The sequence below is a fragment of the Cuculus canorus genome, chromosome 21, assembly GCF_017976375.1.
Source record: "Cuculus canorus isolate bCucCan1 chromosome 21, bCucCan1.pri, whole genome shotgun sequence".
NCBI lineage: Eukaryota > Metazoa > Chordata > Aves > Cuculiformes > Cuculidae > Cuculus > Cuculus canorus.
The window spans coordinates 1,766,989-1,874,446 of NC_071421.1; the positions used below are offsets into that span (position 1 = coordinate 1,766,989).

At 48.5% G+C, this 107,458-nt stretch overlaps 4 protein-coding genes across 11 annotated transcripts; 2 read left to right on the forward strand and 2 right to left on the reverse strand.

Moving 5' to 3' along the window:
• The first annotated feature begins 630 nt into the window (after window positions 1-630).
• On the forward strand, window positions 631-22,325 carry VWA1 (von Willebrand factor A domain containing 1). Of its 3 annotated transcripts, XM_054085865.1 has the most exons (7): window positions 631-782; window positions 1,677-1,797; window positions 10,242-10,805; window positions 16,823-17,101; window positions 17,567-17,839; window positions 18,540-18,809; window positions 20,097-22,325. In XM_054085865.1, exons 2-7 carry the CDS (start codon window positions 1,725-1,727, stop codon window positions 20,135-20,137), a joined length of 1,500 nt encoding a protein of 499 aa, XP_053941840.1. In that variant the 5' UTR covers window positions 631-782; window positions 1,677-1,724; the 3' UTR covers window positions 20,138-22,325. The 3 variants fall into 3 exon arrangements, with proteins under 3 accessions (XP_053941840.1, XP_009555034.1, XP_053941839.1); XM_009556739.2 differs by lacking the exon at window positions 631-782 and having other exon boundaries at window positions 1,167-1,797; XM_054085864.1 differs by lacking the exon at window positions 631-782 and having other exon boundaries at window positions 20,103-22,325.
• Window positions 22,326-22,787: 462 nt separating this feature from the next.
• On the forward strand, window positions 22,788-46,055 carry LOC104055600 (ATPase family AAA domain containing 3A). Its single transcript, XM_054085952.1, has 16 exons — window positions 22,788-23,052; window positions 24,048-24,124; window positions 24,455-24,556; window positions 25,969-26,028; window positions 26,388-26,457; window positions 27,227-27,392; window positions 28,099-28,168; window positions 29,527-29,682; window positions 29,912-29,968; window positions 30,854-30,979; window positions 32,022-32,146; window positions 34,965-35,016; window positions 35,910-35,980; window positions 39,657-39,824; window positions 40,367-40,475; window positions 45,655-46,055. The coding sequence occupies exons 1-16, from the start codon at window positions 22,827-22,829 to the stop codon at window positions 45,832-45,834; spliced, it is 1,815 nt and encodes a 604-aa protein (XP_053941927.1). The 5' UTR covers window positions 22,788-22,826; the 3' UTR covers window positions 45,835-46,055.
• A 5,532-nt stretch (window positions 46,056-51,587) lies between these two features.
• TMEM240 (transmembrane protein 240) lies at window positions 51,588-72,773 on the reverse strand. 4 transcript variants are annotated; one of them, XM_054085588.1, is made up of 4 exons: window positions 71,087-72,773; window positions 69,881-69,987; window positions 59,429-59,637; window positions 51,588-56,825 (listed from the first exon to the last, which is right to left on the reverse strand). In XM_054085588.1, the coding sequence occupies exons 1-4, from the start codon at window positions 71,321-71,323 to the stop codon at window positions 56,677-56,679; spliced, it is 702 nt and encodes a 233-aa protein (XP_053941563.1). In that variant the 5' UTR covers window positions 71,324-72,773; the 3' UTR covers window positions 51,588-56,676. The 4 variants fall into 4 exon arrangements, with proteins under 4 accessions (XP_053941563.1, XP_053941562.1, XP_009555037.1 ...); XM_054085587.1 differs by having other exon boundaries at window positions 69,881-70,022; window positions 71,083-72,773; XM_009556742.2 differs by lacking the exon at window positions 71,087-72,773 and adding an exon at window positions 70,201-71,021.
• A 4,686-nt stretch (window positions 72,774-77,459) lies between these two features.
• On the reverse strand, window positions 77,460-101,638 carry SSU72 (SSU72 homolog, RNA polymerase II CTD phosphatase). 3 transcript variants are annotated; one of them, XR_008453223.1, is made up of 6 exons: window positions 101,428-101,638; window positions 93,686-93,883; window positions 88,669-88,875; window positions 86,478-86,562; window positions 85,754-85,961; window positions 80,873-85,053 (listed from the first exon to the last, which is right to left on the reverse strand). XR_008453223.1 is itself a non-coding variant. In XM_009556743.2 (5 exons), the coding sequence occupies exons 1-5, from the start codon at window positions 101,505-101,507 to the stop codon at window positions 77,999-78,001; spliced, it is 585 nt and encodes a 194-aa protein (XP_009555038.2). In that variant the 5' UTR covers window positions 101,508-101,623; the 3' UTR covers window positions 77,460-77,998. The 3 variants fall into 3 exon arrangements, 1 of the variants encoding a protein (XP_009555038.2); XM_009556743.2 differs by lacking the exons at window positions 80,873-85,053; window positions 85,754-85,961; window positions 86,478-86,562; window positions 88,669-88,875 and adding exons at window positions 77,460-78,100; window positions 79,126-79,244; window positions 80,721-80,860 and having other exon boundaries at window positions 93,740-93,883; window positions 101,428-101,623; XR_008453222.1 differs by having other exon boundaries at window positions 80,870-85,053; window positions 85,754-86,562.
• Window positions 101,639-107,458: the final 5,820 nt, after the last annotated feature.

Consider the following 107,458-nt stretch of genomic DNA (forward strand, 5'->3'; position numbering starts at 1 on the left):
AGAGGCTGTCAGTCCTATGGAGTTAGGATACACTTTTGGTGTGAGCATGGGGGTATCTAATTCTCTTAAGTACCTCTGATAATGCTTATTCCAGGTGGGAGAGGCTGTCAGTCCTATGGAGTTAGGATACACGGGATTGAAGCATCCTACAGCAATTGCAGAGCTCCTTTGTGATGCTGCTGGGTACCGCGCTGGGCTGGGACGAACACAATCACTGCCCAGGCAGTTTAACTCACTGACTGACTCCATGGTTTCTTAATGGGATCTGATTTCTTGGGCATGGTCTGACTTTCCATTTGGCTGATGGGTTTGGATACAGGGGTTTTTTTCCACCCTGTACAGTTTCTTGGCTCCAAATTCCTGTTTGCCTTTTTTTTTCCCTTTATAGTTCCCATGAGAGAGAAAATCAAATTGGAGGAAATATTGCTCACCAGTTTCCGAAATCCCGCAGGCTTCTAAATATTCCTCTTTTACTACTTTTTGGCTTGTCTTCTTGGTCACTCCCTGTGTTCAGGGAGATGGAGATTGATTGGTTTCTTCATAACGGGGTGTCGCTTCCCAGCTTTTCTCTGCTCGGAACGTCTTGGGTCTGTCCAGAAGTAGCCCATGTTAAAATTTACGGTGAAAAAGGGGGAAGAGACTATTGTCACCGGATGAGTAGGAGCCAAAAGCAGATGCGTGGACAGCCATGAGAAGGGAGACGAGAGCTGGTCGGGTTTTTGTTCTGGCAGAAGGGAAATAGAGAGGCTGCGCGCCAGCAGGGGCTGAACGTGGGGGCTTCGGTACGTGCCCTCTGCTGAACTTTTCTGCCCCGCCGGTCAGTAAGAGATTTGTCAGAGGTTTATTTTCGGGCACCCCAGTCCACTTTGACTCAGAAGTCACGGACTTGAGAACGCATTTAAGGCCGGGCTGAGGGAGATAACCAGCGGATGGAGCAGGCGGCACCAGCGAATATTGCTCCGTGCCCTTTCCAAGGCGGCTGCTTCCCGCAGGCTTTGGGTTTCTCCTTCTGCCCCAGCTCCTGGCCGGGGTGAAGCCAGGCACGGCGCTGGTTGGCACCCTGGTGTCTGGCCCAGGGGAAGGGACACACGCTGCGTCGCGCTAGGACCTGGCGGATGCTCAGCCTGCCTCCTCCCAGAAGATTAGCCAATATTCCCAGGGCAGGGCACGCTCCCCAGCCTTTCTACTTTTCCTTTCCTCTATAGACGTGTTTTTCCTTCTTCTGGTTCACTCCAGAGCAGAGCAGCTCTGGATTTCTCCGAGCCCTCTTCCCCCCCCCGGTAGCTGGATTGCTGCCAGTGTCTCGCAGGGCCAAAGTTTTATCTATAGGGATATATTTTTCGATCCAGCCCAGCTGCGCGCAGACCGCCTGCAACTGAATCCCCGCTCCTGGGGCAAGTTTAACCAGGGAGAGGAGCGGCAGCAGGGGAGCTGTTTGTGCCTCTCCTCCAGCTATTCCTGTCAAGATGGATTTATGACTTTAAAAGGAGCGGGAACGTGGGGGGGGGAAGAGAAGGAAAATTGCCTCCAGGAGCCAGAGCTTACACCACAGCCCAGCAAAGACACGTAAAGGAGGGGGATCTCGAGGCATGAGCAGCGTACGAGTGGCACCCTGGGATCTGGTAGATCCTTGCACGTAATATGACTGATTTGAAGTCTTCCGTCTGCCTTCACAGAGCCGAGCTTTTGGATTTAAGGTAGTTTGCCCAGGACCAGACTTTGCTATGTTGGCCAAGACGGTGCTTTCTCTTGGTCTGTGGCTGCAGTTTGCTGCGGGACAGAACGCACCTGAGAGAGGTGAGTGCCTGCAAAGGCAAGGTTCCCTTACTTCTTTCCCCCCATTTAACGCCTCCTGGTCCTTACAGCTTCTCATAAAACCCTTTTAGAATGAAAGGTGAAGTTATATTGCTGCTTTAGGTTATATTTGTACATTACTTTGCTGGCAGAAGGACAAAACAAATGAAAAAAACCTTCCTTGAATTTGCAACGTGAGAAAGAAAAATATATCTTCCTTGTTTCCAGTCACGGAAAGGAAACAGTTCTAGCAACGTACAGAGCTTAGTGATTGTATGGATAAAGTCCAGACTCATGGCTGCTACCTGGGCACTGAGGCACAGGGATTAAGAGAAGTTAATCCAGTGACTGATGCTATACCTGTCCCGTTGTTCTCCTGCTAATCTCTGTGGTTAAACCATTATATTTCCTCTTTAAGATGCTTTCTCTTGGATACCGTTTGGGGGAAATGATTATGGGTCGGTCTGGCAGAGCTTACAGCAGAGACAGGACGAGGGAGAACGGTTTGAAGCTGAGGCTGAAAGAGGGGAGACTGAGGTGAGATCTTAGGAAGAAATGTTTTCCTGTGCGGGTGGGGAGGCCCTGGCCCAGGTCACCCAGAGCAGTGGTGGCTGCCCCATCCCTGGAGGGGTTCCAGGCCAGGTTGGATGGGGCTTGGAGCCCCTGATCCAGTGGGAGGTGTCCCTGCCCATGGCAGGGGTGGGACTGGATGGGCTTTGAGGTCCCTTCCAACCCAAACCATTCCACGATTCTATGAAAGGGCCATGAAGGGGATGGATGTCTCCTTTCTGGGGTGCGCCCTGTGGCGCTGGGCAGAAGGCTCAGCCCCCATCATGTTGGCTGAGCCGGTGGAATTATTTTCTTCTGCACTGTGTTCACAACTAGAAGAAGGTTCTGTTGTCTGACTGCAGGGCTGCTGCTGGCTGCACCTGCCTTCCGCTGCTCCTGGGCAGTGTAACACAGCGTGCAAGGGGAAATGAACTCTATCCGGGCAGGAGGTGCTCAGGTTCTGCAGCTGGGATGCAGAGCAGCCTGGGTCTATTGCTCCCATCCCCTTACAGGGCGCTGGATCCTCTCCCTCGGTGGCCCAGGCTGTTTCAGGAACGCCACTGCTGCCTCTGGCATTGGCACAATGCTGGATGTCCACGCAGGCAGCAGTGATTCCTATTGTCGTGCATTTCTGTGGCCATGGGAGGGTGAGTGGCGGTGCCGCAGCCCAGGCTAAAAACCATGCTTAGATCTTCAGATGAGATGAAGAAAGAAGCCATGGCTTTTCAGAAGGACTGAGCCTTGTTCCGGAGGCAAAGGGGTGGGTGTGTGTTGTGCTGTTGTCATGCTGACTTTGACTTGCACGCTGCCAAGTACCCGTGGAGGAAATGAACCTGCTGGTGGCAAGGTGCCCATTCCCCGACAGCTTTGATGTGGGGCCCTTCTCGGCTCCTCCTGGGTGCTCCCTAGAGCAACCTCGAGCACACAGACAGTCTGGCAGGGCTCCTGGGCATGGGCTGGCTCTGGTCTGGAGGTGTTGTGGTGGTGTGACACGATCACACAACAAGAGGAACCGTTTGAGAGGTTCATAACTCTGTTTCCCAGGGACTTGATTGAATGTGAATGATCGTGGCTTTATTCTCAGCTGCAGTGGACAAAGCGAGGAAGCCACGGGGTGGTCAGTGGTGCTTCTACGTGCTCAGGAATGATAACTTTCCCAGGGCAATGGCTATTGCACCAAGGCACAAAGTCAAAGCAGAGCGTTGTGCGACCAATTCCATCGCTCTCCTCTTTGGGTCCAGATTCAGATCTCTGAGTCAGTGTAAAGCACAACCATTTGATATACAGCATCTGATTTGGGAGTGCAGGGAGAGGATGAGGGGGAATGGCTTTAAGCTGAAAAAGGAGAGATTGAGATGAGATCTAAGGAAGAAATGTTTTGCTGTGAGGGTGGGGAGGCCCTGGCCCAGGTTGCCCAGAGCAGTGGTGGCTGCCCCATCCCTGGAGGGGTTCCAGGCCAGGTTGGATGGGGCTTGGAGCCCCTGATCCAGTGGGAGGGCGTAGAACTGAATGAGCTTTGAGGTCCCTTCCAACTCAAACCACTCCATGACAGTTTCAGCTTTGATAAATGAAACTTAGGTTGTCATTACCCGGTTACTCCGGACTCGCACCGGTAGAAAATGATGGCGATGCTGCTGTCCCGGTGAGTGCAGTAAGTGAGAAATGGGCACAGCCCATCCTTACACACTTTGTAGAGGACCCTGCACTTATCCCTGAAACACAGCTGGTGTAATTCCATGATTTTGGGACTCCTGAGGCTCTAAGTAAAGCAGCAGAGACCGTGAAAGTCCTGAAAAGATCTTAAGAGATGGCAACCCAGCTTTCTCCCTGCCAGAGGAATTTGTCTGAAGGGCTGTTTCACCCTGTAATCTGTGGCACGGACGAGCTGGGACCTGCACAGGCAGCGTGTGCTTTTAGTCACACAAGGATATTTTGCTTGGGGAACGTCATCTCCTTAAATCAGCAGGTGACCCAGCGGTCCCCCACGGCACAGACCCCTCTCTGGTGTGGTTTGGAGGGTCGGCTTGGTGGGTGGGAAGCCTTTCTTTCCTTTCTTTCCTTTTTTCCTCCTCCCCCTGCTTCTCACTGTGATCCCAAGGGGCCACAGGGAAGCACGGGATGCCTTCTTCAGCCTCCAAACCTTCCTCCACTCACAGCAGAACTTTTTTCCTTGCAGGACCAAACAGTGAGAGGGGAAGAAAAACACGGGATTTAAAACATAGTGAACCAAGACAGGAGATGATATATTTTTTTCTTTCCTTTTGGCTGTGAAATCCTTTATGCTCTGCAAATTCCAAGTCCCGTGTAAATCAGGGATGGGGCTCGCGTTCAGGTCCCAGCTGAGAGCACGGGGGACTCTTGGAGCGGATGTCTCCTGTCAGCATCTGGGTGTAAGGAAGGGAAGGCTGACCAGCTGTTTTCCTCCTGGAAAAGCCAAGTGTTTAGCGAGGCAGCGCTGGGACTCCGTGGTGACCTCTTGCTGCCACATCGATCCCTTCAAACCCCCTCTTTGCATAACTGATCTGCGTCTGCTGACCATGTACCAGCTGGAGGGTGACTGCCACGTGTCCTCTGTTCCCTACAGCCCAGCAGCAACGATAGCGGTTCTGCAGTCTTCAGCTCTTGAGAGGTGAAGCCCTGACCGAAGGCAGAGAGGTGCCCATCACTGTCCCTTTAGCAGTGGCTGCCCCATCCCTGGAGGGGGTCAGGTTGGATGGAGCCCCTGATCCAGCGGGAGGTGTCCCTGCCCATGGCAGGGGTGGGACTGGATGGGCTTTGAGGTCCCTTCCAACCCAAACCCTTCTGCAATTCCCTCAGAATCCCACTGTGAGTGAGCAATCTCCATCTGGTCCCTCACCAAACAGCTGATTGTCTTTTGCGGTAATGCAAGGAAGCGGCTTGAAAGCAGCAGCTGCTTTGCGTAACGCAGGGATTTACTGGGAACGAATCCCCGCAGCCCCACCTCTGGCACGGATGGCATATGTATATTGGAGGGAGGACAAAGGACAGGAAGAAAGATGAAGGAATCGAATACCTAAACCTGAAGGGAGGGATGATGGAGTGACCAGTCACTTGATGAGCGCTGCCACACTCCCGATGTACTGAGATCTTCCGTCCAGATTTTTTTTATGGATCCTTTCTGCTGACAAAATCTAAACGGGAGGAAATTGTTTCCATCTTATGTGGGACGGAGTGCTAAGGAGAGGTAACTGTGATGGTATTTGCCTGTATGAAGGATTAGCCTTCTGCTCCATCCATAGTCCCTTCAGCTCCAAAATATTCACCTGCCCGCCAGTGCAAGTGTTATTTTGTTAACCAGTTGTTAACCAATTGTTGTTAACCAATGCTTTGTACCCTCCAGGTAGAACGTTTTGGTGTCAAGCTGTCGCTCTTCCTGCAGAGCCTCGTAATTAACACAGGTCTTTCCAGCCTCGTACGATGGGTCAGACCAGAGCTTAAAGGATGTTAATGTTACCCCCATCTCTCTTGGTGCCCCAGAGCCGCAGGGAACGGACACGGTGCGGTTTGGCAGGAGCTTGGCTCTTGGTTCCCCATTGCAGTTCTTCTCTTTTGAGCAGATGTTCCACGCTGGTTTTCACGCGTGTGAAGGTACTTCTGGCAGGAGTGGGATTTTGCCTGCGTCTGCTCCCTTGTGGTGTGTTCTGCATTCCCCTCCTATGGCGCCAGCGCATGTGACCTTGTTTACTGCCTGTCAGCGATGTCCTTTGGCCATCGATCCCTGCCCTGCCAGGCTCAGGCGCTCTCCCAGCTGCTTGTTGCAACATTCAGGAAAGGAGAGACACCGCCGACACCGGTGGGGAGCAGAGGGGAGAAAGAGAAACAATGATTTCTTCCCTGGAGGAGGAAATCATATTGGCGAGATCTGTCCTTGTGGCTTGCCAGCCAAGCGAGTGGCTTGTACTTCTTCCAGTGGAGGGGAAAGCAGAGCTGTGGCCACATGTGTTTGACTCGCCTCCTGCAGCCAGAAGCTCTACACAAAGCCTTGTTTCTCTGCCCCGCTGGAGCGCGTCGGGAGGCAGGGAGCTCTAGGAACCAGGGACCTGTGGGTCAACAGGTTCAGCTCTGCTCTGTGATGTGGTGATGAAAGCGCACGTTGCTACGGGCAAGCAGGAAAGCTTGCTGGGCTTCACGTCTATTTTCTGCTCAGCTCCGAAAGCCACGATGCTGCGTGTGTGTCTGCAATGCAGAGCTGAGTCGTGCTGGGTCACGCAGAGCTGGTTGTAATCCATGTAGACTGCAGGTCCTGCTCCTGCCTCCTCCCAGCATCTCTTCTTCAGTCACGTCTAAGTAAGTTTGCCGTTCTCTGTTTCTAAAGGCTCCATCTAATTCCTCCCATGGTTTCACCGTGGATCTGGTATCCCTCTGCCCTCTCAGCCAGCACCGGCTGCACAAGAGGGGTTAAGTGCTTAGGGACATGGTTTAGGGAGTGTTAGGAATGGTTGGACTCGATGATCCAATGGGTCCTTTCCAACCTTGTGATTCTGTGATTCTGTGTGCTGCCCTGGGCTCTGCAGCAGGACACCGGCTTGTCGGCAGCATCTTTATTTGTGTGTTTACAGACCATGTGTGCAAGCACTCTGGCTTTCTTCCTGAACCGTATCACACGCGATACGTGTGGTCTGGACCCACATGTGCGGTTTCTGTAAGCCGTTCTTGTCGCCCATCCTGTGGGCATTCCCAGCACACCTACTCCTTTATCCCGTGTGCCTCCCCTCACGTTCCTGAGCGCGCAGACACGTACACTCCTGCCACGGGACGAGCCCATGCCCTCGGTGCACAAGCAGGCATCCGAATGCTGCCCAGGGAGGGAAAAAAATAGCAGGGTAAAGACTGTCCAAATGAAGACAGGGCAAAGAGGATCGAGTTCCCTGCGGCTCAAGCCTGAACCGCTTCTCCGCCTTCAGTTTTCCCCCTTCAGCCCATTGTGTTGTACCCCGGATGGCTGCGCTCTTGCTGGTTCTTCATCTTTTCCGTGCTCAGGTCACAAGGTTTCACTGTCAGGACACTAATTAAGGAGGAATTTCTTCACGATGAGGGTGGGGAGGCCCTGGCCCAGGTTGCCAAGCTCTGGCTGCCCCATCCCTGGAGGGGTTCCAGGCCAGGTTGGATGGGGTTTGGAGCCCCTGAGCCAGCGGGAGGTGTCCCTGCCTGTAGTAGAGGGTGGAACTGGGTGGGCTTTGAGGTCCCTTCTAATCCAAACCATTCTAGGATTCTATGACATGTAATAAACCCCTTGTAGGCACTCCCTGTTTCCCTGCCCTGGTCCTTTCCCTCCTCTTATTTCACCGTCTCACACCTGCCTCTTGCAGTTGTGCCCCAGTGGAGGCTCAACAACCTCTTCCCCATCTCTGCCAGCTCGTTGCTCTTTCTGGGCTTGCCTTGACATGGCTTTCCGCAGGGGGAGAACTGTTTGCATGAGCTGTCTCCTTGGAGCAATTAATTTTACAGGAGCTGTCTACAGCCTTGTGGGTTTGGCTCCCACACGTGGCTCCAGCACTCACCCACCATGTGCTGCACTCTGTGCTCCACGGGGCCACCCCACCTTCCCGATCCCTTCGCTGATAGAGGAGCCTAAAAAGTGGGGGAGCAGGAATCTCTGGTCCAAGATATTCTCCCTTCTTGCACCTCTAAAGATTACAGAAAGCAGAGTGGTGGGCAAAGCATTCCAAATTCGTTATTGGTATTCCAGCTATTGTAAATCTCCCAGGCTCAGAGCGATAGAAGGAGGAGTCCCCGATGTGTTTGTGCTTCCCACGTAGCAGTTTAATGGAAACGATAAGAAAATGGGTCAAACGGAGCGCAATTCCAGACCACACCCTCAGAAGCATGTTCAGAGTCACAGAATGGTTTGAGTTGGAAGGGACCTCAAAGCCCATCCAGTCCCACCCCTGCCATGGGCAGGGACACCTCCCGCTGGATCAGGAGCTCCATCCAACCTGGCCTGGGACCCCTCCAGGGATGGAGCAGCCACCACTGCTCTGGGCAGCCTGGGCCAGGAAAAGATTTCATTCTAAAATCCCATCTTAGTCTCCCGTTTTTCAGCTTGCTCTTCCTGACACGCAGCATTCTTCCGCAGAAATGAGTCTGCGCAGCCCCGTCCCGGGCGCCTCGTCCCAGAGCCCCTCTGACGTGCTGCTGCTAACGCTGGCTGGGAAAGGAGGTCGATATGTATCCAGAAGAGCAAGAAAACCTCAAATTAAAAAGCGATCGAGGGAGGAGTCCCTCCGCTTCAGGCTTTCCTGCCAACAGAGGTATAAATCAAGGAGCTTTCAGGGAGCGCAGCCTCTGAACGGAGAGGCAGCCAGTTCTGGGAATCAGCCGCCTCTCCTGGGAGAGCAGAGCTAGCAGGTTTTCTCATCAACTTTCTTTATCATCTCTTTCTTTTCCAAACACAGCTCGTTTTTCTTCCAGGCATTGCCATTGTCAGGAGATGGGATAAACCTGTACGCTGGCTTAGACCCAGAAGTTCTTCCCGACCGTGGCCATTGCTCTCCGCCTTGTGCCCAGCAGTTTGCTGCTTCCTCGGGGTTAGCGTGAGCCCAGAGCAGCAGCGAGGGGTGGCAAAGGCTGCTCCCTGGCACGGGGCACCGCTGACCCGCTGGCTCAGGCTGGTGAGGAATGTTCCCAGCTCCTGGAACATGTCCACCTCCAGCTTGGAGCAGAAAGCACTCAGGATCAGCCCGGTGTTGTGTAACAAGAGGTGTCAGAGCGAGCTGATGTAGCTCAGAGGAGGTTTTTTTCTGCGGCAGTGAGAGCGCGATCCAGGACTCGTGGGCTGTCGGTTTGGCTCTGCCCCGATTCCTCTGCCTGAGCTCCTGCTCTTTGCGCTGCCCTGGCCTTTCGGTTCATCTGTCACGGGTTAAGAACGTGCGGTTTGTGAGTCCCAGCAGCGCCTGCAGAACTTGCGTGAGTGTGATGTGGAAGTGCTAGGAGCGGCCAAGAGCCAGAGCTCCCCTTGCTCCTGCGGGGTCAGGTCCAGGGCATCTCTTCCACCTTTCCGTGTGGGCTTCCAGCTCTGTTCCAGACCCGCGTCCTTGTGCAGGACCTAAGAATGAGGAGGGGAGATTAACGTCCTGGGGAAATTACTTCCCTTCATTGCTGTAATGGCATTTTCTGCTCCCACCTGTTACGTATCTTGAATTTGGACCCAGGGAACATCAGGCATTCCTCCTGCTCTCATTCCATGAGAAGCTGTGTTTTTTCAGGCTGAAATCATCCCAGTTTTTCAATCCCTTGGCATGCCTCTCCTCTCCCATGACTGGCCTTTTTCTTCTGAGAGACACAGGGTCTGTTTGGGCCATCCAAGCAGCTCCTTGAACAGCAGGGATCACACTTCTGCACGGAAAGGAGGATACAATTAACTGTTGTTCCTTCTCGCTGTCTTAATCTTTGCAAATGTGTGAAACGTGGCTTTAAAATGAATTTGGAAACAAAACCTGGGAAGCGGGGAGCTGATGCAGGAGGAGGCACTGCCCTCCCTGCTCCAGGATTGCCTGGTGAGATGCGTCTTCAGCCTTAACTCTGTTAAATGATGGTTGATCTTGATGCACCGTTGAGAGGGTCCCATAACTGGGACTACGATGTCCTCCAGGGTATCCAAGGGCTCTTTCCAGCTCCACTGCAGTGCTTGGCCCTTACGGTGACTCTCTTGGGCAGCTGCGATGTCCCACAGTGAGACTGAACCCAAAGGAAGCAGTGAGAGACAACCAGTGCGACGCAGGTCGTAGTCCTGCTCTTCTGCTGGGTCCCTACCCTGCAAAATCCTCGCTGAATTCTGAGACGTGGTACAAGACACCCAGGCTCCCCCAGCAGATCCCTGTGCACGGATGGGTTCACGCCATTTCACTAACGCCCCTCCCTCTCTTTTTCCCTCCCAGGTCCGCAGCGGTCTGCTTCCAACTCGGAGGGGGACCTCCTCTTCTTGCTGGATAGCTCTGGCAGCGTCTCTTACTATGAGTTTATCAGAGTCAAGGAATTCATGTGGGACCTCGTCCGACCTTTCACCTTTGGCCCCAAAGATGTCCAGACCGGCATCATCCACATCAGCACGATGCCCACCATGGAATTCCCTTTTGACCAGTACCAGTCCAGCGAGACTCTGCAACAAGCCATCCGGGACACTCAGCAGCTCATGGGTGACACCAACACGGGCAAAGCGCTCTCCTATGCCAAGGAGAAGTTCTTCAGCGACGAAGCTGGTGCCCGACCAGATGTGCCCAAGGTACTGGTTTGGGTGACAGATGGGTTCTCCACCGATGACATCTCTGAACCCATGCAGCTCCTGAAGGACATGGGAGTAACAGTCTTCATTGTCAGCACTGGACGGAGCAATTACCTGGAACTCTCTGCTGCGGCCAGCCAGCCTCCTGAGAAGCACCTGCACTTTGTGGATGTTGATGACCTCCCCATCATCACAGAGGAGCTTCGAGATGCCATCCTAGGTACGGCGGGGCAGGGTTGTGGTCACTGGGAGGTTGCAACAGGGCTGAACCTGAGTTAGTGCCTGGCTCTGCAGGGCAGGTAGCGTGACAGTCCCCCAAGACCAATGGTCCTCCTCACCCACAGCTGCTGCCCTTGCAAACTGGGGTGCTTTGTCCACAATTCTACAGGTCCAAGTATAATCCAAGGCTTTTAGGAGATTTGGGACAAATATCTCTATTCCCCTTGGAGAGTCCCATGACTGACTGGGACAAATTCCCTTCTGCAAACCTGCTGGTGAGCTGAACTTGTGTTTGGAATGAGTTGTCTGGTCGTTAATGAAGGAAGAAAGCTTGGGCAGCCGTTCGGCTGGGTTCCGTAAAAGCCCCCAGACTTGGAAATGGATCAAGCAGGTCACAGACACCTCTGCAATTGAAGCGTGGCACAAAAATGCTCTAACCTGCACAGGTTAATTGATAACCAAGGGCTTCCCCAACAGGCAGTGTTTTGGCTACAGCAGGAGGCTGCTGACTGTGGGAGCAAAGGGTCTGAGACCCTTGAATTTAGTTTTTGTGTTCAGGGTGATTTTCTTTCTCTGGGAATCTCTCTGGCTCGGTGCCATCTGATGGAGGCGGAGGACGCAAGTGCGTTGAAGACACCGACTACTCGAAATGAGATGTGTACACCTGGGCAGGGCTTGGTCCCGGCAGCTCCTTAAACTCTTCTTTAGGGCAGATCTGATGTCCCGTACCATCACGCGCAGGCACACACCGAGACATCCACCTCCTGCCTACGAGTGCCTTGGCAGTTGTTGTTCCCTTCCAAAGAGCAATTAAGGATGGTGGTTGCTATCAGCATTGAGACTGTAGGAGAGGAATGCTTTTATTCCATAACCCCCCTGTTATAACGTGTTCTGCATCTGCCAGATCTATAGCCTGACTTGGCTGAGTACAGCCCTTGGAATAAGCTCCCAGCCCTAACTTGTTAGGCTTAGCAGTCCAACTGCTACCTTGTTGTTGCTGGTGCGGTTGTGGCGGTTGCTGTGCAGGAACAGACGGCGCATCTGAGGCTTCAGCAGTCCTGTTTCTTTTAAAGCATCCGGGAAAGGGTCTGTGGAGACCCAAAGCCATAACGTGGGCCAGGGGACAGGCATTTGGAAGCCAAGAGGAATGTCTCATGCTAGTCTGCACGCTGCACCGCACAAGGCATGTTCTCTTTGCAGCTCTCGAAGGCCACCGCGGTGGGAGTGCCCGTGATCGCAGAACTTTCCCTCAGCCTCCCAGCTGCTCCTGGGTTTGTTTGGGAAGCTGAGCGAGTTACTATGACTCTGCAGACTTTCCATTCATTTTCTGGAGGTTCGCTCTCCATTGGAAATCCTGTTTTAATTCCCCATTTGGCTTCTGCTGTGCTCGATGCTTAGAGCTGGCTTTCGAGGGTCAAAGTAACCCTTCCCACAGGATCCGCTTTATGCAGCAGTTTCTCCCCGTTTCCAACCACGGCCCTTTAACAAATCACACACAGGGACTCTGTTCTCTTCCAATCACCCACCTCTCCCCTGTACGAGTATGGGGCACTACCAGCAGGTCTTCTACTGTATCAGAGGCCACGCAGACCCCTAGAAGTTTCATTTCAAGTGACTGTTTCGGCTTCAGTAACGAACAATCTGATCCCACGGGAGGTGTCCCTGCCCTTGGCAGGGGGTTGGAACAGGATGGGCTTTAAGGTCCCTTCTAACCCAAACCATTCTATGATTCTCACTCATCCTGAATACAGATGGCATCAAATATCCTCCCGAAATGAGACATCACCTGAATATCCTTGCAGCACAAAGCTTGTCTTGAAGACTGTAAGATCTGCAAAGGTGATAAATACTCTGCTGTTCCTGAGCACAGTGTTCTCTGCATCCACCAGGTCTGAAAGATCCAGGTCTAGGGTTTTAATGGAAGAGGAGATTCCCACGTGAATCCAGCGGCTGGTGCTTTAAGCAAAATACCAGACGTTGGTAACATCACCTGAGCTAGCCTTGATAAAGCCTCATATATCTGCTTTCCCCTGCCCGGAGGAGGCAGCCTTCATCACCACCCTTCCCGCCTCTGGCTTCTGCAATAGCAGGGACAGGCGAGATCCTTGGCAGGGAGAAATTAAGGCTTTCCAGCTCCGGAATAGCCCAGACAGGTTTCTGGGCTATTTTCACTGCTATCTTACCTCCATCTCCTGCTACTGTTTTTTAAAAGCCTTTTTGTAGGTGCACAAAGAAGCTTTGTCAAGAGCTTCTCACCTCCCTCCACCTCCTACCCAGGAACGAGGTGTTTCATGCCTGCATCTCCAACACAATAGTCCTTGGCTACTCGGTTGTTGTTGTCTCAGGTAGGCTGAGAGCCCCTCTGTGCAAGAGTTCAGGCTCTGCAGCCGTACCTCGCTCTCCAAAGGCGGACACTTTTAGGTAGGGGTTGCTCAGTTACGAAGCATTTTATTTGCCTTCAGAAATTTGATCAGAGATCTGAGCAGGCAAATAAGGCAATAAACTGTTAGGGTTGAGTCTGGAGGGGTTTCAGACGGTAAGACAGCCACTGCTTGAAGAGGAAGACAAAAGGAAGGTGCCTTACTCTTCTGAACTATATTTCTGTCCTGCTGCAGACTCTATTTTCCGCAAAGCCTGGCTGTGCCCCAGAGCAGAGGGGACGGGCTGCTTCGTAGGCAGACCTGAAACAGGTCCAGTAATGCTACTAGGCTGAAGGCTGCAAGACACGGACTGTGGATGGATGCCTACTTTCACTCCATCCCTTTTTCCTGACAAACCGAGTCTGCAGAACGCTATGGCCACAGCTGGCTCCCAAAAATACCTCTGCCTTTCCTAGTGTGAAGGAAAGGCGACTCTTCCTCCAGCTTCTCCTCTTGCACCTTATATATTATATACCCATTTGGTGTTCTCCTTCTGCGAAAGGACCTCCAAATATTGTGAAACCAAGGCATTCCTTCCAGATGACATCAGGTTCTGTGCCAGCACCCACTTGCACTTCGCTCAGGCAGTTGAATTGACAACTGCTGACTTGTTTCATCCTTTGGCATCACCTTCCGAGCCAAGTTCTGCAGGAGCCCACCCGCCCAGCAGTTACAAAACACCAACCACTTCGCATGCATGTTCAGGGCAACATATTTCTGTTCTGAAATAGGGTCCTGGATGACTTCTGCTCCAGTGAACGCTTTGAGCGTTCTGGCGTGGGCACTTAGCAGTGAATATCAGCAGGTGAGCAGAGGGAGTGATTTCAGACCTCGAGTGTCTGCCTTGGTAATGGTGAGGTGTGTTTCCCCCTCCTAGGATTGCGAATCCCCCTCCCATCCACATCAAAGTAGGGAAATAGAGCCACAAAGCAGAAGCGATTTGTCCCAAGTCCCATCTGGGGCTTCTGCAGAGTTCATGGACTCAGGGCTGGAACAGGCTCACCCACTGCCTGCTCCTGACCCACACCGTGAGAGCAGCAGCATTCCTGCGTGTCTAATCGTGACTTCACCAGCGTTCACGGGATGCCAGAGAACCTGTGGCTGTAAAATGATGGTTCAAGTCACCAAGCGGCAGGAGGTGGAAGGCAAGCTGCTTCACAAGCTGTCTCCGAGCGGCGCTTCGGTCCAGTACAAGAGATTAACGTAACCTTTCCCTCTAGGAGCAAGGAGGGGCTGGGAAGGATATTATGGGCATCTACTTTTTGGGGCTCATTGTCCTCTTTATATGCTCGTGGCCCGAAGGGGCAGAGCCATTTGCCTCCTGCAGCGCGTCCCTCGGTGTTGCACCCTGTCACGTTAATCTGCCCGCTTTGTTCACAGTGTTCCCGAGCCCTGCCTTCGAGCTCCCTTATTTCCATTCCCTGAGCTTTTGGCAGCGATTTTTGTGCTGGAGCCTCTCCTCTGTTCCTTTGTGGCTTGGCCCATGGCAGCTGCGGGGCTCGCAGGAGGGTGCAGTGCTGCCTCCCACCCTCCGCCTCCGCCAAGCTCCGACCGGGTGGAACGCTGGCAGTGGGCAGGGATGGGAGCAGGCAGGGCACAGGTAAGGGAAATGGTCCTGCCCGCCTGGGAGAGCCAAAGAACAGCTCAGAGGAAAAACTGAGGCAGCTGTATTTGGTACAGGGAAGTTGGCAGGGACTCGGAGGAGGAACGCTGATCTTCTCCCAGTTAAAGGGCAGACTTTGGTGCCTCCCTTTACCCCATACTTGGGGCGCTCTGTGAAGCGTTTAAGCTTGGAACGGAGGGTAGAATCACAAGCTTTCAGCAGTGACACAGTGCAGAGCAAATGCGCTTCTTTAAGGCTCAGAGTGCTTTTAAAATTCCTTTAAAAACAATATTTATTTTGGTTTTTTTTTAGAAAAGAGCATATTTACATCCTTGTATGGCACTTCCCTGGAGCTAGAAACAAGTCCAGAGTGTTTCCACCCCTCTGGAAAATCAGAGAACAGTGGAATTCTGCCCAAGATGGGCTGAGGGGACCACAGGTGTTGGAAGGGCCAAGCGGCAGAGGAGGCTGTGGGCACCGCAGAGCGTCAGCAGAGGTGCTCGTGGCTGGCATTTGCGGTCAAAGGTAGCACAAGCCTTGAGGAGAAGCTTCTGTGCAGGAGGGGAGAGAGGCAAGATAACACAAGGGTGGCTCTGAACGTTGAATGTCACAGAACAATGGAGCTCTGTGAAGCGCTGCAGGGAGTGACTTCAGCTGGGATGAATGCAGCCGGCTCAGCAAACACTGGGCAGTGCCCGGTTAGTGCCCCTTCTTCCTGACCACTGGGGAAAGGCAGAGGGAGGAATGTATTCCTCCATATTCTGGGCTGCTTCACGCACATGACGATATTTAGTAGTAGGTGGTTTCCACAGGGAGCTCGGGATGAGCTGAGAGCAGGAGTTTCAGAACTTGGATGCCCAAATTCTATCTCCGACTTCGTCACAGCGCTGCTTGCCGTGATGAGGATGCGATGATGTCTCGCCGAGTGTGGGAAGCTGCCTTTTCAGCCAGGCTCAATGACTCCCACACACCTGTCGGGCAGCAGCGGCTGCCCAGGACTCGCTGGACATCTCCAGATGAATTCTTGCTGGCAGAAGGCAGCCCCGGGCGGGCAGGGGCACGGTCTCTCTGTGGCAGCAGATTCCCAGCACCGTTTGGCCTTAGCACAGAGGACAGGGCAGAGGGAATGGAGATGGAAAGCTGGGGCTCTGCACAGCAGCTTGTGGCAAACTAGTTTGAGGCTGGACATGCCCAGGAGACAGGCTTCCGAGGAATTCTTGAGCTGAAGCCTCTTGAGCACGCACACACGCAACAGCAATTGCTTTAGCCAAAATGCCACCTTATGGTGGTTGGAGACATCTTCCTTCCCTTTGCAAGATCCATGCAGGGAAAGGATCTTGCCCAAGAGTGGTGTGAAAACAATGCTGCTTCAGTTGAAACATGGATTGTGGGTTTTTAGCTTTATGTTTGGCTTCATAGCCTGGAGAAGAGGAGGCTGAGGGGAGACCTTATTACTCTCTACAACTACCTGAAAGGAGGTTGTGGAGAGGAGGGAGCTGGGCTCTTCTCCCGAGTGACAGAGGACAGGACAAGAGGGAATGGCCTGAAGCTCCATCAGGGGAGGTTCAGGTTGGATATCAGAAAAAAATTCTTCACAGTAAGAGTCATTGGGCACAGGAACAGCTGCCCAGGGAGGGGGTCGAGTCGCCTTCCCTGGAGGTGTTTAAGGAACGGGTGGATGAAGTGCTGAGGGACATGGTTTAGGGAGTGTTAGGAATGGTTGGACTCGATGATCCAATGGGTCCTTTCCATCCTGGTGATTCTGTGATTCTGTGATTCATGGATTTAGTTTTGTGCTCCTGAACCTTTCAAAGAGGGTCTGGTTCACTGAATCGCTACGAAAGGGCTCGGCTGCACCTTCAGCCATCGCCCAGCGTTGCCGTAGGCTACATCTGCCATCCAGAAGGGCCCCTATTTTAGATGTGCTATATGTGTTTTAGATGTGTTATATGTATTCATGTCGGTGGTGGTGAGTTCTTGCTGCTGTTCTTCCAGATGTTATCCAAGCAAATCGGCTCCACGCAGTGGATATCACCTCAAGCAGCTTTCGTCTGATGTGGCCCAAACTCCTCTCCCAAGAAACTGGCTACTACACCCTGGAATACGCCCCAACAGATGATCTAGCACGGAAGAGGACCAAGCAAGTGTCTGGGGCTGACACTAGCCTCACGCTAAGCAACCTTGTGCCAGAAACTACTTACGAGGTGGCACTCATTCCTGAATCCAATGTCCACTACTTCCCTCCCCAGACCACAAGGGTTACTACGCTGGCAGGTAAAATATACACAATCATGTCCACAGCTGGGGAATCGGGGTGTAAGGGGGAAGGAGAGGGGGACAACTTGGAGCAGAATCCAGCCCCTTTGTGCAGACTGGTCATTTGGGTCAGAGAAACAGCTCAGATCTATGCTGGAGAGCAACGTGCAGAGAAGTGGCACGCTGAAAATGTGAACAGGGTGATAAAGTCAAGATGAACTTGCACTCAGTACTGATTTTCTGCATGCAAGACCACTTTTGGCTGAGTAGTTTCGCCCACTCTATATTGCACAGGTAGAGAAACTATTTTCTTAGGGCTGAGCTGGGTTGTGCTGATCTGGATGACTATTGGCATCCACCTTCTGGATTGATTTTCTTCCACCTCCTGGAAGCCAGATCTGGTGCAGGTCAGTTATGGTCCTCGGACAGCATTCTTGTGCCTTCAGTTACCTACTCATTCCCTTCTTTTTACGTTTCTTTCAGAGGAAATAAGCCCGGTTCAGGTTCTCATCTCAGAGTCGGGGCCACACAGCTTCCACGTGAGCTGGGCTCCTACGCTGGACAGCGTGGTCGGCTATCAGATCCTGTACGGACCGCTCCCTGGGAACTCAGTGAAGCTGCTGGAGGTGGATGGCCAGCACAATAGCACTGTGGTGGAGAACCTGGCACCCAATACAACCTACCTAGTGACAGTGACTGCAGTCTACAAATCGGGAATGGAGAAATCCCTGTCGGCTAAAGCATGCACTCAGGAAGGTGAGTGAGCAGCGCTCGGCTGATAGGAAGCTGTACGGGCACAAGGAGTCCAGGAGGGTATCTGTTCCTTCGCACGGGTCATCTGCCTCTAGGAGAAGCCAGAGAACTCCACCTGGCTGCTGGAGAGGGGTGGGAGAAGGGAAAAGCTGCAGCTTCTGATGAACATGGCACATGACATGCCATTTGGACGTAGCAGAGTTATAAGGATGGGCTTGGAGATCCCCTCAAGAAGAAAGAAAACTGCCCTTAACTCCTATCTCCTCAGTGTCTGTGCATTAGTGTGATTTAGCATCAGAAGGGTGGAAAATTCATCAGCAGAAGCTGCCTTCTCTGAAGGGGTTGCTGTGAAGATACTGCAGGAGGCCAAACCTCGTTCTTGCCAGGACGCAGGAGCTCCGAGCTCAGAGAATGACAGCAGCTGAGGGGGTGGGAGGTGGCCAGCCAGTGCCCAAGGGTGCCAATAAAAGTATTCTGTGCTGGTACCAGGAAAAAATTAAGCATTAATTAGGCTGAGCTCCCCCAGTGTGGATGTGTATGAGCATCCCCCAGCGATGGGCTATTGTGTCTCTACAACAAAGAGAGACCAGGCTGGCTGGCAAGCCCTTCCCAGCAATCCCGTTGGGAAGAACAAGGAGGAGGCAGTGAGGACCACTCCACTCCAAACAAATGGTCCCCAGTAACACGAATCTTCTTTCTCTAGAGGGCTCCAAAGTGAGGCACCTTCGCTTTGAAGACATGGGCCCCAACACTCTGAAAGCCTCCTGGGATGCTGCCGATGGGAAAGTCCTCGGTTACAGAGTCAGATGCCGTCGGCAAACTGGCCCTTCATCCGTCATCAGTGTTTCGCCACAGATCCACAGCGTGCTCCTCACAGACCTGGCTTCGGGCACCACCAACAAAGTGTGTGTGAAGCCCATGTACAAGAGCCAGCCCGGCAAAGGGCTGTGCCGCATGGTGCGCATGCAGCCAGGTGAGCTGGGGGGCAAGGCAGAACCCGGGGGCACGTCAGCCAAGGGCAAGTGTCCCGAAGGGCACTGAGGTGGAGGAGCTCCAATATTTCATGGCTGATATATCTAATATTTCATTCTGTGCTTATCAGTTAGGTTGCTGTCAGGTCTCCATCACAGCTACCAGCCCCAAAGGCACTGTCCAAAGATGGGCTCTTCTTCCCATTTCTAAGAGCAGCACTCCTCCTAGTGGCATGATGTCTGCAGGCAGGAGAAGGTGTACAGTGGAGGCAGTCCTGGAAAGACTTTAGGATTACAAGGGCAGGAAGACTGCGAAAAGCTGGCATGGGCACTGGAAGCGCTGTTTGAGTCATCTGAACTCTTGGCTACGCTCCCCTGTTCAACGTGGCAGGGACGAGCTAACTACTAAACACAGCTGCTGAGCTACAACGCATCTGCTGCCCTCCTCCCACTGCCCAGAATCACAGAATCACCAGGTTGGAAAGGACCCATTGGATCATCGAGTCCAACCATTCCTAACACTCCCTAAACCATGTCCCTCAGCACTTCATCCACCCGTTCCTTAAACACCTCCAGGGAAGGCGACTCCCCCCCTCCCTGGGCAGCTGTTCCAGTGCCCGATGACTCTTACTGTGAAGGATTTTTTTCTGATATCCAACCTGACCCTCCCCTGACGGACCTTCAGGCCATTCCCTCTTGTCCTGTCCCCTGTCACTCGGGAGAAGAGCCCAGCTCCCTCCTCTCCACAACCTCCTTTCAGGTAGTTGTAGAGAGCAATAAGGTCTCCCCTCAGCCTCCTCTTCTCCAGGCTAAACAACCCCAGCTCTCTCAGCCGCTCCTCGTCAGACGTTCTCCAGCCCCTTCACCAGCTTTGTTGCTCTTCTCTGGACACACTCCAGAGCCTCAACATCCTTCTTGTGGTGAGGGGCCCAGAACTGAACACAGTACTCGAGGTGTGGTCTCACCAGTGCTGAGTCCAGAGGGAGAATCCCCTCCCTGGCCCTGCTGGTGACCCCATTTCTGATCCAAGCCAAGATGCCATTGGCCTTCTTGGCCCCCTGGGCACACTGCTTGACAGTAAGAAGCCACTTACTGTCATGAAACAAAGGGATTCTTGATAGGCTGAAGCGAAGTAAGAGCTAAAAATAAGCGGTGTGAGAGTGCAGAAGCACAGCCTTTTCCCGGCTGGAGTGATAGCAAAGGCGGCCCCAGGGATGAGATCTTTGACTCGGTCTGATTTGGAGAACAGGCGGATAAGGCTGACATTATACTTTTTGTGTCTTTCCCAGCTACAGAGGCCCAAGTATATAAGCACAGACAGAGAGCGTGACAGACTTTGGAGTGAACTGATTCCCCACAGAGCAAGGAATCTTGCTTGGACAAAGACTTGGACGAAAAGGAGGGCTCAGGGGAGGAATCCGGAAAGCTCCCAGCTCATCTCCCAGCCTGCGCTGTCTGTTGAGGTGTCCTGGTTGCCAAGCCTAAAGGCTGTCCTCAGCCAACTTCTCCCTAAGCTTAAAGGTTTGGATGGAACAACCAATCTGACTTGTAACGCCCAAATCCGTACCCTCTCTTCTATAAACATGCCTGACAAATAACAAACAAGAGTTAAGAGATGAATCCTCACTATTGCTTGCTTCCTGCCTTGTTCTCTATTTATTAAACGTTGATTCAGTTGTATTTTTGCAGCTTATGAGCATGTTCAAGACTCAGCTGTTTGCTGCACTGGCCTTTTATTCTGGGCACCTGCACTCAGAGGAAGATCTCACGCTGCCAAACCCATTCTTGCTGCCAAATCCATTCTTGCTGTCAACAGCCATCGACACTGACACCCGACAGAAGGCTGTTTCCCTCCGACTCACCGCGGGGGCTCAACAGGTAGCTCCAATTAGGCACCCCAAAAGCAGAGATCTCGGAGGTGGAAGGAAAAAGCGTCAGGAGAAAGAAGAATAGCGCAATACAGTGCACAGAGGGAGCTCAGGTCAAAGCTCAGCTCAAAGAGAAGAGGAAGAAAAGAGGTCGTTAACCCACTTGGCCTTTGGCCAGGACGTGGAGACAAAACGCGAGGACAGTTTAGCGTTCCTGGGTGGTCTTTGGTTTATGGTAGAGCCTGATGGGTGAACTCTGAGAAGCAGAATGACAGGGAATGCCAAGACAGAGCTGACACGCACCATCAGAGCACTCCAGCAGAACAGTTTGCTCCCTGTCTGCCTGCTGAATTCCTCAGTCCCATCACTTTTCCACTCTCCCTCCGGCACTGGTGTTAAATTCATCTGCTGCAGTGACATACAGATCCCAGCTGGACTTTGAGGGGTTCAGTTCCCCCAAGTCTTAGGATTTGGTATCGGTCTGAGAGAGCAGGAAACTCAAAAACTTGGAATTGGCTTCCCCACAGGTTACGCTACTCTAAAGCTCTCAGCCCTCAGCTGAGCGTAAGGAGCAGCAGCGAGTCAAGAAAAGCCAGACAGCAACACCACCTAAAGCAGTTATTTTTGTTTCTCACTCAAATCCACTCCCCCAAACAGTAGTGGGGGACTGCCTGGACCACAACCACTGAATTACTGCGGGAGACCCTCAAGCTGAATGCCAGTCCTATCAGAGCAGCTGCATGGAGATTCATTACCCTGCTCTGTGATTAATAATGGACAATGAGTCTCCAGCACTCCCATTCCAGGCTCTGTGCTCTGAAAACACCCAACACATCCTTAGTGTCCTGTCCTGGGTTTCCACCTAGCACTAAGCTTGAGCTACGCTTAAAAATCAATTTTTTAGGGGAGAAGAGCAAATCTGGTTCTTTCCCTTTGGCCGCAGGTTTCAATGCGCTGTCACTAAGCTGCTCTATTGAAAGGGGAGCTGGAGGAAAAAAAAGAGACCATTTTAATACCTAGTGACAAAGCCATTGGAGCAGCATGGTTCCAAGATCCCGGCCGTAGGGCTGGAAAGCACTGTGCATATTTCTCTGGTCACAAAATCCAGCGCCAGTAGGAACACGTCCCCTCAGTAGTGCTCGCTGTATCTTAAACTTATCGCTCATTTGTCCTACACGTTCAAGTTGTTTTAGAAGCTGTGCTGCGCAGGAGAGCCCTCACTTTGCAAACCCTCCATTATCTCAGCTTATAGACTTCTTAAAACAGCTTCTTTCAAAGCAGAGAGGAACTTTGTCACCGAGCGCCTCCCGAGCGTTGTATTTGTCATGTCTAGTTTCATGGACCATTGCGCAGGAGGAAGGGATAGGAGGGACTGAGTCATTCATTAACTTGATAAGAAGATTTCACATGATTTGTGTTCTCCTTTGGAATGTGCATTTGTGAGTGATTAATCTTAATGGAGACCGCGCTGAGGGGAAGATAAAGCCTCTGGAATCTCTCATGCAATAAGATAATCTTGCTTATTCTCGCTGTAGGGCTGAAATTAATTTTGCACAACTCCCTGCATAGTTTACTAACGCATTAACGTGTCATCCGCTCCAATTGTAATGCATCCTTTCGAAGACAATTAAATATACAATACGAGAGCTACGGAATGATTATTTTGTTCTTGATGGCAGTGAGGGGCTGTTCATAAATGCTTGTGGGGATAGGACTGGGGACAATGGGGATAAACTGGAGAGGGGCAGATTTAGACTGGACAGAAGGAGGAATTTCTTCACTATGAGGGTGGGGAGGTGCTGGCAGAGGTCGCCCAGGGAAGCTGTGGCTGCCCCATCCCTGGAGGGGTTCAGGTTGGATGGGGTTTGGAGCCCCTGATCCAGTGGGAGGTGTCCCTGCCCATGGCAGGGGGTGGGACTGGGTGGGCTTTGAGATCCCTTCTAACCCAACCCATTCAATGACACTAACAAACGCGCGCGGCGTTCCCATGGCGGACCCGACTTAGTTTGTCCCTCTGCGGTGCCCGTCTCCACCGGCCCTTCCCCCGCGCTCCTCAGCCAATCGCGAGGCGCGGCCCCGCCCCTCAGCCAATGGCGCGGCCCGTGGGCGGTGGCGGCCTGGCCTGCGCGCGGCGGGTGGCGGCGCCTCCTCATGTCGTGGCTCTTCGGGCTGAACCGCGGCGCCGGGCCCGCGGGCGGCGGGGATGGGGCGGCGCCGGGGCTGTCCCTCCCGCAGGCCCCGGGAGGAGGTGGAGGTGGTGGTAGTAGTGGTGGAAGCGGGAGCGGCGACCGTCAAGCGCCCAAGGACAAATGGAGCAACTTCGACCCCACGGGCCTGGAGCGAGCGGCCAAGGCGGCGCGGGAGCTGGACGCGTCCCGTGCGTGAGAGGGGCGGGGAATCCTGGCGGGGTTTGGGTGGGAAAGGACCTTAAACCCATCCAGTCCCCCCCTACCATAGGCCGGGACACCTCCCACTGGATCGGGGGCTCCAAGGCCCATCCAACCTGGCCTGGAACCCCTCCAGGGATGGGGCACGTGGAGGGGGAGGGACAGGTTGGAGCCCCTTCCTGCGATGGTGCCAGGGCCTTGAATGCCCCAAATCTGTGAAGGGCAAGGAAGGAGGTGAAGCCCCTTTCTCTGGGGGTGCCTGGATCTCGCCTTCCCCAGGCCTGTGAAGGAGGAGTAAAGGGCTGAAACCCCTTCCTCCGGGGCTTATGAAGGGAGAGGAAGAGGTTGGAGCCCCTTTTTATGAGGGTGCCCGGGCCTTGCCTCGTCCAGGGCCTGTGGAGGAAGAGCAGAGGGCTGGAGCCCCTTCCTGCAGGGCTGCCTGGGCCTCACCTCTTCCAGAGCCTGTGGAGGGAGAGGAAGATGCTGCAACACCTTCTCGCAGGGCCTGTGAAGGGAAAGGAAGAGGCTGGAGCCCTTTCCTGCAGGACTGCCTGGGCCTCCCATCCTCTAGGGCCTGTGGAGGGAGAGGAAGGTGCTGCAACTCCTTCCCTCTGTGCCTGTGAAGAGCGAGGGAGGAGCTGGAGCCTCTTCCTTCCAGGGTGGCTGGCCTCACCTCTCTTGGGGCCTGCGAAGGGCAAGGAAGGAGCTGCAGCCTCTTCCTGCGGGGTTGCCCAGACCTCTCCTCCCCTAGGGCCTTGAAGGGGTGAGGAAGGTGCTGGAGCATCTTCCCAGCAGGGTAAGACTTCAGCTCATGGGTGTGCTGAGGATGTTCCCGAGCATCAGTCGGCAGAGAGGGTCGAGGTACAGCTTCAGAGCTCTGCACTCGGCAGCCTCAGCTGGCGCCAGGTCGGACTGATTGGACTCAGTGATCTCTCAAGAAAAGAGCTTTGTGCTGGCAATAACCTCTTCCCACTGTCATTTTCAGGCCACGCAAAAGATGCTCTTAGCCTTGCCCAGATGCAAGAACAGACCTTGCAGCTGGAACAGCAAGCAAAGCTTAAGGTATGTTGGAACCCATCACTTGTTGTTTTGTAAATTTTAGAATATCACCATGGTTTTTAGGGAATGACAAGGGATTTCTGCAGGGAAGCATAAAGCAGTTGGGTGGAGAGCAGGCTTGTTCTTTTTTAAAGGGATTTGGGGATTGTTTGAGTGTTGGTTTGTTATGAGATTTCATACAATCATATTTTGTGATTGTATTTTATTTTTCTTGTGTCATTGGTCAGCTAAGAAGGGTACAAATGGATTTCATGGAATATAATTGTCACTAGCATTTCTCTGTGGGGTGGCGTATTGAGCTCATCTGTGTTGATAATTGTTTTGTCTTAATAGGAGTATGAAGCTGCCATAGAACAACTGAAGAATGAGCAGATACGGGTACAAGCAGAAGAGAGACGGAAAACGCTCAATGAAGAAACGAAACAGCATCAAGCAGTAAGGAAATGAGGGGGAAGCCACTTGATGGGAGACCTTCTTTCTGTCCTCTTATAGAAAAGGCAACAATGCATTAATTGCTGCATTTGGGAAGCAGGAGAAAGAGGGCCACAGGCAGCCTTAGATGTGAGGTGATTCCTAGACTGATCCCATCTTCTGCCCTGACTTTGTAATGTTGAACTGGATTTGTAGTTATGTGCAGCTCTGTTGTCTTGAACTTTTCTTGCCAAACTCTTGAACGTCCAAGGGGACTGGCACTGGCAGTTATTCTTATTGCATGCTTTCTGAAGTTTTCCTAGAGGAACTTTCAAGGAAGTGCTGTTACACAATCCTAGGACTTCAGTAGCTTGCAACCTCATTTCTTCCAAGTTTGATCATTTGGACAGGAAAAAATGCCTTAAGAGAAGTGATGCAAATCTGAGAGTTGCCACAGACTGTGTTGTGAGCAGTGTCAGTGCTTCTGGTGTTTTAGCGTGAGTTACTGACATGGAAATAATACTGAAACTGGGGAGATGTCAGCTAGCTTTTATGGTGATAACTCACCTATGGTGACTTTTTGCTTTGAGAGCACAGGAAATTAGGGCACTGACCCATTCTAGTCGATTATCTAGCTCAGGAAGATAGCTAAAACTGCTTATCTGGCACATGATGCTTTTTATCCCATCCGAGTTTGGACTTTGACCGGGGCTGGCTCAGGGAGCTGCTTGTGAGTTCACTCCTGAATGCTTGCAGTTCACGGTGCATTGTTTGAAGTCAAAGCAAACTCATGATTTATTTCTGCCGTGCTGTGCTTTACAGTTGTTGAGGAGATAACTTGCAAACCATTCTGCTGTCTGTGTGTTTGAAGTAGAGATAGTATTACCCCTGTACAGAGTCCCGCTTGCTGATTCGTACAGGCCTGCAGACCACTTTCAGCTGAGTGTAGGTGATGGTGGTTTATTTGCCAATTGCAGTGGAAAAATGATGAGGGAAAATAATGAGGAACTTGAAAATCAATGAGAAACAGAGCTCACCTGACAGGCAGCAGATGTTGGCAGTTTGATTGCTTGTAATCACCAGTCCAGGTAATGTGTTTTAGAAAACCATGTTTTTCCCAGTAAAGTAATTCTTCTTTTCTGGGCCAAAACCACTCGTTCTTTGTTCTTTTGTTTCTGTGGTGCTTTAAAACAAAGTCAGACTGTATAGATTTCTCAGCATCGAGGAAGTTTTTGTGCTGGATGAGGATATTTTGCCCCAAATTTTGCCCTGTTCATATTCAATCCAGGGACTGGTGGGGTTTTTTGTGTTGTGTGGGGCTATTTTTGCTTTATGTTGTTTTTTGCCCCCCCTGCATGTTCCAAACCCCATTGCCATCAGGACTAGGTTCTCTCTTAAACACCTAATCTTCTGAATACTCTTTCTTCTTTTTGAAGCGAGCTCAATACCAGGACAAATTGGCAAGGCAGCGCTATGATGAACAGATGCGACAGCAGGTATGATATTAATAGCTTTCTTCTCTATCCCAGCTGGGAACTGTCTTTCTTAAGTCGAAGTGGCAATCTGGAACAGTGCCCTGTCCTGCTGGCCAGATGGGTGATGCCAGGCACTGTTGTTTTCATCTGTACTATTTGTGTGGCGTCAGCAGTGCTGGCCGGGCAAATCCAGTGTCAGGAATTGGGAAAAAGTGGCTGGGAGCATGGGGTTAAAAGTACGAATGTGAGAGATGGGGAGTGGAAGAATGTGCTTCAACCTAAGCACTAGCTTCTTGAAAGCATTTGTAGTAGTTAAGCTTATACAGATACCTACTTGACCACAACCTTAATGCACCTCCTGCTGTCATCTCTGCCTTTAGCAACTTGTTAATGAAGAGAACCTGAGGAAGCAGGAAGAATCTGTACAGAAGCAGGAGGCCATGAGGCGTGGTAAGCTAGCAATTTTTCTTTAGTTAGTGTCAGAGTGGGTGGGAAGATGAGTTCTCTGTGCTGACCTTTGACTCCTTGTCCAGTTTGATGCTCCGTTAGAGTGATGTGTCAATGTCCTTGGCAAGTGGCAGGTAAATCCCAGTAGTGCTAGAAGTACCAGTTGCTTCCAAGATCAGTTTTATGGTTGGCTGCGCTCCTAAACGTCTGCTCTGTGGTACTTTAATTTTCCAGTGAACCATCAGCATCTCCTGATACAGCAGCTGAAATTCTGATTTTATACTGGGACGATCTAAAATAGAACCAGTCTTGAAGAGGAAAGAGAAATAAAAAATAGCTGGCCTTTCTCTGAAACGATGTTGAGGAGCAGCAGTGGTGCCTCGATCTCTGTTTTTTTCCTCTCTGTTGCTTTATCACTTATTCTCTAGCTCGTCTCTGACTAAAGTCTGCCCTGAGCAATTTTTCTGGTAATGAACTTCCAGAACTGAAGGATGATTGTTGTCTCGCACTATGCTGTCTGGAGAAGGCCCCCTGTTTGGTGTGCGATCCCTCTGACCACAGAGGGAATATTCCTTGTCTGTCTTCTGTAATATTGAACCGGTTGGCTGACTTTTGGAGGAAGGTGGGAGGGAAGGAAGATCCTATTCTGCTGCAGTGGGACCATGCAGAGCTGCTGTGAAGCCAGAGTGAAGCAGTGCATCTCTTTCACCTGTCTTCTGCATGGGATTAAGCCAGCCCAGATTGACCTCTTCTCTCCTTTTTGATTTTTAAGCTACTGTAGAGAGAGAGATGGAGTTGCGGCATAAGAATGAAATGCTGCGTGTCGAGGCAGAGGCAAGAGCCCGTGCCAAGGCTGAGCGGGAGAACGCAGACATCATTCGGGAGCAGATCCGCTTAAAAGCTGCTGAACATCGCCAGACTGTATTAGAGTCCCTCAAGTATGTGTGAACCAGGAGAAGGGCGTGGGTTGCCTTGCTGCTTTTGCAGGTTTCTCCCATTGTGTAGGAAAACTTACTGTTTATTCCTCTAAGCTCTGAGGAATAGCTGAAGTTAATTTGCACAGTCTTCTACTCTGAATAGTAGGAATTATCTTAGAAAATCCCCTCTTTTACTTGTCTTCCTAAATTGTGAACCAGAGAGACTGTTTATAGATTTATAAATTTTATACAGTTTTTCTAACAGATTAGTTCAAGCCTTATGTGCTAAGATTGAGACTCAGTTACGCTGAAAACTCTAGAGTTCTTTCGGTTCCAAGCATATACTGTTAGGCCATCAAGTGTTATTGTCCCCAGAGGAGTGGCATTTAGATTTGTCATTTGATAATTTTGAGTCCTTTGGGATTTTGAATTAAAAAAGCTTTAGAATGAAATACCTTTAATTATGGTTCATCACCAATAATGTATTAAGGAAAGAAATCTATATCTTAATGCCAAATGGTTTGCTGGATTTAATCCCAGATCAGGTGTAGGCATCAGATGATTATAAATGTCTTTGCCATGCTTGTTCATGTTCCAGTTCCCAGGTGACCCCTTAGTTAGCTTTGGCCGGTTCTGAAGAAGATCGTTATAAACTTGTCTTGTAAATCGTTTCAATTCAATCTTTGAAATCCCTTTCTGGTCTGCTTCCCTTGCTGCTGGCTTACAGGACAGCTGGGATGCTCTTTGGGGAAGGATTCCGTGCTTTTGTAACAGACTGGGATAAAGTTACAGCTACGGTAAGTTGTTTAACAGCTGGACCAACATCTTTTCCCAAGACAAAAGAGCCTGGCAATGGCTTCTTATGGGCGTAAAGGTGTTTCTCAGTGCACTACTTACAACAAAACTTTACAGTGAAAACATATTTTTAGTAGCATGGCTTGTTAAAATGGACATTTTGCTTCAAGTCCATCACCACCATCTGCTCGACCCTCTGGTTTTATGAGCACAGGCTGATACGAAACGTGCTTTGTGCACTGGAGAGAACAAGATGTGCTTTTAGTGGATCCTTTTGTAATCTGTACCTGGGATGCCTGCAGTATTCGGAGCCTTTTGCAGTTTAGTGCTCGGTGCTTTTAGTTGCATATTCTCTTGACCTAGATACCAGTTTCCTGCATTATGGTCATTTTTGCTTCTAATAAGCTCTTGTCTTCTAAATTTGGGGCATTTAGCTTAAAAAAGTACATATATTTTTGGAAAGGCGATAACACAGCTGGACTCATTTTCTGTTGCTTTGGAAAATGACTATAAGGTAAGAATTAAAGGAACACTAAAATAACCGGCTAATTTAGCCCTGGATTTTCAGCTCGTCTTGCCTTCTGTGAGGGCTGCTTTTTTTCCTAACTGCCCATCCATGTGACGAAGATGGTTTGGCTCAAAGTTCTTTTATGCTTTGTTGGTGTTTTTTAATGGAACCCACCGTGCTTGTCAGAGATTCACTCCTTTGGTAGGTACTTCATGATAAATAGGTAGGGACTGTAATCAGGCTGGGGTTTGGAGTTGGCACAGTAATTGGGCTCTTCAGTGGGAGTTGAGTAATTGTCCTGTTCTGATACATACCTGACGGTCTTAAAGCTTCATTTCTCTGTGTCTTGTAACATGAACATCAGTGAAGTCTGGAAGCTGGAAATAGTTAATCTCTGCCTGGGTGGATCTGATGTAACAACCTGTAACTTTGATTAACTGGATGTTGCTAAAGCAGATGATGTCAAAGTGCACAAGATAGTTCGTTGGGGTACCTTGTTTTTAGAGGGAGGCTGCTAAAAAGGTGGTGTCTCTTTTGTGTTCTAAAGCCCCTGTAAATGGAGATGAATTGGGCGTGGAGATCATCTTATTCTTTGCACCTTAGAACTGGCTGTTCTGAACCGTTCACGTTTCCATCGAAGACAGAGGTGATGTCACCCATTTAAGCAGGGAGAAAACAAACAGATGGTGTCTCGTCCTTTATTGAACAATGCCATCCTTGTCCTTGAGGCTTTTGACTTTGTTTTGTACTTGTAGTAGAAGTCAACAGTTGCTTTTAAAGTAAGCATCGGCTTGTTGGGCTTTTGTTTCCCTGCCAAGTGTTTTTCCTAATGCTTCCCCCCTTTCTTTGCAGGTGGCAGGCCTAACCCTGCTGGCAGTGGGTGTTTACTCGGCCAAGAACGCCACAGCAGTCGCAGGGCGATACATAGAGGCACGTCTGGGCAAACCTTCCCTGGTGAGAGAAACCTCACGCATTACTGTACTGGAGGCACTGAAGCATCCCATCAAGGTAAAGATCGGCTTTGGTTTTGTGTTGCACTCAGCCATGAGGATGCAAAATGTCTTTTACAGCTCTTTACGTTGAGTAGGGAGCTTCCCGTGGATCTGTGAATAATCGTTCTGTTAGAAATGGATTAGTGGGCCGAGTTCAGTGTCACTTCATACCACCTTTTTGTCCTAGTGAGTTGTCAAAATTGTGGTTGATTTTTACGCGGCGTAATTGAATTTGTCCTCTCTAGGTTGGTAAGCGTCTTACCAGCAAGGCTCAGGATGCCCTTGAAGGAGTTGTTCTCAGTGTGAGTACTCTATTTTCCTGTTTTGGGCTGCAAAGGATGACTTTGAAACATGAATAGGAAATGCTGTTTCCTTACCCTCACTTCAAAAGCTGTAGTCCCAGTAATTCTGGAGTCATAGCACCTCTGTGGCCCTGAGACTGTAAGATAAGCTCCTGTGTTCAGTGTGAAACGCATTAAGCACTCTGTTAGCCTTATTTTTTTTTCCTTAGTGCAAAGCAGTTTGAAGTCTTAGTTCAGCCCTTGCCCTGCTGTAGTTTTATCCAGAGTTCCACTCGATTCATCGTATCTGTTTAAGATTACTGAACCTAGATCTGCTTGTAGGCCAGAAAGCTGAAGTGTGTGCATTTGCCCATTTCGTGAGTGGTTCTTAACTTGCTAATGAGGGCTGCTCTGTGTATTTGCTTCTGAATTTGATTCCTGGGTATCAGACAAATTTAAGTGCTTCTTGAGGCTGCCGAGAGAAAATGCCTCTGCAGGGATCGCTTTCTCGTGGTATCTCTACAAGTGTAATAATAAGGATGAGCATGAATGTTTGACTTAGATGAAAGAATTAGTACTACAGAGAGCTGCTTATGTTTTGGCAGATCCCTCTCAGGGCATAGGAACTGACTATTTAGGCATTACCAGTTCTTATAGTAGTTACTGCACTGCTGCTTTTTTCTTATGAGAGAATTGTAGCCAAGCAGACAGAACTTTTAAATGGAGTAAATCCTCACGTAGAAGGGGAAATGACCCTGATTTGGAGTAACAACCAGCTGAAGTTAAGGCTTAAAAGCTTGAGGCTGTAGGAGTGCTGCCTACTTCTTTCTGGTATTGATCCATAAAGCCAATGGATGCGAGTCTCTCAATACTTTCTGTTCCATAACTTTAAACCTTCTCTTGCAGCCACAGTTAGAAGCACGTGTGAGAGATATTGCCATAGCAACAAGAAATACGAAAAAGAACAAAAGCCTATACAGGAATATTCTTATGTATGGTCCCCCTGGCACCGGAAAGACACTCTTTGCCAAGGTAAAACCCTGCCAAGATTCTGACAACCTGCACATTGCAGGGTGCTCGGAAAACCTTGTGGTCTAGGCACCCCCTCCAATCTGAAATCTGTTGCTGTAGTGGTGCATAAGCATTGTGTTCTTGTGTCTGTTGGGAAAGGAGGAAAGGGCATCCAGCTGCTTCAACTCTAGATTAGTGCAATCACTTGGGTTCTAGTGCTAAGCGTAGGCAGAAGAGCCCTTCCATCTGCAAGAGGCACTTGACAGCTGTGACTCGTGAAATCGCAACACTGGCCTGCTTGTCTAATAAACAGTGAGGGGTGGCAGGAAAGACCGTAATCCCAGGGAAGGGACAGGAATGGTTTCCTGGTGCATATGTACTACCAGTACAAGTTTTGCAGTCAGGATGTGATTTTTTTTGACATGTTCCTCAGTGTTTGTCCACTAGATCTGAGGTTTCATAGATTTAAGAGTGGCAGATTTGATGTGCTGATGCAAGTTGAATTTTCTTGTCTCTATCAATACATTAAAACCGTATACCAATAGTATTTTGCTGCCTGCTCTGGCAATGTGCTATGTAGTTTGTATGTCTAAAGCCAGTAGAGAGTGACAGGTCTAGCACATGACAGCAGCATATTTAATTCCTGGCTTTTAAATTCGTTTAAACAAATAAAATTTCGAGTTGTATTATTTAAGCATAATAGTAGAGAATAGAATTCTGCTCTGATGCACAGAGGATGGAAGTTATAAACTAGACCGTGAAGAAAACAGTGGAAGGAAAACAATACACAAGCGAAAGATAAAGGTCTAGGCATTCTCAGCAGTGCCTTCTAGCATTAAAGATTCATGCATTGCCAAAAGATTTATCTTCCATCTTCTGTTCTCATTCAGAGCAATGCTAAAAGCTGCCCTGAAGTGACTCAAGTAGCCTCTTCTCTAAAAGCATACTTGCCCTCTGCAAATAAGCATGCCGATAGGATCAAACTACTTTTATTTCCCTTCTTGCCTTCTGTGGATTTGCAATGAAATGGGGCGCTTGACTTGCTGGTTCTGTTTCCTTCCAGAAATTAGCTGTGCACTCGGGCATGGATTATGCCATCATGACTGGTGGCGATGTTGCCCCCATGGGGCGGGAAGGAGTTACTGCCATGCATAAACTCTTCGACTGGGCCAACACCAGTAGGAGAGGGTAAGTGGAGATTCCTCACAGTCCTAAATTTGCTTTCTTGCTCGAAGAAACTCACTGCAGTGATATAGTGCAGACCCCCAATCTCTGTTACCAAATGATACTCTTGCACAGATGAGATAAGTTTTCCTAAATGGGTGAATTCTTGTTGCTTAGCAATTTTAAAAAAGCTGAAAGCTTTTCTTCTTCTGCTCCCTTAAACCCTTCTTGTTTACTTCAGATTTTCTACATCAGTCAGAGCTTAATTCTACTGGTCTCACCAGGCAGGTGGAGAGAAGATTCAAGTATTGCCTACTTGAAGACTGAGACATGTCTTCCAGACTGATTACTTTTCTGACGGTAGTAATAAGACTTAGCACAAGTGGAGAAGGCAGCCAGGTGTTTACACTCGCTGGATATTATGTTCCCTGTTGCAATTGCTCAGATTTTAGACTCTGATAGTGTTTGGGTCCAGCTTCTTGTTTACTTTTGGGTCTAAAGCAGAAGTAGGGAATTACAAGAAATAAGAGGAGAGGCACGCTAAAGGCATTGAGGTTCAATAGGTGTAAAAAATCACAAGCTGATGTGCTTTTTCAGTCAGTCACCTTTAAAAGCAAACTTTTATCTCTGGAAAAGCATTCGTTTTGAGGCTGAATCTTGACTCTCTGATTCTGTAAGAATATGTAGTTAATTTTTTCATGCTAGTGTAAATGGATTTTTGCCATCCAGAGGTAGCTAAGATATTGCTTGTCCAGCCAGGATATTAAAATTCAGTAGGGATCTTGCAGTGGGTGTCAGTTTGGATTTTTTTATGCTGTTTTGTTTGCAGATCTGTAAATGTGGCGAACCATTGATTTATGTGTTCTCTGATTGCTTTAGATGGGCATTATCTTGCAGTGTCTGTTTTAATCCTTGCTGCATTCATCATCTAAATGTTTCTTTTCCCCTTTAAAAAGAAAACCCAAACTTGCAGGGTACGTTTCCTAAGGATTGAAATTCTTTAAGCTTCTCCTACCCTGAGGAGCTATGGAAGAAAAGGTGTAAGAATTTAAGTGAGCTTAGAAAAAGAAGTTGGAAGAGAGATGAGGATACTCAACTGGAGGAAGGCTGCTGGATGCTTCCAGTAAAGAATTCTCTTTCACAATGCTGTCTGAGTCTTAATTTATTCTCTGTCCTGATAAATTCCGGTGCATTTGAAGTTCGTACACTTCAGGCGGCCATCAGTGGAAGTCATGATCAAAGGTTATGTGCATCCATACACATCAGTATTCTATATCTCCAGAAACGTTCCAGTATTTATTCTGGTTATCCAACAATATCAGCTGTTAGTACGGTGTTGCCTTTATTAGCTGGAAGCTGTTGTGATAGAAGACTCTTCTCTGCAGAGGCTGTAGCTGAACACGTTTTCAGAAAAATACAAGTTGAGTAAAAGCTCTTAATAGGCCCTAAAATCCCTTGGAAGAAAGGTGATTTTGAAGCTAGGCAAGAATGTGATACGAGCTGTGAGAGCTTTATGACCAACTTGGTTCTGCTATTGATAAACATCTTTACTTGCATTGTCTCTTGGGAAGAGCACTGCCCTTGGGTTATAAGTGAATTTATTTTTGTGAATTATTCATTGACTTAATTAATTCATTTCTCCACAGGTAGTAAAGCCATTATATTATCGTTAGTGTGGTTTGGAATGGAAAAACCCAACAAAATAGCGAAGCAAGTTGCAGGGAGGACTCTGCTTTCAGGTTTTCAGAATGATATAAGGAGAATTGGCAGGAAGATGCCATTGTCACCGAGATATTTGTGTGCTTGTGTATCTGGCTTGTACCCATGCACACATTCCCCTAAGTAGGAGGGAATGCTAAAATAAGCACTCGCACAAATACCTGGGGAGCCAGGTCTAAATTTCAAAGATCTGCTCCAGCTTGGCAGTAAGAGAGCAGCACTGCTAGATACCAGCCCACTGCCAAATTATGGAATCATAGAAGTGTTTGGGTTGGAAAAGACCTTTAAGATTGTGTCCAACCCTTAACCCAGCACTGCCAACTCTACCACTGAATCATATCCCCAAGCACCACATCTCCATGGCTTTTAAATCCCTCCAGGGATGGTGATTCCATCACTTTCCTGGGCAGCCTCTTTAAATGCTTGACGATGCTTACGGTGAAGAAATTTTTCTTAACATCCAGTCTGAACCTCCACCTGCGCAAGTTGAGGCCGTTTCCTTTTGTCCTATCATTTCTTACCCGGGAGAAGAGACCAGCACCCATCGTGCTACAACTTCCCTTCCTGGAGCTGCAGAGAACGACTAAGTCTCCCCTTTACCTCCATTTCTTCAGACTAAACAGCCCAAGGTTCCTCAGCCGCATCTCAGAACCCCTGGGCTCCAGCCCCTTCCCCAGCTCTATTCCCGTTCTCTGGACGTGCTCCAGCCCCTCAATGTCTCTCTTGTAATGAGAAGCCCGGATGCATCCCCATGAAAATTCCTCTCTGCATTAGAAATCTGGAGGAGATTGAGGTGGTGCACCCTAGAATTGGTTTTGTTCGGTCCGTTTCTGAACAGCATGAAACAAAACTCCAGAACCTGGAGTCAGATTTGTGGCCTAAAGTGACTTCAGCTGATGCCCTCTTGTAGCTGTTAGGATGAGCCAAGAAGCATTTCCATGGCAATGGAAATGTTGCTGTAGCTCAGATGAGAAACGTTCCTTAGGAAACGAGTTTGCTTGGGTGTTCCTTCAGGCTTCCACCTGGTCACAGGTATGGGTGTCTGGTAGGACAGGAGAATCCTTGAGCCATCTGAGCCTCACTTACCTGTCTCCTGTTACTGTGTAGTGCTTTCCTTTTACAGGCTCTTGCTATTTGTGGATGAAGCAGATGCGTTTCTGCGGAAGAGGGCAACAGTAAGTACTTTATCTGTTATCTGTGCATACTGCAGAGTTAGTCAGCAGAAAGTTTTCTTAACCTGGTTAGCTAGTTTCAACAGGCAAAAGATTAAAACTGGCAGGTGCCCTACTACTCAGCTAATTAAGCAGTGGAGAGATGAAAAATTAGTATCTTGCAGCTGAATGGAATGAGCATCTCGACTGCCTTGAGAATTCCTCCCTGCAAAAGATGGGTGATGTCATCTTTTTGGAGGTTTTGCAGGAGACTGGGCAGTGGGAAAGAAAGGCATACCCTGAAAGCAAGAGAAGATTGCTCCCACTGCAGAGTTGGTACCCTGCAGGGTTTGGGGTTTGTCCTGACCAGTATTTATTTTGGTAAAGTTTTGTAATAGAGCTGCTTTTCACCTTATTATCAAAGTTACACAAGCATCTTTCGCCCTGTACAAATGATTTATGTTTTCAAAGTCAGTCACCAGATTATACATTGAATCTGGACCTGCTACACAAACCCTGAGGCTCTATTTAAAGAGCTGTCCCTAGAAGATTACTTTGAATTTGTGAATTCTTTGCTGTGGCTTATTTTCCTTTTAAGTACCTTATTGGACTAAAATAGTTTTGAGTAGGGAAAGCCACCTAGGCCAGCGGTTAGAGCCCTGAGCTTGAAATCAGGAGAATCACTGAATGACTGGGGCTAAAGGTTTCTGTTTTATGTTTGAGGCTTTAATTCCTAACCTTTTTCCTGGGTCTATAAATTGATCCTTTTTTTTCCAAGGTATTCCAGTGCTTTTGTTTCTGCTGTAACGCAAATGTTTGACAATAACAGAACTCACTTTGTCGATAATGCTGCTTGAAGCTGTGACCTCTCTCAGGTCCCCAAGCAGCTGATCTACCTTTGGATTTCATCTTTGCAGGAGAAAATCAGTGAAGATCTCAGAGCAACTTTAAATGCATTCTTGCACAGAACAGGGCAGCACAGCAACAAGTAAGTATCCAGTTTGAGCCCTAATATTGAGCAGCTGATATTTCCCTGAATTGAGGAAAGTCTGTGAAGGGTCAGGTGTGGAAATAAAAGTTGGAAACCTGTGCTGCTAAGGGTGCGAAAGAACCTGTGCAGAATATGCAGTTTGTATGCTGAATGTAGCATGCTCCTCTTATCTTTTCCTGGGACATGAAAAGGAGAACTGGGAAAGGCTGTATGCAGGGTAGCGGTCAGTGCTTGTGGAAAGGCCCACGTTATAGATGAGCAAAAGGGATCTTGAACTGTCTTTCAGAACAATATTTCCCCTGCATATGGTATGGAGCGGTGAGCGATTCCCTTTCACCTGTCATCCGTACTGCGCGTGGCTCCCTTCCAGCACTGGAGGGAAATCTTTCCTATAACAGGGGTGGTATTTGAACATCTTGATTCTCTTAATGGATACATACTCCTTCTTGATCAGTTCCTGGTTTTGTTTAAACAAGGACAATGTTGGGCCCATGAAAATCAATATCGCAAGAGAGAATGCAGGGTTGATGCTGGCTGGATGCTTATAACCTTCAAAAACACTTCAGCGTGGTGCTTGTTGGAGTTGCTGTTCCTCTCCAGTGCTTTGATGGCCTCTTTCCATGCCGTGCATGTCTGTGCAGTGGGGGTGGGTTTGAAACTTTGAGGCGAATGAGTTTAAATCTGACCCCATTTCTTTTGCATGAGCTGCCTGCTCAGTCTGTGTGCAACGCTGCACATAAATGTCAGAGTCCCAGAGCTGTTTCCTTCACGGCTGCCGGTAGATTTGCTGAATGCAGATGATTGCAGGGCTGACTTGACAGCTGTGTGCATGTGGGTGAAGTTCATTGCCAATCCATCCATGCTCGCTTTGTCACATTAATGTTAACTTCCTGCAGAGCACTGCGCAGTTTAACAAGAGCTGTTTCCTTGCTATCATAATAAAGAGGTGACCTTTCCTCAGCTGGTTTCACATAATCTTTGTTTTTTTCTGTGTTTGAGAGCGTTACTTAGTTATCAAACTTCTCTTTTTACAAAGAAATTGAGCCAAGCAGAAAAGTTGCCTCTGTATGTGGGAAGGTGAGTTTCCCAGTGATGAACTGCTACGTTAGGTCTTTCACTACAACCTGTTAAGTAACCTCATGGCAGTGAAATGAATGTTCTAGAAGCCGGTGTTTCAGGACAACAGCAGCAGGGCATTTTCTGTCCTTGGTTCATCTCTTGAACTTATTAAAACCAATGCAGTTCTACCGCATAGTTGCTTTTATGTAGTTTCTCTGCACCCTCCTCTGTCACTGTGAGGCGCCTTTCTAAAATGAGCAGATTGCTGGAAAGCAAAGTGTTGAGCCTGCAAGAACCTTGCAAGATCCTTGGTTTTCTCTTCAGTGTCTTCTGAAATGATATAGAGAATTATTCTATAAGTGCTAAGTTGAGTATAATTATTGTTAAACGATGTTGTAACTTGATGATTGCAAGAATAAATGTATGTTGGCAAAATTCATGTGTTCTGCAGGACTCGGAGCAAGTGGTGCTTAAGATAGAAATACACGTTTCCAAGGTGAAAACTGTAGATATCCTGAGCTCCCAGGTGATCTTTGGAAATGTCTTTTGGTCTATACCTGCAGAAGTGCTAAAGATGTTAAGATGGAACTGCAGAAAGCTTAAGAATATTAGTATATGTTTTAGCTTTAGATAGTTCCTGCTTTTCTAGGGAAGAGTCCTTTTCAGACTCATAGTGTTTCATTGCTGTGGGTCTAGCAAATTTATCTTTCTGAACAAATTTATATTATTTATAGGGAACCTTATTTATACAAAGGAGGTTCAGGTTAGACATTAGGAGAAAATTCTTCACCGAAATGGTTCTCAGGCACTGGAACAGCTGCCCAGGGAGGTGGTTGATTCCCCGTTCTTGGAGTGGTTTAGAAGACAGGTGGACAAGGTGCTCAAGGATCTGGTTGGACAAGCATGGTTGGACTCGATCTCAAAGGTCTTTTCCAACCAAACAGTTCTGTGATTCTCTAATTGCACTGCAGGGCAGTGACTGGCAGGGGATGGCGAAGGGGTAGTTTGTTCCCCTGGTGTTAAAGTGCCATAGCAGAGCTCTGGGTGTGCTTGTTCGGTGTGGTGAGTGCTGTACCCCAGCTCCAAACAGCTGGGCTCTTGCTTTGTCAGATGTTGAATTCAGCCCTAATTTAAACTGAGCCATCCGAGGAGACTGAATGTGCTCTTGTGATTCATGCACTGCTTTTTACTTCTGAGCAGCTTTATCACCGCTTTGGGCAACGACAAGTTCTGTACCCATGAATGGAACTTCACTTAAACAAGTCTAATAGCGCATGTAAATCCAGCTGGTTTGGTGAGACCCCGAGGGGTACTGTCACTTTACCAGTGAATTGTCACCAACCAAACAAAGTATTGTAAATGGCTGATTTAAACTCCCAAAGAATTTTTGCCATCATCTTGCTGGATAGCTGACTGCACCTGCATCTCTTGCTCATTTGGGCTGTTTTCAGGATAAAAATACGCAAGGCTTGGATGTAAGGTTGCATGTCAGTTCTTTATCCAAGCTGTGCTTCTGCAGGGGTTTGTGGGGAGGTCCTTGTTGGTAGAAAAGGAACAGTTTTGTGCCTGTATGTTTCTTGGGTTGGTGAAGTTATCTGCAGAAATGACAGCAAAGAACATAGCCCCCTGTAGACTAGGATTTAAATAGACTGCAAGAACGTCAGTATTCCAATAGCTGTGGTTAAAAGCCCATTTCAAATTATAACACACTATTAAGCTGGTAGCATCGATTAAAGCATTAAAGTAGAATTGGCATTGGGAGGAAGCGTCATTACAAAGCGAAAAAATGAAGGGGGCTTCTGGCTTTGAAATGTGGCCAGTAGGAGCAGGACCCAGAAGCTGGCACATCTGTACCATGGAGCAAAGCTTGGTAAAACAAACCACCTTTGTTTTATGGCACCTGTTGTGAGTACCTCTCTCTCTGTACAGGTTAGACTTGGTAGCAGGAATGTGTTGTCAGCAGTGCTAGAAGAAAACAGGTCAGCTTTTAGCAGCTCCTGGAGACTGACCTTCCCAGACACAGACCCTGCAGTGGTGAACTCCCCTTATTCTTAGGCCAGGACGAGTCCATTCAGCGCTCTGCAGCTCTGAGCTGGCTGAGGTCTCAGTGATGCTGTTGGCTTTCAGTTTGTCAGCCATTCATACATGCAGAGCAGGACTAAGACAGCCCCTTGTGATTCTAGGGTGCTATGCACTTAGCAGCATAAAGTCAGCTGGAGGTATGTCTGTGCCGGAGAACGTCTCTCCGTGTTTTCCAGCCTTGTTCCAGGGTTTCAGATTTAGAGGTCTCTGGGAGGTTGTACTCTTGCTAAATGTTCTTAACTTGAGGGAGGTTGTGGGTAAAGTGATAAATAAGGCTTCTGAGGTAAGGGCAGACTGCAAAATGCTCATATTGGAAGGCTAAGTACTGAGTTAAACTCATTTCAGTTCTGTATAACTTAAACTGCAGGACATTTTAATGTCGCTTGAGATGCCATTTCTGAGGAATCTCCAGGCATGTCAGGTGATGAAAGGTCTTTGGAACTGGCCATGACAGTTCCAGCGTTCAGGCTGGTTCACCTGTTTTAATTTTTATGGGGTTTTCAGTCTTTCCTCTCTTCTTTCACACTTCCAGGTTTATGCTTGTTTTAGCAAGCAACCAGCCTGAGCAATTTGATTGGGCTATCAATGACCGGATAGATGAAATGGTGAACTTCGATCTGCCCCAGCTGGAAGAACGGGAGCGGCTTGTGAGAATGTATTTTGATAGGCATGTCTTGAAGCCCGCCACAGAGGGTAAACAGTGAGTATCCCTGTAGAACTCTCCCACGCTATCGGATTCTCTTTCTTTTGTTGTTGTTCTTCACCTCCTTTTCTGTGCATTCTGTCATGTCTGTAAACCCACTTCAAACAAATAGTACGGAGAAGAGCTGGAGAGATGCCTCTTGCTATCCTGGCCCAGGATGAGGTGCTAGAATTTCATGCCACGGTTTGTTGTGCCCGTAAAATTTAGGAGACCGGTTACTGTACTGGAGGCAATAATGCAAGTAGGAACACTGTTAAACTCCTCACATCCAAGCACTTGGCTTACAGAGACAAATCAGACCAGGTGATTTGTTTCATTGTGTGCTGTGCAGTCTTGCACTTTTCTGTTCTTAATCCAGGCGCGCGTGTTTCTTTGTGCCACAAAATGTGGTTTTCTGGGTCCAAGTGAACAACCTGTGTACTTGGGCCAGATCTTTACACTGAGATTGACCTGATCTTTGATTTCACTGTCAGTGTTGCTCTTTACAAAGATTACCTCTGACTCTCCCACCCTAGACTAATCCCTGTTCTGCTTTTCAGACGTTTGAAGCTGGCCCAGTTCGACTATGGGAAAAAGTGCTCGGAGATTGCCAGGTTGACAGAGGGCATGTCTGGCCGAGAGATATCTCAGCTTGCTGTGGCGTGGCAGGTAAGTAGGGATTTTGTCGCTGGGCTTCTTGGCTCGATTTTCCTTTCTGAAAGGCCTGAGTGTTTGATGTTGGAGTCTTGGATCGTGTTTCGTTTTGGATGTTCCTTACAGTAGTACTAGGATGCTGCTAGCTCTGAGGTAGGTGTCAGAACATAGGCATGATTTCTCGTCTCATAAACAGGTTTTATAATCACTAATGGGAAATCCCTTACCAAATTTAAGCAAAGCGCGTGACTTAGAAATGGGTCTGGGCAAATCGTGCTGCTCATTACTCGTGTTCCAGCTCAAGAAGCTCAGTAAAGGAGTTGCCTGAGGGTTTTTTTTCCACTTTTTAAGGTACAGAAAGTATTTGTTCTTTCTAATCCATTCAGCTGCGATAGTCGTGAGCTGAGGTGCAAAGCAACCATTAGAGTGTTGTTAGTCTTTATTTTATTCATTGTATGCTAGCAGACAGCTGGTTAATTTTACTGTGTGAATTTTTTAGCATTGAAACCTATTTCAAAATGTGCGCTGTCACCTGAAAATATAGATAAAGCTTTGTTTCTGTTTAATTTGTTTGTTCTCTAACTGCCTGAAACGATTAGGATTGTTCCCAGCTCAGTCAAGATGCTTAGTGAGATGCTTGACAATTGTTTGAGTTCCAGAGAGGTAGAACATATTGATGGGTTTTAGGTGGACTGCCCTGATATCCAGTTGTGTCCAGACACCGTTATGGGGAGCTGACAGCTTGAGGGAAGGACCAGAATCTCAGTCCGTTCTGCCTTTTGTGGAGCCAGTAGATCATGGCTTCGCTTTTTCCCAGTACAGCTGTGCTTTTTTGTGGGCTTCCGATTCTGAAACCCAGAATAAAGGCATTTGTATTAAACTGAGTGATAGTGTTGAGGTCATGATGATGATAAACAAGCCACCAACTGTCATAGAATTTCTTTATTTCTCTTCATTTAGTAAGAGAACACCTTTACTGCGTCCGTGAAAGGCTTTGCTGCCAGGCATTTCCTGTAATAAAAAGTTGTGATAAATGGTCCTTTGTTGTTTATCAGCTTTGCTTTTTATCATCCCTTATCTCCTAGCTTGTCATTACTCCTTGGGAATTACCTCAGCTTTTATCATTTATCCTTAAAGTGATCTTGAAGGAAGGGAAAGCTGTGGGTGACAACTTCCTTATTGTTGTTGCCGCAGATCACTTTTTAAAAGGTACCTCATAGCACCAGAACTATTAACGAGGCTCTATGTAAAATTGCAGCAGGAGGTCGTGTTCCTCTCTTCTGCCACAAAACAGTCAAGGAGCTTAAAAAAAAAAAGAAGATGCAGGAGAGAGTGGGCAAAAAGGTACCAACAGTTCTGAAGTAGGAACTGCAAGAAGCTTCATCTGTGCCAAAATCAGTTGTTGGTCTTCATATCTTATCCCCCGTTGATCAGGAGGGGGAACATGATGTGTTCTGGGTCAGGTTTTTTGCAGCTGGTGGTGGGACACGTGGGCTTTTCTCAGGAGCTGTCTGAGTGGATACAGCGCCCTAATGAAGGCATCCGAAAAGTTAAACTTATTTCTTGATTTCTGTGTGGAGCACTGCCCTGGGAGCTGCCTGCTGGAGCTGTCGATCCTAAGTGCTATCATAGGGTTCTGTTTCAGTCATTGAGTCAAGGAATTTGGAGATGGAACTGCTGGAGCTTGGCTGGAGCTTTACAAGGCTGCGTTTATGCTCGGTTTGGCCTACTGACTTTTGACCGTGGCGAGACTTACCAGCACCTACCTTTGCTTTTGCCTGCTAAGGATATAGGATATAGCACTTCATTAGCTGTGGTTAAAAGCCTCTCTGTGAGCCCGTGTCTTAAGCACTCTTAAGCCCGGCTGATCTCTTGAATGGTGTTGGTATTTGGGGGCCTGGGTCAGCGCCAGTGAGTAGCTGTTGTAGATGCCTGTGTAGCTGATACAATGCTCCCTAGCAGGGAAGGATGGAGGCTGCAGTCTGACGAGCGTTTCGGGCAGTGTTGGGCCTGCCCCCTATTCCTGCCTTTCTGCCCTCTTTTCCATTGTGCTGGTGCACCTCTTTGTACGGCTGTCCCGTGAACTGGGTCAGGGAGCTGCTCAGGACTAAAAATAGCTTGGCAAGACAGTTAACTGCATAGCTACTACGCGCTGGCACAGCTGCGGGGTGGATCAGGGTAGGCGGGGGCTTGGAACCAGCATAAGTGGCTCAAGAAAATGTTTATCAGGCTTTACTCTGTGAGATGCAACTGCTGCAAGGTAGTTATCCACTACAGATGGGACTGTTAACTCTTGAACTGTTTAAACTCCTGTGGGTGTGAACTTCTGATTCAAGATTCTGTGTGCAGATGGCTGATGTGGGAAATAACCTGATGTGAGCAGCACATTTATGAATGCACACTTGAATTTTAATCAGTTTGCAGGCTACGATTTTGTCCGCCTTGGATGCCGGGAGCTATAAGGAAGCTACAAAAGGGCTTAACCTGAGGATTTAGAGAGCCTCTTCTGTGATTCTAAGGTCTAACGTCTGAACTTCCCACTCAGTTCCCTACTTGCAGTTGCTTTTTCCCCTCTATTTCTACCCAAAGCATTGTGCCAGACTAACAACACAGGCAGGGAGAGTTTGAAATGATCTACAAGCTGAGAAGATATGGGGCAGAGCGAGCCAAGAAAAGGGAAAACCAAGATATCCGTAGTTCTGTTTCTGGTCTTAGTAATGTCTTACAGAGCTGGTAAACAGCACATGTCATGAGCCTGAAGCTCAGCAGAAGTCCTCAAAGCAGACTTGAAGCAACTCAAGACATTTAAGCTTCCAACACTTTTCCAGATAGGCTCATAGTTTGCCTAAGGTCTCTGTTTCATAAATAAATTGAGTTGAGCCATGCTGGGGAAGATTACAGCACAAAGCCCTGGTGGAAACTGCTGGCTGTGAATGCTGGAGCAGCATAAGCCCACCATAAGCTAGGCTTGAAATCGATTGGCTGTCACTTAGATGAAGTTCTAATACTTAGATGAAGTTCTGTTTCACTGTTGTTTCAGCTGGACTCGGTTTGTTTTGAATCTACCAAACAGAGAAATTAAGATGCAGAAGAGCAGGGGGTGCAGTAACCTCTAGCACTGGGAAGGATGCTGCTATCTGGCACAATTAACAGCCTGCACGCTAGAAATCCATTTTAATTTCTTCTGCAGAAGAAATGACCATTTGCTTTTTGTCCTTGTGCTCTTCTGTTCCCTGTATCCAATCCTTTACAAATACAGGATGGATTAAGTGCATTTACACTCTTAAAAATTCTTTTAGATCTGCTTAAAGCAATGTGCAGACTTTCTAGTTCTGCACCCTGTACTCAATCCCATTGAGATGCTTTGGATAATGTCAAAAAAGCAACCTTTCACTATTCCAAGCTGTCATCTTTGGAAAAACGTTTTGGCAACACCTGGGGAGAACCCAGGAGTTCTATGCCTTAGGTGATCTTCCTGTCATTGCCTTCCCTTTAGTGCTACTGAATAAATGCCTTTGTGCTCCGTGAGCCTTGGTTATGTTTAAAAAATAATAGAAGAATCATCAGTTTGACCAAGTTATGGGGAGGATTTAATGTTTCTGTGGTGGTCTGAGCTGAAGGACATGAGAAATAAGCAGGGAGGTGGGGTGTTGTTCTTGTGTGTTGGGTTTTTTTGAGGAGGCCTTTTTCATTATGAACGTGCTTTAAAGGATACAGATTTGTTAAAATAAACTGCGGCTCTTGGCTGAAATAGAAACATTAGTCCTTTAGGCTGGTCTGTGTTCCATCTCTCTACTCCCCCCCCCCAAATACTTGTGTTTGCAGCTTATTTCATAATTAGATTTGAGTTGCAAAGCACAGATAGTGTCACTGGAAAAAATGGGTTAAAATTTGTCCACACAGGAGGCAGGGGTATGAATATAAATGAAGCGCAGGAGCATTTTTGTGTGTTTGTGAGCTGCTCCCAGAAGGGACAGCTGCTTCTCCCATTTGCTTTCTTGACAGCCAGGGCCTGAGGCTTTCTATAAATAGAAAGTCATTGAGAAAATCAACAGAGCGTGAACTGCACAGCTTTGCAGGAGTTTCCACCGGTGAATTTATGGGCTATGCAGAGGTGGGGAGGAAGGGAAGCCATCCTCTCTCTTCTGTGGAGGCACCTAGCGCATCCCAGGAAAGCATTTACTCCATTTTAAAGCACCTGATCCTCCTGGATGGCAGGTTGCATTGATAAAGGGTCGTGGCTCCGTTTAGCTTTGAATGCAATAAAAATAAAAGTAAAAAGGAGGGTGGGTGGGTTTTAGGGGGTGAGTTAGTGAGGACACTGCATCTGAACAGCACCTTTCACCCCTTGCGCAGTGGTGGGAGAAGATGGGTTATGCTGTGTAGATGTATAAACATTTGGGACAGCAGGCAGGTTATGGGGACCGTGCGATTGGTGGGAAGTGCCTTGCTGCTCAGGATGCCTCCTGCTCTGTTACTGAACGTGGAGGAGAAGTGCCTTTATGCAAAGTCAACCTTCTGTTTGCAGACCTTCTATTCCTCTGCACTCCTTGCCTGTGGCCAGTGTCTAGCTTGAACTATGAGCATCAGCCTAACGTGTCCCTTCTGTCGTAAGGAAGGATTGCAGAGGTTTTACACAGAGAAGAATCTGTTTTAATGCTTCCAGCAGTAAAAACCAGCACCTGCGGTTCCGTGTAGTTTGTGCAGTGAGACCTCTTGTGATCTAACCAGTTCCGTGAAAGGGGTTTCCAAGAAAGGGCTGGAGAGTAGGCTCGAGAGGGCTGGAAACAGGCTTGGGTGTTTTTTTGCCATTTCCTGAAATAATTCTTCCTCCTGCAGTGAGGCAGCAGTGATCGAATAGACAGACATGATCTACTGTGCTGGGGTAGTCAATACTGTGATGAGCTGTGCCAGTGGAGGTTTAGGTTGGATATTAGGTAAAATTTCTTAATGAAAGAGTGGTGAAGCATTGGAAGAGGCTGTGCAGGGCAGTGGTGGAGTCACCGTGCCTGGAAGGGTTCAAAAAACATGTAGTTGTGGCACTTCAGAACATGGTTTAGCAGGCATGGTGAGGTTGGGTTGATGGTAGGACAGGCATGAAGGAGAAAGCAGAAGAGAGGGACTGATCTTGGGTCTTCACTGATCGTAGGAATTGCCATCACTAACTTCTGTCTCTTCTGCCTTTGCCTTCCAGGCTGCAGCTTACGCCTCAGAGGACGGTGTTCTTACAGAGGCCATGATTGATGCCCGTGTAGCTGATGCTGTACAGCAACACAAACAGAAGATGGAGTGGCTGAAAACGGAGGGTGCTGAAGCAAGCAAAGGGGCTGGCAGCAACCCGCTCCTGCCTTTCCCCAAAGGAACACCCGTGTGAGAAGTCTACAGGCTTCAGACCAGCATGCACGGGGATGTGGGCATGGGAGAAAGCTTGGGAGGGTCTTCTGGGCAAGTGCTTGGTGGAATCATGTGTTGAACTGTGTTTATGGGTGCCGGGAAGGGGGTATTGCCTCAGTCCGCCTCTGTTTTCATGTTTTTAAAGTGCACCAGAAAAATACGGTCTAAACAAGGCAGAAGATACTGTATTAAAGGACTCCCTTGCTGAAATACCATCAGCTGTGTTAGTCTGTATGTCTGTCCTGCGGGAAAGGCCCAAACTCCAGATCCTTCTGCCATTTGACACTGTTCTGGAGTGTCCCAGTGGCATGGGCATGGGGAACACAGGGCCGGTCCAAGCCTGCTACTCCCATATCTTTGAATTTGTAGGGTTTACACTCCAGCGAGCGATTTCTCATCATTTTCCCCAGATTGTGCCCATGACTTACCTCCTTGCTCACATCTCTGTGTGGCATCACTCCTTTCTCTCTTGTAACCCCTTCTAGACTCTGGGTGGGCTGTCTTACAGAGATGTGTTGGGTGTTGCTCACAGCAGCACCTGGTGAACTTAAAGTCAACACTTAGGACAAGCTACAGCTGTGCTGTGGGATGGCTGTTAAGCACTGGGGCTTCCCTTGTGATGGGGCTCTGCCTGCTGGTGCCTGGCTCCTCCTTTTGTCTTTGTGCTGGGCCCTCCTGGCCGTAGAGCCGGCCTGTGCTGATGTGCTGTGAGGGGCTGAACACTCTGGAATGCAGCTTGGTCTTGAAGTGCCAAGTATTCCAAGCCTCAGAGCTCTTACCTCCTCCCGTGTAGCGCTGTAGAATAGCTGCACATGCTCCCTGGATCACAAAAGGTTTGACTGCAGTGGACCAAGTGGCCTTTCTTATGCCACCGTCTTGAAAGCGCTGCTCAGGGTGCCTGGGAGCCTTCCGGATGCTGCCGAGCTGCAGCAGGAGCCGCTGCTTCTCAGGTTCTGCTGTGTCTGTTCTGGTTACACAACCCCCAGTGCTTTGTTTGCTTTCCCCAGCCCGGTTCTTGCTGCTGCAGCTGAGAGCAGCCCTAGGTGTTTTCCTCCAAGTACATCAGCTCTCTAAGAAGGTGAGTAGGCGAAGCTGTCTGTCTGTCTGGCACACAGGTCTCCAGCATGGTCTGGAGAGAGTGAGAGATGTGAGTGGGCCTTGTTTGCTACCAGCTGCTGCCACCAAGCTGCTCTCGCTACACCAGTGTCCTGCTGCATTTCTGGAATAACTGAGAAATGTGCCATTATCAGGTCATGAATGGAAGCCTGTCTCTATCAGCTGACATTTGTTCTGTCTGGGCAGATAAGAGGTCAGAAAATCTCTTGGGTTTTTTTGGGTTTGGGTTGTTTTTTTCTGAGTTTGAACTGGATTTGAACCCTGTGCTGGGCTCTGAATCTGCTTCTGTAACTGCACTGTGCAAGCACATTTGCCTGACCTAAATCTGTGCCCTTGAGTACCTTGCTGAGATGTTCTCCTCTGACAGGAACCGACAGCAATCTCGGCTTTGTCCATTTCGCTGGTGGTTGTTTCTGAGCTGTGAGAGATGCGCACTGACAAGAGCTTGCGAGCACGGGAGCGGAACAGGGCTGTCCCCGGGCTCCTCGGAGCAGCAGCCTTGTGGAACACCAGGAAAGAAAATAGTTCTTAAGGCTGCAAACCTGTTGCTGTCGTGGGCTGCCATCTTCTATCTTAAGTCGTTCTCCAGTATTTTCCTCTAGATTCTAGGCAGAATTTGAAGGTGTGTTTTGGAAGCTGCTCCCTTGTTAAGGATGGATGTCCTACCATGTGCCCCAATGACACGTGCTTAGTGTGAGACGTGGGAAGCGAGGATCCCCGGATGAACTGAGACTGCACGGTTTGTGTCCTGACTGACTGAAATGAACTCGAATGCCATTTTTTCCCCCTCTCGTTCAGCCTAGGTGTCGTTGTCCCTTAGCTCACTCATGTGAGGGGGTTAGCTGTTCTAGGCTTTCCTCTTCCTAGTAAGATTTTACTGGAATTATATTTCTGTTAAGCCCCAAGAGATGGAAGGAAGCATAGCAGAGCCCCTCTCTGCTAAGACCCCTTTCTCACGACTTACGGGAGGGAGCAGTCAGATGTCGGTGTGATTAAAATCTCTAATCGTGACAATCCTTTTCCTCTCTCTTCCATAATCATCTCCATGAAGCACAAAAGGAGCTGGAGGAGAGGAAAGGTGCTCTTGTCCTTATGCTGTCTGACTGTGCTTTTGCTGAGGCCGATGGCTGAGAGGCGAATCTTGCTGTAAAGCTGTGTGAAAGGCACAGCGACTGCTGTCACAGCTGTTTGAGGCGATTCCTCCTTCAGATTGCATCAGGAGCCTGCGTGGAAGCAGAGGGAGCAGGGAGCTTGTAATGAGCTATGATCTGTGCTTCTGTCATTAATTGCTGGTTCTGGAGAACAATTAGTGAGAAGTATCCTCTTGCTGGTGCAGGGAAGGCAGCAGGAGGGCTGATCTAGGGGGGTTCTCAGGCTCACCTGAGCGCAGAAGTGCTTCGTGGTGAGTTTTTAAGGGCTTTTAATGACCACTCTTAACAATAGAGGCCACTAGTCCTTACCTGAGCGTTGCTGTATAGGAATTCTGACTTGAAGGCAGAGCCATGGGTGCTTTGGAGAACACGTGGATGCCCTCGCAGTGCTGGTGTGTGCTGGAACATCGCTAGCTGGTGCTGCCTTTATCCCAGTGGGCAAAGTTCTTTCCCCTTCTTGGGCAGCGAGGCTTGAAGGTGCTGCTCATTCCCAGTGTTGGCACTTCATTTTTGATTTCCACAGGAAATAATGTTCTCCATGCGCACTTCCAGGCTTGCACGTTGCTCTTCCTACACTCATCTTGTGCCGGGGGCTGTTGAAGCCAGTTCTTTCGATGTTTCCCAGGTGCTATTGCTACCAGCACTTTAAATCCTGCTTTTGCAAAGAGATTCCTTGTCCCTCTGGCTATGCACGTCGCTCCGAGCCACCAGCCAGGTGATTTCATGCCCTGCCGCCCACCAGATAGCTGTGCCTGTCGCTGTTGCTGCTGCTGCTCCTGTGGAATGCAACAGGGGAGGAGAAAAAAGCCTTCCCATCATCGTTCCACTCCTGCCTCATCAAAGATTTAAAGGCAGGGCCTCGGTCACCTCTGCCAGCCTCATCAGTCCGTTTGGTTTGCTGTCAGCTCACGATGGATGATGTCCCCGTGGAGGTGGCACCCTGCTATTTGTTAGCGCTGCGTGCAGGGATATAGGCTGGCAACCCCGGGCTGAGGTTCTCTCCTCTGATGACACCGAGTGAGTTATGAGGTAATAGCACTTTATTAAAATAGTATTTTGTGTTGGAGAGCAAATCTTAAGAGCAGACGGATTAGCGAGCAATCCATCACTGCCAGTCTCTGCCACTGCCAACAGAAACGCCTTCTCTGTGCTTCTGTGTTGCAGCGGGGAGACGGATTTACAGCATGGTCACCTGCCCGTCCTCAGCTGCCATCCATTAGAGATCTGACTTTGGAATGGGATGCACTGGGAGCAAAGTTCCGCGGTGCCAGGACAGGGATGCGAGCACTCCACGCTTTCTCACCAGGGCGTGTCCCGCACCGTAGGACTTGGGGGGAGAGAGGAGTGCCCCCAGTCAGGATTTCTCTACCTGTCTGTGTTTGTGCTTTGAAGAAGCAGCAGCACTCGGATTCTTCTATAATCCACTGTCTATGGCTGTTCCCATTTTATTCCAACAGTATTATTCTCCCCATACGGGTGGGTTTTTTTTGGAAAAGTGGCAGATTTGATTTATTTGTGCAGATATGTAAGTCACGGCGTCGCCCTGGGAAGCCTTGCTGCTCCAGGAGGATCTTTGCTTGTGGAAGGCAGCCCATCTTCCACAGCCAGAGCCCAAGGGCTGTTGGCACATGGCTATAAGTAACGGGGATCTGTTGGAAGGATCCTGACAAAAACACGCCGGAGTTTGCAGCTTCTGTGGGTGTCTTGTCTCTGTGTTCAGCTGGTGTGCAACCTGCCAGACCTGCTCTTCCCTGCCACGAGGTTCTCCTCTCTTGGGCCCATCCTACAGTTGTGCACAGCTCTTCAGTGCGGCTCTAAGGCCTCGACTCAGCCAACACCACAAAGGAAACCAAAGCAAACACAGGAGATTGTACACAGAAAACTCACCTGCAGGTGAAGAGCTGGAGGATAGCGTGGCTGCAGCAAGAGAGGGGGTTACAGGTCACAAGCAGTAGCAGCACAACTGTGTCACTGCATCACTTGGGTGGCAAGGAGCAAGGGTCCAATTTGAGGGCTCAGTGTAGGTCTCACAAGAATCTCATAAGCCAAAAATGACAATAGGAAAGCCTTTCTCCAGTGGTTTCCTCTCCGCCTCGCTTCTCTTACAAGCTCCGGGCCATTCGTGATGTGCGTCCCTGAGCCAGTGCTGTCACAGACTCCTGGTTCCCTGCTGGACCCTCCTGCAGACACCGGCCACTCGCACGGTGGGATAAGGCGAATTTCACAGTAGAAGAGGAACAAAAAGACTTCAATCAACTGCATATTCAGTAAATGCCACCAGGTTCCACCCCTGGAGGTGTTCAAGGCCAGATTGGAGGAGGCTTTGAGCACGCTGGCGCAGGGGGAGGTGTCCGGCAGCGATGCGCTGCCTGAGTGACGGACAGGTATGGGTCAGATCTTGCTTTGAATGGCCTGGGACAGTGCTTGCTGGCTGGTTTTCCTTCCCTTTCCCCCCGATTCCTTGAGGCAGCACAGCCTTAGCAAATCTTGGTGTTCTCTTCTGATACACGGCTTCTCCTGGGGTGAAGCTCCAGCAGCATTCCCAGCCTGCACAGCGTTATTATTTCCTAAGATACGCAGAGGGGAGCAGCACAGGGGTAGCTCCGAGCAGTCCCCCGGCAGTCCTCCAGCTCTTGCCCTGTCTCGCATTGTTCTCACCCCAACAGAACTCAAATCGTTTGTCTGTGGCCATTTCTCCCCCCAAGACACGATCCGAGGATCAGTCAGTTCCATGACAACAGCTCCCTCCCTTGCTGCCTGTGTGTGTTTTTTTTCCCTCTCCTGCTGCTCTGGGTTTTATTCTTCTTGTGGGAATTTCTTTGCTTGGCTGTTGGGTTTTTTTATTGCTGCTGTGCTTTCACGTAGTGTCTGCTCCAAGCTGAAAATGTGCCCAGATTGGCTCCGGCTGGTAGAACAACTCAGGCATCAGCATCTTTGGGCATAAGGACTGAACTCTCGGTGTCAGCCTCGCTGTGTGTGGTCCTGAGCAGACGGAAGGATTCGTTCATGGTGGCAGATTTTGTTCTGCTAAGGTGGGAGATGAGCGTTCCTCTCCGTGTCGGTGCCGAAGCTCTGGCTTTGGTGCACGCTGCAAAGGGCAGGAGAGGCCACGCTCCTCCTGGTTTGGTTTTGACATTAAAATACTTATCATCTTTTTAAATCCGTGTTGGACCCCAGAGCTTCGCAGTCTTCCCAGTGAGTGGGAGACAAGCGGGCTAAAATCTGGGACATCATCCTATGATGTCACATAATCTGGGGGAAATTGCACAGCCCTTCGTGGCCGAGGGAGGTTGGGCACAGCTTCTTCCCACACCTTTCCAGCCACCTTTGTGCCGCCTCTTCCCCCCAGCTGCTCTCCAGCCGCGGACCCCAGGAGCGTCCTGTGGTTCAAAGGGTTGGGTAAAAAAAAACCACTCGGATGCAAAACATGCAAAAAACTATTTTACTGACAAACAGCAAAGGACGGGCTTAGTTTCAGGAGCTGAACTGGATATCTATGATATAAACATGTTCTTGAAAGGGAAGGAATGGCTGAAATACACTCACTCGTTGACCCAAATAAAATCACAGTGTGCTTTTTTTTCTATTGTCTCCCACCCCCGAGCTCTCGGCGGCCTTCGGCTGCTCCCCTTCGCTCCGGCACAGCATTGTCACGACTCCCAGCACGGAGAACATAAACCGGAGGTGACGTTTGCCCGTGCAAGTGTATTTAATAGAAATAAATTAGCCATTATTGCTTTTCAACCACAGTAGAGATTACTCCGTGATTAGACTCGGAGCAGAGCCTAATCTCTCTCTCTGTTCGTATCTGTTGTACCTCTCCCTGTCTGATGTGTGCAAAACTGGTTTGAGCGCAGGAAAAAAAAAACAAAACAAAAGAAGGATTAACCATCACGGAAAACAGCACTCCAAGTTGTGATCTTGTATTGAAATAAATCTCTCTCCCTAACCTGTGTGCTCCGTCCTGCAAGAGTTTCCACTGCCTTTGTCATGGAGAGCGGAGGGTGCAGGATTGAGCCCCTCCGGGGAAATCCCAGAGCTCAGCTTGAAGAGGTGACAAAACCCAGCAACCCCCTTGGAGAAGAAACGGGTGCAAACGAACGGGGGGGAACTGGAGGAGAGGAATGGGCTCCATGCAGTGAGCAGGTGGTGACACGCACACGGATAGAAACACACAGACACACACACACACACGACTGGAACGGTGTCCTGAGAGCTGAGGAAGGACACAGCAGCCCAGAGTCGCTGCAGAGCTCCTCCTTACACCTGCCCACATTTTCTACCCCCCTGGTTCCTCCTCTTTTGCCCCATGGAGGTTGCAAGCCTGGCATGGGTGTTTCCCACCCCCTTAAGTTTGCTTCCTTCTCCGTGCTCTCCTGGGCACCACTGAGCCTAAGAGGTGCCTCACCTTCACTCCACCCCAGGGCAGAACCAGCGGTCCCGTGTCCCTGCCCGGCAGATAAGCTGTCCCCTGCCCCGCACTCCCTGCAGGGGAGTGTTTCCAGTGCCAATCCCAGCCCTGGAGAATCAGCACATACAGTTTTAAGCTCTAAAAATAGCCCCTCCTGAGGTGGCACAAGATTCCCCCCACTGTCTAATTCTGCAGAAGCCTCCCTCAAAGCATCTGGCGATGAGCGCGAGGACACGGTGCGCACCTCCCACTCCTTTGTCCCCACGGAGCTGCCACTACAGACGCAGCTGCCAGCTGTGAGCCTCGCAAACCTGTGGTTTTGCTCTTCCAAAGGTTCCTTCCAGCATCCTGGCCTAGCCCTGACCTTGTTGTGTCAACTCCCTGCTGCCAAAGTCCCTTTCCCCCAACCGATCCCTTTTTTTCCTTTGGGGTTGTTGCTGGGTTTGGGTTTTGTTTCAATCCGTGGGGGTTTTTTTTTTGGTTGGTTGGTTGGTTTGGTTTTTTTTTTGGTGCGTGAAGACTGGATCAGAGGCAAGAGGACAACGAACAAGTCAACACTAGTATATCTCAGACAATTAAACAAGGAGAAAACACCCCCACGACCAGACGAAAGCAGAACGAACACATGCACGGGAGAAGACGACAGTGCAACGGCAGACTTTACAGACAACTGAGCTGCGAGCAACGGTAGCAACCTCACTTGGACAGAGGAACAAGAGACCACGAAGTCAGACAGTGCTGGTAGGGCTCACACCTCGAGCAGAATCGAGGGGGTGGGATAGGGACAAGAGTGCGGATGTCAAGCAGAGAGAGAGCGGGCAATAAAACGCTGGGACCAGGGTTTGCAATACTCCAAACACAGCTGCCTGTATCACCTTCTGTAGGGCTTTGGTGTCTTGTTGCCCAAAGAGGAGATAAGGCAGACACTCAGCTGTGGGGAAAAAACCACTCATTTTCTGCGCAACGCCGCGGGTGAAATGGCCCAGAGGACCCCAGCGCAGGGAGCTCCCACCACGGCAGCCCTGGTGCGCGAAGAGGTCCCATCCCCACACCTCCTCATCTCCACTCCCTGGGGTCAAACCTACAGGAGCTTCCACCACTCGGAAACCAAAGGCACCTCGCACCGGGAATCTGACCTCGTGTCTCGGTCAAGCTGTTTGGAATCACCCGCGCACAGAGCTGCTGGAGAGGAGCTGGAGCTGCCCTCACCGCGTGGGAAGGAAGGAACTTCGCCCCTTCGTTACTAAGGATGGGAACCAAGGGCTGAAGCAGCTCCCCAAGATTATTCCCATTGGTTTAGTGCGTGCTGGGACAAACCTTGCTCTATGAGGGTGTTTCTTGTTTCCTTTTAATTAATTAAAACACCAGTTAATTACTCCCAGTAAATTCAATTGCACTGAGAGTATCTTTTGTTTTCTTCTTTGACAAACAAGAGGGAGGCTTGCATGGCAACAGCTCAGCCACAGCAGCTTAAAGGAAAAAAAAAGATATCTCATCTTAAACAATGGGAATGTGGGCCAGGTAGGATATTTTTTCTTTTACCTTCTTCGAGAGCTTCATATCCTTCTGGAATTCTGGTGTGGATCAGACTTAGTCAGTGTGAGCCATCCCTTCGCTCTCACCAGCTGTACGTTTCCTATTTAATGGTATCTCAGCTCAGGGCGGATGCCGGCACGGGGCAGAACCAGACTCCCAGCTCGGTCTGAGCTTGAGTCACTGCCTTAAGTCTCTCTTATGAGAGGCACCAAGTGGAAAGATTATTTAAAGTGCTTTTTGCCCCCCCTGTCCCCCACAACTGGTTCCAGAGACTCAGTATCTGTCTGCACCACAATGGAACTTTCTCCCCTGCAAGACGTTGGCCCACCTGAAGACTTATCCGTGCAATGGACCTGTTTTATAATCCAGCGCTTATTCTTCACTGTCAGTTAAGCGTGTGCATCGCACAAAGGCAAAGAGAACAGCTGTTTGGCCAGATCTCGAGGAGTAACGCTCCATTGAAGTGAGCAGTATCTTGTGCCGCTTGAGGACGAGCCCATATGGTCAAACGCACGAAGCTCCTCCAGTGAGGGAGGCTGCAAAGCCGTGGGGCTTGGAATGTTGCTGCCCAAGGAAAAGTCGTTCTTTAGCTACTAAAGGGCAGCTGCAGACATTGTGGCCATGGGGAGTCCAGAATGACAGACAGTCAAGCGGACAGACGTAAGTATAGACCGGGCTTTTATACCCAGACAGAAACTGGGGCTTCAAGACGAGAGGCACTGGAGAACAGCAAAGGGAGGAATGGCAGAGAGCGCGTTGGTTTGGCTCTCGGCCGGCTTTGGGGCTTGTAAATAATCAAACTGATTGCAGGGCATAGGAAACCATGGGGAAAAAAACCAAAACCCAAGACACAGAAGCTGGAGCAGCAAGAAAAAGAGCAGGGAGTCGTGGTGTCCTTCTCCCTTCCCAGGCATCGCATTCAGACAAGAGGAGGCCACTGTCGGCACCACCATCCGTAGAAGAAAACAGCAGTTTCTGAGAGTGTTCATCATCCTTTTGTTCTGGGTGTTTTCCCCATTTAACCACAAGCCCTCTCAATACAAAATGAAGGGGGAAAGGGCAAAATGACTGGGATTTAGGGCTACCACCTTGAATTCTTGGGGCTAGCATCTCCCTCCCTTATTTCTAGTGATAAAAACCTTCCTCTTCCCACGCAGCCAGCAGGACTACAGCCGGCTGCTGCTCCGCATGTGCAAAAGCGATGCAGGCTGGGCACAATTGCTTCTCTCCCCAGCAGAACACGACTACCGCAGGACTCGCATCCCCCTGCACTCCAGGAGCACGAGGGCTTTATCAAGCAACGCTCCTTCAGGCAACTAGGAGTGAAGGATGCAGACATTGGTTTCAGACACTTGATGGCTACCTTGAAACCCACACCTAAGCTGCAACCAGGAGAAGCAAAGGCAAAACCAAGCTGGAGTATCCTCATACTTTGATTTAACCCATCACTGGGACATTTGACTCTGTAGCTGAGTTTGGCTTCAGGCTCACGTCTCTCGGTGTTCCCCAAGCCAAGCCCAGCCTGCTGCTGATGTGCTGTTCCAGTTCAGAGCAGTAACACAAGAGCATAAGTGACTGTTCAGGGGCAGAAAGAGTGAGATTGTTAACAGGACCCTCTCACTGCACCATCAGGTTTTCCAGGATGGCATCAACCAGAGCCTCAGCCTCACCCTCTACGAAGAGGGGGAGAGCAGCTCCCTTCCTCCCAGGCGAGGGGTGGGGGGGGGATTATGCAGCAGAGGGGTCTGATCAGGGCACAAGTCCAACACCATTCCACACGATACACTTCTCCTCGCCTATCAGGAGCGATTCTCTAGCATCAGTGAAGAACAACAGCACCGACAGCAGCAAGGGACCACCAAGATGGAAGTGGTGTAAACCAGGCGGCACCATCCCTGTTAAACAGACCGATACCTCACAGCGCTGTTCCCTGGCACTAGGACTTCTTGGATTGCTTAAGGCAGGTTTCATTGTATAGCGACGCAAAGAACAAATCAGTTCCATATTACGAGGAATTCCTTCCCCCACGGCAACTCCCTAAAACCATGAACCAAAGCAAAAGGGACACTGTGCCTTCACAACCGGCTGGCAGCAGTCCCCGTCCAAACCTGTGACCAGCCAAGCCATTCCAGCAACAGAAGGGACAGAGCAAAGCAAAACCAAGCCGAAAAACCAAAGAAACGGGGGACTCGAGCTCTTGGATGAGAAACTGCGTCTTCTTCATGTTGTCCCACCTCCATACCCTTGGCCAACATTCCCCGTCGGGTAGCTGGATGTGCAGGACAGCCGTGAATGCCAGGAAAAAGGGGTTTGAAAGTATAATGCAAGTCTCTTTTCTCTTTTTTCTGTTTGTTTGTTTGTCTGCTTTTTACATATATACACAAGTCTGACAATAATACGTGGAACACAGTGCAATGTCTTGGCTGCGTAGCATCCAGGACTGGCTTAGTTGTGCATCGTGGTGTGCCACGGGGACACACGGGATGGATAAGTAAAATTGTGTCCTCGGCTGGCTTCCACAGAGGAGCAAACAACTCGCTGTTCCCTTGGAAGAAGAGCAAAGTCCTTTTTAAAACCTCACTGCAGTCTCTGGAGAGGAAGGCGTTCCTCAGAGGTGCCGGGGGCTGGGGTGCCCGTTATGGTACAGCTTCTGTTTGATGTGCACCATGTTCCCAGTCGCCTCTTCGTACTGCCTGTGGTGACGTTTTCTGAACTCCTTCAAGTTACAAAACTTTGGAATCCAAGACCAGGAATTGTCTGGAAGGCAGAAAGGAGAAAGAAGATGAGGTATTAGAGGAACAGTGAGACCCACGTTCTCCTGGCCTGCCCCAGAGAAACCAGGCGCTCTCCTGGCCTCGGCAAGGCTACCCTTGAGGCTTCCCTTCCAACAGGGACTTCATGGCTTGGATGTAGCCACAGCACTGCCTGCTCTTCTCTCAAACTTCCAACAGCCTTTGTCCTGACTATGACCAACAGCGCCCACTCCTCAGCCACGACCCAAGCCGCTTGTTCGGAGAGGTCGATGGGCTCCCACTGTGCAGGTGGGCGTTGGCAGAGGCAAACTCTTGCTCTTGGTAGGAAACAAACTCCTTGTGGTGCCCCCCGTCCTCCTGGAGCCTTACTCATGCTCTAAAGGTTGGGAAAGATGCAGCAAAGGTGGTGCCATCTTCATCTCTGCTGCCAGGAGCTGCTCCGGGGGCCCAGCAGCACACACGGAGCATCCTTCTCCAACCCTGCCTCGTCTGCCTTCTGCAGCATCGGCCAATTATACCCCAGAGCAGCACAGGCCACTTTCTGCCCCTCAGCCCGGGCAGGTTGGACAACAGCATTGTTTTATCCAGTGTTTCAGCTCTCAGCCTACGATCCTTTTGCTGTAGCACTGTTTCAGCTGCTTCCTGGGATGCCAACCAGAAACCCACAAAGCCCTCTCCACAAAGGAGAATTTTAAAGTGCCAGAGAACAACAGATCCTATAAAGTGGAACCATTACCGCTACCGTGCCGCGGTACGTGGCTCCTCTGGCCAGATCTGCCACTTCTGTGAAGCGCAAGTCTGAGTTTCTATAGAATATTTTCTATTTTAAGAAATCTCTCCCATCAGCAATGAGCTATAGGTTATTCTGATAGAGCAAAACTAAAGCTGATCAGGACACAGCGTGACATTGAGTCACAGCCGAGTGGTCCTCATGTATTGCAGGGAGGGCTCTACACCCCCCGTCGTACAGGATGCTGTATCACCTCTACTCCGTCTCTCATAGTCACTGCCATCGTTTCCTTCTTCAGGAGCCAATTTTAGCTTAGGTACTTGTTCAACAAAGAAATAGAATCATAGAATGGTTTGGGTTGGAAGGGATCTAAAAGCCCATCCAGTCCCACCCCCTGCCATGGGCAGAGACACCTCCCACTGGATCAGGGGCTCCAAGCCCCATCCAACCTGGCCGTGAACCCCTCCAGGGATGGGGCAGCCACCACTGCTCTGGGCACCCTGGGCCAGGGCCTCACCACTCTCATGGTGATGAAATTCCTCCTTTTGTCCAACCTAAATCTGTCCCTCTCCAGTTTATCCCCGTTGCCCCCAGTCCTATCCCCACAAGCCCCTCTCCAGCTTTCTCGCAGCCCTTCAGGTACTGGAAGGTCACTATAATATCTCCTCAGAGCCTTCTCTTCTCCAGGCTGAACAACCCCAACTCTCTCAGCCTGTCCTCGGATGGGAGGTTCTCCAGCCTTCGGCCCATCCTCGTAGCCTCCTCTGGAGCCGTTCCCACAGCCCCGTATCTCTCCAGCCCCGTGGACTTCACAAGTGCCGATGAGCTCCCAGCCACGGGTGCTCTGACCAAAACCACAGCCTCGGGATTGACTTGGTACCTTCGATCTCACTGGAAACCCTGACATTCAGCCTTCTGCTCGGGAAACGGCAGCGGGTCCTGACGCCGAGCCTGCTCGAGCACGCTGCCGCCGGGGTGCGGAGAGTAATGTGGAATTAATCTCTTTTTCATTTGAGTTTTTACAAAGAGACAGCCCGCTTCCCTCACCAGAATTCCTTACAGGCTTATAGATAAATCTTTCTCCTTCTCGCTCTCCTTTGTCTCCGAGTTGTAATTTCACAGACACCATCGGGCAGAGGCTGAGAATTGCAGGGACACTGTTATGGAATTTCAAGTCATTCAAAATTTTAATAGTTTTTCTGTCTTTTTTTTCCTCTCCAAACAATTAAAGTCCATGGGACGTCGGTGCTGAGAGTGTGAAGAGGGCAGAGAGGGCTTCTGAAGGAGCGTCTGTTGCTCGTTCTCAAGCCATTAGTTCAGGATGCTGAGCTGACTGGTCCAAAGACTAACTGGTGTGGCTAACACTGTTCCCTGTGGGGCTGATGCCACCAAGGATAAGAATTGACATGCTTGGAACACTGAGGAGGACAGAGGAACCTCAGCTGGCGCAACGCCTGCCTCTGCCACCCCATCGCCCCAAGTTCACCCAGACAAGAGGCCGCCCCCCATGTGCCTGGCTGCAAAAGATACGCATCAAAAAAAAATCCAGATTTCAGGGAAGTTTTGGCTGGCCTAAAAACATTCTGCCCACACGTGCAGCCACGCAACCACCATCTGCCAGGCTGCCCACGGGTACGCGTGTCGCGTTCCATCCCTTCGCACCAACACATGCTCCACACGTCCCAAAGCTCAGCCCTCGGGGTTGGATCCGTGGCTATTCCCACCTAAATATTCCTGCTTCTATAGAGGGCTGGGACACGGCTGCGGCCAAATCCAGTAAATGCTGCAAGACTGCTGCCCTCCTCCCTCGCCACCGGCCTCAGAGGACAGGGCAAAGGGGTGAGGAAGGAGAAGGGAGCCCGGGAGGCTGCACTTACCATACCGTCGGCTCGTTCTCCAGGCTCGCACTGCATAATGGAGAACCCCGTCCATCCACACCAGAAACCAGCTTATACAAAAGCCCAGCAAAAGTCCCAGCATCAGATCAATCTCTTGCTTGGTTACATTGTCAGTCACAAAGTAATTCTCCGAGGAGTCCACCACCGACTGATCCCCGTCGTACGGAATAACGTAATGGACATGATGCCTGTTGCGAGGAACAGAAACAGGGAAAAGCGTCAGTGGAGAAAAGCAGAGTACATTTTCCACCCAGCGCCTCCTCTTGGGGCCAGCGGCTGGTTTAACACCATTCTTTCCAGGTTCTACCAACATTCCAGGGAGCAGAAGTGCTGTCTTGGCTTTTTGTGTTTACGTTAGCAGAGGAATCGGGCGAGCACGAGGTAGGAAAGTACAGAAACCCAACCCATGCCTGCCACTCGTGTTGTATTCCTGACGCAGGCTCTCTGCGCCCAAGTTCTCTGTCTGTAAAATGAAGATAATAATAAGGACAGCATGAGGTTGGAGTGGTGTCCCCCCCCCCGAGACGAAAAGGGCACTGCTGCGGTTGTGTTTGCAGGCAGAGGTCGATAACGCGTTGCTCCTGCGAGTCCGCATGGGCTGAGCGTGCAGCTGGGAGCCCTGCAAGCGCGATCACAACACACCACCTCGCAGGGGTTAGCAAAGTCCTCTGCTCCGCGGGGCCACCGGTGTGAGCAGCTTCCCAGTCCTTCTCCACAGGCACGTTGTTTGCCTCAAGGTTTCATCTCGTGGGGTAAAATCATAGCATCATAGAATGGTTTGGGTTGGAAGGGACCCCAAAACCCATTCAGTCCCACCCCCTGCCATGGGCAGGGACACCTCCTGCTGGATCAGGGGCTCCATCCAACCTGGCCTGGAACCCCTCCAGGGATGGGGCAGCCACCACTGCTCTGGGTGACCTGTTCCAGGGCCTCCCCACCCTCACAGGGAAACATTTCTTCCTAAGATCTCATCTCAGTCTCCCCTCTTTCAGCTACAAACTGCCCCCCTTCATCCAGTCTCTGATCCAGAGCCCCTCCCAGCCTTCCTGCAGCCCCTTTTAAACGAGAATTGTGTCTTTCACCTACGCGAGCGGAGCTCCTTTACAGCATTGGAGGAAGGACTTGGAAACACGCCTCGAATTCATCCTCAGCAGCAGATGGCAGAGACCCCGCAGCACCCCTGGAAAGTCCTGCCCGCTCTCAAAGCACCTCAAGTTCTCCTGCTGCGCGATGGGGTGGTTTGGGATGCAGGGGCTCCCTCGCCGAGGAACACGCAGGAATTACCGCCCGTGGCGAAGCGTAAGCAATCTCTCTTAGCACAGGAGCAGCCGGAGAGCCCCACTAACGCTCCAAATGCCACCTGAAGTGAACGGCAGCTGAATCCCACAGCCCCCCGGCTCAGGAAGGTGTCGCAGCCCAGCTCCGTTGGGTGCCAGCGCTCTGCAGCCCCATCTCAGCCCACCACTCGGCCCTCGCTGGGGACGCGGACAAAGACCTCGCGTTGTAGTCAAGGGCTCCAAAAAATAAAGCCATCAGTTTAGTGTTGTCCCCACCACGCATGGGGGCTGCTGTGCCCCAGCCTGGCAGCATCCCAAGAGGGACATCACGGAGCTGTCAGAGTCCGACATCTCTCTCAGGGGTTCTGGTGGAACCAGCCCCAGGTCTTAGGCCAGGAGGTTTATTCATGCAATGAGACGGCAGAGACCAAGCTCCGGATGAGACTGAACTGCTTGAGAGATGCCGGTAACTTTGGAAAAGAAGGAAAAATGGCAGGGATGGAGCGAGGGAGAGGTAGAGTAGAAAAAATAAGGCAGGTCTGTGGGGGGTGAACAGGAGGGGACCATCTGTGACCGGGGAGCCGAGCGGGATGGGGGGATCTCAGCTGACAGGGCATGCAGGACGCAAAACAAAACTGGAAGCAAAGTGCTCTGGAGCCTCTGCAGGTACTTCACACAGCTTTTAACCTTCCCTGAGAGCAGCCAGGAGCCCCAAGGCTGCTGAGGCTCTGTGCTTTTAGCCAACCTGCCCCCTGCCACCGCCCGATTCAGAGGCAGGCACTGCTTGGGCAGGTGCTGTCGGCACTGCCAGGGAGCCCAGGAACGGGCAATCGGGCACAACGAGGCGTGCTCAGAACCCCACACGGCTGCCAGCACCACCACAGCCCCAGTGCTCCCAGCTGGAGGCCAGGGCATAGCTGCATCGCCCATCCATCACCTCCAATCCCAGCATCACCGACACTCGCGTCTCTCCCACATCCATGGCCCCAGCCCTGCTCCCACAGCAGGAGAGGAGGCAATCCCCGGAGGCCTCTGAATATGCATGAGGTGCAGGTTGCTCCATAATCACGCTTGAGAAACGTCCAAATATTTACACAAACAAACCTCCACTCTAAGGAACCTACTGAAAACAGCCCTAATCTCAGCAGAGCCTTGATGGAGGCCACCTGCACCAGAGGCATCGGCTCCTGGCAGATCCAGGCAGGGCTGGGGTACAGCCTGGGGCCGTGGAAAGGGCTCTGTGGGTGGGAAGCCCATGGAGCCATGCTCCTGCTCTCTAGAGCTGCTCCCCTTTCACACCTGGGGACAGGCGGAGATGCACCCGGCAGAGAGAGGAGATGCACCCAGCAGAGAGAGAGGAGATGCACCCAGCAGAGAGAGAGGAGATGCACCCAGCAGAGAGAGAGGAGATGCATCCAGCAGAGAGAGAGGAGATGCACCCAGCAGAGAGAGAGGAGATGCACCCAGCAGAGAGAGAGGAGATGCACCCAGCAGAGAGAGAGGAGATGCACCCAGCAGAGAGAGAGGAGATGCACCCAGCAGAGAGAGAGGAGATGCACCCAGCAGAGAGGAGATGCATCCAGCAGAGAGAGAGGAGATGGACCCAGCATAGAGAGAGGAGATGCACCCAGCAGAGAGAGAGGAGATGCACCCAGCAGAGAGAGGAGATGCACCCAGCAGAGAGAGAGGAGATGCACCCAGCAGAGAGAGGAGATGCATCCAGCAGAGAGAGAGGAGATGCACCCAGCAGAGAGAGAGGAGATGCACCCAGCAGAGAGAGGAGATGCACCCAGCAGAGAGAGAGGAGATGCACCCAGCAGAGAGGAGATGCATCCAGCAGAGAGAGAGGAGATGCATCCAGCAGAGAGAGAGGAGATGCACCCAGCAGAGAGAGAGGAGATGCACCCAACAGAGAGAGAGCCACCAGAGCTCCGTGCCAGCGCACTCCAGTGCCGGGCAGGATCAGCAGGAACGCTTCTGGCCAGATCCTGCTTTCAGAAAGGTGGCCACCCAGGGGGCTGACATAACCCTCCAGGCAGTGCCTGTTTCACCAGCGAAAGATCTCTGGGAAGAGACAAACCTCTCCTTCAGCCTCACATCACCTTATCCAGCAGTCAGACAGCAGATGCGGGTGTGAAGACTCCGGGGCTCACAGCATCCACAGCTGTGAGAGCTGTCACAAGGTACGTGTGGTCCTCAAAAGGTAAACTGACCACGTTTCTTTACAAGAAATAGATACACTAAAGAGAATCACAGAATGGTTTGGGTTGGAAGGGAACTTAAAGCCCATCCAGTCCCACCCCCTGCTGTGGGCAGGGACACCTCCCACTGGATCAGGGGCTCCAAGCCCCATCCAACCTGGCCTGGAACCCCTCCAGGGATGGGGCAGCCACCACTGCTCTGGGCAACCTGGGCCAGAGCCTTCCTACCTGCACAGCAAAACATTTCTTCCTAAGAAGAAAAATCTAAATCTAACCTAAATAATGTGAGGGCGAGCTCCTGGACAGTCCAAGCTGGTACCAGTTGTCACAACAGATCCAAATTATTCGTATTATTGTGTACTCCCTCCTTCGTGTGCCACACACCTTCATGCTCCACCCTTGCCGTGGTGGAGCTTCCACGGGAAGAAGATGTAATTGTAGGAAAAGAAATGTAACCACAGTTGAGGCCAGAAACGCCTTCCAAAGAGGGGGGGGGTGGCGGTTGCCGGCAGCTGCTCTCCTCAGGCAGGGGAGAGGCTGGATTTGTGCCACCGTCCCCCGCCAGACGGCACCTGGCTCAGGTGAGACACTGAAGCTGCTGCACAAAGGGAGCGCGGCGTTTGTGTCTGTGCGCCTGTGCTCGAGCTCTAGCATCCCTGTCCCTTTCCCAGGCTTCGTAACAAAGCGGGGAGACCACCTCTCGTCCCTCCCCGAGCCGGCGGCGCAGCCTTGGCCAGCGTGGCTGGGAAGTTTCCCTACGGAGCTGCCCAAAGCGCTATTGTCCCTTCCAGTGACCTTGCGCGTGTGCTGGCTGCTGCAGCCCAACCACAGCACGGGAGCCTTTAAAAACGCACCGCCGAGATGTTGTTTTCAACGCAAAGAGCCCCTTGCGCTGCCTCCACGCTTTGGGCTTCCTCGGTCGCTGGGGTGGTGGGACCCGCAGGCGCCCCGGCTCTGCTCGGCTCCCTCCTGGGCAGGTGACAGGGAGCCGCAGGCACGTCACGTCTGCCAGGCTCACCCTGCAGCTGTCACAGCGTGGCTGGGCTGACCCGGTCCCCACCTCCAGCAGCATTTGGGGGTACAGGGCTTCTCCTGCCTCGCTGGCCGGCCCTGGGCTCAGCCCCAAGTCATGCCCGGAGCCCCCTGTCCTGACCTTGCAGCCTCTCCCCAGCAACCCCGGGGCCTTCCAGAGCCACTGCCGGCAAAGCCGCCTGCGGAACAACATGGGTGGCACCATTGCAGGGCTGGGAACATCTCCCTGGGACCCTGTAGCAGCTTCCAGAAGCCCAAGAAAGGGCTGGTGGTCTCTAACCCCAGGCAATGCGCTCTCTCCACAGAGGATCCGGGGACACGGAAGTTTAATGCCATTCCCAGAGTGGCTGGGAAAGGAGGAAAAAGAGTAAAAACATACTATCTTTGTACTTCCAACAGCAGTGCTGTGAAGCTGGGGCAAGCGTCGGCCTGTCCCTCCTCTGAGGATGGAGGGCGGCATTTGGCCCCTCACAGACTGAGCCCCGTGGACAACGTTATTCAAACGCATTCTCTGACGAGACAACAGTGTCCATCGCCCTCCCTGGGCCACCAGTGCTGCCGGTGACCCCGGCAGCAGGGCAGAGCCCCCGCCAGCAGCCACCTCGCACCCTTCCACCCATCGCACCGCGGGGTCTCCACGCACACCAGTTGCTCAGGAGAGGCCCAGCATGGCCTCGCCCTGAGCCTTTCCCTCCTGGAAAGAGCCTGGTGAGGGTAAGGTTGAGGTGTCCCTCAGCCAGAAGGAGGTGGCCGAGGGCTGGCCAGGCCCCAGCTCCGCTGCAGGTAGGGCTCACGCTCCTCTCAGTCCTTCCAAATTCCACTCGCCACAAGAAGAGACTTTGCCTCTGGGGAAGACTCCCCCAAGGTCACTCAGAAGGTCAGTGACACACTAGAGCTCCTGAAGCCCCTGTCCTTTCCCAGACAGGGAACTTCCAAGCCCTGCAGGCTGTATGGATGGGTCCTTGCTCCGTGCAGGTGTCACCTGTTCTCTCCAACTCACTCTGCCTCCACGGACGCCCTTTGGTGTTTTTCCTTTGCATGACATCACTCAGCTCCTGATCTGCTGCCAGCTCGCTGCTTCCAGAGAGGACCCTTTGCTGGCTGGGACAGAGACACCCAACGTGGGGCAGAGCTACACCTCTGCAGTCCCCGGAGCCCTGGGAACAAGGACCAGAGAGGCTGTGCTGCCAGCACGGACAGCCTGAATATCTGCACGGGCTGAGGTTGCCAAGCTCCCCCAGGGATCTGCTCCAGCAGCCGTGTTCCTGCACGGCATCGACAGGACTGTAAATGTGGCTGTCACCCCTTCCTCCTCCAGCGAGAAGGCAGGTGTGGAGAGGAACAGTCCCTGTCATCCCAGGCACATCCCAGGCTCAGCATCAGCACTGCCAGCGTTGTCTCTGCTGATGTCCTCACGCCACCAAGCCACCACCTCCTCTCCCAGGCAGCCAGCAGGACTGTTTTCCCACTGAGCAGCTCTGGGTGCACTTTTTCTGTCCTCGGGGGCTCTGGCAGCTTTGCCCTCTTCGGCTCTAGTGATGCCAGCAGGGCAGCTCAGCTGGAAAGCATCTGACTCTGACAAGTCCAACTGCTCCCACCCACAGCCCAGAGGACAATTGGTCCCATCCCTCAGAGCGGGACCGGTGCCCGGGACTGGTTCAACTGAACGGAGCCGCTCAGCCGATGTTGCCGTGTTATCTTGACCACCTAATTTTTTGCGCTGGTCAGGAGAGGAGGGCACACGCACACCCCCCCGCCAGCCAGCGTCACCTCCCAGCCACGGGGCATCCCTGCGGCCACAGCCTGTCACTGAACACCTCGCACAGCCGTAGAATCGCAGCACCACTTGGTTGGAAAAGACCTTTGAGATCCTCAAGCCCAGCCGTACCTGTCCACTACTAAATCATATCCCAAGCGCTTCACCTACCTGTCTTTTAAACCCCTCCAGGGAATCAACCACCTCCTCGGGCAGCTCTGCCAGTGCCCAAGAACCCTTTTGGTGAAGAAGTTTTCCCTGATGTCCAATCTGAACCTGCCCCGGCACAACCTCAGGCCATGCCCTCTCGTCCCATCACCTCTCACACCCTCTCAGCCCTCCAGCGCCCAGCCAGAGGCCGGGACTCTCTTTGGACATCACTGACCCAAAAAACACCTGCCAGGGCCCGGTATGGCGAGGTCACTCTTGCATGAAGTGACACGAAAGAGCCCCAGCGACCCTGAGGCCACGGGGATGCGCAGAGCGAGGGGAGAGGTCAGCCCCAGCAGCACCTGGACATAGGGCTGGTTTTCCTCCTCCAATGTCCTCACTCCAGTCACTGGACTCTTCCCGGTCACCGCCAACACCTCGAATGCTTAGGAACATGGGGAAGAAAAACCAAAATATTGTCCCCAGCTGCGCAGAATCAGACCCTCCATGAGGCAAGGGTTGGCAGAGGGCGTTTTAGAAAGAAGTGATCAGGGTGCCATAAATTAGCGCAGCCTTTCACTCCTCCTGGGACCTCCCTGCAAGCAGAGAACAAGCAGAATCCAGGGAAAGCCACATGGAGGAGAGAGACCCCTCTGTGCACCCTGAAGAGCCCTGTAAGGATCCAGCCAGAGCAGTCTGCCATGCCAGCCAGGTGATTCCAAAGAGCCACCAAAATGTGGGCAGAGCTTTGGGCACCCCTTGGTAGGGCTCGGGCTGCTGCCTGCCAGCCTCCCACCACAGACCAGCCCTGCAGGGACCCTCGCGTGCCCCAAGCACCCCTTGCCGGGAGGCACAAAGAGACACAAGGGAGCAGAAAACACAGCCAAGTGCCCATCCCTCTGCCCAGGGAGGAGAGATCCGGGCTGCAGGTGCACCAACACCCTCCACATGGTGAGGTCTGAACCAGGAGCCAAGCTCCCGGCCACCGAGGGCTGCCCACAGTCTTTCCTTCTTCCTGGGAAGGCCACTCCAACACCAGAGCAGCGGGGACAGCCAGGGAATGAAGTTTGGGCATTTTCCTTGGAGACTTGCAGGGATGGGGTGGGACGGAGGGGCCAGGGGGGAGCAGCACACAGAGCCCCAGAGATGCTCAGGGTCCTCACTGCCTGCAGCCACCACCAGCGAGGCAGCAGCGTGCAGAGCCTCAGAGGGTCACAAGCTCAGTGGGGATTCCGATTCCTTCTGGAGAGCACATCCTGCTGGGCACTGGGTGCCCGAGTGCTCACAGTCCGGCCTGGGGTGCTTGGACACGGTAGACCACGGAAACCGTAGACCATGGACACAGGCCCAGCCTGAGGAAGGATAGAGGCAGGATGGGAAAGGGGAAGGAAAGCATTTCTGGATGAATTAGTTGGTGTGATTGACATTCCAGCCTAGGCCAGGGCAGGAGGGACAAACAGTAATTGCAGCCCCTCAGCCCAGTGTGCATCGATCTTCATTTATTCCCGTTTCTCCTTCCCTTCCATTTCTGCAACACTCGCTCATTTTCCCCCCTGCCTCCCCGCGACACACTGAGCAGCCGCCAGCTCCCTCCTCCCAGGACTCCCTTTGGTTATTGGCACTCCAAGAGTCCTTTCTCGGCCCCTGGTACCACAGCTCACAACGCGCTCCAGGAGGCATCGTCGCCAGCGCAAGGCAGAGTGGCTTTACGGCTCGTGCTAAGAGCACGGGGACTGCTGACAGCATGGATGGGGCACACCCAGCATCGCCTGCCTCCTAAACCAGAGAACTCAAACCACCGAGCATTCAGGCAGCAGGTCAGAGCTTACGGAGCAGGAGAGGGTCATCAACCAAACCTGAGAGTGAGGCCACGCAGAGCCCAACAGGACAGGGATGCTTCGAGCAAGGGTCTCCTACACCAGAGCACCAACACGTTGAAATCGCTGCTCGCACACAGGAGCCCATCCTCAGGAGTGGAGACCAGAGTGCTGTTTCTCATAGAATTATAGGATGCTTTGAGTCAAAAGGGACCTTCACAGGTCAACAGGTCACCCCATCCAACCCCCCTGCAGGAACGGGGACATCTTCAAGCAGATCAGGTTGCTCAGAGCCCCATCCAACCTGGCCTTGAATATTCCCAGGGACTGGGCCTCCACCACCTCCCTGGGCCATCTCCACCAGTGTCTCACCACCTGATTGTAAAAATTACTTCCTTATCCGGTCTAAATCTCCCCTCCCTTTGTTTAGATTTGGGTTTCTGTTCGCAAGAGCCATTGTTTCTACTCTTTCCACTCTTTGCCTCCTCTCAGATCCATGTTTGACCGTTTGGAAGCTTCAAGCACTTTCTAAGAAACAACCCAACTCTGTCTGAGGAGAGCGTCGTGGCTGATTTATCTGCCCCAGTACCATCTCTGCAGGCGGAGAGCTAGAGGAGATTCTGCCCTAACCTTCTCAGGCTTGGGCAGAAGGGACACTGCCTGACCTGACACCCCTCAGTCGCGCCGGACGGTGTTAAAGTCTGTTACCTGTAGCCGATTTTCACCACCAGCGAACGCAGCCGTGACAAGTATAAACAAAAACAGGTTGAAGAGGCAGAGGAAAACTCTTTTACGAGTTAAAAGCATCAAGGAGACTCAAAAAAAAAACTACCGAAGAAAAAGCTAATCCTCACCAAAAAAAGGAGTAAAAAATGCTGTTGATGTTTCTTGTCCTCAGCCTCCTCGGAGGCCTTAACAGAGAGGCACCCGAGGAGCCGAGTATTTGGCTACGGGGTCGCTCCAGACCTGCATTTGGGCCAAGAGGTGCTGCTTGTACCTCGTAGCTTCGTTGCTGTTGCGCCACAGGAGCCGGAGGACGAACCGTGGGGAGAAAGGCAACGATCACCTTCGGTGAAGGAAGCAGAGTGGAAGGGCAAAGCGGTTCCCCTTCACTAAGCTGCGCGCATCCCTGTTTGAGCTGAGCTCCCACACCAGGGGCACGGAGGGGATGTGATGCCGGGGAGACAGGATGCAGCTGGTTCCAGAGAGGCTCAGGGATGAGTAGAGCTCAGGCTAAACGTTGGATGAGACAAGGGAGCGCTCCCCCACCGTGTCCTTTAGCCGGCACAGCCTCACGCTGCTTCACTCCCCCCAGACAAGAAACTCCCCAGCAGGCAGCGAGCAAAGCAGGCACGGGAGGAGGATCTCTGACGGGCCCAGAGACGAGAGAGAAATCCACCGCCCCGAAACTCGGGCTCTGGAGGCTCCCAGAGAGCAGCCAAAGCGCAGTTACAAGCTGAGCACCTCAGCAATTACGCACGAGCCAAGAAATGCTGCATTGTTTAAGAGGATTTAATTGCCAAAGAGCCATGGGGAGAGGACGGTGTCTGTCCGGTCATAAACTTGTACACGACAAAGGCGTCACTCCTGGAATGGAACCCACTCTGATGCTCTCAACCTACCAAATGCTCCCCAAAAGCACAGACCAGCGCCTCCAGTGTGCTCTGCCCGGCACCCGTCCAATTCTCAGGAGAGAAGCCACGGAGAATTAAAAGCCAATCGAAGACTACAAAGCCTCAAAGTGACACCGTCCTAGACAGCAACACTCCTTCCCGGACACAGACCCTCCGGCTGCTCCAAACCCCATTCCATTTAAGCCACACGACCACAACCGCAACCCCCAGACCACAAACAGTGAGAAACACCCCAGCCCGGCGACAACAAAGGCAAAATGACAAGCGTTTCAATCAAAGTTCCTCACTTTCCCGGGGCTTTCAGATGCATCTACACCAGCACGCATACAAAGGAAAATTGGCTTCCAGGCCCACAGAAAACTCTTCTTCTGGAAAAAAACAACCCCAAACCCTCGCCGTGTTCCTGCGGGAGGAAGGTGAGACACAGCCAGAATGCAAAAATGGGAGCCCAGCATCACCCTGCTGGTGGCCACCACCCCACGGTGCCTTCCCGAGGAGACGAGGTGGGGAAGGGGATTGGGGAGGGGGGGACGGGTGGGAGAGAGCCTGCTGCAGGGAACTTACCTTCCACAGTTGCAGTGACAAACTCGGTCTTCCCCTCTCAGATGCGGTAAGATGTAATTGTGAAATCTGTCCAACAACGCATTCATGTCCATCAAGCAAGCTATTGCCTGTAAGAGCCCATAACCAAGGCATCTGGTCAACTCTGGATGATGGAATAAAACATTGACTCTAGTTTGATTGCGAAAGACTGAAGCAGTCATCAAGAAAAGGCTCTTTACTGGGGCACAAACACATGCAGACACAGAGGGGCACAGGCTAAGGGACAGTGCCGGGAGGGGGGGGGAGGATGGAGGGGGAGGGAAACAAGCAAAATCTCTTACCATAACGATAGAGGCGCCCAGGATCATGAAAATCATGGTGTTTGCATTCATGGACATCAAGAGGGAATTGCCAGCGGTCGGGTCCGTGCGCCCCCAGCCCTCGCTGAGCCGCGTTATTCCGCAGAGCCCAGCCCGGGGTGCATCGCGCGGGGCTGCGGGGGCCCCCCCCACCCCCACCCCCAAGCTGGGGATGCCTTGGGCTCCCGAGCCCTGCCCCTTTGGATTGTTTTATTTTTCTAGGATGAATGTGACAGGTAAAAAAAAAAATATATATCTATTTCTCTCACATCCCCCCCCGCCCCAAGGCTCAGCGGCGGGGGGTGCGCCACGGCTCCGGGAGCGGGCACACGCTGCCACAAGCACAGCCCTTCATGCAGCAACTGGCAAAGCAGCCAGCCAAAACCAAAGGGGGGGAGGCTGGGGGAGGAGGAGGCAGGCTGCAAAAAAAAATCACCCAGCCTCGGGGAGCCTCATTGCATCCTTTTCCCCGAGTCTCCCCCCCAAAAAAAAATCACCCGATGGGGGCAAAAAAAAATCATTGCCTCCCTCCAAATGGGAAAAAAAAAAAACCCAAGAATCCTTCTCTCAGCTGCAGGCTGCTTTATCCTTGCTGCTGGAAGCCCCCAGCCCCCTTCCTTCCCAGGCCCGGTTGGCTCGGCGGTTGTGCAAGGAGGGAGGGATGCGGGATACAGGGAGGAGATGATGCGCGGATGCGGGATGCAGCAGCGAGATGATGCGCGGATGCAGGGAGGAGATGATGCACAGATAAGGGATGCAGCGGGGATGCGGGATGAGGGGAGGAGATGATGCCGGGATGCGGGGAGAAGATGCTCCCAGGCAGAGCGGTTTTTGGCCGCCCCCATCCTCACCCCAGGCATTTACCTACGTGGGGAGGGCGCTGCTCCCAGCGCGGCTCATGGCGAGCGGTGGTGGTGGTGGTGGTGGCGGTGGCTCTGCTGCTGTCCTGCCCTTGCGGGGCTGCTTCTCCCGCCTCGCAGCCGCACAGCTTTTTCCCGAGCGAAACCCCAGCAGCGCCGTTTGGCCGCATTTTTGAGTCCCATACGGCAGCCTCACCCCGCCCTTCCTCCCGCCCGGGGTCGGCATCATCCTCCACGCATCCCATGGGATGGGGTGGGAAGCCCTCCGAGCCCTTAGCGGGTGTGGGGTCCCCAGCGTTCCAGCTTCATCGCCCCCCGCACCCCTCTTTGTCCTCTGTTTCCCACTTGGAGTTGGGGTCCTCCAAGAAGACTCCCCCAAGGAAGGCTGTAGGTGTCCAGCTCTTCTTGGAGCATCCTGGCAACAGCGATTCCCACCCTCTGCCAAGAGTCTCCCCTGGACTTGTCTCCCTAAGAAACCTGGAGGGATGCAGCTCTCACTCCTGCGACAGAAATGACCCCCATACCACTTCATCCTATCAAACCAGAGATGTAAGGTCCAAGGCAAAGGTCACGCTCCAGCTTCTCCCATGTTTTTTTTTCCCCTTTCCAAACTCAGGCCATGTTGAAGAGCTTAATAAAAGTAAATAAAGTGGGCAGCCAATAACTTTTTGCTTGCACGTTGTTGTCTTTAATACCAACCACACAACCTGGACAAACGGGAGAGATTCCAGGCACCACGTGGGAAATGCGTGGTAGAACGTAGCTTGATGGCCGTCAAGTTGTGTCGTGCAATGCTTTCTCCTCCAAGCCTTCTCCAAGGTGAGTTTCACCTTGCTGGAACCCAACTATCAATTATTATTTTCGGCTTCTCAGGGCCATCCAAGTGAAGTTTGCTTGTTCTACATTTTGCATCCTTGCATATTTGTTTTCCTTCTGCTCCTCAGGCCACAATCAGCCTCCTTATGTAATGACTTGTGTTATATAAACTCCGTTTTTCAAGGAACAGTCATTAACCTACTACTGGGTATTGAAAATACCGAAATACTGTCACACAATTAAAATCACTAAATGGTGTCCTCAAATTAGAGCACAGATTGCATTGGAGGGTTGGGCTTTTTTTCAAACTAAACCACACACATGAAACGTTCGATCAGCCTCACACAAAAGAGCAGCGAGGCTGCGAAGGTGCCTCTTGCCCAAGCCCTCAGGGTTCCCTCCTCGAAAGCCTTCTGCCCTGAGCTGCTTTTGCTTCTTATTGAGTCAGGAGGTGGTTTCTACCATCTAAACGTGGACCTCAGGAGAAGTAATGCAGAGCTAATGCAGCCGGATACGCTGCGAGTCAGAGCACACATGCATTTTTAAAGTAACAGCCAAAGAAAACCACAGGAGAGAACAATCTGAAGACAAGTCTGTGGGAATTCTGTGTAAGTGGAGTTTTGCCTGGCCATCAGCCAGCGTTTCTGATCTTCCCCACAAACCAGGCTGGGTCAGCACTCACCGAGGAGATGTTGTGGTGTTGGTTTCTCAGCACAGCTCTGGAGGAGCCATCTTCCCTTCTCGTTCTTTTCGAGCGAGAGTCCTGGCTGATGGGGATTCCAAACATCTCCGTTGGGATGATTTTGATCCACGTAGACTGCAGTCCTGGTTGTACCTCACGCTCTTTACCTCCAGCTCCAGGCAACAGAGCTCAGCCCCGTCCTTGCACGGCCCAGAGCCCGGCACTCACTAAATCCAACAGGCACGGAGCCGCAGATATGGAGAGCCGCCATGAAGCGATCAGAGTCGTCATTAAATCCAGTCGTCATGCAGAACATCGAGTCCACGATCTTCTGTGGCGCTGAACTAGATCAGAAATTCCCTTTCTCCCCACTCTACTCCCATGCAGTTGGCAGGAATGCCGGGCGACCCTTGCCATTCTGCACTAGGAATGGCTCACGCTCGCTGCACTGCAGCCTGTGGGTCCAACCAGTCTCCTCATTGTTCCTCCTGGCCCCCTTCCCGCACACACAGACCCCCTGGACCCTGTAGAGCTTGCCTTGTCCCACCCTGCTGACCCGACTCCACTAGGTTTGCTCCCTAGTCCTCGTCCCAACTCCCACCAAACAAACCACCAGCGACATTCATAGAACCATGGAATCACTAAGTTGGAAAAAGCCCTCTTAGATCATCGAGTCCAACCATTCCTATGTGCCACTAAAATTCCCATCCCAGTCAGGGTGAGCTCCCGGTGAACTCCAGGCTGCTCACAGCCCGATGAACCCTACGAACAAACCGCGGCCACGCGTGGTGCTCAGCCTCATGGCCTTTCCTCGGCGTGTCTGGGGCAAATAAGAGTTCTCTGCCAACTTCCATCTAATGAGCGAAGCCTGTCTCTTCAGCGCAGGTGCTAACGGAGCCTTAAGCAGTTTGGGTTTCCACCACAGCAGTTTACAATGGGTTTTGTAAACTCATTCCTAATCACTTTTACATTACTAGAAATAAGCTGCTCCTTTTCGCAAACAATCCTCTGCTCTACCCGCGGCTCCTGTTCAGCTTCAAAGCTCACATCGTACCGCCACCGCCAACCCCAGCAGGCAAGTCCATAGGCTGTGTTACAAATCTCAGCAGCATTTGGTTGATCCCGAAACACGTGGCCACTGCATTTTCCTTTAGTTTTAACCCAACTCTGATGCACAACCTGGTACTGTCACGCAGCCGCCTTCAGTTCTCGGCAATTCCAGGATCGTTAAGGTTGGAAAAGATGTCTAAGCTCACCCAGTCCAACCATCACCTTAACCCCTGCTAAACCGTGCCACAAAGAGCCACATCTACACGGTTTTGAACACTTCAATCAGAATTTAGCAGAGCCTAAAACCAGCTAATGTGTCTCTCCTTTTTGTCTCTTCCCCAAACACCCGCTCGGCTGCCCCTTCCCCTCCCTGTATCCACTGACCGATCTTCACTCTTCTCACAGCTCCTGTGCTGCTACAAATATTTGTGTTTGCCTTTACCGTCTTTACTCCTAAGCTCCTCCGTGTATGAGAAATAGAAGTTGAAGCTGGATAATCTGCCTGGCAACAAATTAATTAGGCTGCTGCGCTGGGGAAATGGAGCTGGGATCATTGATCTATGGACAGTCAGATCCAGCAATACTGAAACCTTGGGAAGAATGACGTTCTCCACCATCTGCGGCTTTACCTGCATCACTCCAGGCAGAGGAAGGAAGCCCACAAGCAGGGAACTCCAGGGATCGGACACCAGCAGTGCAGCAGGGAGAAAAGGCATCATTATTTAATCACCAGCTTCTATTTACATAAACCTATTAGAAAGACACGCTGCTGTCTCTGGCAATCTTCACGGATGTCATGAAGGTCTTAAACAAGACAAGAAATGCTGAAAACAGACAGAAAGGGAAAAAGAGACTGGTACGGCAGAAAAGCAGACCACAAACTAGAGGTGAACGGGGCTCCAGCGCTTTGTGCTTTACGGGCAGGATCTGCAAGAGGCTGCGATGCGAGAGATGGAAACCTCAAGCTCTTGGCAAAGATCTGCCCACACAGGAAACAGCATCAACTTCAGGGCAGCAAGAGAGCGAAACCTTAAAACCACACTTCAGTAGATCCTGTTCTTTAACCAATGGCCTTTCTTAGAAAGCCAAAAAGGGAGAGAAATGCTGACAAAACACAAGCACCACATTTAGAAAGGGGGGAACCTCTGGGGGAAACTGGCATTTCAAAGCCACCTCTGCTGGCCTTACGGAAACTAGAACAGTCCAGAGAGCTGAAAATTCATTTAGAGCAGAAATCTCTAAACCCTCCATGCTCCCAGTGTGGGTTCGCAAGGTGTTAACCCTTCATTGCTTTCCTTCCCCGAACAGGAAGGCAGCCAACTACAGCAATTAAGAAACAGAGCATCTTCCAGCTCAGATACTCATCAGCAGAAGCATGGATGTATCTACAAGGCAGGGAAGAGCACACCACCATCACATATATGTCGCCCTATTCTTAAAGGGAAAATACAGTATTATTGCCATTTCCTTTAAACCAAAGCTTTTCTTGACTTTTTTTGACACAAAGAATAGATTTGACCTTGTGTTTTGCCACAGCTTTTTTTATACCTACATATACATTCATGTGTGTATAAATTTATGTGCATCTCAAACAAGTCGAGGACACCATAAAAGTCCCGTATAAACTGAGCTTCATTGTGGATTTCAATGCAAATGAAGTATATGGAGACATAGTAAATACATAAATGCATACATTTTTCACTAACCTGTAAGTTAAATGCGAAGTAAAGTGTCAGAATAACAATGGCTTTAGCTGGAGAACAAGAACAGGAATAGGAAATACTTGGAACTGGACTATGAGCCGTCCAGAACACTTGCCTGTCCATCCAGGTCAGTCGTCCACCCGTCCGGTCTAATGCGCTTCTGCACACTGGTAAATAAACAAGCGACAAATAACCAGCTCCTGGTGTTGCTTTTGTTTATGAACAGCGTGTTTAGGATGGAAAGAACAATTCTGTAACATCCTGTCTACTATTACCACGTTTTCAGACCGAGGCTCCTCATTTCAGTTGGAAAGTTCTCTAATGAATTCATACTCAGCACTACAGCATCCAGAATTCCCCTGCCAATCGCACACACAAAAAGTATAATCTTTATGCAATTAAAAGGACACTGCTGTGAATCTTGGTGTACGCACGAAACACAGGTTAAAACATTCTGATTAGGTTTTTGCTGCCTTTCTGTAAAATAACAAAGAGCTCTGTTAAGGATGAATTAAGTTGAAAGCGGAAAACATTTTCAAACACTCTGAGTTCCACCTTGCCCCAGAGCAGACGTCAGCGCTGATATGGAAGGAAAACGCTGCTCAAACCCCTCAGTACCGTGCTCGCTTGGAATCCTTTTAAAATAGATCAACAGAAGCAGTTCAGTCCTTACAGAATCATCATCTTCCTATGGCTGTAAATATCCCCATGGTAACAAGCGATGGTATCAGACAGACAAACGAGCGGGAGCAGAGGAGGCCAAACGAAATCCTTCAAGTTTAGAGCCTCCAGAAACAAAATAGGACAGGACAGGATAAGCCAATTGGGAAACACCACTCTGCAAACCTTATCACAATCGCTGCTGGAACCACCCAGCCTCTAATCGAACCGGAACCTTCATCCATTCTCGACACAATTTTTGCTGTAAGGATTTTTAACAGACAAGAAAAACAACACAGGTAATTCAGAGATACGAAACATTCCCGCACCTGAGTATGATGCAATGACCCATTTGGACACAGTCCAGGACATGGATTGAGCTGGCAGAGGTCTAAGTTTTCCCACAAGGCAGTTGAAACCACAATCAACCGGAGGAGTATAAGACGCATAAGATTTCTCTGGGGGTCTGACTCAAGAGACTTCAAGATTTGCAGCCGCAAAGAAGCCTTTTCAGGTCTGGATTTGCAGTTTTTAGGTGTGGAGCAGATGATTTTTAGTATGTAGGAGTGTGTTCACTGAAGAGGTTAAGTAGCATTGCCGCTGACTGACTTCACACACGGCCAAAGTCATCTGCATAGACGGGTACAGTGCCCTACACTGAGAGAGAGTACTTAACATCAACTTCCTGCACGTGCAAAACCAGTAAAATGAAGAAAAATTAGGTGATTCATGATGGAATGAGAGAGAGAAGCCAGGAGCTCAAACCCTCTTTCACGCCACTCCACTTTTAACCTGATGTCCTCACATAACCAAGCATTAAAGAGCTCTGCTTCTATGCACATACTCAGTTTCTACAGTTTGAGCCGTGACAAGCACGTTTATTATTGCTGTATGGGAGGAAAACACTTCTATTCAAAAGAGATTTCACTTAAGAAGTTTTAAATGATTTCTGTTGACAGTGGAGTTTGCCATTTCTCCTCATCTTCCCTCCAGAAGGCACATATACAATTGGCCCTGACTGCCACAGGCACAGCTCAGCTTTACAAGTCTCACACACGATAATTCAAAAGCAATTAAGATCTTCCAAGATTCCCTGGTAGTGCCCCAATTCCTGCAGAGAAAGCAGTTTGCTTTAGTTCAACGCAAGATCAGAAAACCTTTACGAGCTGCCCAACACACCGGCTCTCTGCACAAGGGACTGTTGAGGTCTTTTGATCCCTGTCGAGATCTCCTTGCTGCCACTGCCCTTTCCAAGACATTCCGGGTGAATGAGCATTCACAGAATCATGGAATGGTTTGGATTGGAAGGAACATCAAAGCCCATCCAGTCCCACCCCCTGCCATGGGCAGGGACACCTCCCACTGGATCAGGGGCTCCGAGCCCCATCCAACCTGGCCTGGAACACCTCCACAACCTGTCCCAGTGCTCCTTCAGATCCTTTGGGTCTTGCCTCACTGTGAACAGCCACAATTATTCAGCTTCTACTTCGAACACAGACAAACATACGGGTTTTTGATTTTTATTGGATGCTTCCAACTTTATACCTAATAATATACAGATACTTGTTTTCATCGTTCCATTCATACCCTCACGTAGTTCAGCCATTCTGTCACATTAAAATAAAAAAACCCAACAACTGAAATAAAAATAAATTTGTAAGCTGGAAAAATACATTATAAACTTATATTCAAGAAACATTCTCTTCATAATTAAACACCTACTTGTAATAATTAAAAGTAGGATTTAAAGAAAAAACTTTATTTTCATTTTTAAATAGGTGGCCTTTGTGTATACTTTTAATCATCTCATATTTACAACCCCAAACAGCATCTCTGCCTACGTGTGACAGAATACCTGAAACGAAACAAAAAGACACTGAAAAGGAGTTTTTGAACAAATAAACAAAAAAAAAAACCCCAATATTAATTTTCCAGGAAAATACAGTATAATCAGAACTTTAAACACATGCTTCCCTCATCTTTCTTAAGGCCTAAGAGACAGATGTGCTTTAATAAAAGCAGACAGTATGAAGAAAAGTCCTTCCACTTTTCTCTTCAAATTCCTGTAACAGCTCATCTATTTCATTTTCCATGTCTTCCGTGTGCTGTATCTAGAAGAGAAAACATACTAAGCAACTGGACTCCAAGGATATGATGTAGTTTAGAGAACTGTAATAGCTCAGTGCTTTGGGCTTGCAGTGAATTCCGAGCAGCAGGCTGTACCAACCAGCGCAGCACTGGTGGCTTCAGTGAGGTTCCCAGCGTTCCCAGATCTTTAGCATCATGTTTATCCTCCCTTCTCCAACCCCCTAAGCTAGCACTTAACTAGTACTTTGTTGGGTAGGCAACATCCTCGCTAGATAACAAGGGGAATGCTTCAGAATAACTACAAGCACGCTGAGCAGATGGATAAAATTTCAAGTCCTTGAACTCCTTTTTGAATCTGGAAAGGATTTAAGCCCAGAATAGATCACACAGGCTGGAGGGAAAAAAAAGCCTGTTGCCCCACTGGGCTAGGTGAACTCGTCACCTCGCACACTGTAAAAGCACACAGAGCCTTCCTCTGTTCTCTTGACAATTTTATCAACTGTTTTGAGTGCTGCTTATTTTAGTCTTACTTCAAGGGCCAAAGCAATTGAACGGGGATGACAAAAGGCACCGTTTTTTCCGTCCACATCATACACACAACAGGGTGGCGCTATGAAACACACCTACATAGGATGTTTTTCAAGTACATCATGATTCAGAGGGCAATTCTGATGTTTAAATCCCACGTATTACAAATGCTTTCAAACCAGACATTTTTGCCATAAACAGTTTTGAGTATGGGCTCCACAAGCGCGATGGTCGCACGCAGTGCTTTGCAATCCTGCTTTTCATGGAAGCAATTGATTCTTTGGCTGTGAATGCACACCAAGTCCGCTTTGGGAACCAGGAACTCAGTTACAATGCATCTGTCGGCACAACTGCTCCAAAAATAGCCCCAAGAATTTGGAAACCTACATCTTTTGACATGGATTTTACTTCAACAGCTTTTGCAATGTGCAACACCCTTAGGGAGCAGACAGCAAACCCCGGCCCCTGCGCAGTCGGCTGGGTCTAAGGTACACGCAGGCAATAAACCCTCTCTACTTACACACTGGCAGAGCTCACAGATAAGGAAAGCACCCAGGGTTGCCTCTTCGTGGTTATCCTGAATGTCCACATTGATCACATGTACCGGCTGACACGTCTCCTGCTCTCTGGAATTTAAATCTATTTGAAAACAAAACACACGTAACAGCAAAAGTTTAGGTGGAATGGTATCGCATTCTATACAGAGTATTTTTAAAAGGACACGGGCACTCCCCACCTCTGCCTTCTCCAAACTTGATTTTAGAAAATTGTGTATTTAATATAGGTTTATATGACAGTCCCTTCTATTGAAAGGATGAGAGAGAGATTTTGGAAACTAAAGTATTCAGTTTTGTGTCTGGGTCGTGACAGTTTATCTGCCCTGGTCAAGAGAAGTTACTGTTCACCTTACTCTGACACTCTGTAAAGACATCATGATTCCCAAAAGTCAAGAATGATTCTGGGGTTCCTCACCTGGAGAGATTTTATCACCCATTTTTTAAGTAAGCACTGTAGATCCAACACTCTGCAAAGTGAACTCCTACTGAGTTACATCACAAAATCCTAGCTTTAACCTGTTACGCTTATTAACAAGGGGTGGAGGGGGGAAACACCCTTTTCCCACTAATCCACTCCTTTATTATTGTTACACCTCTCTAACATAACCTTCCCATGAACACGCTCTTGAAGTGCGTTCTCCGCTAACCCCAGTCTGCAACTTCATTTTGACAAACCTGCTGAGGCCTCTGTTGCAGCTTTCACATCCAGAGCCATTCAGCAGCTCCTCAAACCCTCCTTCCGTCACTGGACAAACAAAGGGCATTACCATGAAGACAGAGAGATGCATAACAGGAAAACTGACAAGTGGTTGCCCACCACCTCTCTCCCTCAGAATACTGAGCTAAAACATTAGAGTGAAAGCTGCTTTCTCTGAGCCATGCTGGACTTGATCCATTCAAGCACCAGGGCAGCCACTCTCGGAATTTAGCGATACATTCCCAACACTTCACTTAGACACTCAGAAGCTCAGCTTGCAGAAGCCCAAATGTATTGTTCTCTGTATAGCTTGTGATACGACCACCGAGGACTGAAAAGGCAAGGCAACAGCCTTCTTAACTGCGTGTGTGATACCATTTCAGTTGGTCAACCTTTCAACACAAAGGGAACACCTCAAACCTCACATGAGCCCGTATCCAGCATTCCCAGAGAGGCAGGGTTCTCTGCCCAGGAGTTAACAAGTCATTGCTGAACCCCCACGACTTCCAGTGTGTTCACATCAAGGTGGCTGCACCGTGCTCATGCAGAACCCAATCTCAACTGAGATTCTTCCTGTAAATCTCACTCTTATTCATTTAAGGGCAAAGCTGTATTTCTTTATATCGGCCCTTAAAATTGCTACACAAACACACTCCGTGTAGCTACCAACACCAGCTTCATTTAGAAATAAGTATTCAGCCATCACTTCTCTGGTACCTAACATCAATGGACTCTGAGCCGGTGTCCCTGCTGGTGTTCCAGCAGCCGTAGGCAGAGAACTTTCCATATTTGTGGAGGATTTCGGGGAGAAGGGGGGGAAAGCACTGAAAATTAACTTGGTTATCAGTTCAGGATCCTTACCTTCTACTACTTGATCATAGACTCTTTCTTCACACGTTAGGATCAAATCAAAAACATCTTTGCAGTTCTGGAATCTTTCTGGTCGTGGCTTGATTCTCTTGTTTCTGTCCAACATGTGTAAAATCCCATTCTGTGTGTATCTGAAGTTGCTCGAGTTAAGTACCATTACTTTAAGAAAAGTCAAGTTTTTGAGCAAATGGCCAGTACAAGTTAAATTATTTCTCTATCTTTAAGATAAGAATCTTTGTTTGCCAGTATAAAGACCAGTGGCCACTAAATAGATACCCAAGGTGCCAGCACAACCCCCATCAGCACAATTCACAAAGCTGCTGGTTTTCAGACCTGTCACTGTCATCGGTACAATGCAGAGACAGCTTTAAAAGGCCCCAATAAAAGCTGAGTTTCTCCGAAGGACAGTTTTTCTTGGGTAACTATTTTTATATCTATAATGCTTAGAACACAGAGTTAGCTGTTTGCATGAGCAGAACGTCCTACATTCCCTGAAGTCGCTGCCCCTCGCTCCAGGGGCCGGTGTCTTCAAAGTCAATGATACGGTGTTCCTCGGGGAAGCTGCACACCTGCATGATTTCTTGCCCAAGCTTTGGCTTTGCACAACTGAGCTCCCGAAGAAAGTTAAATAAACCACGAGGCATACACCCTTAAAAATATCCCAAGATATATAAAAGGGAATGAAGAAAAACACTGACTTCATGCCTGTCAGAACTTCAGTCACTGTGTGAAAGGAATCTGTTCTGCTGCTTGGTAGCTATATTTATGCTGCTACCGTAACCTTGAGGCTCAGATTTACATCCTGTATCCCCCTTGCCGACAGGATCCACTAATCCCACTGTCTTCTCAGCCTTCTGGGACACGTGGTTTCATTAGGAGCGCACCAGGGTTGACTGCCACATATATCCCCTCACCCGACTAAAACCAAACTCCCTCGGGAGGCAAAGTTTTAAGGGTAAATTAGGAATACCAGGAAAGATTTTAATTTAGAAAGCCTGGAAAGTGATGCATCTCTTCCTTGCTTTGAAAGAGCAGTATTTTTAGCCATCTTAGTATGCATTTTTACATTAAAATAGCAGTAAGGGCAACAGTCTATAGAGATAACAGAAGGAATCTGACCATAAAGATTTCCATCATTAGCAGCAAGTACATAAGAAGTCGTCTAGGCTTACATCCTTGTTGAAAAGGTCATATACACCCCTAACAGGAACCTTAACTCTTTTCAGAGAAGATTCCTGACCTTTTGTATCAAGAGACCAACGACTTTCTGTCGACCTTTTTGCAGTTGCCCTCTGGCATCTCAGGCTCCACCGCCCGCAGCAGCCAGCTCTACACCCACTAATCTATACGCTTCCAAGTGTTCTTCAACAGTCTTCAAGCAAACAGCCTCCAAAGCTTTCAAGTCTTTCAAGTGTCTAAGCTATATTAAAAATTAAACCTGTAAGAGTCTACTTTATACGGGAAGTATGCTCAGTTCTCTCATATGTCTGCATCACTGCACTTTAGCTTCTCGGCTAAAGAAAATCTTAATTTTGAATCACAAACTGAATGATCTGTTGTTTGAACTGAATGATCAATTGTCTCTCAGCCAACTGACTTTCACTGTATTTCCTTCTTCGGGTCACCCTCAAGCCTTTGACCGCTCTCCCTTCCCAAAGATTTATCCCTATATAATTAAAGAATTGTCCTTCACAGCCCAAAGGCTTCTGAAAAGCAGCTCTTGTGCAGCAGCACCCACTGCTTCCTCACCGCACCCCTGTAAAACCCTCTTGGGTTTGTCATGCTTGGAAAAAATCCACTTCTACGCAGCCATCTCAGACCTCTGGTTCTGTGCGAAGCCTGAAAATGACTGCAACAGCCATTTCTAAAACGCTTGCAACCACCTGGTTGCGTTGCGTTCCGTTTGAAGACGAGCCCTTTCTGGGCTCCTCAGTCCTCATTCCTACATCATGCAGCTCAAGGAAAAAATGCACAACATCCCACACACTTTTGGGGGTTCTTTTTTTCCCTTTCTAGGATAAAATGTTGCTGGCATCTGTCCCCTAGCTTTCCTGACTGAGCTTGGAGACAGAATTACGCATACTCAAAAAACCCACACAGTCAAGCTTTCTGCTTCACAGTTGAGCTTTCTGCTGCCAACTTCGAGCTATTTTTTTTCCAAGGGTCCATCTGCCTATAAAAGGAGACTGAAACAAGCAGTTAAGATTCATATTTGGTTGTCTGCAATTTTTTTCACCTGGGAAAAACAGCATGCCATCCTTTCTGCAAGTGGGGGGATGCGATCTGCATCACCGGTTTCACTGCATCGCCGCAACTCAGCTTCTTTCTCTTCACGAGCTCAGGTGAATGCAAAGATATTCTAATTTATTAATGGCTTTCTTACACTGACAGATGTTGAACCATTTAAGTCAGACCCTGCTTTCCTTCCAGCAGATTTCAACTCCATGCTCCCTATCCTATGGCTCTCTGCTCTTTCTTTTCAGCAGTCACTTCTGCAGAAGGCACTCCCAGAATTCTCACCTGGCTTTCAGCGCTGTTGTCTGGCCACAGGAGCTGCCTTAACGCTACCACGCTCAGAAAGACAAAAAAACCATACATACATTTATCTAAGAGGCCGTCACCCACTGCAAACTATTGGTAGAGTAAATCCATCACATTTTTACAGCGAATCCAATTCAGTTACCACATTTATTGGAATAACTATGCTAAACAGGTCCACAATATAATGAAATTTATGCATGCCAACTCAGTAATGGAAATATTTGATAGAAAAAGGAGATGTTATGATACAAGTTGAGTTTTTCCAACAGATGCAGCATTGTTTCTGATCCTTATGGAGATGGCTATACCTAGCTATTCCTACCGTCACTGACCGTGCATTCTCTCCATTTACTAAAGGATATTCCATAAGAATGTACTGATGTGTTTGCTTTGAACTGAGCAACTCAAAACCTCTGGCCACTATTTGTGACAAAAGCATGGGCACAGAAAGTCATCACAAAGAAAATACCAATGATCCACAACATTCCAAAAGCCTTCTTCCCCCTCCCAGGCAGTTTCCAAGCTCAAAACCACCAGAAAGTGTCAGTTAGTCAAGCCCTCTCCAGAAGGCTCTACTGAAAGCAACTTCAACTAACGATGCTGTATAAACCCTTCTCCCTAAACACCAGTAGTGCTCCAAAGGAGTTTTACAGAAATTAAACTCTACTGTTTTACCCATCTCCCACCATGGTCCAACTGGTCCGCTTGGCAAACAATGAGCAAGCCTGGGTAGGAGCTGTGAACAGGGGCTTTCGCTAAAGTGGAACTGCCATATGGGAGAACATCCACAGAATGTGCAGAGAACCTCGAGAAACCAAAGCGTTTTCTTCTTCAATATATTCTCGTAGTTCTCTTCACGCATTGATTATGATTAGCGCAATTCCTAAACCTGCCCTGTATGTCATAAAGCCTACAAAGAAGAAAACGGGTGTTCCCAACCCCAGTATAGAATCTCTTCCATGTCCATGTTCACCACTCCCGTGCTGAAAGGCAATGGTAACAACGCATTGCTTCCACAAATGTCCAACTTGTTTTGCTGATAGTGTTTGTGCGGCTGAACAGAGCAGCAAAGATTTGGTGCTTACCAGACCATGAAATCCAATAAAGTGTAGATTGCAGTGTCTGTTAGGAAATTAGATCCTGGCTCTAATTTCGTGAGAGCTGGCAACTGACTAAAAAAAAAAAATTTAGGGAAAAAATAAGTATATAGCTTTTTCAACACATCAGCCCCTCAAGATTGTGTGATGACGATGCTCTGACAGAGGTCAGCAGGGTAAAACATGTTAGAAAAGCAATAGGCAGACTTAGAACAATGACAAGAAGAATGTCTCCTACAGATGCTACATGTTATTTCTTTCAAGTACTATGAAAATTAACAGGAAAAAAGCCCAAAACACTTAAGCTGATGCTCTTGTGTATTTACAGCGTCTCCTAATTAGGTGTTCCAGGGTCTGGTCTGTATTTCTGTAACTTAAAGCTGCACCGAATACGCACATTCAGCTACATAAAAATCACTAGTGGTGTTATTAATTCTTTTTAATGGCTCAAATGTTAGCGCCATCTCCCCATCTATGCCTGTTAACAACACACTCACCCCTCTGTTCAGCCGTAGTGGAGAACAGCAGTTATTCCAAGTTTTATTTCAGAGGCGAACATTTCAAGAAACTGAAGATGATCTTTAGAACAACTTGTAAACCTGTCCATGAAGAATTAAAGGGCGTCTTGGCATGCTCTTCTTCACGCTGAGCAGCAGAATCTAGTGGGAAAGTGCCTTGAAGTTTCTCTGCAGGGACAGACAGTACTTTTTTCTTAGCTCCTAGATAAAATACAGCATATTCCCTAAAGAACTAGTCATCGACACTAATTCCCTCAATACATCAACATTAAACGGAGCTGCCAGCACCCGAAAAAAGTACTGAATAATCTCCATTAAAATAATCGCTGAAAGCACCAGATTTGACTTCCCATTAACAAGAATTGTGTCCCTCTCTCCCCTAGTATGAAGCGCTGCCTCCACGTCACCTAACCCAGCCAAAGACATTCCAGAACTTTCAGACCTCAAGGTTTTATGTTGCACTAGAATAAATCTAGTTAAAGGCAAGTATTTTGCCTGTAACTGGGATGATGGAGCCTCTACCTACCACCTCAGCTTAGAGATACAAGAAAACCACAGAATTCTGAATGAGAACTTCAGGAAAATGTGATGGACTAAAAGCAGAGTTGCACATAGCCAGGTGAGTTCTGTTTTCCACTAAATTTTTTTAAGTTAAAATCCTGTGTGATAGAAGACAAAATATTAGATACTTTGGTCAGTAAGAGGTAAGTTTCACTTAAACTCCCAGCTGAAACTGAAAATTAACCTCAAGTGATTTGAGCTGAAAGATGGGGTGTGTAAATTAATTATAGTCATCTAAAATATATAAAAAAAGACTAATTTATTAAACATAATTGGGCAAACTACATTTGCTAAAACGTATGCACACCTTTTAGAAAAAGAAACATCTTTAACGCTGGCACCCAAAGCTGCTACATCCTCAAACAACTCTGACATGCTGGTTATTCATCTGGTATCGCCGTCATCACACAAATACTGCCTTTCCTTGTGAAAAAGCAGCAGAGCAGAACACCTCTGACAGGAGCATGAATGGCATTGGCAGGTCTCTTTTCCATATCATCTTAATTTATTAGTATCTGCATTATAAACAGAAGACGTGTTGTGTTCAACCTGCTTGGTGAAATGCCTGGGAACTAGATGTTTACTTAAAGGAGATGCTTGGGGGGGGTGAGACTGCCCAACCTTCTTTCCCCTTCAGAATCTGCTCCTTTTACAAGGAAAAAGAGACTGAAAATGGGCACTAGCACTACGAATTCGGATTTCTGAGCAACTGTGATTAGGACCACAATAACTCCCTACATTCCACATCCAGAGTGCAAACTGCCTTTCATTGGGAATCTAAATTGTGTGGTTTTGGTACAAACCAGAGGTTGTGAACATGTCTTTTGTGGCAGCGTGTGACTTAAGAGTCTTTTAACGCTGAGAATATGCCAGCCCAAAATATCACAAAAATACTAATTTGGGTTAAATAACATTTCTGATGACATTTGTATCTGCATTAATGAATTGAAGCGTCACTTGTTTTTCACTGTCAAGGACAAATCCATAGCATTCCCAAGCTGCACAGATAAAATTCAACTGGGCATACTCACAGCAGCTGGTCCAAAGAGAACACCACGACTTGTCAGTGCTCAGCAGCTCAAGCCATATTTGAAGATGAACCTGGACAGACAGAAGCTGTCAAAAGGGAAAAGAACAGAAGCGATAGCAAAGTCCATCGCCAAAGAGCTGGAGAAGACCTACTAAAGGGACTACCAGAAAGACAAGATACAAGAGGCAAAACACAAGATGACTTCAAAGATGTGGCATGTTTGACTATACCATCCGTCAAATGCACTTCATCCAGGAGGCTACTTCAAGAGAAGTTTGATTTTGATTGCTGGAACCTACAGTGCCTCGATCGCTTGTTAAGACAGCTCAATGGTAAGTCCAATATGTGATGAGATGGACACAAAAAGGAATACAGAAATCATTATCAGGACCAGTAGAAAAGCAAGAGGGAATCATAACAGGGTTCCCAAGTATCACACCTGACTTCTGGGTGCTCTTCACAGGTTTAGAAACAAGTGCCAGATTTCAGAAGACAAGCAGCAGATGTTGTAGGACTGGGCAGGGGGGAAGTACTCCGAGGTAGCTGTGGGGAGTCATTCCATTTAACGTCTCCGGCAAACAGGGTCTGCAACAACTACCTTCAAACTGGTCTCTGTTGTAGTCTCTGCTTTGTACTATAGAACTCAAAGGTAATTTTGAACTAAATAGAGTCATAGCTGGGTAGGGTAACTCAGATAAAAGCAAAACGAAATTATTGCAAAACAAATCAATTAGGTCCTTTCATTTCACAGATTTGGGAAAGCTGCGAACACATTCATGAAGACAGCAGGGCCACTTTTAAATGGCAGCACGCAGAGAAAGAAACACACTGGATGAGGTGTTGATGCAGCAAAGAGTCCTTAGTGCAACACTGCGACAGGATCCTGAGCAACAGTGAAGGAACCAGCATTTACTTACCCTTGTATAAAGTTCCTTAGAGTAATGACAGGATATAAAGCAAGGCCAGGCTAAGAAGTCAGCTCTGCAAAGAGCAAGCCACGAGTGTTGTGCTGTATCTACTGCTAACGCTAGTCAGAAAAGCTTCCCTCGCTCTACCACAGGCCACAAAGCCAACGCACTGCGATCTGCTTATACCACAGAACATAATTAGGCAATGCTAATTGCGCATAGTGCATTCTGGAGACCAGCAGATGGCAGGAATATAACTGAAAGAGTCTTATTTTCAACATCCATTCAAGTTTCTGAAGTCTCGGATCCAAGGGTCACCTTTACTTCCAAGAATGCCCTTTTAAAGGCTCTTAAAGATTCAAACATATGTGTTCATTCAGAGTTCAGATGTTGCAACTGAACTAGAGCCAACAAAATCACTCAAATTCTACCCCGGATTTGCAATAGTTATCAGCCTCAGACAGGATTTTTTAGACAGAATTCTTTAAAGCATCTGTCCAGGACCCACCTTGGTTAAGGAAATAAACCTTCCAAAGACTACCTAGCAGACAGACAGGATGGCAGAGGATGTTTCATTTATGCTGAAGAACATGGACTATTAGACTGGAGTTTCTGCCATGTTCCAGAAGTTCAAACACAGAGGATAGAATATTTAAAAATGTTCTATGTGGTTTTGAATAGTTTGAAGTATTTCATTTTTAACGTGAATGAAACTAATGGCAGCCTGATCAGAAGCCAAATTTAAAAGTACTGAAAACTGCTGCCTTTGCAAGGCCTGAGTATTTGTGAAGTGTTTTGGTCTTATGATCCCTCACAGAGAAAAAGGGATTGGAATTTAGCTTACGGCTGGAAGCATACAGATTAGCAGAAACGCGCCTTTTGGAAGACTGTTCAAACCCAGTTTAAAACACTTTCCATTCTCACCCCTTCCCTCTATTTCTAGGATTATTAAGGTACTTTGAAAGAGAGGTTAAGAAAGAAAATGAGACTCGTGCTGCACTGCTTTCAACTGAACTTTTACCACTGACTTGCAGCAGGCCACAATTTCAACTACTACTAGCTTTTGCAAGGTCAGGCTTCATGAAAATGAAAAAAAATCCAAAACAAACAAAAAAACAATCCCCCAAACATGCCTAAAATATGTGCTTTACCAAGATACAGAATCTATCCCACTGACCCCTGGAATGACAGCTCAGAACAGAAGCTGACACCTGTTTATCAGTTTAAAATTCATTAAGAAAATCAAATGAAAACATAAGATAAATTTATGAGCGAAGAGCTTACCTGAAGTGGAATTTAATTAAGTTACTCTTCAAGACTGAGCTATACGGCCCCAGCAAGCAGGATGCAGATGCTCTGCGGATCTCACCAGTCCTCCTGTGCACCCACGCAGTGATTACTTTCCCCACTAAGCAACTCCAGGTTGCTCTGTACAGCTTGCAGGACAGTGGTCCAGTATAAATGCTCCGTGTATTAGGGCAGTTCATCGATCTAAACACGTCAGGAATTACTACTCAGGTATTATGGGTCCTAAAGCTTTGTTATAGGTGGCAAAAGCTTCTGCAACCAGCAAATGCTATTGAAAAGGGACTAGGGAAGGGGTTTACAGCAAGATATTCCCGTCACTGCCAACTCTTCTTCCAACAGCCTTTCCTCATGAATGCCTGCACAACCATCACCTCAGGCCATCACGCATCTGGCTGTCAGGATCATACGCCACTTTTTGAAAGTGGGAATAAGACCCAGGACATCATTTGACGCTACCCCCTCTCAAGAAAATAAAAGTCTAAGCCCACTGGAAGGAATGGTTTGCATAACCAAACGATTTAAGAGATTTAAAGGGCAGAAAAAAAAAAGTTTCTGATTTATGCTCTAGATGAACCATAGCAGAGACCCAAATCTTTGTGTCTGTTCCCTTACCTATCAGGCTACGAAAATTTACTAACTGGCTTCTCCACATCAGTTTACTCCTTCATTAAGAAGATGTGTTAGAGAAAACTGATGAGTTTAGGTGCAAGAATTCTCAAGAACCTGACTATATGAACCCAGGAATTCTAAACAACTAAGCCCAAGGCGGTAACAGACACCTCCTGCCTCAGAATATACGCTACACCTAATTGTGGAAAAAGTGGTAATGTCCTTGCGACCTTGCGAACATCTTGTCCATGCCAGAAGCTGCTGCAGATTTCTCCCCCTTCAATTCTGGAACTGCAATACAGGGCCCCTCAAGCCTATGCTTGCTCCAAAAGCACCACATGTCCCTCTACTTATATTCTACTGAAATGTCTCTTGCCCTTTCATAGCCCACATCTCCTTAGACAGATGGAAGACTGGGAGATAGAAACAAAGAATAGTTTGGGTTGCAAGAGTCTTTAAATCCCCTTGCATTGGGCAGGGACACCTTCCATTAGAAGGTCCATTGCCCAGGGACAAGTGTCAGCTATGGGGAGACCACAATGCTGTGAATATTTACTGGCAGAGCGGTCTGCACGTGACAGAGGAAACTGTTTCCTCTTCTTTTGAATGTGAAGGGTACTACCAAAAAAACCCCAACCACTGTACATCAGCAATAGCACAAAACCTACGTGGTCATGCACCGAAAACGTGGAGTTCACAAACTAAGTCAAATCGTGATCATCTAGATTACCACTGCATTTTTTTTTTTGACAGAAAAGAAACCTTATGTCTTTGAGCAAGATGTACCCAGCCCATTTTTCTTCATCTTTAAAACATTTTCCTTTCTATGTGGTGCGCAGCTTTAGCAACTTCTTGAGGACATGTCCTGTCTCCCCCCCCCAATTGCAATTTCATATCTTTATGTAACTACGGAGCTAAAAACGGAACCAATCTAGAGTTAGACAGCAGATCAAATTAAAAGAAGAGGTAAAAAAGTGGAAAACAGCAGTAGGCCGAGCTTGCAAAGTAGAGGTAGGCTGCCTAGAAACCCTAACAAAAAAACTTGCCTCTGGAAACCACTAGGTACCTTCCATCTCAGGGTCACAGATACATCAGTGTTGAGAAGGGAGAAGAAACAATCATGGAGTTAAGCAATATCGATGAGGAACCTGAGAGCTACTGCTGCAGAATGCGGTCAGCTTTCTATTTCCTATCCTTGGGCATAAAAGCCACTGCTATTGCAGATTTAAATTGGTGTTTAGAGACTAGTTTTTGCATTTTTGAAGGCAAGGCTCACCAGTTTTCCTCTTTTTGTTTCATCTTTCAAGTCACAATCACATAATTAGAACTAAGTCCTTACACCCCTTCACACAGCCGTTAGGGGCACAGTTACCCTTGCAAATACGAGAAGGTGGTGTATTCACACTAAGCCCCACAGGTACTGCAGCCAGCATTTGGGTCTCTTACAGGTCAGCACTAGAATCCTCTACTGTTCTCCTAGAAATTAAAGTATTTTAAAAAGCAACAAAAAACTGCATTCAGAGAGGCCGTAAACTGCTTTGTCGCAGCCCTCTGCTAGGATGCAGGTATCTGAAATGCAATATTCTAAAAATGCAATGGTAGGTGTGGATATTTAGTTAACTATAAGGTTTAACTACCACATCTTAAAATGCTTCGCAGTTCTTACATTTTAGATATCCTGTAACCACCTACTCAACCGAGTCTGTATGTCTGCGCTTCTGAAATTCAACATATGCCTTCGAGGTATGCGAGCTTGTGCTCTGTTTTTCACCGATTAACTGCAGTGAAGGTGCTTTTAGTCTTTGCAGAGTGGGTTTTTGATAGTTCTCCCTCCCTTCTACGAGGGAATACGAGTTTCAGTGGATCTTTTCACCCTAACCCATTTTTAACCTAGCTTTGACTGATGCCCAGCACTGCAGCAGCTCCTTTCTGTTCCACACTACTGATTTCTGAAAAGGGGTCTTTTACTTGGGTGGTCAACAGAGAATGTTCTAAGTCCCTTACAGCCAAGATTTCACTGAGTATCTACTGTCCACGATGCTTTGGGCTCCTGTTTGCACAGAGAATTGCAGGAAGGACATCACTCAAACTTCAAGTGTCCCAGCACAGGAACAGGCAGACAGTTCTCATCAAGATACACTATTTCAAACCACATGGCTACAGATGGCAGTCCTCTCTGCTTAGCTCATGAAAGCAAGACTGGGGAACAGAACAAGCAGCTCAATCACATGAAGAACTACACCTTCTTTTGTTTTCCTGTACCAGTTACACCACAGCCTTTGAAAAGAGCACGCCCACCCTTCAGCAGGTAATGTATGCATGCCCATCACCTCAACGAAGTTATGCTCACTCAAAGAAATCTGAGAGCCCACATGACCCCGATTCACAAAAAGCTACTGCACATCTCTAATGAGAGTACATCTGGTTTTGGTTACTGCAAAAGTCTTTACCTTGAAAACCCATTTCTGGAAATGGAGTTGCTTTCTGCACCGTCAGTCTTCAATCTAAAAACCTTAATTTACGTTATCTGAGAATCAAAAAATGCAAAGATGGAGAGGCAATTGTTCTTGCCCATTTTCCCTTGCAATGTCTATTGTTTAAAGTTGCTTTCTTTCATCGTGAGAAAAGATTCAACTGTTAACACTGCAAATGCATTTGGGGAACAGAGCATGGAGCAGTACCAAAACTGTAATTCCAGAGTGTGCTGAACTAGGGGGACTAGGTAGGCTTTTTGTTGGGTTTATCCTAAAGCAGTGCCATATTCAGCATGGCAGCAATGAAGAACGCAACAAGGAAACGACAAGTCATTAGTGCTTGTTAGAATGACCTCTCAATTCAAATAATTTTCTCTTTAAGTATTTTTTTTAATCAAGATATGGCATGCATCGTTAAGATGGGTTCGCAAGATTTTCCTTCTCTATGGGTAGAGGGATACAACCCCTCCCACCTCAGCACATCACACATGTGAATCACCAAGAGTATGCCCTGCACCTTCAGGTTTGTTTATTTTAAGGAAGGCCCTCTAACTTGATATGAGGAAATCAAAACCCTGCAAGGCATACAATTTGTGTGGAACACCACAAGAAAGGTGTTCTAATGTTCAACCAGTTCTCCCTGTGCTCTATAGGTTTACTCAAGCAGCCCTGCCCTTCTTAACAGAACTCTTTCAATGCCTGATACAAAAGAAGCCACCACCCCTGGGGTCTCAGGGAGCTCAAATTTACTATTTCGGACCAGCAAATACAACACAGAATTTGCTGAGCAGCAGTAAACCATAGTATAATCCGTGCTACCAAAAAACTGTACAGCTACCTCTGAGTTACCCAGTTTGCTGACTCCTTGGCTTGAATTAGTTTCTATCATGCTCCATGTTTTCTAGTCTCTGACAACCTGTGTAGTCTTAGTCTATTTTTTTAAAAAAATATGCAAAAAAATTAGGCTATTTGAGTATAATTATGCTGCCTAAACCATGTTAACATTCTTTCGGATCTTCAGATGGCCGTGCAAAGACTGCTCTACTGAATTACCAATGCTCATTTCTGGGATGCTTCATTCTAGAGGGTCCTCTATCTTGTAAGCAGAAATTCAGCATATAATGAATCCTTCAGAGTTTTTTTTTTCTCCTTCATATTTAACATTAAAAAAAAAAATCAGATCCCTTGCTAAGGAAAGAGTATCAGGAATGAGTGCCCCAATCCTGTATGTCGGTGGATTTTCTTAAAAACAAATGAAAAGTCACCTTTAAATAGAGATGTTCTAAAATCATGCAGGTTGACATCAGTCATGGGTTTAAGTAGTGCGCGTAACCCTGATCACCTCTGCTCTTAAATATGTTATTGGGCTCTCCTGTGTCCATGCTTTTATGGTTGGACTCGATGATCCTAATGGTCTTTCCCAACCTACTGATTCTATGATTTATAATATGCTGTAGGATTTTCTCTTTCTGATGCACAGATCAAATCATGTATCAGGAAATTCACAGTGAGAAGGGCGAGCTCTTTGATGGAAGGTATCCTCTCTCCCAGAGAAAGTATACTGTAAACCTTACCTGTCAGTGTCTGAGCTAAATACAATATTAATGTCGAGGTGGTCGCTCTTCACATATCCGTTATCAGGACGGTCTTTGCACTGAGAGAACACAATCCACAGTGCACTGGTGGTAATGGACAATCTGTGATTGTACTAATGTGCTTTCATTTAAGAGCAGAACGTGTTACGTACTACAAAAGAGCATTTGGAATGCGTGCATTTTAACTTGACAGCCCATAAGGAAGCATGAGGCCCACTGTGAAAAAAACACCCTCCTATAAACCTAAACCACTTTAAGATCGCCAGTGAAGCAACTATATATTCTTAACGGATAATGGCAAATAATGAATTACACCTTTCAGAGATGAACCATATTGGATTTTTTAAAAAGGCCATGCCACAGGGATACAGTTCTTTGTCTTTCCTAAGCAGATCATTGTACATCTGATCATATGTTGTTTTGAAATCATAAACATTCGGCTTGTCCGGTGCTGGTCCTGGCAGTTTCACATGAGTCCCTGTTCCAAAGGATCGGACACTGAATCCTCGTTTGCTGAAAGACAGAGGGAAAAGGGGGAGAAAAAGGCAATTAAATTAGATGGACTTGAAACACCAAAGTGCAGAAGAACACACACTGAATTTCAAAAACAAAATGTCCGATTTTAGAAATCAGACAAATCACAATCACATTTCCAAGTGAACCCAATGTGCACATTTCCTCACAGTTACAATGAAAACTCAAGAACCATTTCTAAAGGAACACCTCTATTTTACATGAAATTTTCTTAGAATTATGGCATGTAGTGTTTTGGAGATTTCTCTTGTGCTTCAGGCATCTTGGATTTGCAACAAGTATGCATTCTATATTCAGTCTTGGACAATACAGCATAGGCAGAGATGATTTTGTCTGAAAAACATACTGAGCAATTATCTTTATAGAGTGGGACACACACTCTGCCGGCTGGCACCTACAGCTCCTGGGTGAGCCAGAGATAGCTCCATTCCATTTTCATGAAGAACTACTTGTTTAATAATTATAATTTAAAGACTAAAGAGGCAGGAACCTGCTTGCCTTCAGGGGTAATGCCAAAATACTCTGATTAACCTAAATACACTTACTTGAACCTCAAGAAATCCTTAAGTAACATTAGGAAACATTTTATTTTTTTTTAATAACAAGACTGAAACCTGATTGTTTTCTGGTGGACAAAGTTAAACAGTAAAATACCGTCACTGTTGTCCAGAATGATGGAACATTTGGCTACGTAATGACAACTTAACTTCTGAAACAGGTCAAGACAATGGCTTAACCTCATTTTTTTTTTAAGGACCCCCACTTTCAGCTCCATCAGAGTCTGAGAGCGAACGGTGTTAAAACAAAAAGCAAGCAAACAACCCAAGGTCCACACCACTTCCCTCAAAATAAGTGAGGTCACAGAGCTGCCTTCTGAGAAGAGCAAGCATGAGACTGGGACGCAGTGCAAGAGACCCAAGTGGACAATTGGAACGACAGCTCATGTGCTGACTCCTAGGCCTTCACGTGCAAGTTTAGCAAGGAAATTCAGTAGAAGACACTAATTCTAATTGCATGTTTGCCTTCAAATACTGTTTTCAAAGTGATCCAAAAACCTTCTATGCAGAGACTGTGATGAAGATTTGCCCCAAAGCTTAAGAACTGCTAAGTATCAAGAGCAGCATTTCCTTTAACTTGTCCTATAGGAACACAGCCCCTCCTTTCCTTTTCCTTGCTTCACTACACTTTTTCTTCCAGCAGCTATTTATAGGTTCTTGTTTCTGTGAACAGACAGGACACATGATGATTTTTCTTCGCTACTTTCTGCAGGACTAAATGCTGGAAACGGATGCAAGTGGAAAAAAAGGGCAATTCTCTCCCCCTTCCAGCCCTCCCTCACATTAGCAGTGACTCATAACTGCACCAGTTACATTCAGTTTATTTTCCTGCAATACTTCCAGCTCTGAGTTTTTGTTCTGCTTCTACTGGACATGAAGAGAGCTATAACATGTACCGAGGAACTGCAGACAATATTAATGTTTCAAATCATCCCCTTTCCCAGGTATTTCACCTCTATTTTCTTTCTATACCTATCACTTGAAGCTATTTTTGCTAAGAATTTTAATACCAACTAAGAAAGTAGGCTTTGACACCCAGCACTTTCTGCCTTCTTTTTCTCTCTCTCACATTAATGCAAAGGAGTAACATCACAACAAAGAAGTATCTTCTTCTATGCTTTCCTCCTATTAATTTTTCCTTTAATGTTATTCTTTGAAATAGGTCTGCTCAGGTCATGCATGAAGAAGCCTGTCTCCAGCTGCTGGAAATACCCTTAAGTTTGCACAATCTCATACAAAGCAGAAATCTTCACGTGAAGTTCCACATATCAAACATTTGTGCCTCTAGTGCACATGACCCACTGATGACTGCCTCCCCAAAAAACTAGAATATGCATTTCTCACAGGGTATTTCATGCTTTACACCAGCAGTCACCACGGTACAGCTTTTACACTATGCCCCAGGTGTACAATTACAGAACATTCTGAAAGTGTTTCACCACACTTCTTTCACAACTGGAATGCTGGGGAGAGGGAAGAATGCCTGCGCAGTCATTACTCACAGAGCCTGCTTTTCCTAAGCAGCTGGGCAGATCTAGTTTAGTGAGTCATCAAGGATCTGCTGTTATGTGACAGCCTTTTAACAATGAACTTTTTCTACAGGAAAATGTGTATCTAGTATTTGTTCTTGGCCTAGTATAACTACCCAGAAGATGGAAAATCATGATCTTCAACTTCACCGTAAGGAGTAAAGACACTCTAACATACTCGCCTAGCACCGATTTCAGAAAATGTGAAGCTTAAACACTAACAGACCTGAAAACGTGAGATTTCGAGCTGTTTATTAAATACTATTAAGACTAATGTACAAAAGCTATCCATATACTAAGTAGAAACACAAGCCAGTACTGATCTCATTTTCAGCAAGCGTGCTTACTTCGGTTTAAGTCCAAAGCTTATTACAAGATCACGTGGACCCATCACGTGCCCCTTAATCTACCGGGTTGTAATTAAAGAACCTGCAAACAGTCCTGGCGTTTCCCTCCAGGGAATCTCAGGGCCCACTACAATGCATTTCATCTGGGACACAACTGCTGCTGCAACAAGGGACTGCACTAACACACAACAGAGCTGTTACAGCTCAGCTTCAAGCACTCAAAGGAATAATAATATTAATCCACACGGATTAAGGCATGAACTTTTATCCACATCCTTCTCCTACTGCATTGTTATTCGGGGATCTCACATGCTTATTATATATTGGGATTTTCTGCTTACTGTAAGGCCATAACACCACAGCTTCTCTTCTTACAGTGGCCAGTGATAAGTATTACTAAACATTAAAGCAAATGCAATAAACCCTGCAGCACCACTGCAGTTGCTAGCAGTAAAGATTTTCAGGGGACAAAATCACTTATTTTAAAGCATCCCCTCCCACAACACATAGGAGGGAAATAATTTGCAACAGTGCCCTCCTTGTAGACCACTCTGAAAACATCTTACGTCATTTAATCAATATTTAAAACGTAACCCCAGTCCCCTAAAGCTCCCTCTGCTAAACATCAGGAACCCAAGCACTGTTAACTAATTTTGATCATTAGATCTTTAAAACATTATCAACTTCTTGTTATTTGCATCATCAGTGATAATGCTGTCAAATGAAAGTGATTTAATATAAAGATATTAAAACACTTCCTTCTTCTTGTGGGTTTATTAATACAATTCAAGTTTCCTTAAATTAAGGAAATTAACAAATGTCAATACCTCACTGCGCTCAGCTGCTGACAGGTAATGCCAGTAGAGAAGTGGTGAGCACTGACTTGGGCTGCACCCTTGCAAGTTACCCAAAGTTCTCCTCCATGGTCAGTTTTGAGCCCTAAATCAGCATCAACTAGGGAACTCAAGTTTCTGCTACAGGGATTTCAGTATTTCAGTCTCTTCACTGCGACTACGATATCTCACGTACACACTCCTAACTTCTTAACACACTTGGTCTCCTAAAACAAAGGGGCACACAGGTAGCGTAGCAGCATATCAGTATCCTACCAGTTTTCATTATCAGGAGTAAAAGACGCCCTGAACTCAAGAAACTGGGATAGGACATCCATGCGTTACGAGCTGAATACAAGGTCACTAGAGCACCTCCCGTACACTGCAAGAGTTTGAAATGCAACTTCTTTGTGAAGGCCACCAGCATGCAACCAAGTTACAACACAAACAGAAGTGATGCAGCTGCTGTATCATAAAGTTCAGTAATAAGAGAAGTGTTACCCTTCCACCTTCCTCTTCTACGTCTGAAGGAGAACCACAGCCTACATCCGCATACTGCGGCAAAAAAGACACGACCTACACACAGATTATATTCACAAAAGCAAGAAACATAAGATGAGTAAGATCTGACCTAAGGACCGGTTCGACAGCTTTTAAAGAAGGATTATGCCTTTCCGCAGAGTCCTCATTGCTCTTCCTCTGTTCCCTTTGCTTTAATGTCTCAACATACCCATATGGTGATGGCAATTACTCTATTAACAAACTTCAAAAGACCTTCAATCTGATTTCTGTGGGAAGATTGGAACAAAATGTTTAAAACCTTGTTAGTTAGAAAATACAGAAGCATACTATAAAGCAAATGGGAACTATACTGAACCAAGACAGCACCAGGAACTGGTAGATTGATTACTGAGATATGAAAAAGACCTAAGGCATAATTTGTTTTCCACAAGTGTCAGCAAGAGACGTCAAGTACAGCAAGGGTGGATGAGAAATTCATGCTGGCAATTGAGACTCATTGCAAATCCTCCTGGAATGAGCCGCTGCACTTTAAAAGGACAGAAAGTTTATAAAAATGTCCCTAAAAAAAAGTAACTCTTACTATCTGATACCTTAAGTTCAAAGAAAGAGAGGAAAATGAACCCAAATACCACCCCCCAAATTGCTGAAGACAAAAGAGAGAACACTGGGATGTTACAAAACCTAACTACATTACTATGTTAAATAAGCCTATTGAAACCACTTCATAATTTCATGCATTAAAAAAGATAAGCTAAGAAGAAACAGAGAAGTGAGAAGTGATGAACGCAGGTAAAGCGTTCCAAGAAAAGCATACCAGATAAATCAAACATTTCACCTTGATGTTATACACAGAGGGTTAAATTTTATGTTTTATAAATGCATTAGAAGTTCAAATGTTTCTGCAAGATCATTTTTGCTTTAAAAGGAAGTAGCATGCCATTAAGCTCAAGGTTTAGGTAGGCCTAACATCTGAAAAGTAAAAATAAGCTTGCCTTACTGATAGATATTTTTCTCTATAAATTGAAAAATGGAATAAGCAAAGTTATTGATAAAAATTCTACATCAAAACTTTGGCTTAACTAAAACCTGCGATTCATTAAAACACTGAATGGATCGAGAAGTTAATTCTGAAGCCTGACTTACAACATTACATAAACCTAGAAAACTCAGCAAATATAAGACAAATACTTGAACAGCAAAAGTTAATTAATTTTTATACATTTCCTAACAAATATTTTTTTTAAAAGTGCTGAGAATAGTTACGCAAGATCTCAGGCTGCACATTACAAAGCATTGTTTATGAATGTTCATTAAGGTGTTCAACATTGAAGGCTGGATTCCAAAGTCACCTGCAGTGCTGTAGAATTTGTGTCCCTTAGGGTCCTGAACAAAATACTTAAAAGAAGAAGAAGAGTTAAGGAGAAACTAAGAAATTATTATGAAACTTTTAATGTGTTCCTTCAAACTGTGGTGCAATATTCAGTGAGACATTCCCCTGGACTGGCGAAGCAGGCTGATTTTGTGCCAACGCAAACATTTTCCCAAAGTTTACTGGCAAAGACCACTCTCCTCGCAGGGGTCGGTTATTCCTATAGAACAGCATCAGCAATTCATCTCTGTTTTGCCGTCTATGCTATTCTTGCTATAATTACAGGGGAGGAATATGCTGAAAATAAACATTTTCCAAATACATTCTGCTATTTTTTAACTAAAATCTTAAAGGAGGAGAGACTTTCCAAGAAACATTTCCCTGCCACTTTTGCCAGAAGATCAGTCACACCGGAAGCAATTTACTTCTTCTGTGAAAACAGAGAGAAAGAAAAAGGCTAGACATTAGAGGGGAGCTTAACTTTGCCCTTCGTACCCAGGCTTCAGTTTAAGCTCTGTCCCAGTATTATTAGCAGAAAAACAACAGAAGAGCAGCATCTTCCCCACCCAGCAGTTACTGGTGATATCATGTTTTGCCACAAGTAACTCTGATGCCGAGTTGAAGTCCTAACAACATCAGACGCTTCTCACAGTAAGATGGCTGCCAGACCAGACGCTTTACGATTTATTCCTTTGGAAGCTGTTGTTTTTATTTACATAGAACACCATGTTAGAAGGGACCTCAAGGATCACCTGGTTCAATCTTTTCAAGTGAAAAATTGTTTAAATGAGATGGCACAAGACCCTGTCAAGATGAAGCTTAAAAATGTCCGGGGTTGAGGAATGTACCACTTCCCCAGGGAGATTATTCCAATGTTTAACTACTCTCATGGTGAAACATTTTCTTCTGGAATCCAACTGGAACGTCCCCAGAAGCAACTTACACCCATTACCCCGTGTCTTTTCCATGTGACTTCGTGTAGAAAAAGAGTCTCCATCCTCTTGACAGACACCCTTTATGCACTGGTACATGGGAACAAGGTCTCCCCTAACCCTTCTCCTCTCACGGCTGAATAAAAACACATAGCACACAATTTTGACACAGTTGTTTGATTTACTGTGCTGGCAACATGTCTTTTAATGTGAACATTACGTTGCACAACAACAAAAAAGTCTTTTATCATGTTCCTGCAATGCACAGGAAAGGTTTAGGAACAGGATTTCTGGCAGATCAGGTCTCTCCTGCCTGTTTGCCACTTCCCCTTCTGACTTCAGCCAAGCATTTGCAGTGCTAAACGAACCCTCATCACCTCACAGACATGCAACATTCTGCACCAAACACTCTGCCCAGTTTTCCTGCCAGAGGACAAGACTCCCTTTCAGTGCAGAGAGCCATTCCAGTCTTCAGATGGAAGGAAGAAAAGCTTTTTACAGCAAGGAAAAGATGACAGAGAAGGAGCATTCACGTTCTCAGAGGCCAGGACACAGAGCTGTTCGGTGCCTATCATGAATCACAGAATCCTTTGGTTGAATAAGGCTTCTGAGATCGAGTCCAATTGTACCTGCCTACTAGTAGACCAGATCCCTGAGCGCTTCGTCTACCTGTCTTTTAAACACCTCCAGGGATGGGAACTCGACCACCTCCCTGGGCAGCCGTTGCAGTGCTCAATACCCTCTTTGGTGAAGAAATGTTTAATTTTGATATTTAATTGCAATCAGCTCAGGCACAACTTGAAGCCATTTCCTCTCATCTCATCACCTGTCACTTGGGAGAAGAGGCCAGCACCCACCTCGGTAATTCCTTTATCACAGTTGTAGGCAGTGATAAGGTCTCTCTTCAGCCTCCTTTCCTCCAGGCTAAACAGCCCGATTTCCCTCATGGTTTGGGTTGGAAGGGATGTCAAAGTCCATACGGTTCCCTCATGGTTTGGGATGGAAGAAACCTCAAAGCCCATCCAGTCCCACCCCCTGCCACGGGCAGGGACACCTCCCACTGGCTCAGGGGCTCCAAGCCCCATCCAAACTGGCCTGGAACCCCTTCAAGGATGGGGGAGCCACCATTCCTCTGGGCAACCTGGGCCAGGGCCTCCCCACCCGCACAGGAAAACGTTTCTCCCAAAAATCTCATCTAAATCTCCCCTCTTTCAGCTGAAAAACATCCCCCTCATCCTCTCCCTACTCTCCCTGATCAAGAGCCCCTCCCGGCCTTCCTGGAGCCCCTTTCAGTACTGGAAGCTGCTCTAACGTCTCCCCAGAGCCTTCTCTTTCCCACCTCCCTCACACGGGAGCCGCCCCAGACCCCGCTCGGCAGCGCTGGGTGCGGAGGCCCCGGCCTGGCGACGGGAGGGGGACGGTTCCCCTGTTTACCTGAGGATGTTGTGCGCCTCCATGCTGCGGTTCTGGTTGCTGGAGCACACCACGGCCACGCGGAGCGGCGAGGAAGGCATGGCGGGCAGGGGCAGCGGCTCCTCCAGGCCCCGCCGATCCCGGTCCCCGCTCGGCCCCGCGCCGCGCGCTCACACAAAATGGCGGCGGCGGCGGCGGGCGGAGCCGGGGCGAGGCGGAAGGGGCGTGGGGGAGGTGGGCGGGGCGCGGAGAAGGGGGCGGTGCTTAGAGAGACGACCAGTGTGCGTGCTGGAAGGGGGCGGGGCTTGGTTGGACGGGCGGGGCTTGGTGGTTGGGTGTTGCTTTAGAAAAGAGGCGTGGTTTATTCCAGGGGGCGTGACTTGTGTGCCGTCTGGGGGCGGGACTTGCTGAGGAGGGCGTGGCTCGTGTGTTGCGTCGCAGCATGGAGGGGCGTGGCTTGACAGGGGGCGGGGCTTGTGGTGTGTGGGGCAGGGCTTGATGGGGCGGGGCTCTGCAATGGGCTTTTGTAGTTGGGGGCGTGGTTTTGGTATGGGGCGGGGCTTTATGTGTTGTTAGTTCTGGAGTGGGCGTGGCTTGTAGAGGGGCGTGGCTTGCTGCCGAGGAAGTCGCGGGGGGCAGCCCCCATCCCTGGAGGGGTTTAAAACTCGAGCAGATGAGGTGCTCAGGGGTCTGGTTTAGCAACGAACAAGCACACTGGGACTTGATGCATTCCAAAGGTCTTTTCCAACCAAACCGTCCTATGATTCTATGAAGTAGCGCCAGGATAGGTTTATATCAGCAGCAGACTGGATAGTTGCCAGCAGGGCGACGGTGGGGGGGTGGATTCTGACCCTTTAATCCGGTGAGACCTTGGCTGGAGCATTTCCCCTCCCAGGACAGGCTGAGAGCTGGGGTTGTTCAGCCTGGAGAAGAGATGGCTCCAGGGAGACCTTAGAGCAGCTTCCAGTGCTGAAAGGGGCTGCAGGAAAGCTGGGGAGGGGCTCCTGAGCAGGAAGGGCAGGGATGGGATGAGGGGAAACGGGTTTGGGCTGAAAGAAAGGAAACTGAGATGAACCATTAGGAAGAAAAGTCTTCCTGTGCGGGTGGGGAGGCCCTGGCCCAGGCTGCCCAGAGCAGTGGTGGCTGCCCCATCCCTGGAGGGGTTCCAGGCCAGGTTGGATGGGGCTTGGAGCCCCTGATCCAGTGGGAGGTGTCCCTGCTCATGGCAGGGGGGTGGGAAACGCAAGATCTTTAAGGTCCCCTCCAACCCAACCCAATCTACGATGCTATGATTCTAAAAGCCGCCAGAGGAGTCACAGACATTTCCCTTGCTGCTCCGTGCCAAGCGTGGCACAATCTTTTTCCTCGTTTCCCATTTTTCTAAGCAGAGCAAGTGCTTGGACACAGCGCTGCACAAAGGGTTTGTTCTGCCCCGGGTTCTGATTTCCCACAGGACAGCTGTTAGCACACAGCCTCTTATTCCTAAACGAGAAAACTTTTTCCCAGTGAACTGTTCAGCTGCCACACGTTTCCCACTGGTACAGATCCACATTTGCTATTAATCACCATTAATTAAATTATCTGCTGTGGATTTGTACTACTCTAGTGTCAACAAGGACGCATATACAGTATCTTACTGGACAAACATTCACATCCCTCATATAATTTGAACAGGAAACACAGGGATATAGAAATACCCGATGACCTACATGTCTCCCCATCTTCTTCCCAAATAAGCCCTGTTTCCATACGTCAGACCCATATCATTCCCATTCGCTTGGCAACATGACTCCATTATTTTGTTTTCAGAAGAGTGAGAGCAGCACTGGTGTTTTTGCTGAAGAGCGGAGTGTTCTGGCTCGTTTTCTTTCTCAGCACTAGATGGCATCCAAATGTTGCAGTGGGTCTGAGCTACAGACAAAGATCTGGAGAAGGAGCCTTTGGATGGAGAACTCAATCAATCGGGTCTGACACCCTGGATCAGTCCCATCTCTGTGGCTGTGCCTGGAATGCTGTGCTGAGGTCTGTAGTGAACCGAAGGGTCTGTAGTGAACAGAAGGCAGATACAGATGAGGCTTGGGAGCACCAGGGAATGTAGATCTGCACCTCAGGCTCTGCCTTCAGAGAAGTGCCACTGCCCACCATCCTTCTTCTTCTGAAGGATGAAGGATGCGTCATTGGCCTCGTAACCAGACCGAGACTCTTAGTGCTCATCGCTTGCATGTTCTCCAGAGCCTTCCTTGTCTTGCTCTCTTCTGCATGGCAGGAGCGGGGGAAAAGGAGCAAAAGAAACACAGGAGACAAGATCAGGACGTTGAAGAAACCACTCATTCCCCAGCGAGGCTTCAGCTTGCGGGGCAGAGCTCTCCGGCCCAGGAAGCGGTGCTTTCTCTCTCCTCAGTGCTTCCTAAAAATATTGTCTGCCCTCCCATTAATACTATTTTCCCTCTGTGCTTTCTGAGAAATCCTTTCCCCACTATCACCTCAGCGCTTCCTGAGAACAGTTTTTCCTTTCTCCCTCCAACGTACTTCCCTCCAACATCTTTCACCTTTCCTTTCAGTGCTTTCCAGCCAATTCCTCTCTCCCCATGTGTCCTGCACAAAGTTTTTTCCCTCCAGCATTTTCCACACAGTCTTTCCTCACTACGCCCTTGACATTTCCCTGCAAAAAGTTTTCTCCCTCATACATCCAGCACTGCCTGATAAATAATTCCCCTCTCCAACCCCTCGGTGCTTCCAGCGGAGCCTTCTCCCATCTCTCAGCCCCTGCTCACACAACCCACTCTCCTCTCAGCACCTTGCACAGAAGCCTCGGCCGCTGCCTCTTGATAAACCCTCTCATTTCTCTTCCATTTCCCACTAAAAAAAACCCCTCTCTTCTCACTATTCCCTCCGTTTTCTCTTTGCACCTCAGGTCCCGCCCCAGCGTGAGGAGATGAAGCCCCTCACACCCGGCGTTTCCCACCCAAAGGTGTCTCCTTTCTTTCCTCAACCCTTCCCAAGAAAAGCTGTTCTTTTGGAACACCCTGGCAAAGTAGAGCAGCAGTTTGCAGGCTTTGTAAGACCATAACTCCAGGTCTCCATGGAAGCAAAACACCAGCTTTCACTTCCACCTCCAAATAAAGCCAAGCAGCCTTTCCTTTTACGTACCACGAAGAAAAAAAAAGATCATAATGGAATTAAGAGGGATTCTTTGCCTGAGGCACAGACGCCTTCCTCCAGGAAAATCAAAGTTGGGGTCAGGCTGAGCTTGACTGCCTTATATTTAAGCAGTTGTTTTCCTCACATTTAGCTCATTAATGAGCGTATCACTCTCCATTTTGACGCCTGCAGAAATGGATCTGGCTTGGTATTTGAGCTGGAAATCACCACATAAATGCAGGCTCATATACCACTTAAGAGTGTTCCAGGTGGATTTTTAATAGCCAGGTACTTGTACAGCACTACAGAGAATGTGTAGTTCCTTAGCAGCTATTTCCACTCTTTCCCAATGCATTAGGTGTGTAACAGCCAGCTTCTTGGCCGTTATAAATCAGCATACCGACACCTCTTTATTGCTGCCCAGACAGCCCAGGATTGATTACAGCTCTACAAGGTACTCTACATGGTTTGGGAATTGCTGCACATAGTGGAGAAAGCCTTAACTGTGCAGTGGGAGTCAAATATCAAGCCTAGGTATAGGTAATTTTCCCCAAAAGAAAGGTCTACACTCACGATGGAGGGAAAAAAACTACAGTTATCAATGGGTTGGCAGATCTTCTGCTTAATGTCACGGAAGATGAAACAGGGAACGCTCTCTCAGACGCCAAGATGCATCCAATTAAAACTTAATCTGCCAAAAATCAATGCGAAACTACATGCTGTTTCCCACATCCCATTTATAATGCATGGGAAGGGAAAAGCCTGATAAAAATAACCCTTTAGAGAATTACAGAATTTGCTCCATCAGGACTTACATTCTTGTTCAACGTCTTTTGCTGCTGCTTTTTGCCTCTCCTCTGCCCGGTGTACGGTTCCACTCCCCAGACAGATGGATGGAGATGTGAGATGACTATGAATAACCTCCCAGGTGTTGTTCTAGCAGGTAGCTGTGTCCTATCAGTACCTGCAGAAGTGTCTTACTGAAGACAGTCACAAACAAAACTGTAAATTAAAGTTGGTGCTCGGTTCCCTCAGGCTTACCTCAGTGTTACCGCACTGACCAAAATGAAGTAGCCTGAATTGGTGAAGTAGCCTGAATTTTGGCTGCACAAAATGAAATAGCCCGAATTGGTAAATAAAGATGGATTTAGGAACTAAAGGCAGCTGATTCAAAGGTCAAATAAGGATCATTCATATTCAAAACCAAAGTCATCTGGCTACCGTAATGAATGGTCTCGACTCAGTCAAAGTTCCTACATAAATCTGGGTTCCCAAATCTGAAAGACTGAGCTTTCCACCGCTTTTCCCTCTGCTGCTGTGCATGTACGTCACGAGCTCCTCATTCCAGGTGCTGTGACCTCCTGCTTGACAAGAGTGTTTTAGGCTGTACAAGATGGTATCTCCAGCCTAGTTTTTGGTTTTTCGTTTTTTTTTTATAGTGATGGGCAGCCTCAGGATGGAGTTCAGGCACAGAACAGGTTGCCTGGAGAGGCTCTGTGACCTTTATCGCCACGGTTTTTCAAGGCAACACCGGATGCAGCCCCAAGTAACCCGGTGTGATCCCACAGCTGATCCTGCTTGGAAGAGGAGGCTGCACTAGGTGACCTCCAGCAGCACTTTCGAACCTGAATGACCCCGTGATCCTATAGTCTTAACTTCTATTAAACAAAAATCAATTATTCAGAGAACAAATCTCTTTTCCTTTTCCCACGAATGTCATTATTTTACAGCAGAATATCACTATGACCGGTCTTAGATTTGCTCGCTTTGAGACAAACAAGATCTTGAACCATTAAATATTTGTGATGCTTTAATTGCTTTTCACTATTCTCTTAGTTTATTAAGGTCAACGCCAAGGTGGTACAAGGCTCATTATTTATACATTTGATTTTCACATCTGGCAATTCACAACAAGGTGAAGAACGAAATGGTAACGCTGGTGGACAGAAGCTGACAGAGATATACAAAATCAGTGCCACTCTAATACTCCTGTGCAGATCGGGCCATGGGACAGTCTGACTAGAAACCTTTAAAAGAGCTTTGACCCGAATTTAACCTGTGTTTAAATTCACTGAATTAAACCACCAGATATAATTTGTCTTACTGTTCTTACAAACTGATCGCCTTTTCTTTGAGCAGTCAATCTCCTTAGGCAGAAAGAAAGAAAAATGATGCCATCGTCCTCCGATATCAATGCATGACACCATCTTTCTCTTACCGCAGCGCTAAATATTGCCGAGATGCTTAAATCAAGTACATTAGTAAAGAGAGAACACTGTTAAACGTAAGCTGAATGTGAGAAAGAAAACGAAGTGAGAACAACAAACGAATCAAAGGGATGAAATCTAGACCTTCAGTTTCTTAGCCACTCCCGAGTTATTGAAGGGATTAAGATTAGTACAAATGCTGCATTTTATTAAGGATTCCGTATACTTTCTATATTTACCCCCTACTAGCAAGTTTATACTTCACAAATTACTTTGACAAAGAAAAGCATAGGGGTGATTCACCAGCAATAAACATTTACACAAAGAGATCACACGGAGGAACGAAGTATTTGAGCAGCAACACCCCTTTACAGAAGAGCCGCACTCCTACTTTTGCTTTAGGTGCTCAGTTTAAGTGAGATAAAGTCATTTTATCATCTAAGATTCTACGATTTTCTGTTACAGCGGTCAACTACATACAAACGACACTAAATGAAAACCACCTCGCTAAATAAATACCTCTGAGGCGATGCCTCTATTTTGTGTAGATATTAAAGTTCAAGTAATGATCAGCCTTCAGGAAAAAAAAACCCAAACAACTGAACAAACAAAGCAACAACCACCAGTTTGAGACAAAAACACAACGGCAGAGTTGTCTATAAAGACTACAGGAACAGATACACCGGTATAAATGGGACGGATTC

Excerpts from the sequence above, each read along its gene's own strand:
- VWA1 (XM_054085865.1), top strand. The coding sequence starts at position 1,725 with ATGTTGGCCAAGACGGTGCTTTCTCTTGGTCTGTGGCTGCAGTTTGCT. Across the intron at positions 10,806-16,822 it reads GCTTCGAGATGCCATCCTAG|ATGTTATCCAAGCAAATCGG; the intron begins GTACGGCGGGGC and ends CTGTTCTTCCAG. Across the intron at positions 17,102-17,566 it reads AAGGGTTACTACGCTGGCAG|AGGAAATAAGCCCGGTTCAG; the intron begins GTAAAATATACA and ends CGTTTCTTTCAG.
- LOC104055600 (XM_054085952.1), top strand. The coding sequence starts at position 22,827 with ATGTCGTGGCTCTTCGGGCTGAACCGCGGCGCCGGGCCCGCGGGCGGC. Across the intron at positions 24,557-25,968 it reads AAACGAAACAGCATCAAGCA|CGAGCTCAATACCAGGACAA; the intron begins GTAAGGAAATGA and ends TTCTTTTTGAAG. Across the intron at positions 35,981-39,656 it reads ACAGGGCAGCACAGCAACAA|GTTTATGCTTGTTTTAGCAA; the intron begins GTAAGTATCCAG and ends TCACACTTCCAG.
- TMEM240 (XM_054085587.1), bottom strand. The coding sequence starts at position 71,323 with ATGGGATGCGTGGAGGATGATGCCGACCCCGGGCGGGAGGAAGGGCGG. Across the intron at positions 70,023-71,082 it reads GCAGCGCCCTCCCCACGTAG|AGTTGACCAGATGCCTTGGT; the intron begins GTAAATGCCTGG and ends TCCATCATCCAG. Across the intron at positions 59,638-69,880 it reads TGTCACTGCAACTGTGGAAG|GCATCATGTCCATTACGTTA; the intron begins GTAAGTTCCCTG and ends TCCTCGCAACAG.
- SSU72 (XM_009556743.2), bottom strand. The coding sequence starts at position 101,507 with ATGCCTTCCTCGCCGCTCCGCGTGGCCGTGGTGTGCTCCAGCAACCAG. Across the intron at positions 79,245-80,720 it reads CTATGATCAAGTAGTAGAAG|ATTTAAATTCCAGAGAGCAG; the intron begins GTAAGGATCCTG and ends GTTTTCAAATAG. Across the intron at positions 78,101-79,125 it reads TCTGTGAGCTCTGCCAGTGT|ATACAGCACACGGAAGACAT; the intron begins GTAAGTAGAGAG and ends TTTCTCTTCTAG.